This window comes from Gobio gobio (assembly GCF_949357685.1).
Source record: "Gobio gobio genome assembly, chromosome: 21".
NCBI lineage: Eukaryota > Metazoa > Chordata > Actinopteri > Cypriniformes > Gobionidae > Gobio > Gobio gobio.
Genome location: NC_137117.1, coordinates 44,256,217 through 44,380,899, shown reverse-complemented (window position 1 = coordinate 44,380,899; position 124,683 = coordinate 44,256,217). Strand labels below are relative to the sequence as shown.

The window sequence follows — 124,683 nt, the reverse complement described above, 5'->3', positions numbered from 1 at the left end:
AGACTGATCTCCTCAGGCCTCAGACTGATCTCCTCATGCCACAGACTGATCTCCTCATGCCACAGACTGATCTCCTCATGCCTCAGACTGATCTCCTCATGCCACTGACTGATCTCCTCAGGCCACAGACAGATCTCCTCAGGCCACAGACTGATCTCCTCATGCCACAGACTGATCTCCTCATGCCACAGACTGATCTCCTCATGCCACAGACTGATCTCCTCATGCCTCAGACTGATCTCCTCATGCCACAGACTGATCTCCTCAGGCCACAGACTGATCTCCTCATGCCTCAGACTGATCTCCTCATGCCACAGACTGATCTCCTCATGCCTCAGACTGATCTCCTCATGCCTCAGACTGATCTCCTCATGCCTCAGACTGATCTCCTCATGCCACTGACTGATCTCCTCAGGCCACAGACAGATCTCCTCAGGCCACAGACTGATCTCCTCAGGCCACAGACTGATCTCCTCATGCCACAGACTGATCTCCTCATGCCACAGACTGATCTCCTCATGCCACAGACTGATCTCCTCATGCCACAGACTGATCTCCTCATGCCTCAGACTGATCTCCTCATGCCACAGACTGATCTCCTCAGGCCACAGACTGATCTCCTCATGCCACAGACTAATCTCCTCAGGCCACAGACTGATCTCCTCATGCCTCAGACTGATCTCCTCAGGCCACAGACTGATCTCCTCAGGCCACAGACTGATCTCCTCAGGCCACAGACTGATCTCCTCAGGCCTCAGACTGATCTCCTCATGCCACAGACTGATCTCCTCATGCCACAGACTGATCTCCTCAGGCCACAGACTGATCTCCTCATGCCACAGACTGATCTCCTCATGCCTCAGACTGATCTCCTCAGGCCACAGACTGATCTCCTCAGGCCTCAGACTGATCTCCTCAGGCCACAGACTGATCTCCTCATGCCACAGACTGATCTCCTCATGCCTCAGACTGATCTCCTCATGCCACAGACTGATCTCCTCATGCCACAGACTGATCTCCTCATGCCTCAGACTGATCTCCTCATGCCTCAGACTGATCTCCTCAGGCCACAGACTGATCTCCTCAGGCCACAGACTGATCTCCTCATGCCTCAGACTGATCTCCTCATGCCACAGACTGATCTCCTCAGGCCAAAGACTGATCTCCTCATGCCTCAGACTGATCTCCTCATGCCACAGACTGATCTCCTCATGCCACAGACTGATCTCCTCAGGCCACAGTCTGATCTCCTCATGCCACAGACTGATCTCCTCATGCCTCAGACTGATCTCCTCAGGCCACAGACTGATCTCCTCATGCCACAGACTGATCTCCTCAGGCCACAGACTGATCTCCTCATGCCACAGACTGATCTCCTCAGGCCACAGTCTGATCTCCTCATGCCACAGACTGATCTCCTCATGCCACAGACTGATCTCCTCATGCCACAGACTGATCTCCTCATGCCTCAGACTGATCTCCTCATGCCACAGACTGATCTCCTCAGGCCACAGACTGATCTCCTCATGCCTCAGACTGATCTCCTCATGCCTCAGACTGATCTCCTCATGCCACAGACTGATCTCCTCAGGCCACAGTCTGATCTCCTCAGGCCACAGTCTGATCTCCTCATGCCACAGACTGATCTCCTCAGGCCACAGACTGATCTCCTCAGGCCACAGACTGATCTCCTCATGCCTCAGACTGATCTCCTCAGGCCACAGACTGATCTCCTCAGGCCACAGACTGATCTCCTCATGCCACAGACTGATCTCCTCATGCCACAGACTGATCTCCTCATGCCACAGACTGATCTCCTCAGGCCACAGACTGATCTCCTCATGCCACAGACTGATCTCCTCATGCCTCAGACTGATCTCCTCATGCCTCAGACTGATCTCCTCATGCCACAGACTGATCTCCTCAGGCCACAGACTGATCTCCTCAGGCCACAGACTGATCTCCTCATGCCTCAGACTGATCTCCTCAGGCCACAGACTGATCTCCTCAGGCCACAGACTGATCTCCTCATGCCTCAGACTGATCTCCTCATGCCACAGACTGATCTCCTCATGCCACAGACTGATCTCCTCAGGCCACAGTCTGATCTCCTCATGCCACAGACTGATCTCCTCAGGCCTCAGACTGATCTCCTCATGCCACAGACTGATCTCCTCATGCCACAGACTGATCTCCTCATGCCTCAGACTGATCTCCTCAGGCCACAGACTGATCTCCTCATGCCACAGACTGATCTCCTCAGGCCACAGACTGATCTCCTCATGCCACAGACTGATCTCCTCAGGCCACAGTCTGATCTCCTCATGCCACAGACTGATCTCCTCATGCCACAGACTGATCTCCTCATGCCACAGACTGATCTCCTCAGGCCACAGTCTGATCTCCTCATGCCACAGACTGATCTCCTCAGGCCACAGACTGATCTCCTCATGCCTCAGACTGATCTCCTCATGCCACAGACTGATCTCCTCAGGCCACAAACTGATCTCCTCATGCCTCAGACTGATCTCCTCATGCCACAGACTGATCTCCTCATGCCACAGACTGATCTCCTCAGGCCACAGTCTGATCTCCTCATGCCACAGACTGATCTCCTCATGCCTCAGACTGATCTCCTCAGGCCACAGACTGATCTCCTCATGCCACAGACTGATCTCCTCAGGCCACAGACTGATCTCCTCATGCCACAGACTGATCTCCTCAGGCCACAGTCTGATCTCCTCATGCCACAGACTGATCTCCTCATGCCACAGACTGATCTCCTCATGCCACAGACTGATCTCCTCATGCCTCAGACTGATCTCCTCATGCCACAGACTGATCTCCTCAGGCCACAGACTGATCTCCTCATGCCTCAGACTGATCTCCTCATGCCTCAGACTGATCTCCTCATGCCACAGACTGATCTCCTCAGGCCACAGACTGATCTCCTCAGGCCACAGTCTGATCTCCTCAGGCCACAGTCTGATCTCCTCATGCCACAGACTGATCTCCTCAGGCCACAGACTGATCTCCTCAGGCCACAGACTGATCTCCTCATGCCTCAGACTGATCTCCTCAGGCCACAGACTGATCTCCTCATGCCACAGACTGATCTCCTCATGCCACAGACTGATCTCCTCAGGCCACAGACTGATCTCCTCATGCCACAGACTGATCTCCTCATGCCTCAGACTGATCTCCTCATGCCTCAGACTGATCTCCTCATGCCACAGACTGATCTCCTCAGGCCACAGACTGATCTCCTCAGGCCACAGACTGATCTCCTCATGCCTCAGACTGATCTCCTCATGCCACAGACTGATCTCCTCAGGCCACAGACTGATCTCCTCATGCCTCAGACTGATCTCCTCATGCCACAGACTGATCTCCTCATGCCACAGACTGATCTCCTCAGGCCACAGTCTGATCTCCTCAGGCCACAGTCTGATCTCCTCATGCCACAGACTGATCTCCTCATGCCACAGACTGATCTCCTCATGCCACAGACTGATCTCCTCATGCCACAGACTGATCTCCTCATGCCACAGACTGATCTCCTCAGGCCACAGACTGATCTCCTCATGCCTCAGACTGATCTCCTCATGCCTCAGACTGATCTCCTCATGCCACAGACTGATCTCCTCATGCCACAGACTGATCTCCTCAGGCCACAGTCTGATCTCCTCAGGCCACAGTCTGATCTCCTCAGGCCACAGACTGATCTCCTCAGGCCACAGACTGATCTCCTCATGCCTCAGACTGATCTCCTCATGCCACAGACTGATCTCCTCAGGCCACAGACTGATCTCCTCATGCCTCAGACTGATCTCCTCATGCCTCAGACTGATCTCCTCATGCCACAGACTGATCTCCTCATGCCACAGACTGATCTCCTCAGGCCACAGTCTGATCTCCTCAGGCCACAGTCTGATCTCCTCAGGCCACAGACTGATCTCCTCAGGCCACAGACTGATCTCCTCATGCCTCAGACTGATCTCCTCAGGCCACAGACTGATCTCCTCAGGCCACAGACTGATCTCCTCATGCCTCAGACTGATCTCCTCATGCCACAGACTGATCTCCTCATGCCTCAGACTGATCTCCTCATGCCTCAGACTGATCTCCTCATGCCACTGACTGATCTCCTCAGGCCACAGACAGATCTCCTCAGGCCACAGACTGATCTCCTCATGCCACAGACTGATCTCCTCATGCCTCAGACTGATCTCCTCATGCCTCAGACTGATCTCCTCATGCCACTGACTGATCTCCTCAGGCCACAGACAGATCTCCTCAGGCCACAGACTGATCTCCTCATGCCACAGACTGATCTCCTCATGCCACAGACTGATCTCCTCATGCCACAGACTGATCTCCTCATGCCTCAGACTGATCTCCTCATGCCACAGACTGATCTCCTCAGGCCACAGACTGATCTCCTCATGCCACAGACTAATCTCCTCAGGCCACAGACTGATCTCCTCATGCCTCAGACTGATCTCCTCAGGCCACAGACAGATCTCCTCAGGCCACAGACTGATCTCCTCATGCCACAGACTGATCTCCTCATGCCACAGACTGATCTCCTCATGCCACAGACTGATCTCCTCATGCCTCAGACTGATCTCCTCATGCCACAGACTGATCTCCTCAGGCCACAGACTGATCTCCTCATGCCACAGACTAATCTCCTCAGGCCACAGACTGATCTCCTCATGCCTCAGACTGATCTCCTCAGGCCACAGACTGATCTCCTCAGGCCACAGACTGATCTCCTCAGGCCACAGACTGATCTCCTCAGGCCTCAGACTGATCTCCTCATGCCACAGACTGATCTCCTCATGCCACAGACTGATCTCCTCAGGCCACAGACTGATCTCCTCATGCCACAGACTGATCTCCTCATGCCTCAGACTGATCTCCTCAGGCCACAGACTGATCTCCTCATGCAACAGACTGATCTCCTCATGCCTCAGACTGATCTCCTCAGGCCACAGACTGATCTCCTCAGGCCACAGACTGATCTCCTCAGGCCACAGACTGATCTCCTCAGGCCACAGACTGATCTCCTCAGGCCACAGACTGATCTCCTCAGGCCACAGACTGATCTCCTCAGGCCACAGACTGATCTCCTCAGGCCTCAGACTGATCTCCTCAGGCCACAGACTGATCTCCTCATGCCACAGACTGATCTCCTCATGCCACAGACTGATCTCCTCATGCCTCAGACTGATCTCCTCAGGCCACAGACTAATGTCTTGCTGCTGACCTTTGATGATGAAAATTACTAGATTTTTTGTTTTTATTGGTAAAAAAATTTTCTCCTGCATCATATTCTCCCATTATCCAGAGCTGCGCCCTCTAGTGTTCATGCGGGAATCTGCATTTTTACTTCAGCCTGGGGCTTAATATTTCAATTTTGGTATGAAGAGGTCTTTACCGTTGCACAAAAATATAACTTTTTTGTTATAAAACAAAACAAAAAGAAGCACAGCCCAGGTGAGAAAAAGTAACGCAAAAGTAACGTAACTCATTACTTTTCTTAAAAAGTAACTTAGTAACTCAATTAGTTACTTTTTAAGGGAGTAACGCAATATTGTAATGCATTACTTTTCAAAGTAACTTTCCCCAACACTGCAGATCATGCTGGTTTTGTAGTGAATATTGATAGGCTGTTGTGTGTAACGTGGCTTGATGCGCCTCCTGTACCAGGGTTCACCAGTTTAAACACATCTGCTTCAAAGTGGACAAGGTTACACATACATGACATTACACATACAGACATCGGCTTGCTTGACTGGTCACTTTGTGCATTTATCATACACACACTGTATAGCTCACACAGACTCAGCTGTATAGCACATATATTGAATATGTATCGCTCACAAATGGAGCTTACACAAAATCCCCTGGAGAAGATCTGGGTGCCGTGGATGAGCAGCAGGCTGAGACAGAGAAGAGGCTGTAAGTCAGACTTCTAAAGAAACATCTCTCTCCGTCTCATCCTTCACTCGATTTCTGTGGTCCTACCATCAGGTTATAAAAGTATCAGTTAGGGAATATATTGTTTATTCATTACTTTGTTCGAAATGTATCTTCCAGACAGGAATTTGTAAACACCTTTTTTTGTAAAACATTCGTAACTTCCATTTATAGGACCTTTGACTAATTTTCATAAAACCATAAACTATTTTTCATAAAACCGTCAAAATATTTTGAGTTAGATAAATAAGAGAGCATACTGCATAGTGAAAATGCTTTTAAATAAAATAATAGAGAATATTCCCTAATACTTTTCCTAAAACTTTTATGTGAATAATTGAGATGAAAATCAGTTTTGTGGTGTTAGTTTTGTGTGTGTTTTAGTGGTGTTTTTCATGTTTGTCTGTGCATGATGGTTTGTGTCCTCTGGGCTGTTCACCTCACAGTTCATTGCCATATATGCGTACACACACACACACACACACACACACACACACACGCAATACTCTTTCTTTAGTAAAGTAAATAGTAAACTAATCAACAATGAATAATTTGGAATGTAAACATGGCTTCTGTCTCGATAGAGAAATGCAAAACCATATCAAATTATCCATCTGTTTGAAACAAAATGTTAGATTTATATACTGTGTTTGAAACTATCATGAGTTTTATTTATTTATTTAGACATAATGTGATCGCTTGTTTCAGCATCAGTTCCACAGTTCACCAACTCTCCCACTATGATTGTGATGGTGGGTCTGCCTGCCCGTGGAAAGACCTACATCTCTAAGAAACTCACACGCTACCTCAACTGGATTGGCGTTCCCACCAAGGGTGAGAATGATTATTCAAGGAAACAATATGTAAACAGATCAATTTATCAAAGTAGAATCACCAAATCTTCCACACATTATAACAAGCATTTTGTTTTACCAGCAGTTGATATTGCATGAATGTTGAAATAGTGCTTATAATGGCTAATATCCAAGCCAAGATCCACAAATCTTTGTATTATTTATTTTTGCAATTTGGGAAATGGCTGAAAAATGGCTATAAACAATTCAGAAGGTAAATGAGACACACAATTGCCAAAATTAATCGAACACTTTCATATTAATTGATTTTACCATATCAATCCGAGCACGAGTCCAATGATGAAACATTGAAGAACTTCTCATTCAACCCAAACCTCCATCGCAAGGAAAACTTGAGCAGGATGTTTCTCAGCAATACACTACTCATTTTGAAGTACATTATTAGATGTTGAAACTGTAATTCCTCACCATGGCATTAACAAGAATGCGTCCATCAACAAACTGATGTGTATATTTCTAATTTATTGCGGTGCACATGCGGGAACTGTATCAATAACAGTCCTTACGTTAGCCGAGCACTAACGTGAATGCAGTCATAACAATTAAGTTTGCAAAACAAATATCGCTCCATCCTTTATCTTTACTCAAAGTAGAAAGAATGACAGACAATCTGCATTAATAGATACAGTTTTACGTAATAGTGGCCCACAGCTGCTTTGCAGACGTATTTCAGTAAGACAGTAATAACGTGAGTTGTGAACTTCCTCAGAGCATTATAAACGGCTGTTTTCACTGCACTGAGAGTGTGGGCAGTAACTAAGCACATTTACTTGAGTACTGTACTTAAGTACACTTTTTGAGTATCTGTACTTTCCTTGAGTAGTATTTTTTCTGGAAACTTATGACTTTTACTTCACTACATTTGAAAGACAAATATCGTACTTTTTACTCCACTACATTTCTATCAAGGCCCTCGAAGTAGAAAGTCGTAGCCGCTTTGAAAGACAGTGGATGATTTTTCTTCTTTAAAACGTGATTGTTATTTTTTGAACACCAATCAACTGGTGGCAAAATAGAAGGCGGCAGTTCCCAGACGCAACCATAGTCATACTGAAAAGTTAAAATTCAGAAGAGCAGACGTGGATAAGTCTGAAAAAGTGCGACGACACGAAAGCGCACACAGAAAGCTGCCTCTCAGACGCCAGACCACAAACACTCAATACTAAAATCTTATAATAGTCAATTAAAACTAGACTAAAACTAAAACAATTTCGATGCCTAAAATGTTATAGTCAAAAGACTGACTAAAACTAAATCCAAATTTGCTGTAAAAATGAACACTGGTATGAAGTATGATTGGTCAAATGATTTTTATAGATTTACCCGCCAAGTTGCCATAGCCTTGTGGATAGAGCGCTAACACATCGCTAACGTTCCACAATGATGTTAGTTAGCCATGCAAAAGCGTAGTTGGGCTAATAATGTTAACTGAAGTCCTTTCAGAAATATGTTTTTACATAATCCTGTCAAATAAACACAATGTAGAAACCTTTCTTTTTTAGTATGATTTTGACTTTGATAAGAGCTTTGTAACTTTTAAGCAAGTATTTAAATGAGTTCAAGATATGCTAGCATGGAACAGCGTGCATTCATACAACAATTACTTTTACTTTTGATACTTAAGTATTTTTAAAAGCAAGTACTTCTATTATCCAATAGTCTTACTGAGTGGGTCATGCGGAACATGCGTAAGCCTGGCATCTTCCGCCCCAAGAGTTGAGGGGGGATTAGCATGAAATATATGCATGAAAGGAATATTCGGAAAAATCATAGTAGGTCAAGGTCACTTTTATTTATATAGCACCTTAAAGGGTTAGTTCACCCAAAAATGTAAATTCTGTCATTAATTACTCACCCTCATGTCGTTCGACACCCGTCAGACCTCCGTTCATCTTCAGACACAAATGAAGATATTTTAGTGTAAAGCTGATGCTGAGAAAGGCTTCAGATAGGCCTCCATTGGCATTCAGTACATTTACACTCCCAAGACCCATAAAAGGCACTAAAAACATCGTTACAAAGTCCATCTCACCACAGTGACTCTACAATAATTTTACGATGCGATGACAATAGTTTTTGTGCGCAAAAAAAATCAAAATAACGACTTTATCCAACTTGTTCTTGTCTTCCGTGTGTGTCTCCACGACGCATGCGTGAGAATATGACGCAGATCCGGGGTTCAGGAATCCATGAAATGCACACTTTAGCCCGATTTTGAGAACTACGCCGAGACCTAAAGCACGATCAATGTAGAATTCAACAGCTGAGATACGCGCGTCTTCCTCTGCTTGTAAACAAATCTCTTCTGGGTCATGTGTCCGAACGCCGGATCTGCATCATATTCTCGCGCATGCGTCGTGGAGACACACACGGAAGACAAGAACAAGCTGGATAAAGGTGTTATTTTGATTTTTTTTTTTGCGCACAAAAACTATTGCTGTCGCATCGTAAAATTATTGTAGAGTCACTGTGGTGAGATGGACTTTGTAACGACGTTTTAAGAGCCTTTTATGGGTCTTGTGAGTGTGAATGTACTGAATGCCAATGGAGGCCAATCTGAAGCCTTTCTCAGCATCAGCTTTACACTAAAATATCTTCATTTGTGTCTGAAGATGAACGGAGGTCTGACGGGTGTCCAACGACATGAGGGTGAGGAATTTGTAGCGACTATGAGTCAGATAAAATAATAACTCAACGGGGAACTGAATTAAAATGAAAGACTCGAATGACACTATGTATTATAAATAATTCAGAATTAATGTTTACACCTTAACTTATTCGTCCGCCGATATGTAAGGACTTAAAGGGGGCTCTGTTAAAGGGAAACATGTATATTTAGCTCAAATGAATGAATTTAATGAATTCATAGGGAATTTTGAGAGTCTATTTTACAGCCGAGCAAATGACTCTTCTAGCGTTCATTTGAACGGGCCGTAAATATCAACTCTGCAGCGGATATTAATATCCGAACAATAGTGAAACACTATTTAACAGCCAGGTAACTTAGATCGGCAGTTCAAGACATTAAATTGATAAGCACATAACACAAGAACAGTTATCTTTGAATACAAACGGAACTTTATTGATTAATCTAACACATCAAACTAATATCTAACATAAACACACACGCTCGCACATTCACACGTTGCAGAAAGGAAGAAGGTGAGGAAAGAATAAGTTCTAAGAGAGAGAAATTATGAAATCCTAAGCAATCTATGCATTTATGAAACATGACCTGAAGAAACCATTGATCAGTAATTTAACCTCCTATCGTTTCTTAGGCAGGGTTATTACATTTGATCTAATGCACCAGTTCAGCTTGGAATCAAAAAGGCGTTACTTGCGTTTGGGTTTCGCGTGTCGTCTGACAAAGGGGGATTCCCTTCTCCTGGCTGTACAGGGATTTTCCCGGATCTTTGATTCGCTGAAGGTCTGGTTGACGTCTGGGGAAGCCGAACACGTGGCGTGTTGGCGGCTGGATGAAAGTCTTGTGGGCGTTGTTTGAAGTTGGAGCGCGCTGTTAGAAACTCGTTGTTGAGAGACTTTTACGGCGAAACTTAACAGAACCCGAGACTTAACGGCAATAAAATAAACTTTAAGTAAAAGAAAGGAAAGTGAGAGAAAAGCAGATGGCCTGAATGAAATCATGGTTAACCCATTTTCTCTGAAGTTGGTCTGTCACGATAGTCAGACCGTCTCCTGGGAGCTCCGTTCAGAACTCACTCTGGTCAAACTGCTAGGACTTAGATCATCTCTGAACTGCGAACAGGCCGCGAACCAGCTCGAACCGAACTGGAACCGAACTTGAGCTGAACTCTGCACTGCTTCTGGTCTGAACTGTACAGAACTGTAGACAGAACTGCAGACAGAACCGTACACAGAACTGTACACAGAACTGGAGACAGAACTTTTCGTTCGTGTTCTGAGACTAAACTCAAACATTTGCCCATCCCCTGGATGGGTTCTGGCCAATTAGGCTTCAGGGGTGACTGTGTCTCCACCCCTCCCACAAAATTGGGTTATCTATAGAATTTAGTTTCCTGCTCTTAAGCAGAGAGTAAATTTAGACCTAATTTCTTACTATAAGGACATGATCAATTCTATAAAGATTTCATTCAGCTCATCTGTTGGATTATACCCATACGAACACACCGGTATCAAACACAATGCTTTTTCATCCACTCATTCAATAGTTACATAATTGCATGAATTGTGAGTAATATACATGCCTAATAGTCTAACTAACGTGTATTAGTTGTAAACACGCTAACAAGTTATGTCGAAGGCTATTTGAATGAAAGTCCAATAATCAGTTATTTGATGTACTCCATAAGCTAACAGTTTCTGTGAGCTTACTCTGAGTTTTAGCTGTGTCGTGGAGTTCATTTACCGGTCATTGCAAAGACAGAGGTCTGGTTGTTTCTTTATCTTGTGACAACCACGAGCCCTTTGTCCTCTTTTAACTGAGTTTGGTGGCGAGTCCATAGGAAGTCAGAACTAGTAGCTCTGGGCAGAATCAAGCCCCCATCTCCCTCGTGATGATGATCGATTTCCTGGAGCTGAATTGTGCTTTGTTGAAAAGGATGTTAATTTGATCGAATCATTGGAAGATTAACTCATCTATATGTCTGCGTCCATAATTGCTACAAATTAATGACAGAATTTTCATTTTTGGGTGAACTAACCCTTTAAAACAACATTACTGCTGACCAAGGTGCTTCACAAAACCACAAATAAAAAAATAACAGTCAAACAAAAACAAAAATACAGAGTATAAAATTTTAAATTCAAACAACTAAACCATCAAAACTAATTAATATCAAAACAAAGAATTCTGAGACTAACAAATCCAAAATTATGAATAGATCTGAGAAAAAAGATATGTTTTCAGAGATGACTTAGATAAAGAAGAAATCAACCTAACAGATTGAGATAGCAAATTACAAAGGTCAAATACGGAAAAGGATCTGTCACCTTTGGATTTCAAGCAAGATAACAGTACAGTTAATAGTTTGTCAGAGGATGATCTAAGAGATCTTTGCAGAGAATATGGACAAATAAGGTCTGAGATATAAACTGGAGACAGACCGTGCAAGGCTTTAAATACAAAAGTTAAAACCATGTAATCAATTCTGTATTTGACAGGTAGCCAATGTAAATGTTGCAAAATAGGAGTGATATGCTCACGATTTTTCTTCCCCATAATGAAACGAGCTGGGGCATTCTGAACGAGTTGCAAGCGTTATAGGGAAAACTGGTTAATACCAGCATATAGAGCATTGCAATAATCAAGCCTTGTTGAAATAAAGGCATGAATGACTGTCTCTAGGTCACTAAAAGATAGAAAAGATTTACATTTCCATAAACTCCCAAGTTGGAAAAAAACTGGCTCTGACATCAGAAGTTTATTTGCTTGTCAAATTTTAACTCTGAATCAACAACAACACCCAGGTTCTTTACATGAGTGCGGATGTTTGCTTGCAGAGGTCCTATACTAGAAGTCAGACCTTCTACCAAATTGGGCGAGCCAAATAAAATGACTCAGTCTTGTTATCATTTAACTGAAAAAAGGTAATTTATACAGGCCAACAAATCCGATGAGGACTTTAACCCAGGTTTTATTGACATGTACAACTGGGTATCATCCACGTGCATGTGATATTGAACGTTGTGAGATTCAAAAATGTAATGTAAATAAAACCGGGCCCAAAATGGAGCTCTGCAGCACCCCACCCATGACAGAAGCAGGTGATGAATGAAACTGACCCATCTCCACAGAGAAACTCCTCTCAGTGAAATAGGATTCAAACCACTCTAATGCTGATGTCAACCTCGGTTTTTAACCTCTTTAAAAGAATGCAGTCATCGACTGTATTAAATGCCGCACTTAAATCAAACAATACCAACACTGCACAATTTCCCGAATCCACAAATAATAACAAGTTGTTTACCATTCTTAAACAAGGCCGATTCAGTGCTATGCTTAGATTTAAAACCAGACTGAAAAGGATCCAATATATTATTCACAATTAAGTAAGGGGAAAACTGATTTAAAACAGCTTTCTACAATACTTTTGATAAGAATGGCAATTTCGAAACAGGTCTGTAATTGTTAAGATCAGATGGATCCAGACATGCTTTTTTTAAGTGCATGTTTACAACAAGATGGAACAGAACTTGTCTGTAAGGAGCTGTTGATAACAGAAATAATATTTGGTGCAACTGAGTCCAACACTTACTGTAGTAATGCAGTCTATCTAGAACACTATGTTAAGCTAGACACTATGTTCAACAAATCAGAATGCGAGATTGGATTGAAATGTGAAAATTTAGCTCGACTTGAAGGTAAACACCAAACCTTCTGAGATAAATTCATTTCAATCTGAGATTTAATGCAACTGTTTATGAAAAAGCTGCAAAACTTCTCACATAACTCTGAGCTATGAACACCAATCTCAGTGGAAGGATTTAATACAGAATTTATGGTCGAAAACAAAAACTTCGGAATTTTGAGAAATCAAATTAGAAAAATATGTTCTAGAAGGAGCATTATTTCTTGCACAGTCTTACTATTGTGAACCTATTTTAACAGTGTTTAACGTTGGACAGTACCGTAGGGATGCCGTTCACACCTATAAGAGTTATGAATTCTTCCGACCAGACAACGAAGAGGCCATGAAGATTCGCAAGTGAGAAACTCACACTTTACACAACAGTGATTCATTTAAGCAATATGACATGAGCAAGAGTGCTGTAAGCCCAAAAATCCATATTAACTTCCTGATTATATAGCTGTTGAAAAGCAAAATACCACACTGGCAATTATGCTATTGGTCTGAATATCAGCATTTCTGTAATTTGGTCATAGGCCAGAGGCTGCAGAGTTCAATAAAAATGAAGTTAACATTGAGTAACTTACATTTTAGATACAATATTGCGTGTCAATTTGTCTATGGTCCATTTGTCTTTATAGAGCCAAAGTGGCAATGTTTGTTTCTGAATTGATCAGTTGAATAGTATTGTCCACAGTCATGGCGTAGTCCAGCCCAGTTCAGTTCTCATCTAATAGTGTCAGTGCAGTCAAATTAATAATATTGTTAAATATTAAGTGTCCCTAACTAATCAAGCCAGAGGCGAGCGACAGTGGCAAGGAACCCAAACTCCATCAGGTGACAGAAATGGAGAAAAACCTTGGCCTCCTCGGGCCATCGATACTGTGACTGACTTGCTCATAAAGACAGTTACTTGCTGGAGTAATGTAATGTAACCTGCCCTTTGTAGTAAGTAGGGCATAGGTATGCTCATTTGCGATTGGAATTCACTCTATATTAGTACATTTAACACCATATGGCTAATCATATTTGAGCTCCAGAACTAACTGTTGAATAAATGATATTGTACACATTTTTTGGTGTGTTTTTTATTGTATTTTTGTTTTCTTTTTGTTGTAAATTGTGTGCTTTAGAGCGTGTGCTCTGGCGGCGTTGAAGGACGTCTGTTGTTACTTCACCCAGGATCATGGACAAGTGGCAGTAAGTGACAGCACACACACATTCTCATCTCAACATGGACAAGAGTTACTGACGTTTCTACAGAACTTGATTAATTTAGAAGAGCTGAGGTTAGAAACTTGACAGCTTCAATTTGCAGTAAAAGCTGGTGTGTTTATTTGATCAAAAAGATAAAAAATACTAATATTGTGAAATATTATTTAAAATAACAATTATATATATGTCTGTATGTGTTTGTGTGTGTGTGTGTGTGTGTGTGTGTATGTATATATATATATATATATATATATATATATATATATATATATATATATATATATATATATATATATATATATATATATATATATATATATATATATATACATACACACAAACAGTATTATTGTGAAATATTTTTACATTTTTTTAAAATAACTTTTTTCTATTTTAATATATTTTAAAATGCAATTTTAGAGTCACATGATCCTTCAGAAATCATTCAAAAAACATCATTTATTTGAAATATAAAGCTTTTGCAACATTATAAATGTCTATACTGTCACTTGATCAATTTAATGCATCCTTGCTGAATACATTTATTTTAAAGTTATTTCCCAAAAAAAAAGAAAGAAAAAAAAATGTTACCGAACCAAACCTTTTGAGCGGTTGTACAATGTTACAAAATCTTTCTATTTCAGATAAATACTGTTCTTTTGAACTTTCTATTCCTCAAATAATCATAAAAAAAAGTACACAACTGTTTTCAACATTAATAATCATAAATGTTTCTTGATCATCAAATTATCATATTATAATAATTATAATTTCTGAAGGAAGACTGGAGTAGTGATGCTGAAAATTCAGCTCTGATCACAGGAATAAATTACATATTAAAGAATATTCAAATAGAAAACAGTTATTTTACATTTTAATAATATTTCACAATATTACAGCTTTTTTGTATTTTTAATAATATAAATGCAGCCTCGGTGAGCAGAAGAGACTTCTTTCAAAAACAGTCAAAATAGTTCCAAAATTTCCAAACTTTTGGTAGTGTATACACACGATCCTTCATAAATCATTCTAATACGCTGATTTGCTGCTCAAGAAACATTTCTTATATAATTTATTTTGCTGCTTAATAAAAAAAAACTCTTTTAACATTGATAATGATAAGAACAATTATTGAGCACCAATAAAAAACAAACAAAAAAACAATTCAGCATATTTGAATGATTTCTGAAGGATCATGTGACACTGAAGACTGGAGCAATGATGCTGGAAATGTAGTTTTGCCATCACTGGGATAAATTCTATTTTAAAATATAAAAATATAATTCTATTTAAAATAGAAAACAATTATTTTAAACTGTAATAATTTTTCACAATATTACTTTTGTTACTGTATTTTTGATCGAATAAATGCAGCCTTGGTGAACCTTCTTTCACATTTGAAAGGATTGTGCGGTGGTTGTTGTTACGAATCAACAAATTTATGTTCACTTTCAAAGTGGAACTTCGACGCTGCATCATTGTGCTGACGCTATGGGAAAGCTTATGTCTGAAGCATGTGTGCATACACACCAATTTCTGATTGGCTATGGCAGTCAGATGACGTCACAGTCACGCTGACAGGCTATAAAAGGGCGCCTGAACAACAAGTCATCAGCTCTTTTGTTATCAGGATGGAAAATTAAACCTGCGTGTCTTTCATGTTTTTTTTTGTGTTAAAGCAAAGATGGTTTGTTACGGGCATTTAGGAGCAGAGCATGTTCACAGTGGAGAAGCTCTGCTCTTTCTCCACCATTGATGAAATTTTCCAGCTTTCTGAATTTTTTCCACTGTTATACAGTATTACGGGGGCGTTATTAAGCAAATCCTGAAAGAGTAAAGAATCTCCGGATCAAAACACAGGGGAAAAAAAGAGCAGAAACAACCGATCTTTGAAAAACAAGATTTTCTCAGCTTATTGTTCAAAATGTAGATTGATTTTTTTAATGAAACTTACCAGGGACGTCGTTAGGCCTATTTTAGGGGGGCTGAAGCTACCCCAAAATGTTCCTAAGCCCCCCTAAATGATAATAAGAACAACAATAACAATTTGATTTATCAATAACCGTATCCTCATTCATATTTAGATGCAACAAATTATATATCTAGCTACAAAAAAATAGCCGAAAAGTCGGAAGTTGGACAGAAGTACAAAGAGTGTTGTGCTATGAAGATGATGCACCGCGTCTCGTTGCATATTGGTGTGAACTGTGGCAGCCTTCAGAGCGTTGCAGACCGGAGCGCTACTGCAATTAACTGTAAAATAAAAAGGCATTACAAAAAAAAACGATAACTAACCAAATCTGTAATGTGTTTGGCAAAACTAACTAAAATAAAATGATAGATTAAATGTCCTTAGTTTTCGTCTTTATCAATGTCTTTCATAGAGCAAATAACGTTCACCTGCATTTCCTTTCGCTGCGTCTCTTACTCACGCGCGCCCCACACACACACACACACACACACACATAGCCCCTCCCCTCCGTGCACACCGCTATCTTCTTGAGAACGAGTGTTCGACGTTGAAAGCAAGTTCGCGAAAGGTTGGTATCTCGTGAACACCTTTACACAATCACACATTAAAAAGTGGTATAAAATATTTTTAATTCAGAATATAATTTTGTCAGTGTGTTAATGTCGACCCGAGAAGCGATTGCTACTTTAGAAAGTTAACTAGTCGCAAGTTTGAGGTAAAATGCACTTGGGTTGTCGATGTCAAAACACAATATAAGCTGTGATTCAAATATTAAATAATGTTATGTCATTAGGCTATTGTACAGAGTAAATTTAGTATAGGGTGTAAAAATTGTACAGCTGTGGTATTTGTATAGGTTTAGCTCAATTTAGGTTTAGCTGTAGGATTTGTATTTTAGCTCAAAAATGGGTTGAATACATGCGGTTCTGTGTAATTAAATAGCATTCTGTGGACATCTTATCTTATATAGAGAGGAATTAATTATAGTATGCTATTACTTTTTCATACATTTACATGAGCAGACAGATAGCATTTAAGTCATTGCTTATAGTAACGCATCAGGAGCAAAGTCTGGCCTAAGTAAATTCCCCCATGCAGCTTTGATGTGTCTAAAAGCTAACATTACAGTAACTTTTCTTTAAAAGAGTAGAAATGGAAGAAGAGGATATGTCTGTCACGTTTTACTTGTTAACATCTTGGTTTCTTGACTGGTTGTTGACGTAAGTGTAGCTCTAGATGGGAGTGCAAAGATTTTGCAAAGTTACAAATACCCTGGGGGCTAAGCCCCCCCAGTCTTCCAATCCTAGTGACGTCCCTGAAACTTACTGACATTCAGGAATCGCTAATTAAAAATAAAAAATTAAAAAAAAGAATGCATGCATGAAGCTAGATTAAAACGTTGTTGTTTTTTTTAAAGCAGGGGGTCTGTTCCAGGGCTCCGAACCGGTTCAAGGAACGAAAACGAAAACCGGAAACGAACGAAATTTTAAGAGGAACGAAAACGAAATCAAAATCAATTTGAATCGTTCTGAACAGAAACGTTAATTTGAAATGACCATTAACCGGTTAATAACGTTATTTTATCGTTCTCTTTAATATTTTTATCTGGCAGTGCCCAATCATGAATAGAGTAGTCCAGCATGTGATGTGACGGATCAAGCGAGAGTGAAATGTCATCTGTGAATCTACCGGTAACGCAAGTCAGTGTGAGCGCGCATTTACACGCCTTAAGTACATTTCTTTCCCCACTGAGGTCAATGAATGTGCAGGTATTGGAGGACATTCTTTTCTTTTCGTTTAAATAAGCAGTACGGACTTTAAGCTCAAATAGACTGATTTAGGCTAGTTTGTGGATTTCGTTTAAGCCTGTCCAAGTAGGTTAGTAGCATCTATCAAACATTTTTCCTATAGTCTTTCAGATTGCCAATACAGGACAGGTCAATGTTTTCTATATAGACGGTTGATGCTTCGTATTAAATGGTATGTTATATTGCATTAAATGATCAAGCTTTATTAGCTGACTGAATTTGATTATGTGACGCAGTGTTGCGCAGTGTTTGCTTTGAAATTACCAGTTGACGGTGCATTAAAAGAGCAATGGTTATCCAGTTTATTTATTCTTTATTCATGCAATTTTTAAAACAAGTCGTGTTGAAAAAAAGTTATGTACAAAGAATGTTATCACTCTTCTGAAAATAATTCGGCATAAGAGGGCACTTTCGATTGTCCAACGCTCCATTAAAACAGGTCCGCTGTTTATGCTTTGTAATTAATGCATGTATTTCTGTAGTGGTTTTAAAAATGTTATGAAATAAATATTCAAGTTTACCATGCGTTATATTATTATTGAGTGAAAATAAGTCTATTCATACATATTTGTTTAAAGTATAGGCTAAATTAAAATAACGTTATTAACCGGAATTTTTTTTAAATCAAACCATTTTCGGAACAGTAATGTTTATTGAGGAACGCAAAAAAACGGAAACGCTATAATATCGATTCTGCTCGGAGTGAACCGATTGATATTTTTTTCCGTTTTTAAGCCCTGGTCTGTTCTTTCTTTTGATATACTGCATGTTCAGATATTCATCCAACAAAATATTCTGGGGGCTGTGAATTTTGTTAATTTGAACTGATCCCGCCTTGTCCTCTAATCCCTGCCAAACTAAAGTGCAGCTTGTGGGCAAAGCATACATGGCAGCAAGCCAGGCTGGTAGTGCTATGTACACTGTGGCAATGTTGCAAGCATACCAAGCCAATCTTTTGAAACGCCTTGATCAAGACTAGGGGGCGTCTCCAGACGCAATCCTGAGCTCCGCCTTCCCACAGACCTCACCCTTCGTGCCACTAGGCGACTCATGTCCTCAGCCTCTCTCTTGCTGCCATGGTTGCCATGGAGAAGCATCTGTGATTGAACTTTTTGGGCATAAAAAAGAGGGTCAAATCTTTCCTCCTTGATGCCCCAGTCTCGCGTTACAGGATTTTTAGTAGACATTGGTTCAAAGGTTTAGGGAGGCAGCATTTGAGAAGGACATTTCCCGCCGTGGTCAGGGCCCTTCACCCCCTTCTCTGACCTGATAACCTGCCCCAGCTGGAGACAGGGACAGTTGGACGAGTGTGGGTGCCTGAGCCCCTTCCGAGTAAGTGGCCCCTCAATAAGCCGAACAAGGATCTTAGGCAGGTCATATCATCAGAGATGTATAGTAACGAAGTAGAACTACTTCACTACTGTACTTAAGTACTAAAAGGCAGTATCTGCCCAGCCAGCAGAGTCATGTGGGGCCCATATGGGCGTCACCTGGGCTGTCTAACTGGGGCCCAGCCAGTTTTGTCCTCAGTTTCCATGTAGGCCCCACATGGGCTAGCCCAGATGAACTGAACACTGCTCAGTGTGCACACTACAGGCTGTTAAATGGAACTGAATCAGTGTTGGAGTTAATGAGATAATTAAGTGATTAATAGAGTAATGACTGAATATTACTGAAGACTCCTGATGATAACAAGCAGAATCACTGAAGGACAGAGAAACACAACAGACTTCAGACACAACTTCACAAAAGCATTATCAGCTTCCCTTTTTACCTATTAGATTGACTTTCTGTCATCTTAGTTTTTATGGATAATTCCCACTGAGCAAAGGTGTACGTTGAAAAGACGTCCACTGAGGAGCCAGAATGAAAGTTTTATGACGTCTGTTTTTGACGTGTTCTGCACGTCCGATATAGACGCTCATGGAACCTCAAGGTTAAAAACTAGTTCAAATTGTGGACATATTTTCCATTTGTAATTGCAAAGCAACTCACAGACAGTGTGTGTTTGTCCAGAAATCATGAAAATAAAAGAAACTTAGCTCACACCTTTAGACACTTTAGACAACTTAGCATCTGTAATTCACACATCTTTGGATCGTGAGAGAATCGTGGGATTCAATCCAGGATCTTCTTGCTGTGAGGAGACAGTGTTTCCCACTGAGACACTGGAGCTGCCCTTAATCACAGACATAAGACACGCTTTGACTATTTCTGTCAGACGTCTACAGAAGCTCTTACTGAGAATTAACAGAGGTTTAGATGTTGATGTTTATGTTTCATTTGAAGTCACCATTGTGGTGGGAAGCGTTTGCTTTAGTTGGGCTCTTGGTCCCCATATTTGTGTTAGCTTTTCTTTGGCAGCTATAACTGTGTGTGTGAAACCAATAGTTATGGCTGAGAAAGCAAAAATAAAGTGACTTTAAGTGTTGTCAGCTCCTTGTTGATGACTAAATCATCAGGGGCCCGTTCTTCGTACGTTGCTTATTACATCTGAGATGATTTGACAGATCCCAGATCTTTTAATCGTGATAACTGATCTCTGGCTAATTTGGTTCTTCAAACGAATTTGTGGATTGGATTAAAATATCTGGATTAAATGATCTAAGATCACTGCGCGTTCTTGTGTTCCCTGAAGAGGGCAGATGCATCGATACTCGAAACCACGATCAGCAATGCAGCGATTGGCTGGCGTCGAGACAGCAACGTAATGTCATCATATAATTAAAAAAGCCACCTGGCAAAAAACTTGACAAATTATACAATAAAAACCCCACGAATTTCTGGACCTTTATAAGGAAACAGCCAAACCACCAAACCAACATAAAAGTTATTATAGATAAATGATAAATGTTTTTTGTTTTTTTAACATGATTACCAATTATTTATATTCACGATTTTATACAGTATTTGTACACCCTTTACATTTTTATTTCAATGTTGTAATTTAATTTTTAATTTAATTTGGAGCAGATTTGTAACGTGACAGTATTAAAGTTTCTTAAGGGTCAAGATCAAATTATCCTCTCTTGCGCTGCATCAAGCCACTCCCATAATATCCGTGATCACTTAATGCACGGCTCAGATTAACTGTACAACATGTGATGTGTGTAAACCAATAAAAATAAAATTATATAAAGTAATTATTCCATCACAAATAAATCGCTCAATCAAGTGGCTGTCTAGTATTATACACAACATTATACATTCTCATATACATATACAATATAACATTTTTATATTATTATTTAAAATGATTATTATTGCCCCTGGTTCAGTTATGCACTCTTGTAATAAAGTAGCAGTGGCTGGGACAGATTTTAAGTATCACCTCAAGATGCAAATCCTGTTTACATGAAATAAGCCGCTCGAGCAGGTTTAAGCTAACGGACCTGTTGCTATGACAGCAAGTCCAGGATGAGCTTCGAAGAACCAAACAATCCAAGATCATGCCAAATCGTCAACAATCAAATCCAGCTAACTGAGTTAGCGAGGTACGAAGAACGGGCCCCAGAAGTCTAGAATCTGATGTTGTGCTTTTGAGTTTTATGTTCTTGTTTGGCAAAAAATAATTTGTTTATATACTATAACCTTGTAAATCCACTGTATCTGGACTAATAGCAATAAATATTCACTTATCCTGAAAGATGATAAAAATGCATGTGCACATTGTTTTGAGAAAATATTTCACATAGTCACACGCAGACATCAAGATTTTGCATATGATTCACGACAACGGTGACAATCATAACAAAAAAAACTTCATGCTGCAATGCATGATGGGTAGCTTCAAAGTACAAAAATCATGCTTGATTGTCACCGTTGTTGTGAATCATATGCAAAATCTTGATGTCTGCGTCTGACTATGTGAAATATTTTCTCAAAACAATGTGCACCTGCTGTTTTTTCATCTTTCAGGATGAGTGATTTGTTTATTGCTATTGGTGTCAATACAGCAGATTCACAAGGTTATAGTATATAAACAAATTATTATTTGCCGAACAAGAACCTAAAACTCAAAAGCACAACATCAGATTCTAGACTGCTGATGATTTAGTCATCGACAAGGCGCTGGCAACACCTGAAGTCACTTTATCTTTGCTTTCTCAGCCATAAGTATTGTGTTTTACACACACACAGTTATAACATCCAAAGAAAAGCTAACTCAAGTACGGGGACCAAGAGCCCAACTAAAGCAAACGCTTCCCACCACAATGGTGACTTCAAATGAAACAAACATCAACATCTAAAGCTCTGTTAATTCTCAGTAAGAGCTTCTGTAGACGTCTGACAGAAATAGTCAAAGTGTGTCTTATGTCTGTGATTAAGGGCAGCTCCAGTGTCTCAGTGGGAAACACTGTCTCCTCACAGCAAGAAGATCCTGGATTGAATCCCACGATTCTCTCACCATCCAAAGATGTGTGAATTACAGATGATAAGTTGTCTAAAGTGTCTAAAGGTGTGAGCTAAGTTTCTTTTATTTCATGATTTCTGGACAAACACACACTGTCTGTGAGTTGCTTTGCAATTACAAATGGAAAATATGTCCACAATTTGAACTAGTTTTTAACCTTGAGGTTCCATGAGCGTCTATATCGGACGTGCAGAACACGTCAAAAACAGACGTCATAAAACTTTCATTCTGGCTCCTCAGTGGACGTCTTTTCAACGTACGCCTTTGCTCAGTGGGTACATGCGTTCTTCTTACTAGCCCAGTGATAACAAAATAAGTTTTCTTACCTAAGTCAACCAGTTAAATTTAGCAAGATGAGCAATGTAGAAGAAAACGAACATTCACTGTCTGTAGCCTAACGTTACTCTCTTGAAATGTCTGATAGGCCAGCTGACTTTAAAAAAAAAAAAGGCGCACTTTCACAGGAAGTGCTTTTCAATTTAAATTTGCCCGATTACATTAATTTGAATTCACTCAATATTCTCTCCATTTGGGATTAGGTAAATATAATGCTTAAGTTTTATTTAACTACAATGGGTAGATTTTATTCCAACCATTTTTATTTGAAATTTAATTAAATATTTGCCTCAAAATCATAAACACTATTATATTGAATACATTTTAACCAAAAACATTAATTCAAATCTACATGACCACAGAATCATTTCTTACAGTGTAGTTTTTAACCTTGAGGTTCCATGAGCGTCTATATCGGACGTGCAGAACACGTCAAAAACAGACGTCATAAAAACTTTCATTCTGGCTCCTCAGTGGACGTCTTTTCAACGTACACCTTTGCTCAGTGGGAATTATCAATAAAAACTAAGATGACAGAAAGTCAATCTAATAGGTAAAAAGGGAAGCTGATAATGCTTTTGTGAAGTTGTGTCTGATGTCTGTTGTGTTTCTCTGTCCTTCAGTGATTCTGCTTGTTATCATCAGGAGTCTTCAGTAATATTCAGTCATTACTCTATTAATCACTTAATTATCTCATTAACTCCAACACTGATTCAGTTCCATTTAACAGCCTGTAGTGTGCACACTGAGCAGTGTTCAGTTCATCTGGGCTAGCCCATGTGGGGCCTACATGGAAACTGAGGACAAAACTGGCTGGGCCCCAGTTAGACAGCCCAGGTGACGCCCATATGGGCCCCACATGACTGTGCTGGCTGGGTGTACTTTACTAGAGTATTATTTTTTTCTCCTACTTCCACTTTTACTTCAGTACATATTTTCGATGAGTTTAATACTTTTACTCCGATATTTTTTTATGTGCTGCGTCATTACTCGTTACAATTATAAAAATGTTACGAATCATTCCATTCCAAACCCACATTACCGCGCACGAGAGAGAGAGCGCGCGCGCGCGAGAGAGAGAGAGAGAGAGAGAGAGAGAGAGAGAGCCCCGCGTGCGCGCGCATTCACTGTCTTTAAAACAACACGAGCTCTTGCGTTCAAATTGCTCTCTATTTGTTTACATAGTTAATGTGCACTGTGAAGTAACATATACAAACAATGAACAGCTGTATTTTTATTAACTAAAATTAACAAAGATTAATAAATACAGTAACAAATGTATTGATCATGGTTAGTTCATGTTAGTTATTAGTCTAATACATTAACTAATGTAATGTTAACAAGTCAAACCATATTGTAAAGTGTTACAAACAAATCATTTACTCAGAACTCCTCTTGAAATGAGAATATAAGTGTGCTTACCCCATTTTTTTTTTAGTAAGAGTGGTTAGTAAGATTTAATCTTAATGAACAGTATTTTCAGGTTATTGATATGGCAATGCGTAGAAAAATTACCTACCAACATTGTGATTGTCCTTTAGCTTAATCATTTGAAATAATAAAAACAATATGATGTTCAAACTTTTGACTACTTTCTTTAATAACTAGGCTACATAACACAATACTTGTACTTTTACTTTCAGTACTTGAGTAGTACATTTTAAAATAAACTACTTGCAATACTTAAGTACAAAAAATGTTGAATACTTTAGTACTTCTACTTAAGTGTGGTGCTTAAAGAGCACTTCAACTTCTACTCAAGTCACTTTTTTGATAAGGAACTTGTACTTTTACTCAAGTCTGTCTCTAGTACTTTATACATCTCTGCATATCAGCTAGAAGACAGCAAAAACCAATAGTCCTGAGATCCTTTATGCAGGGCTCGACGTTAACGCTTATCCAGGAAGTGAAATAATTTTACCTGCCCGACCGGACAAGTAGCCTGATTAAAACGTCAATAACCAAAAATAACTAGGGAATCACCAAAATCCAAGAGTGATTCTGCATTAATTTAGTGTAAGTGGCGATCTATAGTAGGTAATAATATATAATGTATATAAAATATAACCTTGTTGGAAATTAACACCGGCCAAATGTGGGTAAAAATCAACTGTGATGGGAAACGCCGTCAAATCACTAGCCAATTTGGCGGCTTATTATGTTTACTCACGCTGCTGGGGAAGTTTGTGTGCGCAGATTTAGCGCAAATACTCAACTCGTGAGTCATCATGATACAGTATTCCTCATTCTTGAATGAATCAGCCGTTTCAACAAAAGGACTCAATGATTCGCGGTTTAGTTTCATGTTTAAAAATTCTTTCTCAACATTTCTTATTTGTATATTCAAAAAATATTTAAAACAATCTCAACAATCTTATTTAATGCCGTTGTAATTTTTCAGTGTAGATTATTTAATTTGATTGGTAACAGCCCTATAGTGTCTTATTCTAATTTAATTTATGGATCAAAATTAAGAATATAAAATGAAAGCTGAAGCATAGCCTATATTTAATAAGACTAGGGGGGAAATTCCCTTTATAAAAGGTAAAAATATCACAAATATGCAGATTTAAATATGTCAAATCTAATTGAACACTGGTGAGAATATTGCTTCAGAATAAATATTTACAACACACACACCCCCACACACACACACACAAAAAACATTTCCAGACAAGCAAATGTTTTACTCGGACAAGTGGATGACCTGCTTTATGGCTTGTTATACTCTCTCTCTAATGCTTCTTCTCATCCTTCTAGCATTAAAAAATGTGTTTAAATGGCTGGAATAGGGTTTGGAGCTCATTCGACCTATACAGAGCATGGTTCTTAAAGGTTCACTGTGTAAATTTTAGCTGCAAATTTTTGTGAATTGCAACCGCTCACCCCTCCCTTTCGAAGCACATAGAGAAGCTACGGTGGCCAACACAGGACAAAGATGTTGTCTTCTGAGGCAGCAGAGATTAGCTAGCGCTCAGTAGAGCAGTTTGTCATTTAGGGCCACTGGAGAAACATGGTGGCACAAAATGGTGACATTACTGTAAGGGGAAAACATAACGGTTCGTTATGTAAGGTCTTTATACACCAATGAAAACATAGTTATGTATATTACATTACATTTCTGCCAATAGATCCTCATAAATACCACAGTTAAGTTAAGAAAAAAAGAAAGAGAAATCTCACCACTCCTGCACTGTGTCTGTTCGCTTCTCTGGAGAACCAAGCTCAGTGTTACATCCAGCTATTACAGTGGTGTATGCTCAGGGTATGCTTTCTCCTCCTGTTGGAGAAGTTGTAATTCTTCCGTGATGCAGGGAAGCGCTATGTGTAATGTTCACATTTAACACTGTTCATAGAGATGATGCAGTAGAGCTTTTCGCTGTTTGCTCCCATGCTCTCTCTCATCTGTTGCCCCTCCCTCTGAGTGTAGGCATTATGATTGTGTTAATTCATCTTTTGCCTTCCCCAATTTCTGGTGTACAATGATAGAATTTGTGTGCTGTCCCTGTAATCACGTCTCATAATCACACTGTGGCAGGAGGGGCAAGGTTTAGCGAGGTCTGCAGCAGGAGAGAGAGCTGGGAGAAGACCAGGGAGAAAGTGGTTTAAGTACAAATGACAAACACCTATGTCTTGTTTCAGTAATTGGCGCAGAGAGCCCGGTTAAAGGCCACCAAGAAACGAGCAGTGGGAGAAAGATACAGGACTGAGAGCTTGTGTGACGTATTCACACAAAGAGCTGGAGAGCTACATCAGTATTGTGGATTGTGTTATTTTGGGACTGAGTAATTTGTATTTTGTTTTGAGTCAATAAAAGCACGAGTCTCAGTCAGCTGACCCTGTCTTCTTCCTTCCTTACAACAAACATTGTTACACACACACACACACACACACACACACACACACACACACACACACACACACACACACACACACACACACACACACACACACACACACACACACACACACACACACAAGAAAGTGGTCACATTTGCCTCAGTGCCCCACTTTTCTCATCTGAAGACTTCTCCATTATTTATGGAGATAGTGTAAGTGTGTTTCCCTTTTATCATAAGAGGAGAGTGCTTTTCCACAGATGAGGAAGTGGATTTTATCATTATGAACATCCCACTCCCTCATCTCCATTTTCCTTTCTGTTACCCCACCAATACATGGAGTATGAAAGCAGTATTTTGCACTTTACTTGTGCGTGGTAAGTGGCTGATTACAGAATAGTAAGCGAGGGCATGACCACCACAAGTAGAGTCCCACTTTACTATCTGTTACAATGAATACGGAGGTAGTATCAATGTGCTTCTCCTGTAATCACATATGAATGGGCTGTTACAGAAGAGGAGAATGGGCATTATCACCTCTCACGTCTCACTCCCTCATCTTTCGCCCCTCCAGCATGGACCTGAAGGTAGTGATAGTGTGAACATAATGGTAGGAATAATGTAAACATGTTTCCTGATGGTTGCGCTATGGCCTTCTCTCTCATACCCCTTTTCCACCAAGGCAGTTTGAGTGCTAGTTCGGAGCCAGAGCCTAGTTTCAAATCGGTTCTTTGTCTAACGACACCCAAAGTGTGAATCGCTCTTGCTGTACTTTGATATCATACTCCCGCTGCCTCGCTAGCATTGCTGAGAAAGATGAGATGTAATACAGTGATGTAAGACCTGGCTCTGTGGTGGCTCTCTAGCATGTGGAAAGGCAAACCGGTTCTTAAGTGAAGTGACGTGTGACCAAGTATGGTGACCTATATTTGGAATTTGTGCTCTGCATTTAACCCATCCAGAGGCAGAGCAGTGGGCAGCCATATTGCTGCGGCGCCCAGGGAGCAGTTGGGGGTTCGGTGCTCAAGGGTCTCGCCTCGTGGTATTGAGGGCGGAGGAGAGTGCTGTGGAGGAGAGCGCTGGTTATTCACACCGCCCACCGACAATCCCTGCCGGACCTGAGACTCGAACCCTCAACCTTCAGGTTACAAGTCCGACTCTCTAACCATTAGGCCACGACTGCCCTAGAAGGCTCGTCAGTCGAACTGGACCGGCACTAACTCTGAATTAGCACCCAGTTCATACTGGTGGAAAAGGGGTATCAGCTGCCAGAGTTCTTCCCTAGTGGTTCAGCACTGAAAGTCTTTCGGTAATTGGACACAGAGATAGACGTTATTGCAAACAGGCATCCCCTTTTCTCTGTCGCCTCCTCCAGATGTTTAGCTTGGAGGTAGCAAGTGTTGACTAGCTTTGCTGACACACTTTCAAAATGGTGTGCGATGGAGAGCATGAAATTGTTAGTGCTGCCATGGGCTCTCTCTGGGCTGTCTCACCAGGGGCCTCATTTATAAAACTTTGCGTAGGATTAGTTTTCCCTTAATAAATCACAATCAATTCTAAATGTAGCTTTCGCGGCTTCATGTCACGCCCATAGTTGCCCATAAATAGTCCATGAAACGCCCACAAGTTAATATTCATCGATTGCGAAATCATGGCAAATACAGAGAGGAAATAAAAAAAACGTAACTTCACTCAATGTGAAGTAGAAATTATCGTTGGCGAGGTGGAAAAGAGGAGAAAAATATTTTTTGGAGGGCACAGTGTGGGCATTACTAATGCCAAAAAGGCACTTGAGTGGCAAAAGGTTGCAGACGCCGTAAATGCTGTCGCTTCACAACCTCGCACCGTGGCCAAAAAAAAAAAAGAAATGGTCGGACATCAAAGTCGAGACAAAAAAGCTTCTAGCGCTCCATCAGAGTGTGTCTGCCACGGGTGGAGGAGACGGGACACCGGAGCTGAGCCCTCTTGATGAGAGACTGGCGGCAATTATTGGGGAATCACTATTAATCCCTATCCCTATTATCTACGTGGAAATGGGAAATAGTTCAGTGCAAATGTAATTTCTTGCAGCTTTCTGAATGGTTGAGACATACGTCATATGTTATTTTATCGAAAATAAAACAAACTAAAGGCATTTGCATGAATACCATGATTCCGTAGCTGATGAAGACATTTTTACTATGAAAACAACTTTCCCCAGTGGACAATTAATACATCTATCTATCTATTTATCTATTTATCTATATATCTCCCTAATTATCTATCTATCTGTCTATCTAATTGCATCTATATCTGCTCCGCCAGACAGACACATTGACGAGAATATCAGTTTTGTACTTTATTTCGTTCTGTTTACCATATTATTTAAGAGGATGAATTGCATAACATGCCAATATTGTTGCAGAACATATTTCTCTTTTTTTTTTTTTTTGCATTTCTGTTAATTTTCGTTTGATTTTGTTTGTTTTACACTGCAGATCGATCAAACGGGTGTTCGTGTAGGCTGTTAATTGTAAGACTTGCTTTGTGAAGTCTTCAAGTTATTTATGAGAGGCAGAATTGCCATTTCTTTTACACAACGGTCTACAGTTTCACACACTTTCACGTGTTTCTTCATCTGCCGACGGTGTCGCCATTTCTCATTTCACCCGTTTCTGTGCGTCCGCCTGGGTCAGAGCTTGCGTGAAGAACCGCACATTTTCCCGTCAAGTTTGCTTTTTATAAATACCAATTATTGCGTAGAGAGCGGCGTACGCCTTCTTTTGAGCGTACGCAACGTTTATAAATGAGGCCCCAGATCTCTCAAAAGTGCTTTCGCTATATCTCCTTAAGGAGAATTGAGGGTAGAGCAGACAGTTCAGAGAGTTCACTTTTCTCTACTGCTTAAATATGTGATCCACTCGGGTTTTATTGCCCGGTTGGATTTATCGGTTTTATTGAGGTCAGGGAATGGTTGGAGTAGCAGTACTTTGGTCTGCCTTCCAATAAAGCTGGGGTCTCCAGTTAGTTCTGCTCCCTGGCCAGTAATAGCCTGGCTCCACCCTCCTATGTACCTCCATCCAATTTTCATTTTCCTTCAGTACATCGTCTGGGTTTGAGGGATATTCGCTGGTTTTCTCCTGCCAAATTTTAACCGGTCCAATCAGCGAACAGAGGGAGTGGCTGAGAACGATGGCGTTGATGTTGTGCGCTAGTTTGAGTTGTAGTTCAGTAATGGCGGTGGAGAAAGATGCGAGCGAAGCCATTTGGTCCGTTGTGGCAACGCTGCCGAATATCCATAAGTTAAAGCCGGAGCAAGAGCAAAACTCAGCATGTGTGTCTCCTCCCCACATGGTTAGGGAAAAGTTTGATTTTCCAGTTCGCTCTGTTAGGGGTAAAGGAGTTACCATGACAAGACATATATGCATGACATACGCCATGACCAAACGTTGGCGATTGGTTATGGCAGATCCAGATTGGCTCTGGGCAGATCAAATCGTTTTAAACTTCAACAGAGTACCCGCCTTCAAGGAAGTTAAAGGGTAGTTCACCCAAAAATGAAAATTTGCCAGGCCTCCATTGGCACAATGGCACGGTTCACTATCAAGACCCTTAAAAGGCACTAAAGACGTCGTTACAAAGTCCATCTCACTACAGTGGTTCTACAATAACTTAATGAATCGGCGATAATAGTTTTTGTGCGCAAAAAAGACCCTAAATAACGACTTATATAGTGATGACGATTTCAAAACACGGCCTCATGAAGCTTCGAAGTGTTATGAATCAGTGAGTCGAATCATGATTCGGATCGCGTGTCAAACTGCTGAAATTTGGCGATTCAAACCGCTGAATCGACTCACTGATTCATAACGCTTCGAAGCTTCATGAGGCTGTGTTTTGAAATCGTCATCACTATGTAAGTCGTTATTTAGGGTTTTTTTTACGCACAAAAACTATTATCGCCGCTTCATAAAGTTATTGTAGAACCACTGTAGTGAGATGGACTTTGTAACGACGTCTTTAGTGTCTTTTAAGGGTCTTGAGAGTGAACCGTGCATTGAGCCAATGGAGGCCTTTCAGAGCATCAGATTTACACTAAAATATCTTCATTTGTGTCTGAAGATGAATGGAGGTCTGACGGGTGTCCAACCACATGAGGGAGAGGAATTAATGACAGAATTTTCATTTTTGGGTGAACTAACCCTTTAACGCTTGTCAATGGAGAGTGGCCAGACTCTCTGTACAAATGAAATGTACGAGAGTCTTGTAGGACCAGGCTAGGCCAGTAATACAGGTAAGTATCAACTCCAGGAGTCTCGTTCCATACGTAACCCGAGACGTTCAGGTGGGTAAGAAAAATGATCTCAATGAAGAAGTTTATTGCAGCGTAGCAGTGACAAAATACATGACGCACCTTGGGATCATCGGAGTTAGATTTGAACCCTGAACATCCTAATCTCATATAAACCTTTTACACAGTTACTACCCCTAATATAAATGAAGTTGCTCCTGTTGTAACAAGCTGTTGTCTGTATGTTAATGAAGTTCTCACCCACTCGTATTCTACAATCGATGACCATTCGATTAGGATGTGATTCACTCAAATGGTGCAATGACTTCTCTATTATGATTAAGCCAGTTTGGGAAATGAGCATGTTCAACCACTTATCTTGCAGGTGTTTGATGCGACCAACACAACAAGAGAACGAAGAGAGGTGATTCTCACCTTTGCTAAAGAGAACGGCTATAAAGTGAGTGAAGCCGGTGAATTGATGAGTTAATATTCATCAAAATCAATACGGATTAAAAATGATCTCTACAGTATATCATTTTTAAAGTAGGGTTGTTTTTCTTGTAGGTCTTTTTTATTGAGTCTCTTTGTGATGACCCAGACATCATTGCAGAAAACATCAAGGTAATAATATTATTTCATGATGTGTATATACAATATATTATATTTAAGGATTATTGATCTATGTGCATTATTGTATCTGTGTGTGAGTTGCTTTTAACTGAGCTGCATAGTTATTAAGATATTACCTGGTCATTGACAGTTCTTTTTAGGATTTTGTTAAATTGTCTGTGTTGGAATATATGTTTTTTAGAATCAATTCTTTACAAATATTCACACTCTACATCCTGTAAAGGACCTTTGTTTTCTGTCTGTATCTTGCAGCAAGTGAAGCTGAGCAGTCCTGATTACATTGACTGTGATAAAGAGGAGGCTGTGACTGACTTCCTCAAGAGAATAGACTGCTACAAACTCGCATATGTTCCTTTAGATGATGACAGAGACAGGTGAAATATTGTCACCTAGAATGAATTTGACAAACATCTGTTGTTTGACATGATTGTAGTCCTCATCATTACTATCCTGTTACTGTGTGTCCACAGGAACCTGTCATACATTAAGATCTTTAACGTGGGCAGCAGGTACCTGGTAAATCAGGTTCAGGATCATATACAGAGCAGGATCGTCTATTACCTGATGAACATCCATGTCACACCTCGCACTATCTACCTCTGCCGTCATGGAGAGAGTGAGCTCAACCTTTTGGGGCGTATCGGAGGTGATTCTGGTCTCTCCCCACAAGGAATGAAGGTTAGCGTAAAGCTGATCTAAAATTTCTAAAATAATGGAAATAGTGTTGAGCAGGACTTTTAATTAATCAAAAAAATTGGGTGATTTGTTACCTTAAAATAAAAACACTTCTTAACTTTTTGTTACTACATTTTGGATCATAAATACATAATTTTGTTTTGCTTGACATTTTTTAAAATCTTTACAATCTCTCCAACTGATCAATGACAACTTGCAAATACACAAATACAAGGCTTTAGTGGTATAAACTATTTTTTTTGAAGGATGTATGCAAGCTTTTGTGCCCATTTTACTGGGTGTAATTACCTTAGAATTTTAGTAAAATACTGCAGTTATTTACGTGTGCAAATTAATGGGCTGCATCTGAAAACTAATTATGTGTCCCTGTTCATCTACTTATACTAGTACACTGTAAAAATCGAATTAGTTAGACTTACTTGAAAAAAGCATGCAAACCGATTGCCTTAAAAAAACCAAGTAAAGTGAAATAGGAATAGTATGTTGTGCTAACAAATGCTGAATTTGTATAGTTCACTTAAACAAGAGTTCTAGTGGCTAAAAAAGAACTGTAGAGAGAACTTGATCTTTTAATTTAGGCTTACTCTTGACTTAGTTTAGCTACCATAGATGTTACCATTGTTGTGTTTTGATGCTGAATGTTGAAGTGTGTGTGTGTGACTCAAGCATGATCAGCTGCAAGATATTATTACAAATATAGAGGGATTATATCAACTCATTTAAAAGTTCCACAGGTGTTTATGACATGCAATACAATTGTAAATGATCATCATATGACAAAGGGAAATATTACATAGGTTAATTTTAAAAGATGATCTTAATTTCTGACTCATTAACTATAGTTAATTATTCAGTCAGAAGCTAGGTCAACTTTTAAAAGCAACCTATTTATTACTTCTCTTCCTTTGAAACCAAATAACTGTGATTTCTTGTTGCATCAGAAAGAGAGTTTTAATAATATAAATGTTCCAAGTGCTCAACCAAAGTGAACACTTATCACCATAATGGTATTTTTTTTTTTTTTTGCTTAACAAAATGGCACTCAAACCAATCAATTAATCTTAACTTGTTTTTTCTGAGGAATAGTATGTGAATAGTACAGATCACTAGATTTTTTCAATTGAGTTAAGACACTAAGTAAAGTTAACTAAAAAGTGTTAGTCAGAATCACTGTTGGATTTTACAGTGTATGCCTGTATAAGTAGCCTACATACTTGCATACCAGTGGTGTGTGGTGGTGTTTTAAAATGAGGATGCAAAGTCTCACATTTTATATATATTTATGTCCTTGTTAATAATTAATTTTGACGTTAGCTGTAGATCCTTTAAGTCCTTGCGAGGTGGGGCCTCCATGGATTGGACTTGTTTGTTCAGCTCATCCCACAGATGCTGGATTGGATTGAGATCTGGGAATTGGAGGCCAAGTCCCTCTTCAACACCTCAAACTTGTTGTTGTGCTCCTCAAACCATTCCTGAACCATTTTTGCTTTGTGGCGGCGCATTATTCTGCTGATAGAGTCCACAGCCACCATGGAATACCGTTTCTATGAAAGGGTGTACATGGTCTGCAACCAGTGTTGGGTGTAGTTACTAAGTAATTAGTTACTGTAATTGAATTACTTTTCCCTTGAAAAAGTAAAGTATGGGATTACTCTTATTTTTTGTGTAATTTAATTACAGTTACTTCACATATAATTGAACTAAATACTGTGTATAGACTGTAGAACAATTATATATAATACAGTAGTGGAATTAACATATAACATTTAAATTCCAACTTTAAAATGCATGTTTTTATGTATCCTTCTCATATTTGTAATACTGTAGTCAGTTAATAAGAATAATTGATGTAGTTTTATAATATGTATTTGAATGAATTAAAAGAGCCGTTTTTCATGTCTATCCTTGAATCACTTAACTAGTCGAGATTGATAGATTCAATTAACTAAATTAATAATTGATGATATTTACAATGGAACTGAATCAACACTGAACTGACTTCAGCTGAACAATAACACTATTTCCTTTTAGAGCTGATTTACAGCTTTACTGTTTGCATCATTGAATCATTTTCCTAATCATGTATCACTGTAACAGCAAAATCCTCAGTGTTAAATGAACACTGCTGGTGTTCATATGAGTCCACTATGAGTCCACACTCAGAGTGTTAAAAGGTAACACTGAATCAGTGTTGAAGTTAATGAGATAATTAAAGCTACACTGTAACTTTTTTAGTCTATTCTTAGCTAAAAACACTTAGTTCTTTCAAAAATATATGAGCTCATTAATGTATATTTACTTCTTTCAAGTAATAAAGTATTCTCGTAAGTTTATAATATGCCATTGAAAATACATAAGGTAATGGGATCTAACGGTGGTCGCCATGTTGCCCCTCCATCTTGAAAGTACATTAGCCAAAGAGGGACATGCCCGTAAATTCAAGCTTCGCCTTTCGCGTTTTAACCGGTTTTAATACTCGATGGCACTGTACAAAATTCTCTGCCTCGCGCATGTGCGCGTCAACTTGTTCAGACTTGTCTGGTGCATGCGCAGAGAGTTTTCATCTCAGCAGCTCCAGTAACAGAGTTATACGGAGTTTTCCTGGCTTGTTTATTCCTCAAAAGTCTGCTTTTCCTTGTGTGGTATTTCTGTGCGTTAATAACTCCGTAAGTAATAATAGTTATTGTCATTGTAGATGTGTTTCAGAGTGTGTCATCGCGTAATTCAGTTGATGTCACCTCAGAAGTATTTTTGTGTCAACATACAATAGCATAATGCTCACCTATTTGAATAATCATTCAGTTATTTTGTTATCAACAATGTTTATTCGTTTTTAGAAAATATTTGCTTGTAATGTATGTTGATGGAAATATGTATCAGGTCTGATCGGCATATTAACAATTGTTATACAGAGCGCACTGCATTGCTAACGTTAAAGCGGCGCACACACTTTTGTAACCGGACACCGCTTGTTAGCAGCGGCAGCTCCGCTCCTTTTAATGCAGCTGCATTTAGCGCCTATATATGGTACAATAAGCTATGGTTTACGGTTACATTATACAAATGTAACTTATAAGTATAGTTAAACAGTTCTTAACTGTGTATGTATATTTACCATCCTTATTTGTTCTCTCACAGAAACCACATTTATGTACATATCCACGCAAACCTGTTTATGCCTTGCAATTGGATGACTGAATAAACATTACTATCATCAAAGTTCAGTCTGGATTAGCTGAAGTTCTTTCTAGCCGAATAATTAGGCCAGTTGAGTTCCAACCATCCCACTGCGCACAGAAAATATCCCACAGGCACCATGTCGAATGTGGACGAGGTCGAACTGGAAGCCATGTTAATCTTGGACTAAATCGGCCACCGTAGGAGTTGAAACGAAATCGGAATTGAGAGGAACAGAAACTAAAATTCACTGGATGGTCATATACCTTTTCACCACTAGATGGGGGAAAATATCACACAGTGTAGCTTTAAGAGATTAATTAAGTGATGATTGACTATTAGTGATGGACACCTGATGATATCAGCAGCTGACAACATCTGATTGTGTTTTCTCTTGCTTTTCTTGCCATAGCAAACTCAGTTACAACAGCCAGAAAAACACTAACATTAAAGTCGTCAAACTGTCCAACTAATGAAAACACTGATAAGAGCTTCTGTAGATGACTAGATGTCTGACAGAAATAAAGTCAGTCTGGTTAGTAATGTGTGAAGCTGATAATGCTGTTTGTGGAGTTGTTTAATCCTCCTCTGCTGAGATCTTCAGATATATAATGCCTTCTTTTATCTTCAGTTGATTTCATCTAAGGCTGTGGCTGAAGTCAGTTGTAGTTCTTGTGTTTCTCTGTCCTTCAGTGATTTTTCTCATTATCATCAGGTGTTCATCACTAATGCTAAATCACCACTTAATTAATCACTTAATTATCTCATTAACTTCAACACTGATTCAGTGTTACCTTTTAACACTCTGAGTGTGGACTCACAGTGGACTCATATGAACACCAGCAGTGTTCATTTAACACTGAGGATTTTGCTGTGTGCTTTTAAACATTCTGTATTGTATAAAGCGCTATATAAATAATACTTTACTTGACTTTACACTAATTATAATCAGAAACATATTTGTGTCAGTTTGCTGCAGGTCTAGGGACATATATCAGGGGTCAGTACATCCTGGACCTGAAGATCTGGACCAGTCACATGAGGAGAACAATCCAGACCGCAGAGGCGATTGGAGTGCCTTATGAGCAATGGAAAGCACTCAATGAGATTGATGCCGTGAGTCTGGTCCTATTTCTAGTTGCACAAATGATATTGTCTGCAGTGCCCAGTGGGCAACAGCCACAGTTGCAATTTTTTTTGGTTCTTTTGCAAAGTGTGTTTGATTTTTAATGAGATATATTTGTAATGAAGTGCATGTGTTCATGTGCAGGGTGTGTGTGAGGAGATGACATACGAAGAGATTCAAGATCACTCTCCTGAGGAGTTTGCACTCAGAGACCAAGACAAATACCGCTACCGCTATCCAAAGGGAGAGGTGAGTATATTGTGGCAAGAATTAGTCCACCGCTAGAGTTTCCATTTATATGTTCACTTGTTAGTAATTTGTTGAGCTTTGATGATGCATCAATTTCAACAAAATAATGCAAATGACGCTGGGTTTAGTTTTTATCAATTATGATAATTATGCTCCCAGATACAGATCCTTCTGCACAGGTGCATTGGCTGGATATACCTGAATTTTTTTGTCACCCTCATTTTGTTCTAAACCTGTATGCATTTCTTTCTTCTGTGAAACACAAAAGAAGATATTTTGATCCATTCAATGAAAGTCAATTGGGTACCATAGTTTTACAAAATATCAGGTTTGGAACTTCATGAGGGTTAGTAAATGATGACAGAATTTAAATTTTTTGGGGTAAACAATCCCTCTAATGGCATGAGAGTTAAATTAATGTTAGACTAAGGCCAGGTAGACAACTGATCTGGGCTGCATTTATTAAAAGCATTGGGAGTTAATCATAGAGACCACTGGTGCCACTAAGACTTCCAATGCTTTTGGGAAACTCATCCCTGATAAGTGTTGTGCCGAGATACTGTATATCTAACAGTAGAACCGCAAAACCACACATCACAGCAGTCTGAGGACAACAGTGCCAGAGGTGGACAAAGTACACAACTCTATTACTTGAGTAAAAGTAAAAGTACTACTGGTCAAATATTACTCCGTTACAAGTGAAAGTTCTAAAAACAGATTTTTACTTAAGTAAAGGTACAGAAGTATTTGTTTTTAAAAGTACTTAAGTATCAAAAGTAAATTTCCTTTTTTTATGTCAATGCATTATTTTATTATTGTTGCATTGTTGTATAAATGCACAGTCTGCCATCAAGGTGGTTTAAGCCAGTCAGTGATGCTCCATCCGACATGCTAGCATACCACTACCTTAAACTAATTTCTTTACATTTGTATAGAGCGTTGTAACTTTTATACAAGTATTGAAATTTTAAATTTCTTGTATAAAAGTTACAAAGCTCTTTACAAAGCTGCTGTCACTTTAAAGGTCCCATGGCATGGCATTTTTCTATAATTTTATAGTGTTTCCTGAGGTGTACTTATATTGTTAGTATGATTTTTACATCATAAAATGTCATAATTTAGAAATAAAAGGCATTTTTTCTATACTGCTGTTTGTCCTGTGGCTGAATGCCCTGCTTCAAGAGTGTCTGCTGTGAGACTTCAGTAAAAACGCCCACTGTTGTGATTGGCTGACATCTTTGCATTTTAAATGAGCGGAGGGGGCGTGGTTTAACGAGGCACGAGCAGGCACGAGCAGGCACGAGCTACTGCCAGAGAGACGGATGGACCTGAGTTCACTTCTCATCAGTTCTCTCAGCATGTCTCAGTTTAGGGTGAACTGTTGTAGTTACTTGCATATACTTCAGGTTATTAGTTTATTTCTAGTCGGAGGGACTGTCACTCATGTCAGAAAGTTAGTAACTTTAGTAAATTTTGGATCAGCGCTGACTCGAGACGCGAACCGTTTAGAACGATTCAGTCCGATTTGGTGAACTGGTTCGGTTCACTAAAAAGAACCGATTCAAAAGAATGATTCGTTCGCGAACCGGACATCACGGAGACGGAGCGATTGCTAACAAAGTTATTTATAGTAACTACTGAGTTATGAGAGCGCTGTCAGTCAGCGCGAGTTTATTGTGTTTGTATCTGAGAGTTCTGAATAAACACGAGTCCCAGTCACGCCGAGTCCGTCTTCATCATTATTCTACCAACTTTGTAACACATGCAATGTACCATTACAGCGAGATGAACGAGTTAGTAAGTGTTGAGTATAGCATTATTTCTAGATATGTTCCAATCATATGAAAAGCGTCAGTGACGCGCATTGAGTAACGTTACACAGCGCAAACAAAGACACAACAGCAGTAATCGAATGTAATCCAGTTTATTGTGGGGAAAGCTGGCTAGCCTAGCCCAGATATGCTCACGCTTACCCCCCCTTCTGCTTAATCTCATGCCGCGTTTGGTGCCTCCGCTGTGGGCCAGATGCAGTACTGGGGGTCTGGGATGTTGAAGGCCGAGCTTCGGCGTGTGTGAGGTTTATCTCTAAAGATTTGACTCTGCTGGTGTTGAGCAGAAAAGACTGTATGCACATTTAAGAACAGATAGACGCGACGAGGACGTACAAAAACACTGACTCACAAGATAGAAAACACCGTTCTGTCGGGAGAGAGAGAAGCCGCAGCGTGTGCACGAATAATAAATAATTAGCTACACATAAGAAATCACTGATCACAGATCAGAAGGAACTGAAAAAAGACTTCTGTTTTCATTTGTACATCCAAACACTGAGAAACTGCCAGTGTTCACTCATTCACAAGCAATGATCTCTCGAGCGTTTGCATGGATGTGCCAGATTCTCTGGGCGGAGGAAAGGGAGGAAACCGTTCCTGCTTGGACGTCAAACCAGGAGACTTCAGGATTGGCTCGTCTGGGCTGTCATTTTCTCAAAGGCAGAGAAAGACAGCCAGAACTCGGGTTTACACCGATCAACATTTCTATCCACTTGGGGACAATATTTAGGCTAGGGGAACTCATATTACTGTTGAAATACCTCATAAAATGAAAATTTCATGCCATGGGACCTTTAAGGCTGAATGCATGGACCCTATACACTGATACACATCCGATATTCCCCCAACTGTTTACTGTTTCTCCAAGACATTTTGCTGTCTGCAAAAAAAACAAAAAAAATCCTTTTAAAGACGAAAAAATTCATCCACTGACTTTTAAAGCTGCTACAGAAACGACTTTCGACTTCGAGGACCTTGATAGAAATGTAGTGGAGTAAAAAAGTACGATATTTGTCTTTCAAATGTAGTGAAGTTAAAGTAAAAGTATCCCTAAAAAATAATACTCCAGTAAAGTACAGATACTCAAAAAGTGTACTTAAGTACAGTCCTCAAGCAAATGTACTTCGTTACTGTCCACCTCTGAACAGTGCCAGGCCTGATGTTAGTTGGTGTTGGTGTTGATGATCGCGTAACCTGCCCCAACCACTAACCCGTACCAAATGCAAATGCAACTATAATAATAATTTGTATCCTTGTTTTAGTACTACAGTGCGTGTGTGTGTGTGTGTGCGTGTGTGCATGTTTCAGTCCTATGAGGATCTGGTTCAGCGTTTAGAGCCTGTAATCATGGAGCTGGAGCGCCAGGAGAATGTTTTGGTCATATGTCATCAGGCTGTCATGCGCTGTCTACTGGCATACTTCCTGGACAAAAGTGCAGGTAAAGTGAAATCTTTGGAACATACTACTGGAACATTAATGTACTCCAATACTTGGGCTGTACAGAAAAAGTTTGCAAACCCTTCAAAATGACTGGGCTGCTATTTCCAAAAGCATTGTAAGCCTAATTAGATCGTAGAACCATAGCCTCCATGAACTTGGCTCACAATGCTTTTGGGAAATGCAGCCCTGGATTTCTGCATTGATTGCTCATAAAAAGTTACAGGGTGTTCGTTAATTCATGCAAAGACAAGTTGTCTACAAATGGAGAAAATGTAGGACTGTTACTACTCTCCCAACTCCGGGCATTTGAGTCCAATAGGCAACTCTGCAAACTGTAACATTCTTTGTTCATGGAAACGGTAAAAGTATTTATTTTAACTCATTTAGAATACGATTTAAAGGGGTCATATGATGCGATTTCTTGTTTTCAGGGACGTGCACAGGGGGGTTGCTCAGGTTGCCCAGGCAACTGCCCATATGCCCTTTTCGCCTCACGTTGCCCTTCCGAGGTGGACAAAAATAAATACAAAAATCGTACAATGGATGCAGAATTTCACGTAGGCATAAAAAAAAAAAAATCGCAAACTCTCATTCACTTCCATATTCGGGCACCCGTCCGAAAGTGAAAGTCAGTAGGGGGGAAGGGCACACTCTAGGTGTTTCTCAATGTCAAGGATACTTCCTCTGCAGGACTGGTCCTTCCAAGTCACTTCCTTCAGAGGCGAGGCTCCTCTTTAGCATTCGGAGAACAGGTAAATGGAACAGGCTAGCAAGTGCACGTCATTGCGTCATTACATCAGTGAATGGTCCGTTAGCCATCAATAACGTAATTTGTATAATATCAATACGGTAGTCATTTGTACTGGCATTTAAACGTTAAACTTTACTTATATTTACTATGGTTATAACAAATGTTTGGTGACGTAAATATTGCCCCGTTAACGCTCCGACTCCGCCAACGTCCGATATTTTGTATTTTTTGAACAAGATAGCAAAGCTGCCCGCATAGGATTGTGGGTGATTTGAGAGCGCGAAGTGCGCGAAGTCTACTCGTATGCATCCTTTCCTGTATATGGCATATTTTTCGAACGAAGGACTCAGACCTTGGTTGAAATTCCGAGGATCCTCGACATTGGAACAGCCCTTCGACGGCTGTCGATGACGTAGCATCCTCGGAATTCTGGCTTCCGAGGATCCTTCCTTGACATTGAGAAACGCCTTCTGTTTACGTGGCTGCAGCGCTGCACGCGACCGGCACCTGAGCCTGCATGAGCAGCACTAGAAGGAGCACAGTTGCCAGGGTCGCGGTTTTCCCGCACAATTGGGCTATTTTAAAAAACGGGAAAGGTCGCGGGAAAGGTTACGGAGCTGCAGGTTGCGTTTTTTTGAGCTACTTTTATAATGTACCGCGCCCGCAACAAAAATTGCAGGCAAAGAAATATGAAAATGGAACCGTTTATTAGTTTGTATTGATCCCCGGGAATGAATACTTGGCAACAACCGCCGCTGCTCGTGTGCATTTGACGTAACATCATCACATGAGTTATGGTTGTAGTAGAAGCAGCGGTTCGGTTGTCCGTGGAAGAACAAGCAGCATTATAAATTGTCAGGTAAATGGAGAAAAACCATCACTGCAAATGCTTTCTCTCTTTACTGCTGAAATCTATTCAGAAAGGTGGGGAAGAGAGCACAAATGTCTAAAAGAAAACAGCCCTAAGATTGTATATAGTTCTGTTATATATATATACACACACACACACATACACTATACCAGTCAAAAGTTTGGAAACTCTACTATTTTAATTGTTTTTAAAGAAGTCTCTTCTGCTCACCAAGGCTGCATTTATGTTATTAAAAATACAAAATAAGCTGTTATATTGTGAAATATTACTTAAATGTTAAATAACTGTTTTCTATTTGAGTATATTTTAAAATGTAATTTATTCCTGTGATCAATTTAAATTTAATAAAGATCAATTTATGATTAATTCAAAGAAATTAATACATTTATTCAGCAAGAATGCATTAAATTGATCAAGTATAGACATTTATAATGTTGCAAAAGCTTTATATTTCAGATAAATGCTGTTATTTTTTAACTTTCTTTTCATTAAATAATCCTGAAAAAAATGTGCACAACTGTTTTCAACATTGATAATAATCAGAACTGTTTCTTGAGACATATTATATAATTGCATATATTGCATATTAGAATGATTTCTGAAGGATCATGTGAATCACAGAAATAAATTGTATTTCAAAATATATTCAAATAGAAAAAAAAAAAAGTTAGCCTATTTTACATTGTAAAAATATTTCACAATAGTACTGTTTTTGCTGTATTTTGGTTCAAATAAACGCAGCCTTGGTGAGCAGAAGAGACTTCTTTCAAAAACAATCAAAATAGTACAGTCAGTTTCCAAACTTTTAATATATATATATATACGGTTGTCGGGTGAGACAACTTAACGTTGTCAGAAAGGTATAACAAACGGACGATCATCATCATCATGTTTAATGAAATTAATTGAAATCTTTATAAATCCAGGATGAGTTTGCCACGTTTAGCCTAAATTATCAGACAGATAGCTTGCAGACAAGCAGCCCAGGCTACTATTTTTTTGGTAGGCATTAGGCAAACTAAGCTACATGTCTGCTGATAGTTAGTTTCTCACATTTCGTTTTAGCAAGAAGAATGAATGATGGAAGTAATGCATCACATTAATTATTTTATTCAAAATGGTTAAATGCCTAAATCCTATCACTTTTTTGGGTATTGTTTGAAGTGCCCTTTTTTTTAGGTCAGAGCAACTGCCCCTCAAAATTCCTGTGCACGTCCCTGCTTGTTTTCTTTTCTCTTTAGTGTGTTATGTAGCTGTTTGTTTTGTGCATGTGTACGATCTGCAGAGTTACAAAGCTCAAAGTCTCTAAACCCAAAGAGATATTCTTTGTAAAAGTTAAGGCTCACACCTTCATAAAATGCTTCAGAGTTTCATAACACCGCCCAAACATATATGCAAAGAAAGAAGGCGTAACTTTTATTCTCGCTGTAGTATTGTTTAACCCCCGCATGTCGTGGAGATGCTGTTTTTCGCTGCAAAAGCCAAACTACTTTATTTGGTCTTCCAAGAGAGGACACAATTAGAAAACAGTGGTTAATCTTTAGTTACACCCATAGACTGTAAAAGAAAAAATATGGACGTAGTGTCCATGACGTCACCCATAGGATTCGGAAGAGCAGTTTTGAAGCGTAAAGTAGGGTCGAGCTGGCCGTCGCCATCTTGGCCATCATCTCGTCACTCCCGGATAACAGAAATGGGCAAAGAGGCGGGACATGGGCGGAGCTGAGGTGACGTAGTGGCTCACAGACAGCAGATAAATGGCAATCCACCTGTCACTCAAAGTGGCCACGCCCTTAAATATGCAGAACTTTAAGGATTTATATAATGTAAACGAATGAGTTATAAAAAAAAATCACCCCCCTCACAGTTGTCATGAAAGGCAAAATTAGCCGTACAGACCAAAACCACAATTTGTACCAGACTGTAAACATGTTTTTTTCTGCTGTATTGTTAACATGGGGCTCAATGAGATTCTGCTCCTTCTGGAAGCATGTCCCTAGCGGCCAGTCGGTGAATTGCAGTTTAAGTCACTTCCGTATTGGCTTCAAGAGAAACTGTGGGAGGTACAGTACAACAGTACAACCCAAATATTCGACTGTGTGCTACGCATTTTTTCACACAGACACAGCCTGTTTTCATTTTTTAAGAGTTTGCTACTGACTATTCAATAGGGGGGTTTGAGCAGTATAGAGTAGCGCTTGTTTTTAGTTTCTATGATAACAAATACAAACGTACCAATCTGATACTTTCTGGTCCAGTTGCGCTGGCAACGTTGATCGATCAGCTTGGTCATCTGCATCATCCGGGCTCGAATTAGGATTGAAATTATCACCTGTCAATATTGCTTCGGGAGCTGGATGTTCCAAATATGGTAAGGACTGTGTATTCGGGCCAATCACTTTGCACTTGATCGCTGGCCATTCAGAGGTCAGGATGATGAGCTTTGTAAAAATCGTAATATGCACTCATATTTAAACACATTTATTTTTCTTAAATCTAATCTTTGGATAGAAAATAGTTTACGCATGTTTAGTTGTCCATTTTATGTGTACACAATGTGGATATGAAGTTCCTGAACTTAACCCAATTGAGATGGATTGGTCATTGACCTGAAGAGAGCTGTACAATCAAGACAATTATTAAACTCTGTTACTAGTTTAACCCTCATTCGAGGGAACAGAGACATTGTGTCTAAATACTGACACTAGGGGTTGCCCTTGAGACATATTCAGATAAGGCCTTCGGGATTGCAGTGTGGAATTTGCTATGCTCCTGGAAATAGGTATATAAGGCAGCTGGCTTGCACACAAATGTCAGTTTTTTTCTGAGGAGCCGAAATGGTCTCTCAACCCCTTAGTGGAAGTTCAAGTTGTGGCAGGAGGGACCCAACATCTCTGTTTCCTTCATCAGGGAATGAGGGTTACACTGTTAACGGAGACGTTCCCTTTCTGTACTAAACTATACTAAACACAACTTAAACTGTGTTACGAAGCATGGCAAGCCTCTGCATGCCAACAGCAAGTGCATCTATGCTAACACGCATCCTTCCAATGCCCAGGGTATCAAGAGTACCTCCTCACCTCTAGGGAGAGGTCACTCAAGCCATAGGCCTCTTCTGATTTTCAAGAAAAGTTTTTAGTTTTTTACAGCCGAGTTAACCTACTTGTTAAAGGGTTAGTTCACCCAAAAATGAAAATTCTGTCATTAATTCCTCACCCTCATGTCGTTCGACACCCGTCAGACCTCCGTTCATCTTCAGACACAAATGAAGATATTTTAGTGTAAAGCTGATTCTGAGAAAGGCTTCAGATAGGCCTCCATTGGCATTCAGTACATTCACACTTCCAAGACCCATAAAAGGCACTTAAAACATCGTTACAAAGTCCATCTCACCACAGTGGCTCTACAATAATTTTACGATGCAACGACAATAGTTTTTGTGCGAAAAAAAAAATCAAAATAACACCTTTATCCAACTTGTTCTTGTCTTCCGTGTGTGCCTCCACGATGCATGCGCGAGAATATGACGCAGATCCGGGGTTCAGGAATCCATGAAATGCACACTTTAGCCCCATTTTGAGAACTACACCGAGACCTAAAGCACGATCAATGTAGAATTCAACAGCTTAGATACGCGCGTCTTCCTCTGCTTGTAAACAAATCTCTTCTGGGTCATGTGTCCGAACGCCGGATCTGCGTCATATTCTCACGCATGCGTCGTGGAGACACACACGGAAGACAAGAACAAGTTGGATAAAGTCGTTATTTTGATTTTTTTTTGCGCACAAAAACTATTGTCGTCGCATCGTAAAATTAGAGTCACTGTGGTGAGATGGACTTTGTAACGACGTTTTTAGTGCCTTTTATGGGTCTTGGAAGTGAGAATGTACTGAATGCCAATGGAGGCCTATCTGAAGCCTTTCTCAGCATCAGCTTTACACTAAAATATCTTCATTTGTGTTCCAATATGAACTGGTCTGACGGGTGTCAAACGACATGAGGGTGAGGAATTAATGACAGAATTTTCCATTTTCATGGGTGAACTAACCCTTTAATGTTGGGAAGCGTTCTCCTTCTCGGTGAGAAAGGAACACTACGGAGACCACATCCTACCCTAAGGAAGAGGTTAATATGTGAAGAATAAATCCTCTGGTGGAGTCCCTGTGGTGGGCCACCTGAAGAGGAGGAGATTACCGGCTTCACAGCGACTGGTGACGGAGCTCACTCCACCCAGGGGAAGACACTGAGTTCCCCGAGGAGGAAACTGAACAATGGAAGAATACATTGTATGGGGTCACCATCAGGGACCACAACTGGAGCACTTCCTTGCCTCTGTCGCCTTTTGGCTTGCTCAGTTGGGGACACTAAATATTACTGATCCATCCGCACTGTCACTGTATGATAATTGAAATGAGCTGATGACATCACCGTTTTCTCCAGAGCGGCTGTACAGCCGAATCAAATTCTGTTGCATTATTTTCCTGTTTAACACTGTGAAGCTGCTTTGAAATAATCAGCATATTAAAGCGCAACATAAATAAAGATGACTTGACTTGACTAGCCAGATTACAAGGGCTCAGCTGAAAAGGGGCATACCATGAGTAATGGGCCTTGTAGTAAGTTCCTCCGCCGAACTCATCTACCACAATAGTGATTGAGAAGGGTGGCCCAGGGTTCATCATTCAAGGGAACCTGTAACTTGACCTCGGGGAGGGGAAATGTTCTAATGCAAACATTACATCCAATTAAGGGTTTATAATTTTATGGTAGGTGTATTTTAACGGATAGAGACTGAATATCACCCCCCCCAAAAAACAGAAAACACATTATATAACTGTTATAATATCTAATATGACCTCTGACCTGTAAGGTCACCAGAATAATAATCATACACTGTTTGTTAATTGGCCAGAGGAGAACTGGCACCGCGACTGAGACTGGTTTCTCCCAAGGTTTATTTTTCTCCATTAGGCTCCTGATGGGGTTTTGGTTCCTTGCCACTGTCGCCTCTGGCTTGGCTTGCTCAGTTGGGGACATTCAATTTTCAACTAAATATCCAAATCAATTGAATTACTAAACTAAATTAAATACATCAACTAAATTACTTATAACCTGCCCACATTGTCACTGTATGATAATTGAAATGAACTGATAACATCAGCGTTTTCTCCAGAGCGGCTGTACCATTATTTTCCTGTTTAACACTGTGAAGCTGCTTTGAAATAATCCACATTGTAAAAAGCGCTATATAAATAAAGTTGACTTGACTTGATTTGACTTATAAATTGATTCGTATTTCGGTAAGTGGAATAAATATTTGATCCCCAAGCAAAACATGACTTAGTATTCTTTTGAGAAACCCTTGTTGGCAAGCGCAGAGGTAAGATGTTTCCTTTAGTTGGTCACCAGGTTTGCACACATCTCAGGAGGGATTTTGGTCGTACATATCCTCTCTAAATCCTCAAGGTTTCTTGGCTGTCGCTTGGCAACTCAAAGTTTCAGCTCCCTCCACAGATTTTCTATAGGATTAAGGTTTAGAGACTGACTAGGCCAAGGCCTCCTAGCCGGAGGTAGAAGGACCGGGAGAGGAATCATCTGAGGATGCTTAAAGAGGTACGAGAGTCTTGAGTGTAATGACCCAATGTGCATGCTCTCGCAGTGAGAGCATGAACCATCCACAAAAGGTTTTTCATTTTGGGTGTTTCCAAAAGTGATTGAGCCCGTCAGAGGGAGAGAGAAATCGGCCAAACGGCAGCAAAACATTTTTTGCAGAGGTGATTGGAAATGGTTTCTCTTTGAAATCAAGAGAGGCTGGCTTAGACCTTGAAGAACAAAGCTTAAGTGTGTGTTCAGGCCGCCTTATAATACCCATATGTCTGGGGGCATGCTCTGCAAATTCTACACACCAATTCCATTAGCCTTTTCTGAATACGTCAGAGGTGTTTGGGCTCTCAGGGGCGACCCCTAGTGCTGATATTTCGACACAACATTGAAAGTGACCAACAGAAAGGGAACCAAGAAACATTGATGAAGTGGAAGTTTTTGTTTTGATTTATAGGGGGGGGATGTTCATTTTATAAGCATCTAAAGTAAAGATTTAGTAGAACGTGTGCTGCTGCTAAAGATCTACAAGTTGTTAAATTCAGGGGTTAACTTACCTTTTCCATCCTGCATTTTGAAAAGTACAACTGCTTGTGTGCCATTAGTCAGATTGTGTTTGTGTATAATTGTGACTTGATGAAGATCAGACCATCAGTAATCAATGCAGAAATCCAGTTAAAAGAAAATCACTTTAAAATGAAAATTAGCCCATGATTTACTCACTCTCAAGCCATCCTATGTGTATATGACTTTCTTCTTTTTGATGAACACAATCAGAGTTATATTAATAAATATCCTGACGCTTCCGAGCTTTATAATGGCAGTGACGGGTCCATTGAGTTTGAGGCTCAAAAATGTGCATCCATCCTTCATAAACATACTCCACAAGGCTCCACAAATCGCTCCAGTTACGCTTTTTTCATAAGTTAAATATGGAAGGAGGTCTGGCAGAATTGTGATATTTTACTTCATAAAGCTTTAGATATGGATATTTTTCTGACGAAACCCCATCGCTTCGCTTCAGAAGGCCTTTCATTAAGGCCTTTATTAACCCCCGGAGCCATGTGGAGCATGTTAATGAAGGATGGATATTTATTAATATAACTCTAATTGTGTTCATCAGAAAAAGGAAAGTCATATACACCTAGGATGGCTTGAGGGGGAGTAAATCATAGGGTAATTTTCATTTTAAAGTGAACTAATCCTTTAAGATCACTGATATTTACAGTTTTACTCCTCCTTGTAATTGCTTTGAAATAAAAACATCAATCAAGAGTGTACATGTCTTTTTAATGACTGCTCTGTCCTGACATCACACTAGATGAGCTGCCTTATCTGAAGTGTCCTCTGCACACAGTGATGAAACTTACTCCTGTTGCCTATGGTCAGACTCTCTTACTCTCTTCTGAAATATAACTGTTTACATAAAGATCAATGATCATAAAATTATCTATTTTTCTTTTGTGTTTCCAGGCTGTGATGTTGAGTCCATTTTCCTGAATGTTGAAGCAGTGAACACACACAGAGGCAGACCTGTGGTGAGCAAAGTAAATATTGTAGTACTTCTGAAATAAAGAGCAGTGCAATTATCCAGTAACAGGGTTAGGGTTAGGTTTTAATCCTTTTGGTAAAACCCCATTTCCAGAAAAGTTGGGGCATTTTGAAAAATGCAATAAAATCAACAATCTGTGATGTTCCAAACGTAGGTTCAGGAGGAGCCTAAACAACCAGTCCAGTCAATCATCATTACGAGCATACGATATAAGCAGCAGACACTGCGTCATCCCATTGACAAATCTTCCAAATTAGTAATTTGACCCCGCCCCATTCTTTGATCCATGTCCCAATCCGATGAGCTCCAGCAGCTCTTGCCGAAATTGCCAAAAAAGTGATTTCAGCCACCTCTTTCATGCCAGCTTTCAGAATAAAACAGCCACTGCTCTCATACCAACTCTCAATTTAATTTGCTATCCGACTCAGTAATGATTTCTCACACCGATTGCAATAACCTCCATTCTTTTCATTGCCGCAGTAGTGATTGTTCCTTTAGTTTTCTCTCTTAGCCCCACACCCCACAAACCGCCCTATATTTCCCCAAAGTGGCTTCAGCAAAGTATTCTACTCATCCTTAGGGGGAGAGGACTTAATTTCTTATGTTTTTTCTACCTATATCACCAAACCATTCACGGTTTATTGCCCAGCTTACTGTCTTTGCAATACATTTTGGGTTTTTTAATTCTGAGCTCGAGCCGAGCCTCCAAGGACAGCAAGCCAAGTTAGTTTACTATTACCCTTTAAGGCTGAATGGACAGGTGAACATCTGAATCCTCTTGTACCTTTATTTAACTGACAAAAGTACAAAGAAACGATTTTTTATGTTTTCACTGACCAACTTAATTGTGTTTTGTAAATGTAAACAAATTTTGATTTTGATGGCTGTTCTTCCACAAAAAAGCCCCCAGCTCAGCATATTTTCAGTTAACTTCAGTTGAATCAGAAAAACCTCCCAAGGTTTTGTTTGTCTCAATTTCTGTCACTTATGGAGTTTGGGTTCCATGCCACTGGCCTTTGGCTTGCTTAGTTGGGGACACTTAATATTCCATCCATGCATCCATCCATCCATCCATCCATCCATCCATCCATCCATCCATCCATCCAATAGTATTATTGATTTGACTGCGCTTACACTATCGGATGAGAACCAAAGTGAGCTGGATGATGATCGCTGTTTCCTGCGGAGGTTGCTTTATTTTTTCTGAATACGTGAGTAACGTTGGTTTTGCTGTGTTTCACAGAACTAAGATATGGTGTCTTTTTCTTGAATATACTTGTGTGTCATCTTCGCTTGTTTGTTTATTATAAGCCTGGAATGCCTAAACCTCCTCCACCGCCCGTTTAAAGTATTGGCACTCTAATATGTTTTTTTTTTCTTCTTTTGGTTCCTCTTTTAGTGATTGCCATAACCCCCTTAATCTTGTCACATTCGTAATATATTAGTTTTCTTGGACTTTCGTATTATGTAGGTAGCTGTTCATGAAAACAATGGGGTTTTTTTGGAGGAAAATAATTACTTTGCAATTTAAGGAGTAGAGGAGAATAACAATAAGACATTCAACCTGAATTATCATATTAACACAAACTGCTATCAGTTATTGGATGACATCATACCCTCGGGCACAGCAGATTCCTCCAAGTCATTACCTGTGTTGCATAGTGCGAATGTGGGAGTGGAGGCATCAAGATAGGGGTGTGGTCCTTTTGGGTCCTTACTAGACTCTGGATGGGGACTGAAGACATCACTGGACTCTGGATAGGGACTGGAGTCCTCACTGGACTCTGTATGGGGACTGGAGACATCACTGGACTCTGGATGGGGACTGGAGCCATCACTGGACTCTGGGTGGGGACTGGAGACATCACTGGACTCTGGACGGGGACTGGAGCCATCACTGGACTCTGGGTGGGGACTGGAGCCATCACTGGACTCTGAATGGGGACTGGAGCCATCACTGGACTCTGGATGGGGACTGAATACATCACTGGACTCTGGATGGGAACTGGAGCCATCACTGGACTCTGGATAGGGACTGGAGTCCTCACTGGACTCTGGATGGGGACTGAAGACATCACTGGACTCTGGATGGGGACTGGAGCCATCACTGGACTCTGGATGGGGACTGGAGACATCACTGGACTCTGGATGGGGACTGGAGACATCACTGGACTCTGGATGGGGACTGGAGACATCACTGGACTCTGGATGGGGACTGGAGACATCACTGGACTCTGGATAGGGACTGGAGTCCTCACTGGACTCTGGATGGGGACTGGAGCCATCACTGGACTCTGGATGGGGACTGGAGCCATCACTGGACTCTGGATAGGGACTGGAGCCATCACTGGACTCTGGATGGGGACTGGAGCCATCACTGGACTCTGGATGGGGACTGGAGCCATCACTGGACTCTGGATGGGGACTGGAGCCATCACTGGACTCTGGGTGGGGACTGGAGCCATCACTGGACTCTGGGTGGGGACTGGAGCCATCACTGGACTCTGGGTGGGGACTGGAGCCATCACTGGACTCTGAATGGGGACTGGAGTCCTCACTGGACTCTGGATGGGGACTGGAGTCCTCACTGGACTCTGGATGGGGACTGAAGACATCACTGGACTCTGGATGGGGACTGGAGCCATCACTGGACTCTGAATGGGGACTGGAGCCATCACTGGACTCTGGATAGGGACTGGAGTCCTCACTGGACTCTGGATGGGGACTGGAGATATCACTGGACTCTGGATGGGGACTGGAGCCATCACTGGACTCTGAATGGGGACTGGAGCCATCACTGGACTCTGGATGGGGACTGGAGTCCTCACTGGACTCTGGATGGGGACTGGAGTCCTCACTGGACTCTGAATGGGGACTGGAGCCATCACTGGAATCTGGATGGGGACTGGAGTCCTCACTGGACTCTGGATGGGGACTGGAGTCCTCACTGGACTCTGGATGGGGACTGGAGTCCTCACTGGACTCTGGATGGGGACTGGAGTCCTCACTGGACTCTGGATGGGGACTGGAGTCCTCACTGGACTCTGCATGGGGACTGAAGACATCACTGGACTCTGGATGGGGACTGGAGACATCACTGGACTCTGCATGGGGACTGAAGACATCACTGGACTCTGGATGGGGACTGGAGACATCACTGGACTCTGGATGGGGACTGGAGACATCACTGGACTCTGGATGGGGACTGGAGTCCTCACTGGACTCTGGATGGGGACTGAAGACATCACTGGACTCTGGAATGTTTGTTTTAGTAATTTCAGATATCAACAGCGTTTACCAGAAATCACTAGCTGCACATTTAAACACACTTAAATACAAAAAAGTCCAGGAGGGTGGTGGATGAAGGACAAGATAGAGGGATGGAGGGCCAGACCCATAAAGTGGGCCTGGTGCATGACATGGTGGAAGACCTAGGCCTTAGAGTAAAGGCAGACATGGACAGTGGCAAAACCAATTGAACATTGTTTGACCCTGGTGTAGCCAGCGAAGATGGAGACCACCAGTGCAGAACCGGCGGAGAAGATAATCACCACAGCAGTTTATTTGTGGCCTCCGTGGCCTTGACAGAGGGAGGAGGTGTCTCATTGGGGTTTGTAACAGAGCACCATTTATCTCAAGTTTATCCCAAGTGCAGTTTATTTAGTTTACTCTGGGCTGAACTCCTGGGCTGTTGTGGACTCTGAAGCGGGCACATTGGCTGGAGCAGATTTATGGGCTGGAGCCCTCACTGGACACTGGTCGAGGGCTGGAGCCATCACTGGATGATGTTCAAGGGCTGGAGCCATCACTGGACGCTGGTCGAGGGCTGGAGCCATCACTGGACGCTGGTCGAGGGCTGGAGCCATCACTGGATGCTGGTCGGGGGCTGAAGCCATCACTGGATGCTGGTCGGGGGCTGAAGCCATCACTGGACTCTGGACAGGGACTAGTGATCACTGGACTCTGGACGGGGACTGGAGCCATCACTGGACTCTGGATGGGGACTGGAGCCATCACTGGACTCTGGATGGGGACTGGAGCCATCACTGGACACTGGATGGGGACTGGAGCCATCACTGGACTCTGGATGGGGACTGGAGCCATCACTGGACTCTGGATGGGGACTGGAGCCATCACTGGACTCTGGATGGGGACTGGAGTCCTCACTGGACTCTGGATGGGGACTGGAGTCCTCACTGGACTCTGGATGGGGACTGGAGCCATCACTGGACTCTGAATGGGGACTGGAGCCATCACTGGAATCTGGATGGGGACTGGAGTCCTCACTGGACTCTGGATGGGGACTGGAGTCCTCACTGGACTCTGGATGGGGACTGGAGTCCTCACTGGACTCTGGATGGGGACTGGAGTCCTCACTGGACTCTGGATGGGGACTGGAGTCCTCACTGGACTCTGCATGGGGACTGAAGACATCACTGGACTCTGGATGGGGACTGGAGACATCACTGGACTCTGCATGGGGACTGAAGACATCACTGGACTCTGGATGGGGACTGGAGACATCACTGGACTCTGGATGGGGACTGGAGACATCACTGGACTCTGGATGGGGACTGGAGTCCTCACTGGACTCTGGATGGGGACTGGAGCCATCACTGGACTCTGGACGGGGACTGGAGCCATCACTGGACTCTGGATGGGGACTGGAGCCATCACTGGACTCTGGATGGGGACTGGAGCCATCACTGGACTCTGGATGGGGACTGGAGCCATCACTGGACTCTGGATGGGGACTGGAGCCATCAATGGACTCTGGATGGGGACTGGAGCCATCAATGGACTCTGGATGGGGACTGGAGCCATCAATGGACTCTGGATGGGGACTGGAGCCATCACTGGACTCTGGATGGGGACTGGAGTCTTCACTGGACTCTGGATGGGGACTGGAGCCATCACTGGACTCTGGATGGGGACTGGAGCCATCACTGGACTCTGGATGGGGACTGGAGCCATCACTGGACTCTGGATGGGGACTGGAGCCATCAATGGACTCTGGATGGGGACTGGAGTCTTCAATGGACTCTGGATGGGGACTGGAGACATCACTGAACTCTGGATGGGGACTGGAGACATCACTGAACTCTGGATGGGGACTGGAGTCCTCACTGGTCTCTGGATGGGGACTGGAGACATCACTGAACTCTGGACGGGGACTGGAGTCTTCACTGGACTCTGGACGGGGACTGGAGACATCACTGGACTCTGGACGGGGACTGGAGACATCACTGGACTCTGGACGGGGACTGGAGACATCACTGAACTCTTGACCCATCCCCACTGGCAGGGTGTAAATGTAAATGTTCACTCACTCTCACACACAAATAAATCACTGCATTTAAATTGACTCATGACATAGCTCTCCATTCACTCTAGTCTAGTCTCTTGCCAAGTTCGCTTGTGCCAGCTCTCGCTAGTATGTTATCAATCTCGATTTACATAGGCCTTTACTACAAAACCCCAACAGTCTTTTTAAAGACTAAACCCACAAACATTCTTGTTAAAGATTAGATCAAATCTTAGCCCTAGCCAGTGATTTTTTTTAACTGCTAGGCAGTAGCTGCACTTAGCTAAAACTACCCACGCGACTAAGACACACACACACACTGATGAGGACTACAATCGTTAAGTATTAAAATAAAATCTGAATTGTGTGCAAAATAATTATTTTGTTCGTTTAATTAAAGATCATGCCTAAGTCCCGACTGATTAGCCCCTGATCCATCTCTTAACATAGCCACACACACAGTTACATATTGCCTAAACATTATTGAAAACACATAACAAAAATGGAGAAATTTCTTCTGAGGACCAACAAGCCAACCGACGCACCACCAGCTGCAAAAAAGCTTCGAAGGTACGATGAACATAGTTGCCAAGTCCGCGTATAACACGCGACTTTGGGCTTCTTTTTTTGGCAAGTCGCGTTAAAAAATCACGAGTCGCGGGTTGCGGTTTTTTGGGCTTATTTTAAAAAGAGTGGTTGCTTGTTAGGAAAATATAATAAGCAACTTCGTTTCTTTACATTTATGGTCGCTGTTTTGTCCAATTCATTGACTGACACTGTCTTCTCTCAGCTAATAGCCATTCAGTGCAAAGATACAAGTGCTGTAGTAATCCGTCCTCATATATCCCGCCTCCTTCTCCCCCTCACTGAAGAAAAATCGTGTTCCACGTGCAGGTATATGTGACGTTATAAATGCACGTAATGATAGTTAGTACACTTAAATTTATGTATACATTTTTACAAACAATGCCACCAGCAGAGATGTACAGAGATGGAGAGGGAACAGGGAAGAGAGGCACCTAATTTAATAATGTATTTAAAATTACAGGCTATTATAAAAAAAACAAGTATACTAATAATAACAGTAGGTATGGTTCAAATGTATTTTATTATAAATAGGCCTATGTGGCTATACTGCAGCGCTCCCTTAGTGCTTGCCTGTGTCCCAATGTGCATACTATCCATCCTAAATAGTATGTGACAGTCATTTTCAATACTATAGGGCAGATAGTATATGCACATTGAGATGTAGGGCTTATCTTTTTCAAGGTTTGCAGTGTGTGTGTTCACTACTCACTGCCCCTAATATGTGTCCACTAACTCCGACTATGGGTTCCCATAATTGGCCTTCATGTCACTTTTTCTTTTCTCCAAACCTCTTCTGTTCACAGCTGATCGGAGGATATTGCGTGTCCTTTATTGCAATTTGATGATTTTTGTAAAATCACATCTGTTTTTGCTTTTCAAACTCCGAGAGGTGTCAGTTTAATATGTTGCAGGCTCATTTATTGATAATTTTTTTTAAATTATAAATAATATTGATGATAATAAATAATATAATAATATTGGGCTTGTTTTGGGCTTGTTTTTGAAGCTTATTTGCTTATTTGTCTCGCGAGAGTTGGCAACACTGACGATGAAGCATACCTGGAGTTTGGGTTTACAGTCACGGCTGATCTGAGACTTCAGTGTGTCGTGTGTGCTGAGGTGCTGGAAAACAACAGTATGAAGCCCTGCAAATGAAAAAGGCACCTCGAAAAAAAGCATGCTGGCATAAAAAATAAACCAGCTGAATATTTTAAAAGAAAGCTTGATGGCCTCCATCAGCAACAGGCAACCATTTCAGTGCACAGCACTGTGTCTAAACAGTGTTTGGAGGCATCGTATGTATTGGCCAAAAGAATCGGTAAACTGGGTATACCGCATACAATCGCCGAGACTCTCATTTTGCTGGCAGCGCAAGACGTGCAGAATAATAATAGGCAATAGTGCAGCAGCCAAACTCGGTGCAGTACCACTGTCCAATGACACAGTCGCTAGGAGAATTGTAGACATGTCCAATGATATCAGAGAGCAACTGATAGAATTCGTAAAAAAGAGTCTTTACTACGCGCTGCAGCTGGACGAATCCACTGATATTGCTGGGCAGGCACAGCTCCTCACCTACACAGTAAAATCCCCAGTGTTAAATTAACACTGCTTGGAGCACATATGGTCCCACTCTACAGAGTGTAATGCTGCGTTCACACCAAACGCGAATTGAGCGTCAAAATCGCGTCTACCACGTCTAGTTTCACGCGCGAACATTTTGAATGCATTCGCGCGTCTGCAGAGAATTGGACGCGCGTAGAAATCGAGCGTTTGAAGCGAAATTGACGCGCGTTCAAGGCACTCCAGGAGAAATATGTCATAAAACACCACTCTGCCTCTTTTCATTTTCATTAAACATATATATTAAGCATTAATAGCCACACAAATGTGGTCCAGGCAACTCCTACATCATCTTCAGTACATGTATATTTAAATATCCTAAAAATATAAAGTTATTAAACTTCTCTTTGCCCTCAGTCAAAACGATTTGGCAGACAACAAATTATAGATTCATGAGAGCAAAGCTCGGCCGTTAGATCTACACAAAACGAACCACTACAGGACATCAGAGCCAGCGGCAGACGCCAGAAGGACTGGCCGAGGAAAGGCTGCCTTCGCTGGGGTTATGAGCAGTGATTGCCCGGTGATCGCCTGGATCTCACAACTCCAAAAACACAAGATTATTTTTTTAAAATAGGCGCTCTCTTTATAAATAAACCACAGATTTGAGCTTTAAACAACTGAATTCCCACCTGAAAACGTCTTAAAACTACATTTTGTGACACAATAGTACTGTTTTTAATTTATGCAGGGTTTCTCATACACGTCACTTTACCACGTGACAGCAGCAAGCAGGCTCCTGATTGGTTAACGCGGCGCGAATTGACGCCAAAGTTCAAATTTTTCAACTCGGGCGTCAGACGCGAATTCGCTTCAAACGCGTGAATGCACAAAAGCACCATTCGCGTGTAACGCGCGTATCGCGCAAGACGCTCAATTCGCGTCCAATTCGCGCCATTCGCGCGAACTGGACGCGCGAATGAAGCGGATTCGCGTCCTTCGCGCCGCGCGTAATGCGCCTTCCGCGCCGCGGGACCTCCAGACGCGCGTCAACGCGCCTTTCCATTGACTTAACATTGAAATCACTCGCGCCTGACGCTCAATTCGCGTTTGGTGTGAACGCAGCATTAAAGTAACACTGAATCAGTGTTAAAGTTAATGAGATAATTAAGAGATTAATTAAGGGATGATTGACCATTTGTGGTGAACACCTGATGATAATGAGCAGAATCACTGAAGAAAAGAGAAAAAAGAAAAACACAAGAACTACGACTGACTATAAAAAAGACATTCAATCTTTGAAGATCTCAGCAGAGGAGGATTAAACAACTCCACAAACAGCATTACCAGCTTCACACATTACTAACCAGCTTTTACTTTATGTCTGTTATACGTCTACAGAAGCTCTTATTGAGGTTTAGATGTTGATGTTTTATTGAAAATAATAGTTTTGTTTGATGCTTGTTGTTTCTGATACAGTTGTTATCATCATATAGTGCCTTATTTGCTGATCTCCTGAGAGTCAATGATTATAGTAGCCTTGTGACTCTACAGCAGGAGATCCAGCAATGTTTTCATCAGATAAACTAAACGATTATAAAAAAATTTGTACATTAATTTTGTACTCCAGTTTAATAACACATCACACAAGAAGCACTTCTAACTCCTGCGAGATTAACTCACACACAGACATCAAGAATCAGCCTATGAATCTCAACAATGGTGACATGCTTCATGCCGCAATGCATTCTGGGTGCATTAAGCAAAACTCATCTATGGCTCCCAGAATGCATTGTGGCATGAAGCATGTCACCATTGTTGAGATTCATAGGCTGATCCTTGATCTCTGTGTGTGAGTTAATCTAGCAGGAGTTAGAAGTAATTAGTGTACAATCGGTTGCAAAACTTATTCAGCTTTTCTAATTAAAACTATGCTGGACCTCTTTTAGAATCACAATGAAAAAAGTTAATAATATATTGTTCTTACTCAGTCATAAGATCAATTAATTAAATCACTACACAATGATCATATTCTTATCATCAAGCAGCCGACAGCATCTGATTTTGTTTACTCTTGCTTTTCTTTCCATAACAAACTCAGTTACAGCAGCCAGAGAAACACTAACATTAAAAAATCATCAAACTGCCCAACTAAAGAAAACACTGATCACCATGATGGTCACATTAAAAACTAACAATTTTCAAAACAAAATCAAACAAAAAATCTGTTAATTCTCAGTAAGAGCTTCTGTAGACATCTGACAGAAATAAAGTCAGTCCGGTTAGTAATGTGTGAAGCTGATAATGTTGTTTGTGGAGTTGTTTAATCCTCCTCTGCTGAGATCTTCAGAGATTTAATGTCTTTTTATAGTCAGTCGTAGTTCTTGTGTTTTTTCTTTTTTCTCTTTTCTTCAGTGATCCTGCTCATTATCATCAGGTGTTCACCACTAATGGTCAATCATCACTTAATTAATATATTATTTATCTCATTAACTTTAACACTGATTTAGTGTTACTTTAACACTCTGTAGAGTGGGACCATATGTGCTCCAAGCAGTGTTAATTTAACACTGGGGATTTTACTGTGTATGTCAAGTATCTGCGGGACAAAGCGATTGAGGAGGATGTCCTGTTTTGTCTGCCTCTTCAGTCGCACACTACAGGAGAAGCAATTTTCAATGTCCTTGATATTTTTATCCGTGAAAATGGTTTGGCTTGCGACCGATGCGTTGGCCTAGGCACGGATGGTGTGCAGGCAATGACGGGGTGTGCACGTGGCCTAGCTGCTCGCATTCAGCAAGTAGCTCCACTTGTGAAATGGACACATTGCATGGTCCATCGCGAAGCACTAGCTGCTAAAAAAATGCTGGTTCTCTTTGACTCCGTGCTGAACCAATCCCATAAATCTCATCAAATCACGGCCGCTAAACTCTCGCTTGTTTGGGGTCCTCTGCCAGGAGATGGGGTCAGGGCACGAACAGCTGCTTCTGCACACTGAAGTTTGCTGGCTTTCCAGGGGGCGGGTGTTACAGTGGTTGTATGAGCTGCGAGAGGAGGTGAAGTGTTTTTTGACAGAAATCAGATCAGATCTGGCGAAGCATCTGGATGACACTATGTGGCGCGTCTCTGTCCTATTTGGTCGATATATTTGACCGCTTCAATGGCCTCAACCTGTCTTTGCAAGGCTGCGAAACTCCTATTTTGCTCCTTGCAGACAAAGTGCACGCCTTCACACAAAAACTAGACCTCTGGCATGGCCACATCAGTCGAAGGAACTGTGACATGTTCCCCAGCCTTGCAGACTTTATCACTGATGCAGGCACGTCACACGATTTCTCCTCCCTATTTCAATCAGCGTCTGAGCACCTGTCAGCAATGAGAAAACTATTTGCGACGTTCTTTGAAGAGGATTATCGCTCTTTTGCGTGGGTTCGAGATCCGTTTGTGTGCACAGCAAACAAGCTATCAATTGATATGCAGGAACAGCTTATTGAGCTGAAGAGTGACAGTAGACTGAAGGAACCCCTCTTTCGTCATTCTGGGCAGCATTGATGCAGGAATCTCCTGAACTCTGTGACGTCGCCTTGAAGATTCTCCTTCCTTTCGCGCCAACAGATTTGTGTGAGGCAGGATTCTCAAAAATAACTGCAGTCAAAACGAAATACCGCAATCGTGCACAAATCGAGGATGCACTGTAAAATCCAACAATGATTCTGACTAACACTTTTTAAGACTAATCACTTTTTAGTCTTAACTCAATTGAAAAAATCTAGTGATCTGTACTATTCACATACTATTCCTTATTTACTCAGAAAAAACAAGTTAAGATTAATTGATTGGTTTGAGTGCCATTTTGTTAAGCCAAAAAAAAAAAACTTACCATTATGGTGATCAGTGTTCACTTTGGTTGAGCACTTGGAACATTTATATTATTAAAACTCTCTTTTTGATGCAGCGATGCAACAAGAAATCACAGTTATTTGGTTTCAAAGGAAGAGAAGTAATAAATAGGTTGCTTTTAAAAGTTGACCTAGCTTCTGACTGAATAATTAACTATAGTTAATGAGTCAGAAATTAAGATCATCTTTTAAAATTAACCTATGTAATATTTCCCTTTGTCATATAACGATCATTTACAATTGTATTGCTAACACTTATGTCATAAACACCTGTGGAACTTTTAAATGAGTTGATATAATCCCTACATATTTGTAACAATATCTTGCAGCTGATCATGCTTGAGTCACACACACACACTTCAACATTCAGCATGCAAAACACTGGTAACATCTATGGTAGCTAAACTAAGTCAAGAGTAAGCCTAAATTAAAAGATCAAGTACTCTCTACAGTTCTTTTTTAGCCACTAGAACTCTTGTGTAAGTGAACTATACAAATTCAGCATTTGTTAGCACAACATACTATTCCTATTTCACTTTACTTGGTTTTATTAAGGCAATCGGTTTGCATGCTTTTTTCAAGTAAGTCTAACTAATTCGATTTTACAGTGTGATTTGAGGCTATGTTTATCAAACATTGAGCCAAGAATTGAGAATCTTTGCAAGGCAAAGCTCAGGTCTTACATTAACATCACCTACCTGCAAGCTTCTGTAAAAAATGCAGATGATGCCTACTGTTAGGCCTATTTATAATAACAATAATAAAGAATAAATTAATATCAGAGGTCTGGTGCCAATTCCCAATTATAGCAATGCCCTAATGACAATAGACCTACTGATGATAATGAATAATAATAATAATAATAATAATAATAAAAACAAAAACAACAACAATAAAGCATGTAACCTCATATAATTATATAGCAATAGCCTAGTAATGATGATAGCTACTCATAATAATAATAATAATGCCTGCAAGCTCAAATTAGATATATAGAATATATAACCACAGTACTTGTGTAAATTTTTTGTTATTAGAGAAGTGCATGATTTCAAAAACATTAACCATGTTTATCTTCTATTGTTCAGCATCCTCCTGTCTTTGTTTGAGATGTGAATGTGTGTGATACTGATTATCTTCTTGTGATGTTTCAGAATGTGGATGTGGACAGAGATCCAGAGGATGCTTTACTGACCGTACCAGAACACAACTAGACAAGATCACAAGATGTCCTCTTAATGATTACATATATTTTTCTTACTTGTAGGGCCTTCTGGTCTTAGATGTAATTGGATGTAAACTCTTTTGGACTGTTATTTAGACTTATACAATGGTGCCGCATGGAAATAAAGGTTTATGTTTAATCTAAAAGGAGAGTCAAGTAAAAGATTAATTGAGGCAAACAAGACAACCAGGTCTGATTGTGCAGTTCTGGCAATGTTCCTGCTTCATGAGTCAAATGTCATCCGGTCCGGAGACATCACAGCTGACCAGAACATTTCATAATTTCATAGCAAACTGAAACTCACAGGGTTCATTATTATTAATATTGATAATAATAATAAACATTTATTTGTATAGCACTTTTCATACATGAAATGCAACTCAAAGTGCTTCACAAGCATAAAAACAAATAATAGGAATACAAATTCACACAAAGTCAATATAAAAAGATTAAACAACAGAAAGGTTCAAAATGTAAAATAAAGAAATTGCCAATACAATGTCACCTCAATATCAATGATAAAACTGACAAAACAATTCGTACAAAAAAAACACTTCACACCATATACTGATAAGCAACTTTAAAAAGATATATCTTAACACACCTTTTAAAAATATGAATGCTTGGAGCATCTTTCACTTCATTTTGTAGAGAATGAAAACATATTTGGAGCATCGTGACCAAAATAAGTACCACCAGATCGTTTATGAATTACTGTACAATGTGCCAGAAGATTGGCGCTAGAGGATCTCAAACTATAATTTGCAACGTATATTGACAGTCAGTCGGAAATGTATAAAGGTGCCAGATTATGCAGTGTTTTATAAACCAATAAAATAACCTTAAAATCAATCCTCTGATGAACTGGTAACCAATGTAATTCCATTAAAACTGGTGTAATATGCTCTCTCCTTTGCATTAGTACTCTGGCTGCTGCATTTGCAGTTGTAACTTTGTTAGGTAACCCTTAGGTAAGCCAGTGTATATAGCATTACAATAATCAAGATGAGAGAAGATAAAAGCATGAATGAGTTTTTTAACGTCATCCAGTGATAAAAAAAGGACGAATCTTGGCAATATTTCTCAGATGATAAAAGCAAGTTAAAACAACTTCTATTCAATATGATTATGATTTTAAAGAGTATTGTTTTATTTTGTACACTCTCCAAAGATACACACAATACTCAAATATAGCCAATATCTCAAACTGGCAGTCAAAGTGCAAAACAGCTACAAAATGTATGCAAATTAAATATCATTACATATTAAATACATACACAGTAGTCAAAAATGCAGGTTAAATTCACAGCACGTGCACTGAATTTGTTTGTTTTCAGGAAATCTAATATCTGGTTTTGTTGCAATTAAATAAATGATTTAGGGTTACCATTACAATTATTCAGTATAAATAGCATAATAAAATAAATAATTATTTCATTCAAGTCCTTTTCCATTCAATTAAGGTTTAAGCTATTGCTCTGCTGTGTATTGTAATTTAGTGTTTAAGGACTCTTGGGCAAAAATTATGTTCAGTAGGTCAAATATGGACTTCTGTACAGTGGAACTTTTTTTTTTTTTTTTTTAACATTTGTTTATTGATTTTTCAGTGACATAAAATCAAGAGGTAACAATTCGGGAGTCAAAACAGTGTCCAAAACCACTGACAAAAAGGAAAGATGATAATAATAAAATAATTGAAATCAGATAAAAAAATAATAGTAATAGTTTGAATAGTAAAAAAATAAATAAAAATAAAATGAGTACAAAAAAAACAAAAAAACAAACAAAAAAACAACAACACAAAAACACAGAATGGTCACCCACTGCTAAATAAAAGCCCAGTATGTTGAATCACACAAAGATAAAATAAAAATTAAATAAAAAACATCCATGCTACAAATTCACAGAAGAAAAAAACAAACAAAAACAAACTAACAATTAGTAGACAATCAGGGTGGCTAGTCTGGTATAGCCGTAAAACTCAATCCCTCAACATGTGCAAAAAATGGACCCCAAGTTTTATTAAACTTTGCAAGAGAACCATGTATCGAGCACCTAACTTTCTCTAGCTTCACAAACTAAAGGATGTCTCTGATCCAAGACGAGTGAGAAGGCAGCGCAGGAGACTTCCACCTCAGTAAAATCAAACGTCTAGCCAATAAGGAGACAAAGGCTACAAAGTCAGCTTTACATTTATGCTGCGTTCACACCAAACGCGAATTGAGCGTCAAAATCACGTCTACCGCGTGTAGTTTCACGCGCGAACACTTTGAATGCATTCGCGCGTCCGCAGAGAATTGGACGCGCGTAGAAATCGAGCGCTGGAAGCGAAATTGACGCGCGTTCAAGGCACTCCAGGAGAAATATGTCATAAAACACCACTCTGCCTCTTTTCATTTTCATTAAAAATATATATTGAACATTAATAGCCACACAAATGTGGTCCAGGCAACTCCTACATTATCTTCACTGCATGTATATTTAAATATCCTTAAAATATAAAGTTATGAAACTTCTCTTTGCCCTCAGTCAAAACGATTTGGCAGACAACAAATTATAGATTCATGAGAGCAAAGCTCGGCTGTTAGATCTACACAAAACGAACCACTACAGGACATCAGAGCCAGCGGCAGACGGCAGAAGGACTGGCCGAGGAAAGGCTGCCTTCGCTGAGGTTATGAGCAGTGATTGCCTGGATCTCACAACTCCAAAAACACAAGATTATTTTTTTTTAAATAGGTGCTCTCTTTATAAATAAACCACAGATTTGAGCTTTAAACAACTACATCCACTTGAAAAAGTATTAAAACTACATTTTGTGACACAATAGTACTATTTTTAATTTATGCAGGGTTTCTCATACACGTCACTTTACCACGTGACAGCAGCAAGCAGGCTCCTGATTGGTTGACGCGGCGCGAATTGACGCCAAAGTTCAAATTTTTCAACTCGGGCGTCAGACGCGAATTCGCTTCAAACGCGTGAATGCACAAAAGCACCATTCGCGTGTAACGCGCATATCGCGCAAGACGCTCAATTCGCGTCCAATTCGCGTCATTCGCGCGAACTGGACGCGCGAATGAGGCGGATTCGCGTCCTTCGCGCCGCGCGAAACGCGCCTTCCGCGCCGCGGGACCTCCAGACGCGCGTCAACGCGCCTTTCCATTGACTTAACATTGAAATCACTCGCGCCAGACGCTCAATCCGCGTTTGGTGTGAACGCAGCATTAGGAAGCTGCAAAGTAGGAGGTAACACCCCAAACAAAGCGGTACATGCTGTTGGATCAAATTGAACCCCTGAACAAACAGAAATAGAATTAAATATCTGTGTCCAAAAATTAAATAGCGAAGGGCAAGACCAAAACATATGGACATGGGTAGCTGGAGCCTGATGACATCTAATACACATGGGGTCGACATCATTATAGATTTTGGAAAGCCTAACTCGAGTGAGATGGGTACGATGTAGAATTTTGCACTGAGTCAGACCATGTCTAGCACAAATAGATGAGGAGTGAACCCGACGCAAAATGGCATCCCACAGCTCCTCCGAGATCCCCTCCCCTAGGTCCTCCTCCCATTGGGTTTTAATTTTATGCTGCGGGGTAAGCTGCAAAGAATAAATAAGATTGTAAAAACTTGAAATGGCACCCTTAATTGTCGGCAATGGGGTTAAAAAGGAGTCAATTAGAGAGGCCTCTGGGAGATTTGGAAAATTGGGGCTAAGATTGCGAACGAAACTACGAACTTGAAGGTATCTAAAAAAATGCTGTCTAGGCAAATGGAATTTATCTGACAGTTGCTGGAAGGATGCAAATGTACCAGCAATATGCTTTATCCCTAAATGCCTTGATGCCGTAGTCAGACCACAAAGAAAAAGCACCGTCAATTAAGGAAGGATGAAAAACAGGGTTAGCGGATAAGGGTGCTAAGAAAGAGAAGGTCTGTAGACCAAAATAACGTCTAAATTGCTTCCAAATTTTAAAAGTGGATTTAACTAAGATGTTATTGCAAAAAAGGGAGGGAGAGAAACTAAGAGGAGCATGGATAAGAGCAGTCAACGAAGCAGGTTTAGCAGAAGACATCTCCATACTCAACCACACAGTAAAATCCCCAGTGTTAAATTAACACTGCTTGGAGCACATATGGTCCCACTCTACAGAGTGTTAAAGTAACACTGATTCAGTGTTAAAGTTAATGAGATAATTAAGATATTAATTAAGTGATGATTGACCATTAGTGGTGAACACCTGATGATAATGAGCAGAATCACTGAAGAAAAGAGAAAAAAGAAAAACACAAGAACTACGACTGACTATAAAAAAGACATTCAATCTCTGAAGATCTCAGCAGAGGAGGATTAAACCACTCCACAAACAGCATTACCAGCTTCACACATTACTAACCATATTTACTTTATGTCTGTTATACGTCTACAGAAGCTCTTATTGAGGTTTAGATGTTGATGTTTTATTGAAAATAATAGTTTTGTTTTGTTTGTCACCATCATGTTGATCAGTGTTTACTTTAGTTGGGCTCTTGACCCTTGAGTTGTTAACATTGTTTATTTCTCTGGCTGCTGTAACTGTTTGATATGGTGAGAACAGCAAGAGAAACTTGATGCTGGTTGTTTCTGATACAGTTGTTATCATCATATAGTGCCTTATTTGCTGATCTCCTGAGAGTCAATGATTATAGTAGCCTTGTGTCTCTACAGCGGAAGATCCAGCAATATTTTCATCAGAAAAACTAAACGATTATCAAAAAAATTGTACATACATTTTGTACTCCAGTTTAATAACACATCACACAATAAGCACTTCTAACTCCTGCGAGTATTACTCACACACAGACATCAAGAATCAGCCTATGAATCTCAACAATGGTGACATGCTTCATGCCGCAATGCATTCTGGGTGCATTAAGCAAAACTCATCTATGGCTCCCAGAATGCATTGTGGCATGAAGCATGTCACCATTGTTGAGATTCATAGGCAGATTCTTGATGTCTGTGTGTGAGTCAATCTCGCAGGAGTTAGAAGTGATTAGTGTACAATCGGTTGCAAAACTTATTCCGCTTTTCTATTTAAAACTATGCTGGATCTCTTCTAGACTCACAAAAAAAAAAGTTAATAGTATATTGTTCTCAGTCATAAGATCAATTAATTAAATCATTACATAATGATCATATTCTTATCACAGCCAACAGCATCTGATTGTGTTTTCTCTTGCTTTTCTTGCCATAACAAACTCAGTTACAGCAGCCAGAGAAACACTAACATTAAAAAGTCATCAAACTGCCCAACTAAAGAAAACACTGATCACCATGATGGTCACATTAAAAACTAACAATTTTCAAAACAAAATCAAACAAAACATCTGTTAATTCTCAGTAAGAGCTTCTGTAGACATCTGACAGAAATAAAGTTAGTCTGGTTAGTAATGTGTGAAGCTGGTAATGCTGTTTGTGGAGTCGTTAAATCTTCCTCTGCTGAGATCTTCAGAGATTGAATGTCTTCTTTATAGTCAGTCGTAGTTCTTGTGTTTTTCTTTTTTCTCTTTTCTTCAGTGATTCTGCTCATTATCATCAGGTGTTCACCACTAATGGTCAATCATCACTTAATTAATCTCTTAATTATCTCATTAACTTTAACACTGATTCAGTGTTACTTTAACACTCTGTTGAGTGGGACCATATGTGCTCCAAGCAGTGTTAAATTAACACTGGGGATTTTACTGTGCATGTGGGAGGAACTGGTGCCCCCTCCAGAGAAATCCAAAGCTGAATTACTCTAATGCTGCGTTCACACCAAACGCGAATTGAGCGTCAGGCGCGAGTGATTTCAATGTTAAGTCAATGGAAAGGCACGTTGACGCGCGTCTGGAGGTCCCGCGGCGCGGAAGGCGCGTTACGCGCGGCGCGAAGGACGCGAATCCGCTTCATTCGCGCGTCCAGTTCGCGCGAATGGCGCGAATTGGACGCGAATTGAGCGTCTTGCGCGATACGCGCGTTACACGCGAATGGTGCTTTTGTGCATTCACGCGTTTGAAGCGAATTCGCGTCTGACGCCCGAGTTGAAAAATTTGAACTTTGGCGTCAATTCGCGCCGCGTTAACCAATCAGGAGCCTGCTCGCTGCTGTCACGTGGTAAAGTGACGTGTATGAGAAACCCTGCATAAATTAAAAACAGTACTATTGTGTCACAAAATGTAGTTTTAAGACGTTTTCAGGTGGGAATGTAGTTGTTTAAAGCTCAAATCTGTGGTTTATTTATAAAGAGAGCGCCTATTTTAAAAAAATAATCTTGTGTTTTTGGAGTTGTGAGATCCAGGCGATCACCGGGCAATCACTGCTCATAACCCCGGCGAAGGCAGCCTTTCCTCGGCCAGTCCTTCTGGCGTCTGCCGCTGGCTCTGATGTCCTGTAGTGGTTCGTTTTGTGTAGATCTAACGGCCGAGCTTTGCTCTCATGAATCTATAATTTGTTGTCTGCCAAATCGTTTTGACTGAGGGCAAAGAGAAGTTTAATAACTTTATATTTTAAGGATATTTAAATATACATGTACTGAAGATGATGTAGGAGTTGCCTGGACCACATTTGTGTGGCTATTAATGCTTAATATATATGTTTAATGAAAATGAAAAGAGGCAGAGTGGTGTTTTATGACATATTTCTCCTGGAGTGCCTTGAACGCGCGTCAATTTCGCTTCAAACGCTCGATTTCTACGCGCGTCCAATTCTCTGCTGACGCGCGAATGCATTCAAAATGTTCGCGCGTGAAACTAGACGCGGTAGACGCGATTTTGACGCTCAATTCGCGTTTGGTGTGAACGCAGCATAAGGATGGAAGCCCAGTAATAAAACCTCAAGTTAGGAAGGGCCAAGCCCCCAAGGGTCTTAGGTCTCTGCAACAGCTCCTTTCGCATACGAGGGACCTTTTTGTTCCATATAAACTCAGTGATTAATTTGTCTAGTTTATTAAAAAAGGACTGAGGGAGAAAGATAGGTAGGCATTGGAAGAGATAGGACAATTTGGGTAGGATATTCATCTTAACAGAATTGACCCTGGCTACAAGGGAAAAGGCAACAGTGACCATCGTTGAAAGTCCATCCGTATCTGATCTAACAAAGAGGAAAAATTATAATCAAACAAATCTTCAAATTGGTCTCTAATCTGGATACCAAGGTATTTAAAGCCAAATGGAACAATTTTGAATGGGAAACCCTGAGCAGCATTTTGAGCACCTTGATTTAAAGGAAACAGCTCACTCTTGTCCAAATTTAGTTTATAACCTGAGATCTGACCAAATGAACTAAGGATGTCAAGAGCAGCTGGAACTGAGACAGAGAGATTGGACACATATAGTAATAAGTCATCGGCATAGAGGGAGACCTTCTGTTCAAGACCATATCTTGTTATTCCAGTGATGTGTGGCTCTGAACGAAGCGCAATAGCCAGAGGTTCAATAGCAATAGCAAATAAGAGAGGACTCAGAGGACAGCCCTGACGAGTGGAGCGGTGCAAAGGGAAATAATTTGAATGGGTGTCATTAGATCTGACTGAAGCCACAGGGGATGAATATAGCAACTTGACCCAAGAAATGAACTCCTGGCCAAAACCAAATTTCTCCAAAGCGTAAAAAAGGTAGCTCCATTCCACTCTGTCAAAAGCCTTCTCCGCGTCTAATGAGATTACGGCTTCCGGCCCCTTTGACGTAGAAGGATTATAAACAACATTGAGAAGTCGTCCGAGATTAAAGAATCCATGTCTGTTCTGGACAAAACCTGTCTGATCAGGAGAAATTATCAAGGGCAAAACTGATTCCAGTCGCAGAGCTAATAATTTGGACAGAAGTTTTAGATCTACAGATAATAGACTAATTGGACGATAACTTGAGCAGGACAGAGGGTCCTTATTTTTTTTTAAGAGTAAAGATATGGAGGCCTGATTTAGAGTCTGAGGTATTTTAGAAAGAGTGAGAGATTCATTGAACATTTCTATCAAAACTGGTGCTAATTTGTCAAAAAAGGTCTTGTAAAACTCGGTCGGAAAACCGTCCGGGCCTGGACATTTTCCAGACTGCATAGAAAATGTTGCACGTTTAAGTTCATCTATGGTGATTGGGACCTCTAACTGCTCAGCAATATCAGCATCTACCTTAACCAACTCCAGAGAGTCAAAAAAACTATCCAGGGCAGACAGATCAGACCCAACCTCAGAAGTATATAAAGAGGAGTAAAGCCGTTTAAACTGATCATTAATTTTTTTAGGATCGGTTGTGACGCCGGAAGGAGTTTGAATTTGTGGAATCTGCTGAGAGGAGGAGGCCTGTCGAAGCTGATGAGCCAAAAGTTTGGACGCCTTATCCCCAGATTCATAATAACAATATTTAGCCTTAAATAAGAGCTCCTCAACCTCTTTAGTAGAAAGAACATCAAACTCAGCCTGAAGAGAGAGACGATCTTTATATAAGTTAGGGGATGGGGAGGAAGCGTAGATATTATCAAGCTGGGAAATTCGTAACCTTAATTCTTTTAATTTTTTTTTCCTTTGTTTGTTCTCATAGCTGCTATATGAGATAATTACACCTCTAATGTATGCTTTCAAAGTCTCCCACAACAGGGAGGCTGAGATCCCTGGAGTTCTGTTGGTAATAAGGAAAAAGTCAATTTGATTAGAAACAAACTTAACAAAATCCTCATTAGATAGTAAGCGCGTATTAAGATGCCAGGGGAGGCACGTACGTTCGCGCTCCTGTATGACTAACTCCAGTATGGTCGGAGCATGATCTGATATTAGAATAGTATCATAAGAGCAAGATTGGACAGAGTGGAGAAAACGGTTGTCTAAGAGAAAATAATCAATACGAGAAAAGGAGTGATGTACATGAGAGAAAAAAGAATACATTTTACCAGACGGATTAAGAAAGCGCCATGGATCAGAGACCGAGAACTCCTTCATAAAGGATAAAATGGTCTTGGAAGACTTTGAGGGTACACCTGGTCTAGTAGAAGAACGATCTAATACAGGATTAAGCCAACAGTTAAAGTCACCCCCCATAATAAGTAGATGTGTGGACATGTCAGGTAATTTAGCGAACAATTGATGGAAAAAATTGTCGTCATCCCAGTTTGGACCATACACATTAGCCAGAATCACAGAATTACTATATAGCTGTCCCGTTACAAATACAAACCTTCCATTGGGATCAGCTATTACATTAGAGCACACAAAAGGAACCGATTTGTGAATCAAAATTGCAACACCCCTAGATTTAACATTAAAACTAGAATGAAATACTTGACTGACCCACCTCCCCTTTAATCTAATATGGCTGGAACATTTTAAGTGAGTCTCTTGAAGGAAAACAATATGGGCACCTAATTGTTGAAGATGGTGAAGTACTTTGCTACGTTTAATAGGCTGATTTAAACCATTACAGTTCCAGCTAACAAATTTGAGTCCTGTCCCTGATTGTCATAGCATCTTAGACTGTTGCATGCTAGTCAAGTATTAGTGTACACTGCAGCATGGAATGTTTAACAGTCACAGAAATAAATTAAAACATGGGCGACCTGACTAAACAAAACACAAAACACATAGAAAGAAGAAAGAAAAAAAGGAGAACTCTTCACACCCCCACCCACCACCCCATGAGCTGAAGCGTCTTCCCAAACAAGACGCGAGCAAAACCCACAAACTACCAAAAACATCCTAACACGCTCCGTTAACAGCACAAACCAGTACTGCTCATGCGAGTTTGTACACAGTAAAATCCCCAGAGTTAAATTAACACTGCTCAGAGAACATTTGGTCCCACTCTACAGAGTGTTAAAGTAACACTGAATCAGTGTTAAAGTTAATGAGATAATTGAGAGATTAATTAAGTGATGATTGGCCATTAGTGATGAAAACCTGATGATAATGAGCAGAATCACTGAAGAAAAGAGAAAAAGAAAAACACAAGAACTACGACTGACTATTAAAAAGACATTAAATCTCTGAAGATCTCAGCAGAGGAGGATTAAACAACTCCACAAACAGCATTACCAGCTTCACACATTACTAACCAGACAGACTGTATTTCTATCAGACGACTACAGAAGCTCTTATTGAGGTTTAGATGTTGATGTTTTATTGAAAAATAAAGTTGTTTGAAGTTACCATTATTGTGATTAGTGTTTGCTTTAATTGGGCTCTTGACCCTTGAGTTGCTAACATAAGTTTTTCTCTGGCTGCTGTAACTGTTCGTTACGGTGAAAATGGCAAGAAAATCTTGACGCTTGTTGTTTATGATACAGTTGTTATCATCATATAGTGCCTTATTTGCTGATCCCCTGAAAGTCATTGATTATAGGAGCATTGTGATTCTAGGGCAGAAGATCCAGCAATGTTATCATCAGAGAAACTAAACAATTATCAAAAAAATTTTACGTAAGATTTGTACTGCGGTTTAATAACACATCACACAATAAGCACTTCTAACTCCTGCGAGTTTTACTCACACACAGAGATCAAGAATCTGCCTATGAATCTCAACAATGGTGACATGCTTCATGCCACAATGCATTCTGGGTGCATCACGCAAAACTCATCTATGGCTCCCAGAATGCATTGTGGCATGAAGCATGTCACCATTGTTGAGATTCATAGGCAGATTCTTGATGTCTGTGTGTGAGTTCATCTCGCAGGAGTTAGAAACGATTAGTGTACAATCGGTTGCAAAACTTATTCAGCTTTTCTGATTAAAACAGTGTTGGATCTTTTCTAAAATCACAATAAAAAAAGTGAATAGTATATTGCTCATACTCAGTCATAAAATCAATGAATTAAATCATTATACAATGATCATATTCTCATCATCGAGCAGCCAACAGCATCTGATTGTGTTTACTCTTGCTTTTCTTGCTATAGCAAACTCAGTTACAGCAGCCAGAGAAACACTAATGTTAAAAAGTCATCAAACTGCCCAACTAAAGAAAACACTGATCACCATGATGGTCACATTAAAAACTAACAATTTTCACAACAAAATCAAACAAAACATTTGTTAATTCTCAATAAGAGACGTCTGACAGAAATAAAGTCAGTCTGGTTAGTAATGTGTGAAGCTGGTAATGCTGTTTGTGGAGTTGTTTAATCCTCCTCTGCTGAGATCTTCAGAGATTTAATGTCTTTTTTATAGTCAGTCGTAGTTCTTGTGTTTTTCTTTTTCTCTTTCCTTCAGTGATTCTACTCATTATCATCAGGTTTTCATCACTAATGGCCAATCATCACTTAATTAATCTCTCAATTATCTCATTAACTTTAACACTGATTCAGTGTTACTTTAACACTCTGTAGAGTGGGACCAAATGTTCTCTGAGCAGTGTTAATTTAACTCTGGGGATTTTACTGTGTAATAAAGCATAGAATAAATATATAAACAAACACAGTAGCAAAACATGAAAAGTGTTTCAAGTGACACAAACTTAAAGCAGGACAGTTTAACAGAAAACGGGTTAAATTAACCCCCGGATTACCAAACAAACTGCCAGCCGCCTTCAAACTGTAGCTCCATAAGAGACACCAGACTTCAAGTTCACCTTGACAAAGTCCATTGCAGTGGCTGGGTCTTCAAAGGTGTGTGTAGCTCCACCGGGAAGAGTGATCTTTAAAGTCGCGGCAAACCTCAATCCAAACTTCACTCCTGGGCACGAATGTAGCAGACGCTTAACGTCCGTGAATGCAGCACGTTTCTTCGCGACTGACGAAGTGTAGTCAGGAAAGAGAAAAAGTCTTTTGCCTTGGTGGAGAAGAGGAGCCTCGCTGGCTCGGCGTAAAATGTCATTCCTCACGTGAAAAAAGTGCACGCGAATCACAAAGGGTCGGGGTGGTTTACCATCACTGGGCTTGGATCGGAGAGTGCGATGCGCACGATCGAGCAGAGGCAACTCTTCCAGACCGAGGGAGTCCCTCAGCAGCTGGGCAATAAATTCGGTTGGACGCACACCTTCGGCCCCCTCTGGCACACCTACCAGCCGTATATTATTCCTCCTCGCTCTTCCCTCCAGGTCCTCACATTTATCAGTCAGCAGTTTAACCTCGGCTTTCAGCGTGGAAACTGTTGAATCCAGTGAAGTTAGCAGATCACTGTGGTCAGTGCACGCGCGCTGCAACTCCGTGATAACTTGATCATGGGAGCTAAGTTTTTGTTGCATCGGTTCAATTGCGTGCCTAAGCTCCTCTCTTACCGAAGAAATGTCCGCTCGAAGCTCGCAAGATAGCGAGTCTATTTTGCCACAAATGTCACCTTTCAACTGGTCTAACATAGCCCGGAGGTTGTCCAAATTGGGCGCACACTCGGGGTCTGTGACCACCTTCGGCGGAGATGCGGGCTCAGTCGAGGGAGAGGCCTTAGCACGGCCTGTGCGAGCCGAGTTTCCACGTGCAGCTGCCATAGTCAGTTGAAATTCCCCCAAAACACACCGATACTGACCAAGTACTTGTCACAATTGTGCACCGGCCAAATTAGTGAAAAGAAACTGTGTTTTAAAAGTAAAAATAATCACAAACTCGCGGAGCAAAAGGGCGACACATCCTACATGCTCGGTGTCCAACAGCGCCCCCCCAGTGGAACTTTTTGGTGGAACTTTTGGCTAGTAATTGGTTTCAGAAGGGAAGTCAATGAGTATGTACAGAAAGTTAGTATTTAAGGACTCTTAGGCCAAAAATATGTTCCGTAGGTCAAATATGGACTTCTGTACAGCCATAACATGTAAAAATAAAAAATAAAAATAATAAAAAAAATGGTAAAAATCCTTTTTTGGAACTTTTGGCTAGTAATGGGAATCAGGTGGGAAGTCAATGAGTACGTATAATAAGTTAGTGTTTAAGGACTCTTGGGCAAAAAATATGTTCAGTAGGTCAAATGTGGACTTCTGTAAAGCCATAACATGTATTAAAAAAAAACAGAAAATAAAAACTTGTGTGGAACTTTTGGCTAGTAATGAGAAACAGAAGGGAGGTCAATGAGTATGTATAGTAAGTTAGTGTTAAGGGACGCTTAAGCCAAAAAAATGTTCAGTAGGTAAAATTTGGACTTGTGTACAGCCATAACATGTAAAAAAGATTTTTTTTTTTAACGTTTTGTGGAACATTTGGCTAGTAATGGAAATCCGAAGGGAAGTCTATGATAGTAAGTTAGTGTTTAAGGACTTTTGAGAACGAGAATCAGAAGGGAAATCAATTAGAATGTATTGAAAATAAGTGTTTAAGGACTCTTGGGCCAAAAATATGTTCAGTAGGTCAAATATGGACTTCTTTACAACCATAACATGTATAAAAAAATAAAACAAAATAAAAAATACCTTTTGAGGAACTTTTGGCTAGTAATGGGAATCTGAAGGGAAATCAATAAGTACACAGTAAAATCCCCAGTGTTAAATTAACACTGCTCAGAGCACATATGGTCCCACTCTACAGAGTGTTAAAGTAACACTGAATCAGTGTTAAAGTTAATGAGATAATTAAGAGATTAATTAAGTGATTATTGACCATTAGTGATAACACCTGATGACAATGAGCAAAATCAATGAAGAAAAGAGAAAAAACAAAAAACACAAGAACTACAACTGACTATTGAAAAGACATTAAATCTCTGAAGATCTCAGCAGAGGAGGATTAAACAACTCCACAAACAGCATTATCAGCTTCACACATTACTAACCGGACTGACTTTATTTCTGCCAGACGTCTACAGAAGCTCTTATTGAGGTTTAGATGTTGATGTTTTATTGAAAATAAAAGTTGTTTGAAGTTACCATTATGGTGATCAGGGTTTGCTTTAGTTGGGCTCTTGACCCTTGACTTGCAAACATACGTTTTTCTCTGGCTGCTGTAACTGTTCGTTACGGTGAGAACGGCAAGAGAAACTTTATGCTTGTTGTTGTGATACAGTTGTTATCATCATATAATGGCCTTATTTGCTGATGTCTGGTTTGGAGATTGATTATAGAAACCTTGTGATTCTAGGGCAGAAGATCCAGCATTGTTTTCATCAGATAAACTAAACGATTATCAAATAAATTTTACATTAAATTTTACACAACAAGCACTTCTAACTCCTGTGAGTTTTACTCACACATAGACATCAAGAATCAGCCTATGAATCTCAACAATGGTGTCATGCCGCAATGCATTCTGGGTGCATCACGCAAAACTCATCTATGGCTCCCAGAATGCATTGTGGCATTAAGCATGTCACCATTGTTGAGATTCATAGGCAGATTATTGATGTCTGTGTGTGAGTTCATCTAGCAGGAGTTAGAAGTGATTAGTGTACAATCTATTTCAAAACTTATCCAGCTTTTCTGATTAAAACCGCGTTGGATCTTTTCTAGAATCACAATAAAAAAAAGTGAATAGTATATTGCTCATACTCAGTCATAAAATCAATGAATTAAATCACTATACAATGATCTCATCATCGAGCAGCTGACAGCATCTGGTTGTGTTTACTCTTGCTTTTCTTGCCATAGCAAACACAGTTACAGCAGCCAGAAAAACACTAATGTTAAAAAGTCATCAAACTGCCCAACTAAAGAGAACAGTGATCACCATGATGGTCACATTAAAAACTAACAATTTCACAACAAAATCAAACAACAAATCTGTTCATTCTCAATAAGAGCTTCGGTAGACGTCTGACAGAAATAAAGTCAGTCCGGTTAGTAAAGTGTGAAGCTGATAATGCTGTTTGTGGAGTTGTTTAATCCTCCTCTGCTGAGATCTTCAGAGATTGAATGTCTTTTTTTATAGTCAGTCGTAGTTCTTGTGTTTTTCTTTTTCTCTTTCCTTCAGTGATTCTACTCATCATCAGGTGTTCACCACTAATGGACAATCATCACTTAATTAATCTCTCAATTATCTCATTAACTTTAACACTGATTCAGTGTTACTTTAACACTCTGTAGAGTGGGACCATATGTGCTCTGAGCAGTGTTAATTTAACACTGGGGATTTTACTGTGTATGTTCAGTAGGTCAAATATGGACTTTTGTACAGCCATCATGTAAAAAATAAATTAACTAATTAATTGAAAACTTCTTTACAGCCATAACATGTATATTTAAAAAAAAAACTTTAAAAAAACTTAAAAAAAACTTTTGTGGAAACTTTGGGCTAATAATGAGAGTCAGAAGGGAAAGCACTTAGTATGTATTGAAAGTAAGTGTTTAAGGACTCTAAGGCCAAAAATATGTTCGGTAGGTCAAATGTAGGCTTCTGTACAGCCATAACGTGTAAAAAAAAATAAAAAAATAAAAATAAAAACCTTTTGTGAAAACTTTTGGCTAGTAATAAGAATCAGAAGTGAAGTCAATGAGTATGTATAGTAAGTTAGTGTTTAAGGACTCTTGGGCCAGATATATGTTCATTAGGTGAAATATGGACTGATGTATAGCCATAACATGTCAAATAAATAAATAAATAAATAAATAAAGAATGTAAAACCTTTTGTAGAAATTTTGGCTTTTAATGAGAATCAGAAGGAAAGTCAATGAGTATGTATAGCAAGTTCTTGTTTAAGGACTCTTGGGCCAGAAATATGTTCAGTCGTTCAAATATGGACTTCTGTACAGCCATAACGTAAAAAAAATAAAAAAAAATAAAAAAAATAAAGAAAATAAAAATAAAAAACTTTTTGTGGAACTTTTGGCTAATAATGAGAATACGAAGGAAAGTCAATGAGTATGTACACTGTAACAAAATTAAGGTTGTACAACAACAAAAAATCTTTGTACAAATTTCCAATTTCCAATTTTTTTTTTTTTTTTTTTTTTTGCTTACTCAACTTTTGTAAATAATAGTTATACGAACTGAAAATAATTTGTCTCTGACAAAAAATGTTTAGTTTAGTCAAATTGACATTATTTGTTTTCTGGAGATATGCAACTATTCTGTAACAAATCTTTTATTGTTGAGCCAATTCAAGAAATGTTGTCCATTGGAAACAGAAGTTCTTAAGAATTTACAGGTTTAGATGTTGATTTTTTTTTAAATTGAAAATCATTTGGTCATCACCATTTTGGTGATGAGTGTTTCCTTTGGTTGGTCAGTTAGCCTCTTTGTCTGATTTTATGTCCTTAGTAACAGTGTTTGGCAAAACACATAATTAATTTTTTGCTAAGAAAAAAAAACCAAGATGATCAAGCTCTCAGCCTCATAAACTCTATTAAAGCAATAGTCTTATTTCTAATAAGTATTTTACCATCAAAACTTTTTCCATCAAAAATATTTTTTTTTGTTGTACGATATTTTTACAGTGTGGATTTTTGCTGAACCAACAAAACAAAATGAGTCTTTTCAACTTTTTTCAAGTTGTATTTTTTTACAGTTGCCTCTTGGGCCAGAAATGTGTTCAGTCGGTCAAATATGGACTTCGCTACAGCATTTACATGAAGAAAAAAAATAATAATAATTAAAAACTTTTTGTGGAACTTTTGGCTAGTAATTGGTTTCAGAAGGGAAGTCAATGAGTATGTACAGAAAGTTAGTATTTAAGGACTCTTAGGCCAAAAATATGTTCCGTAGGTCAAATATGGACTTCTGTACAGCCATAACATGTAAAAAAAAAAAAAAAAAAAAAAAAAAATTAAAACCTTTTTTAAAACTTTTGTCTTGTAATTGGAATTAGAAGTCAATGAGTGTGTGTAGTAAGTTAGAGTAAAAATATTGTCAGTAGGTCAAATATGGACTTCTGTACAGCCATAACATGTAAAAAAAAAAAAAAAAAAAAAATTTTATAAACCTTTTTGGAACTTTTGGCTAGTAATTGGAATCAGGCGGTAAGTAAATAAATAAATAAATAAATAAATAAATAAATAAATAAATAAATAAATAAATAAATAAATAAATAAATAAATAAATAAATAAATAAATAAATAAATAAATAAATAAAACATTTTAAAAACTTTTGTGGAACTTTTGGCTAGCAATTGGAATCAGACGGGAAGTCAATGAGTGTGTATAGTAAGTTAGTATTTAAGGATTCTTAGGCCAAAAATATGTTCAGTAGGTCAAATATGGACTTCTTGTACAGCCATAACATGTAAAAAAAAATATTTAAAAAAATAAAAAGGGAAAAACCTTTGTGGGACTTTTGGCTAGTAATGGGAATGAGAAGAGAAGTCAATGAGTGTGTATTGTAATTTAGAGTTTAAGGACTCTTGGGCCAAAAATATGTTCAGTAGGTCAAATATGGACTTCTGTAGGCTACAGCCATAATATGGAAAAAAAAAAAAAAAAAACATTTTTTTTTTTAACCTTTTGTAGAACTTTTGGCTTGTAATTGGAATCAGAAGGGAAGTCAATGAGTGTGTTTAAGGACTCTTGGGCCAAAAATATGTTCAGTAGGTCAAATATGGACTTCTGTACAGCCATAACATGTAAAAAAAAAAAAAAAAAAAAATGTACAAACCTTTGTGGAATTTTTGGCTAGTAATTGGAATCAGAAGGGAAGTCAATGAGTATATATAGTAAGTGAGTGTTTATTGACTCTTGGGCAAAAAAATATGTTCCGTAGGTCAAATGTGGTCTTCTGTAAAGCCATAACATGTAAAAAAAAAAAAAAAAAAAAAAAAAAAAAAAATGGTAAAAAAAACTTTTTTGGAACTTTTGGCTAGTAATGGGAAAGAGAAGAGAAGTCAATGAGTGTGTATGGTAATTAAGTGTTTAAGGACTCTTGTGCCAAAAATATGTTCAGTAGGTCAAATATGGACTTCTGTAGGCTACAGCCATAATATGTAAAAAAAAAAAAAAAAAAAAAAAAAAAAATTTTCAATTAAAAACCTCTGTGGAACTTTTGGCTAGTAATGGGAATCAGGTGGGAAGTCAATGAGTATGTATAATAAGTTAGTGTTTAAGGACTCTTGGGCAAAAAAAATATGTTCGGTAGGTCAAATGTGGACTTCTGTAAAGCCATAACATGTAAAAAAAATAAAAAAATAAAAATAAAAACCTTTTGTGAAAACTTTTGGCTAGTAATAAGAATCAGAAGTGAAGTCAATGAGTATGTATAGTAAGTTAGGGTTTAAGGACTCTTGGGCCAGATATATGTTCATTAGGTGAAATATGGACTGATGTATAGCCATAACATGTCAAATAAATAAATAAATAAAGAATGTAAAACCTTTTGTAGAAATTTTGGCTTTTAATGAGAATCAGAAGGAAAGTCAATGAGTATGTATAGCAAGTTCTTGTTTAAGGACTCTTGGGCCAGAAATATGTTCAGTCGTTCAAATATGGACTTCTGTACAGCCATAACGTAAAAAAACAAAAAAAAACTTAAAAAAAATAAAGAAAATAAAAAAAAAAAACTTTTTGTTCCCTTTCGAAAGGGAACTCTCGCTGCGTCTAGCTGACGCTATGGGGAACGCCCTCGGCGTGACTGGTGTCTGAAGCTACTATCGAATCACGGCAAAGTCTTTGACCGACGTCAGCCCATGACGTCATCAACGTGCGACCCGGAAGTATAAAAGGGCGCCGTGCCAACACATACACATCTTTCTCGTCTTCAGGGACTGTCTGTTTGAACTGCTATACGAGTTAAGGTAAAACAAATTCAATTATTAATACACACGAGTGTGTATTTACTGCCTGGGATCAAGAGCATGCACAGTCAAGTTCATTTGAAGTTGTTTGTGTGTGAGTGTGAGCGGTTTTCAATCTGAGATCGCTCCACTCTAGTCTGGCTTTTTTCCTGAGGGAAGAAAGTTTGGCATCTGGGACTGGATGATGCTGTCCCGTTCAAGCTGAGGCTGAGCGTTGGCATACATCATGGGTTCTCAGATGCAGCTCGCCGATCGTCGCGACGATCTGGCGGTTAACGAGACTAAACAGCAAGTGCTCTTAGGGATGGCTGGTGAGAGTGGTATGAATCCTCTCAGCCACCCTGACCGTGTATGCTGAGCTGATGAATGTTATGGAACGTACTGCAGGCAGGCTGCGGCTGCCATGTTGGCGCGTTAGAGGAGAGATCGCTCGTGGTAGATTGCACAATCGTTTTCTCCTTGGCCATAAACCATCAGCTCAGATGAGCCTTCCATTCCTTCTTGATCTTCTTACAGAGATCGAGAGGGCATGGAAGAATCCATATTCGACCCAATATTCATCAGCATCAGCGTTTAACTTCGCTGATGTCGAGGGGATAGGGGAATATGGATATGTGTTGAGGCTACCGACTGGCGAGGAAAGTTTGCAGACTTTTCTCGTATTTCGTGGGCATCAACACTGAGAGCTCAAACTGTGCTTTAATGGCAGGGGCATACACGGCAGCGGGTCAGGCTGGTGCTGCTTTTCACACCATGGCGGTGTTTCAGGCGTACCAGGCGGACCTGCTGGAGGATCTCGACCAGGGGGCCGGGCTGTCCCCTGAGGCGGTTGCTGAGCTGCGCCGCACCACAGATCTTGCTCTCCGGGCCACCAAGCAGACTGCTGCTGCCATCGGCCGCTCTATGGCGGCTATGGTGGTCACGGAGAGGCATCTGTGGCTGAGCCTGGCTGATATCGGGGAGAAAGAGAAAGGCTTTCTCCTCGATTCGCCGGTTTCGCCGACTGAACTTTTCGGCACCTCCGTTGAGGCGGGGGTTGGAAAGTTCAGGGAGGCGAAGGCGCGTTCAGCGGCATTTAAGACATGCATACCGCTGAGATCCGCGCCCCCACCCAGGCAGGCGGGACCTGGTCCTTCACGGTCTGAGGACCGTAGGCAGGACCAGAGAGCTAGCGTCTCCTCTCGTGCCCCCCCCTCCGTGGAGGAGCAGGGCACAGAGGAGATGGGATTCCCGGGGGGGAAAAAGGATCTGAGGGAGGTGATCCAGGACCAACGCTCTCGGCGTTGGTGATGGATCACTTCCCTTGAGGGCGGTTACATCCTAGCCCTCTCCTTTTTCCTTTTTAATGTCTTTTAATGATTTTTTACCCAGGCACTTCTTACATCAGGCCTGAGGCGGGCCCATGATGAGTAGAACTATGTTCTGATGGCCCACCCGGACCTGCTCAGTGAGAACGCCCCTTTTAGGCATTCAAGGGCGGTAGAACATGGTGGTGAGAACCGCACAATGAGTCTTCGCTCAGCATGCCGCAGGTGAGAGTGGTCATTTTTGTGTATTACACTAAAAATATGTATTTCTTACAGACCCCAGGTTTCCTGTATAGAGTTGGGTATTCATCAACGACTGAACGCTGAGGCGTCAGTTGGGATGTGGATGAAGGAGGCGCGTTGCTGAGGCACCGCCACCGTTGGTAATATGTACCACTTAGATCGGAGGCTCTAGTAAGGCAGGTGCCAATGCTGAGGCATCAAGGTACTGCTAGCCTAGCTGGCTATCAGGTTAAAGAGGGGCAAAAAACGCTCTCCTGAAGGTCGGCTGTCAATTGTAGGCCTCAGTAGGCCTCTTGAACAAGGCGCGTTTTCAGTTGGAAGGCCTCAACCAGGCCTCACTGGAGGTATGTACCGATGTGCGCATCGGGACAGCTAGCCTGGCGGCTATCAGGTTGTAGGCCTCATCAGGCCTCCCTGAAGGCCCGCTGTTAGTTGTAAGGCCTTATTAGGCCTCCCTGAGGGTGAGCTCTCAGGTTGTGATCACTACCAGAGGCAGGTTGTAGGCCTCATCAGGCCTCCCTGAAGGCCTGCTGTTAACTCTAAGACCTTACTAGGCCTTTCTGAGGGTGAGCTCCCAGATTGTGGTCACTCCCAGAGGCAGGTTGTAGGCCTCATCAGGCCTCCCTGAAGACCTGCTGTTAAATTCTAAGGTAGTAGGCCCCATCAGGCCTCCCTAAGGTGTTCCTGGGATCCAGTCATCTAAAACAGTTAAGCACGAATTGCAAACAGGTAGCAGGCCTCTCCAGGCCTCCCTAAAGGCTGATTATCTGGTAGTAGGCCTCAATAGGCCTCCCTTGAGAGCGAGTTCCTTAATCAGGATGCTCGGATAGCCTGCGTAGCTTGACTGTCGACTAGTAGGCCTCAATAGGCCTCCCTGAGGGTGAGCTCCCAGGTTGTGGTCACTCGAACGAGGTAGTAGGCCCCATCAGGCCTCCCTAAGGCGTTCCTGGGATCCAGTCATTTGATACAGTTAGCACGCATTGCAAACAGGTAGCAGGCCTCTCCAGGCCTCCCTGAAGGCTGGTTATCAGGTAGTAGGCCTTAATAGGCCTCCCTTGAGGGCGAGTTCCTTAATCAGGATGCTCGAAAAGCCTGCGTAGCTTGACTGTCGGGTAGTAGGCCTCAATAGGCCTCCCGGAGGGTGAGCTCCCAGATTGTGGTCACTCGAACAAGGTAGTAGGCCCCATCAGGCCTCCCTAATGTGTTCCTGGGACCCAGTCATTTGAAACAGTTAGCACGTATTGCAAACAGGTAGTAGGCCTCTCCAGGCCTCCCTGAAGGCTGCTTATCAGGTAGTAGGCCTTAATAGGCCTCCCTTGAGGGCGAGTTCCTTAATCAGGATGCTCGAAAAGCCTGCGTAGCTTGACTGTCGAGTCCCAGATGGTGGTCACTCGAACGAGGTAGTAGGCCCCATCAGGCCTCCCTGAGGTGTTCCTGGGACCCAGTCATTTAGCACGTATTGCAATCAGGTAGTAGGCCTCTCCAGGCCTCCCTAAAGGCTGGTTATCAGGTAGTAGGCCTAAAATAGGCCTCCCTTGAGGACGGGTTCCTTAAACAGGATGCCCGACTAGCCTGCGTAGCTTGACTGTCAAGTAGTAGGCCTCCATAGGCCTCCTTGAGAAAACAAGGGTAACCTCAGCAGGCGGTATTGCTGTCAGGTAGTAGGCCTCACTAAGGCCTCCCTGAGGACGGAGTCCCGAGCCTGGATGCTTGGGTTTCCAGCATGGCTTGCGGTTAGGTAGTAGGCCTCTATAGGCCTCCCTGGAATACCCGCTATCAAGTAGTAGGCCCACAGGGCCTCCTTGAAGTTGAAGTTCCTGAGCTAGGCACTTTGATTACCAGTTCTCTGTGAGAAATTGTGGTGGTTGGGCTTACAGCTGGAGGTTACTCGCCAGGCAGGCTCAGCTGCTCCCCTCTATGAGGGTCGTCTATGAGTGCTCAGCCGCCTGAGCCTGGTCAGACGGTCGTAGGCCTCTCATGAGGCCTCCCTGTTAGATCACTCATTAAGGCCCTTTCGGCCTCCCTACTGCTTTGAAACACAAGCACCTGGTAGATCCTTGATTTGAGCAGGCAGACTCCCCTCGATAGCAAGGGTTGAAAAGCACTACGCTGAGTGTTGCTCTCTTGGATAACCCGTCTCTGAGTTCCGGGCTAAGTAAGACTGCCTGTGTTTCAGTCCCTTAGCTTGGACGCCCCTTGGGCACCATCCAGAGGCTCTGTTTGAACAGACAGGGTTGGCTAAACCGAAGTGTCCATAACACTTAGGGCACCAGGTCAGGCCTCCCTGGTGGCACTCGGGAGAACATTTCCCGAGTAGTGACTGGCTGGGGTTCCTTCGGGTCCCCTAGCCACATTCCCTTGAAGGGACCCCTTCTTTGGAAGTAGTGGTCCCGGGCCTTCAAGCTGTCTAGATGGAACTCCACGCAGTGCGTTAGGGTTCCGTTTAGTTGTATAGCTTGGGCTATGACCGTAGGGAGTGCTGTCACTGTCAGCCCAGGACCTGAGGGGGAATCGCTCAGGTTTTTCTATGAATTACTTGAGTTGACAGTTGTCACTGCCAATGGGCAGACACTCCCCTCAGCATGGCGGCGTTGGTATATCGTTCCCCATAGCGTCAGCTAGACGCAGCGAGAGTTCCCTTTCGAAAGGGAACGTCTAAGGTTACGTATGTAACCTCTGTTCCCTGAGAACAGGGAACGAGCGCTGCGTCGCGTTGCCATGCTTCAGGGCCTATCTGCCATACAGTCCCTTCAGACGAGAAGATGTGTATGTGTTGGCACGGCGCCCTTTTATACTTCCGGGTCGCACGTTGATGACGTCATGGGCTGACGTCGGTCAAAGACTTTGCCGTGATTCGATAGTAGCTTCAGACACCAGTCACGCCGAGGGCGTTCCCCATAGCGTCAGCTAGACGCAGCGCTCGTTCCCTGTTCTCAGGGAACAGAGGTTACATACGTAACCTTAGACGTTTCCTTTGGTTGGTCAGTTAGCCTCTTTGTCTGATTTTATGTCCTTAGTAACAGTGTTTGGCAAAACACATAATTAATTTTTTGCTAAGAAAAAAAAACCAAGATGATCAAGCTCTCAGCCTCATAAACTCTATTAAAGCAATAGTCTTATTTCTAATAAGTATTTTACCATCAAAACTTTTTCCATCAAAAATATTTTTTTTTGTTGTACGATATTTTTACAGTGTGGATTTTTGCTGAACCAACAAAACAAAATGAGTCTTTTCAACTTTTTTCAAGTTGTGTTTTTTTACAGTTGCCTCTTGGGCCAGAAATGTGTTCAGTCGGTCAAATATGGACTTCGCTACAGCATTTACATGAAGAAAAAAAATAATAATAATTAAAAACTTTTTGTGGAACTTTTGGCTAGTAATTGGTTTCAGAAGGGAAGTCAATGAGTATGTACAGAAAGTTAGTATTTAAGGACTCTTAGGCCAAAAATATGTTCCGTAGGTCAAATATGGACTTCTGTACAGCCATAACATGTAAAAAAAAAAAAAAAAAAAAAAAAAATTAAAACCTTTTTTAAAACTTTTGTCTTGTAATTGGAATTAGAAGTCAATGAGTGTGTGTAGTAAGTTAGAGTAAAAATATTGTCAGTAGGTCAAATATGGACTTCTGTACAGCCATAACATGTAAAAAAAAAAAAAAAAAAAAAATTTTATAAACCTTTTTGGAACTTTTGGCTAGTAATTGGAATCAGGCGGTAAGTAAATAAATAAATAAATAAATAAATAAATAAATAAATAATAAATAAATAAATAAATAAATAAATAAATAAATAAATAAATAAATAAATAAATAAATAAATAAATAAATAAAACATTTTAAAAACTTTTGTGGAACTTTTGGCTAGCAATTGGAATCAGACGGGAAGTCAATGAGTGTGTATAGTAAGTTAGTATTTAAGGATTCTTAGGCCAAAAATATGTTCAGTAGGTCAAATATGGACTTCTTGTACAGCCATAACATGTAAAAAAAATATTTAAAAAAATAAAAAGGGAAAAACCTTTGTGGGACTTTTGGCTAGTAATGGGAATGAGAAGAGAAGTCAATGAGTGTGTATTGTAATTTAGAGTTTAAGGACTCTTGGGCCAAAAATATGTTCAGTAGGTCAAATATGGACTTCTGTAGGCTACAGCCATAATATGAAAAAAAAAAAAAAAAAAACATTTTTTTTTTTAACCTTTTGTAGAACTTTTGGCTTGTAATTGGAATCAGAAGGGAAGTCAATGAGTGTGTTTAAGGACTCTTGGGCCAAAAATATGTTCAGTAGGTCAAATATGGACTTCTGTACAGCCATAACATGTAAAAAAAAAAAAAAAAAAAAAAATGTACAAACCTTTGTGGAATTTTTGGCTAGTAATTGGAATCAGAAGGGAAGTCAATGAGTATATATAGTAAGTGAGTGTTTATTGACTCTTGGGCAAAAAAATATGTTCCGTAGGTCAAATGTGGTCTTCTGTAAAGCCATAACATGTAAAAAAAAAAAAATAAAAAAAAAAATAAAAAATGGTAAAAAAAACTTTTTTGGAACTTTTGGCTAGTAATGGGAAAGAGAAGAGAAGTCAATGAGTGTGTATGGTAATTAAGTGTTTAAGGACTCTTGTGCCAAAAATATGTTCAGTAGGTCAAATATGGACTTCTGTAGGCTACAGCCATAATATGTATAAAAAAAAAAAAAAAAAATTAAAAAAAAATTTTCAATTAAAAACCTCTGTGGAACTTTTGGCTAGTAATGGGAATCAGGTGGGAAGTCAATGAGTATGTATAATAAGTTAGTGTTTAAGGACTCTTGGGCAAAAAAAATATGTTCGGTAGGTCAAATGTGGACTTCTGTAAAGCCATAACATGTAAAAAAAATAAAAAAATAAAAATAAAAACCTTTTGTGAAAACTTTTGGCTAGTAATAAGAATCAGAAGTGAAGTCAATGAGTATGTATAGTAAGTTAGGGTTTAAGGACTCTTGGGCCAGATATATGTTCATTAGGTGAAATATGGACTGATGTATAGCCATAACATGTCAAATAAATAAATAAATAAAGAATGTAAAACCTTTTGTAGAAATTTTGGCTTTTAATGAGAATCAGAAGGAAAGTCAATGAGTATGTATAGCAAGTTCTTGTTTAAGGACTCTTGGGCCAGAAATATGTTCAGTCGTTCAAATATGGACTTCTGTACAGCCATAACGTAAAAAAACAAAAAAAAACTTTAAAAAAATAAAGAAAATAAAAATAAAAAACTTTTTGTGGAACTTTTGGCTAATAATGAGAATACGAAGGAAAGTCAATGAGTATGTACACTGAAACAAAATTAAGGTTGTACAACAACAAAAAATCTTTGTACAAATTTCAAATTTCCAATTTTTTTTTTTTTTTTTTTTTGCTTACTCAACTTTTGTAAATAATAGTTATACGAACTGAAAATAATTTGTCTCTGACAAAAAATGTTTAGTTTAGTCAAATTGACATTATTTTATTCTGGAGATATGCAACTATTCTGTAACAAATATTTTATTGTTGAGCCAATTCAAGAAATGTTGTCCATTGGAAACAGAAGTTCTTAAGAATTTACAGGTTTAGATGTTGATTTTTTTTAAAATTGAAAATCATTTGGTCATCACCATTTTGGTGATGAGTGTTTCCTTTGGTTGGTCAGTTAGCCTCTTTGTCTGATTTTATGTCCTTAGTAACAGTGTTTGGCAAAACACATAATTAATTTTTTGCTAAGAAAAAAAAAACCAAGATGATCAAGCTCTCAGCCTCATAAACTCTATTAAAGCAATAGTCTTATTTCTAATAAGTATTTTACCATCAAAACTTTTTCCATCAAAAATATTTTTTTTGTTGTACGATATTTTTACAGTGTGGATTTTTGCTGAACCAACAAAACAAAATGAGTCTTTTCAACTTTTTTCAAGATGTGTTCTTTTACAGTTGCCTCTTGGGCCAGAAATGTGTTCAGTCGGTCAAATATGGACTTCTCTACAGCATTTACATGAAAAAAAAAATAATAATAATTAAAACTTTTTGTGGAACTTTTGGCTAGTAATTGGTTTAAGAAGGGAAGTCAATGAGTATGTACAGAAAGTTAGTATTTAAGGACTCTTGGGCCAAAAATATGTTCCGTAGGTCAAATATGGACTTCTGTACAGCCATAACATGTAAAAAAATAAAAAATAAATAAAAAAAATTAAAACCTTTTTTAAAACTTTTGTCTTGTAGTTGGAATCAGAAGTCAATGAGTGTGTGTAGTAAGTTAGAGTAAAAATATTGTCAGTAGGTCAAATATGGACTTCTGTACAGCCATAACATGTAAAAAATTTTTTTAAAAAAAATGTAAAAACCTTTTTGGAACTTTTGGCTAGTAATTGGAATCAGGCGGGAAATAAATAAGTAAGTAAATAAATAAATAAATAAATAAATAAATAAATAAATAAATAAATAAATAAATAAATAAATAAATAAATAAATAAATAAATAAATAAATAAATAAATAAATAAATAAATAAATAAATAAATAAATAATAAAACATTTTAAAAACTTTTGTGGAACTTTTGGCTAGCAATTGGAATCAGACGGGAAGTCAATGAGTGTGTATAGTAAGTTAGTATTTAAGGACTCTTGGGCCAGATATATGTTCATTAGGTGAAATATGGACTGATGTATAGCCATAACATGTCAAATAAATAAATAAATAAATAAAGAATGTAAAACCTTTTGTAGAAATGTTGGCTTTTAATGAGAATCAGAAGGAAAGTCAATGAGTATGTATAGCAAGTTCTTGTTTAAGGACTCTTGGGCCAGAAATATGTTCAGTCGTTCAAATATGGACTTCTGTACAGCCATAACGTAAAAAAAACTAAAAAAAACAAAAAAAAATAAAGAAAATAAAAATAAAAAACTTTTTGTGGAACTTTTGGCTAATAATGAGAATACGAAGGAAAGTCAATGAGTATGTACACTGTAACAAAATTAAGGTTGTACAACAACAAAAAATCTTTGTACAAATTTCCAATTTCCAATTTTTTTTTTTTTTTTTTTGGCTTACTCAACTTTTGTAAATAATAGTTATACGAACTGAAAATAATTTGTCTCTGACAAAAAATGTTTAGTTTAGTCAAATTGACATTATTTGTTTTCTGGAGATATGCAACTATTCTGTAACAAATCTTTTATTGTTGAGCCAATTCAAGAAATGTTGTCCATTGGAAACAGAAGTTCTTAAGAATTTACAGGTTTAGATGTTGATTTTTTTTTTAATTGAAAATCATTTGGTCATCACCATTTTGGTGATGAGTGTTTCCTTTGGTTGGTCAGTTAGCCTCTTTGTCTGATTTTATGTCCTTAGTAACAGTGTTTGGCAAAACACATAATTAATTTTTTGCTAAGAAAAAAAAAACAAGATGATCAAGCTCTCAGCCTCATAAACTCTATTAAAGCAATAGTCTTATTTCTAATAAGTATTTTACCATCAAAACTTTTTCCATCAAAAATATTTTTTTTTTGTTGTACGATATTTTTACAGTGTGGATTTTTGCTGAACCAACAAAACAAAATGAGTCTTTTCAACTTTTTTCAAGTTGTGTTTTTTTACAGTTGCCTCTTGGGCCAGAAATGTGTTCAGTCGGTCAAATATGGACTTCGCTACAGCATTTACATGAAGAAAAAAAATAATAATAATTAAAAACTTTTTGTGGAACTTTTGGCTAGTAATTGGTTTCAGAAGGGAAGTCAATGAGTATGTACAGAAAGTTAGTATTTAAGGACTCTTAGGCCAAAAATATGTTCCGTAGGTCAAATATGGACTTCTGTACAGCCATAACATGTAAAAAAATAAAAAATAAATAAAAAAAATTAAAACCTTTTTTAAAACTTTTGTCTTGTAGTTGGAATCAGAAGTCAATGAGTGTGTGTAGTAAGTTAGAGTAAAAATATTGTCAGTAGGTCAAATATGGACTTCTGTACAGCCATAACATGTAAAAAAAAAAAAAAAAAAAAATGTTATAAACTTTTTGGAACTTTTGGCTAGTAATTGGAATCAGGCGGGAAATAAATAAGTAAGTAAATAAATAAATAAATAAATAAATAAATAAATAAATAAATAAATAAATAAATAAATAAATAAATAAATAAATAAATAAATAAATAAATAAATAAAAATAAATAAATAAATAAATAAATAAATAAACAAACAAACAAACAAACAAACAAATAAATAAATAAATAAATAAATAAATAAATAAATAAATAAATAAATAAATAAATAAATAAAACATTTTAAAAACTTTTGTGGAACTTTTGGCTAGCAATTGGAATCAGACGGGAAGTCAATGAGTGTGTATAGTAAGTTAGTGTTTAAGGACTTTTGGGCCAAAAATATGTTCAGTAGGTCAAATATGGACTTCTTGTACAGCCATAACATGTAAAAAAAAATATTTAAAAAAATAAAAAGGGAAAAACCTTTGTGGGACTTTTGGCTAGTAATGGGAATGAGAAGAGAAGTCAATGAGTGTGTATTGTAATTTAGAGTTTAAGGACTCTTGGGCCAAAAATATGTTCAGTAGGTCAAATATGGACTTCTGTAGGCTACAGCCATAATATGTAACAAAAAAAAACAAAAAATTTTTTTTTTAAACCTTTTGTAGAACTTTTGGCTTGTTATTGGAATCAGAAGGGAAGTCAATGAGTGTGTTTAAGGACTCTTGGGCCAAAAATATGTTCAGTAGGTCAAATATGGACTTCTGTACAGCCATAACATGTAAAAAAAAAAAAAAAAAAAATTAAAAACCTCTGTGGAACTTTTGGCTAGTAATGGGAATCAGGTGGGAAGTCAATGAGTATGTATAATAAGTTAGTGTTTAAGGACTCTTGGGCAAAAAAAATATGTTCCGTAGGTCAAATGTGGACTTCTGTAAAGCCATAACATGTAAAAAAAAAAAAAAAAAAAAAAAAAACCTTTAATAAAACCTTTTTTGGAAACTTTGGGCTAATATTGAGAATCAGAAGGGAGTATGTATTGTAAGTTAGTGTTAAAGGACTCTTGGGCCAGAAATATGTTCAGTAGGTCAAATATGGACTTCTGTACAGCCATAACATGTAAAAAAATAAAATAATAAAAAATCAACAACAAAAATTTAATGAAAACATAAAAAAATGTTTTAAATTATTTAAAAAAAAACTTTTGCTGAGCTTTTGGCTACTAATGGGAATAAGAATAAAAAGTCAATGAGTATTTATAGTAAGTTAGTGTTTAAGGACTCTTGGGCCAAAAGTGTGTTCAGTAGGTCAAATATGGACTTCTGTACAGCCATAACATGTAAAAAAAAAAAAAAAAAAAAAAAAAAAAAGTAATTAAAAAGAAAAATGTAAAAACCTTTGTGGAACTTTTGGCTAGTTATTGGAATCAGAAGGGAAGTCAATGAGTATATATAGTAAGTTAATGTTTAAGGACTCGTGGGCCAAAAATATGTTCAGTACACAGCAAAATCCCCAGTGTTAAATTAACACTCCTCAGTGTACATATGTGTCCACACTACAGGGTGTTAAAAGTAACACTTAAGAAGTGTTAAAGTTAATGAGATAATTAAGTGTTTAATTAAGTGATGATTGACCATTAGTGATGAGAAACACAAGAACTACAACTGACTTCAGCCACAGCTTTAGATTAAATCAATTGAAGTTAAAAGAAGACATTAAATCTCTGAAGATCTCAGCAGAGGAGGATTAAACAACTCCACAAACAGCATTACCTGCTTCACACATTACTAACCAGACTGACTTTATTAAAATATTATTTAAAAAAAATTTATATAGCCTGGATGCCAGCCGAACTTAGCCGCGCCCACAACATTTTTCTTTGGGCAGTTCATATTCTGACTAGAATTGAGTATGACGACGTCAGGCAAATTTTCATAACCACTTTCAGTCAAACTGCATTTTAATAGTTACCATACTGGTGATCAGTGTTTGCTTTAGTTGGGCTCTTGACCCTTTTCTTTTTAACTTTAATGATTATCTGGCTACTTTCACTGTGTGTATAAAAACACATTTGTTATGGCAAAAGAATCTGTGATTGGGTGATAATGACATATTAATGTATTGGCCTGAATCACTGATTCCATTTAGAGTTTAACGCTCTAGTTATAGTGTATAGTAGTCATAATAGTGACCATATGATTTGACAGTTTAAACTTAGCATTGTTATTACAATATGATTTTCAGAAAAATGTGAGCTCAAAGGGGATTTATCTTCAGCATCATTTAGACACACACAGATATCAATAATCAGTGAATGAAACTCAACACTGGTGACAATAAAAAAAATCAGATAACCAGATCCACTCTGAACATAAAACAAGCTACAAAAAGTCACAAAAAGTAAAATAAAATACAAAAGTAAAAGCAATTAGTAAGATTCAAAGAAAATTTGTCTCAATTCAGATGCATAATTTATTCATGCCGCAATGCATGCTGGGACCCATCGGGGTGTTTTGATTGGTGGTACCAGCATGCATTGCAGCATGAATCTTTTTATTGATTGTCACCAGTGTTGAGATTCATACACTGATTCTTGATGTCTGTGTGTGTCTAGTTTGTGCATAGATTAAAACCTTTTGAGAACTATTTAAGTCCAGCATATTATCAGATTGCCACAATAGTGCTGATTACATTCTGTAGAATCACATGGTCACTATTATGAATAATACAAAATTTAATAACAGATCACCACTATAATCATAATCAATGTGATGATCATCACCTAATCACATGTTTTTCTTGGTTATCTTGGTAATCACTGAAGGACAGAGAAACACAGCCACAGCTTAAGATGACATCAACTGAAAAGACATTAAATCTCTCTTATTATAAACCACATTCGATAATCGAAATGTTAATAAAAGTTGTTTTAATAGATTTTCACCATAAATGCTTTACTGCCACAGATCAGTCATATTTTGATATCTGGAAAGAAATGATTGCTGGTTAAATACTAATAACAATTTGACAATTTTATATTTTATGTGTCAATTATCCGTCTCGTCTATGATGTTGAAAGATATATCATATGATCAGCTTTGTTTATGGCTTCTTTCGCAAAAAATTTGGTGTTTGTGTTTGAGTAAACACTGTTACAAAGACCACAAACTGACATCAAAAGCCAAGAGTCAAACTGCACAACTAAATGAAACAATGATCACCATAATGGTGACCAAATATTTTCAATACAACATCAACCTCTAAACCTCTGTTCATTCTCAATAAGAGCTTCTGTAGATGTCAGAAATAAAGTCAATCTGGTTAGTAAAAAGAGAGATTTAATGTCTTCAGTTGATTTCATCTAAGGCTGTGGCTGAAGTCAGTTGTAGTTCTTGTGTTTCTCTTTTCTTCAGTGATTCTGCTCATTATCATCAGGTGTCTTCAATAATCAAACAATCATCACTCAATTAATCACTTAAGTATCTTATTAACTCTAACACTGCTTCAGTGTTACTTTAACACCCTGCGGGTGGTTCCCATATGAACACCGAGCGGTGTTAATTCAACACCGGGGAATTTACTGTGCAGGTAATAGCTTAAAAGATTTTATTATCAACACAATAAGAAAGGACAAACATGAATTAAATGCAATGTAATTGAACATTAAACACAATAAGTACAACAAGTACAAATTTACTGTATTTTCTGTGTAACTACATTGCAAAATAATTATATATATATATATATATATATATATATATATATATATATATATATATATATATATATATATATATATATATATATATATATATATATATATATATATATATATATATTGTTACGTATATTTGTGCTGATACCGTTTTGAGTCCATAGGTGGCGGGGGAATTCCCCAACTTGTGACAAAGACATGACGTCACCCGGGATACCGGATAAAAGGGCGTTGGCGGCGACATGGATGGTCTCTCTCTCTCATCTCGTGTCCTGTGGACATCACGGCTGCCGCTCTCCTCGCCTCTCCGTTCTCCTTTCTTTATTAGGTTCTTTGTGGTTTTGTTGAGTATAATTATTTGTTGAGACTTAGCATTATTTACTCACTTTTCCATAAGTTCAGTAACTGGTAGGAATTATTTCATTATGTCACTTTATGGTTATTTAGAAAGAGTATGGAGGTAAGCAGAGACCCGGAAGATTCACTTGTCTTTGTTTTGTCGGAAGCCAGGTAAGAACTGCTGAGTACAGGCGTAGGCAGGTGTTCTCTGTTTACTTTCTTAGTTGTCCTACCAGTTTACTGTTGTTTATTACTTGTTTGATTTATGTTTGTTAATAGGTTGACCTGATTTGGATTCTGATTTGTATTCTCTTTTGGGTTGTGTACATTTGTTTCTCTTGTTCATTTTTTATAGTAAATGAAGGCGTACATGGCGTCTTGAAGCGTTACTTTGTGTCTGTGATTGATTTATGTGTTCGGTCCGAATCAGCTGTTTAAGTTAATTTGATTAATGAGCCTTATTTGCTGGTTATGGCCGTAACAATATATATATATATATATATATATATATATATATATATATATATATATATATATATATATATATATATATATATATATATATATAAAAAAAAAAATATATATATATATATATATATATATATATAGGCTATTCTCCCCTTTTCGTTTTCTCAACAAAAAAAAAAAAAACCCCACTAAATTTGAACATTTATTGTCAAAATTTCAATTTAGTCTGGAGTTAGAATGAAAGAAGAAAGATTAGTAAGAAAGATTAGTCGTCGAGGGAGTTGAAGACACGAACACCACGTTATTTTAGTTTATAGACATATACTTTTACTGTCTGTGAGATATACTAGATTAGAAATATTAGATAGAATGGCAGCTCTCGCGTTCTGGTGGCCGCCATTTTGCCATTCTATGTAATGATTTTGGGTGGTGTTTTCGCTGAGATCACCGGGCGCGCGTCACATCACGATCTCAGAAGAACACTCATATATATATATATATATATATATATATATATATATATATATATATATATATATATATATATATATATATATATATATATATATATATATATATATATATATATATATATATATATATATATATATATATATTAAACCTTTTGTAGACCTTTTAGCTACTAATTGGAATCAGAAGGAAAGTCAATGAGTGACTTTTTGACCTTTGGGACAAAAATTTGTTCAGTAGGTCAAATATGGACTTCTTGTACAGCCATAATATGTAAAAAAAAAAAAAAATTAAAACCTTTTGTAGACCTTTTAGCTACTTATTGGAACCAGAAGGAAAGTCAATGAGTGACTTTTTGACCTTTGGGAAAAAAATTTGTTCAGTAGGTCAAATATGGACTTCTTGTACAGCCATAATATGTAAAAAAAAAAAAAAAAAAAAAAAAAAAAACACTTAAACCTTTTTTAGACCTGTAAGCTACTTATTGGAACCAGAAGGGAAGTCAATGAGTGACTTTTTGACCTTTGGAACAAAAAATTGTTCAGTAGGTCAAATATGGACTTTGTACAGCCATAATATGTAAAAAAAAAAAAAAAAAAAAAATTATAACCTTTTGTAGACCTTTTAGCTACTTATTGGAACCAGAAGGAAAGTCAATGAGTTACTTTTTGACCTTTGGGACAAAAATTTGTTCAGTAGGTCAAATATGGACTTCTTGTACAGCCATAACATGTAAAAAGAAAAAAAAAATTAAAACCTTTTGTAGACCTTTTAGCTACTTCTTGGAACCAGAAGGAAAGTCAATGAGTGACTTTTTGACGTTTGGGGCAAACATTTGCTCAGTAGGTCAAATATGGACTTCTTGTACAGCCATAATATGTAAAAAAAAAAAAAAAAAAAAAAAACACTTAAACCTTCTTTAGACCTGTAAGCTACTTACTGGAATCAGAAGGGAAATCAATGAGGGACTTTTTGACCTTTGGGACAAAAAAAAATTTCAGTAGGTCAAATATGGACTTCTGTACAGCCATAATATGTAAAAAAAAAAAAAAAAAAAAAAATTTTTTTTAAACCTTTTATAGACCTTTTAGCTACTTATTGGAACCAGAAGGGAAATCAATGAGTGACTTTTTGACCTTTGGAACAAAAGTATGTTCAGTAGGTCAAATATGGACATCTGTACAGCCATAATATGTAATATATATATATATATATTAAACCTTTTGTAGACCTTTTAGCTACTAATTGGAACCAGAAGGAAAGTCAATGAGTGACTTTTTGACCTTTGGGACAAAAAATTGTTCAGTAGGTCAAATATGGACTTCTTGTACAGCCATAATATGTATTTAAAAAAAATATATTTAAAAAATTTAAACTTTTTTAGACCTGTAAGCTAAAAATTGGAATCAGAAGGGAAGTCAATTAATTGGAACCAGAAGGGAAGTCAATGAGTGACTTTTTGACCTTTGGGACAAAAATTTGTTCAGTAGGTCAAATATGGACTTTGTACAGCCGTAAAATGTAAAAAAATAAAAATAAATAAATAAATAAATTTTAACCTTTTTTAGACCTTTAAGCTACTTATTGGAACCAGAAGGGAAGTCAATGAGTGACTTTTTGACCTTTGGGACAAAAATTTGTTCAGTAGGTCAAATATGGACTTCTTGTACAGCCATAATATGTAAAAAAAAAAAAATAACAATAAATACTTTATTTATTTTTTTAAACCTTTTGTAGACCTTTTAGCTACTTATTGGAACCAGAAGGAAAGTCAATGAGTGACTTTTTGACCTTTGGGACAAAAATGTGTTCAGTAGGTCAAATATGTATTTCTTGTACAGCCATAATATGTAAAAAAAAAAAAAAATTAAAATCTTTTGTAGACCTTTTAGCTACTTATTGGAACCAGAAGGAAAGTCAATGAGTGACTTTTTGACCTTTGGGACAAAAAATTGCTCAGTAGGTCAAATATGTATTTCTTGTACAGCCATAATATGTAAAAAAAAAAAAATTATTTAAAAAATTTAAACCTTTTTTAGACCTGTAAGCTAAAAATTGGAATCAGAAGGGAAGTCAATTAATTGGAACCAGAAGGGAAGTCAATGAGTGACTTTTTGACCTTTGGGACAAAAATTTGTTCAGTAGGTCAAATATGGACTTTGTACAGCCGTAAAATGTAAAAAAATAAAAATAAATAAATAAATAAATTTTAACCTTTTTTAGACCTTTAAGCTACTTATTGGAACCAGAAGGGAAGTCAATGAGTGACTTTTTGACCTTTGGGACAAAAATTTGTTCAGTAGGTCAAATATGGACTTCTTGTACAGCCATAATATGTAAAAACTAAACAAAAAAAAAACAAAAAAACCTTGTTTAGACCTGTAAGCTACTTACTGGAAACAGAAGGGAAGTCAATGAGTGACTTTTTGACCTTTGGGACAAAAATTTGTTCAGTAGGTAAAATATGGACTTCTTGTACAGCCATAATATGTAAAAAAAAAAAAAAATAACAATAAATACTTTATTTATTTTTTTAAACCTTTTGTAGACCTTTTAGCTACTTATTGGAACCAGAAGGAAAGTCAATGAGTGACTTTTTGACCTTTGGGACAAAAATGTGTTCAGTAGGTCAAATATGTATTTCTTGTACAGCCATAATATGTAAAAAAAAAAAAAAAAATTTAAACCTTTTGTAGACCTTTTAGCTACTTATTGGAACCAGAAGGAAAGTCAATGAGTGACTTTTTGACCTTTGGGACAAAAAATTGCTCAGTAGGTCAAATATGTATTTCTTGTACAGCCATAATATGTAAAAAAAAAAAAAAAAAAAAAAACTTAAACCCTTTTTAGACCTGTAAGCTACTTATTGGAATCAGAAGGAAAGTCAATGAGTGACTTTTTGACCTTTGGGATAAAAATCTGTTCAGTAGGTCAAATATGGACTTCTGTACAGCCATAATATGCAAAAAAAAAAAAAATTCCAAACCTTTTTTAGATCTGTCAGCTACTTATTGGAATCAGAAGGGAAGTCAATGAGTGACTTTTTGACCTTTGGGACAAAAATTTGTTCAGTAGGTCACATATGGACTTTGTACAGCCATAATATGTAAAAAAAAAAATAATAATAATTAAAAAAATTTTTTAACCTTTTGTAGACCTTTTAGCTACTTATTGGAACCAGAAGGGAAGTCAATGAGTGACCTTTTCACCTTTGGGACAAAAATTTGTTCAGTAGGTCAAATATGGACTTCTAAACAGCCATAATATGTAAAAAAATTAAAAAATAAATAAATTTAAACCTTTTGTAGACCTTTTAGCTACTTATTGGAGCCAGAAGGAAAGTCAATGAGTGACTTTTTGACCTTTGGGACAAAAATTTGTTCAGTAGGTCAAATATGGACTTTGTACAGCCATAATATTTAAAAAAAAAAAAAATTTTGAAACCTTTTGTAGACCTTTTAGCTACTTATTGGAACCAGAAGGAAAGTCAATAAGTGACTTTTTGACCTTTGGGACAAAAATTTGTTCAGTAGGTCAAATATGGACTTCTGTACAGCCATAATATGTAAAAAAAAAAAAAAAAAAATCCAAACCATTTTTAGACCTGTAAGCTACTTATTGGAATCAGAAGGGAAGTCAATGAGTGACTTTTTGACCTTTGGAAAAAAAAATTGTTCAGTAGGTCAAATATGGACTTCTTGTAAAGCCATAATATGTAAAAAAAAAAAAAATTCAAAACCTTTTTTAGATCTGTCAGCTACTTATTGGAATCAGAAGGAAAGTCAATGAGTGACTTTTTGACCTTTGGAAAAAAAAATTGTTCAGTAGGTCACATATGGACTTTGTACAGCCATAATATGTAAAAAAAAAAAAAAAAAAAAAAAAAAAATCCAAACCATTTTTAGACCTGTAAGCTACATATTGGAATCAGAAGGGAAGTCAATGAGTGACTTTTTGACCTTTGGGACAAAAATTTGTTCAGTACGTCAAATATGGACTTTGTACAGCCATAATGTGTAAAAAAAAAAAAAAAAAAAAAAAAAAAATGTTTTACCTTTTGTTGACCTTTTAGCTACTTATTGGAACCAGAAGGAAAGTCAATGAATGACTTTTTGACCTTTGGAAAAAAAAATTGTTCAGTATGTCAAATATGGACTTCTTGTACAGCCATAATATGTAAAAAAAAAAAAAAAAAAAAATCCAAACCATTTTTAGACCTGTAAGCTACTTATTGGAATCAGAAGGGAAGTCAATGAGTGACCTTTTGACCTTTGGGACAAAAATTTGTTCAGTAGGTCAAATATGGACTTCTTGTACAGCCATAATATAAAAAAAAAAAAAAAAAAAAAAAAAAATCCAAACCTTTTTTAGATCTGTCAGCTACTTATTGGAATCAGAAGGGAAGTCAATGAGTGACCTTTTGACCTTTGGGACAAAAATTTGTTCAGTAGGTCAAATATGGACTTCTAAACAGCCATAATATGTAAAAAAAAAAAAAAAAATTTAAACCTTTTGTAGACCTTTTAGCTACTTATTGGAACCAGAAGGAAAGTCAATAAGTGACTTTTTGACCTTCGGGACAAAAATTTTTTCAGTAGGTCAAATATGGACTTCTGTACAGCCATAATATGTAAAAAAAAATAAAAAATCCAAACCATTTTTAGACCTGTAAGCTACTTATTGGAATCAGAAGGGAAGTCAATGAGTGACCTTTTGACCTTTGGGACAAAAATTTGTTCAGTAGGTCAAATATGGACTTCTTGTACAGCCATAATATACAAAAAAAAAAAAAAAAAAAAAAATCCAAACCTTTTTTAGATCTGTCAGCTACTTATTGGAATCAGAAGGGAAGTCAATGAGTGACCTTTTGACTTTTGGGACAAAAATTTGTTCAGTAGGTCAAATATGGACTTCTAAACAGCCATAATATGTTAAAAAAAAAAAAAAAAAATTTAAACCTTTTGTAGACCTTTTAGCTACTTATTGGAGCCAGAAGGAAAGTCAATGAGTGACTTTTTGACCTTTGGAAAAAAAATTAGTTCAGTAGGTCAAATATGGACTTCTTGTACAACCATAATATGCAAAAAAAAAAAATCCAAACCTTTTTTAGATCTGTCAGCTACTTATTGGAATCAGAAGGGAAGTCAATGAGTGACTTTTTGACCTTTGGGACAAAAATTTGTTCAGTAGGTCACATATGGACTTTGTACAGCCATAATATGTAAAAAAAAAAAAAAAAATTAACCTTTTGTTGACCTTTTAGCTACTTATTGGAACCAGAAGGAAAGTCAATGAGTGACTTTTTGACCTTTGGAAAAAAAAATTGTTCAGTATGTCAAATATGGACTTCTTGTACAGCCATAATATGTAAAAAAAAAAAAAAAAAATTGAAACCTTTTGTAGACCTTTTAGCTACTTATTGGAACCAGAAGGAAAGTCAATGAGTGACTTTTTGACCTTTGGAAAAAAAAATTGTTCAGTATGTCAAATATGGACTTCTTGTACAGCCATAATATGTAAAAAAAAAAAAAAAAAATTGAAACCTTTTGTAGACCTTTTAGCTACTTATTGGAACCAGAAGGAAAGTCAATAAGTGACTTTTTGACCTTTTGGACAAAAATTTGTTCAGTAGGTCAAATATGGACTTCTGTACAGCCATAATATGTAAAAAAAAAAAAAAAAATCCAAACCATTTTTAGACCTGTAAGCTACTTATTGGAATCAGAAGGGAAGTCAATGAGTGACCTTTTGACCTTTGGGACAAAAATTTGTTCAGTAGGTCAAATATGGACTTCTTGTACAGCCATAATATAAAAAAAAAAAAAAAAAAAAAATCCAAACCTTTTTTAGATCTGTCAGCTACTTATTGGAATCAGAAGGGAAGTCAATGAGTGACCTTTTGACCTTTGGGACAAAAATTTGTTCAGTAGGTCAAATATGTATTTCTTGTACAGCCATAATATGTAAAAAAAAAAAAAAAAATTAAAACCTTTTGTAGACCTTTTAGCTACTTATTGGAACCAGAAGGAAAGTCAATGAGTGACTTTTTGACCTTTGGGACAAAAAATTGCTCAGTAGGTCAAATATGTATTTCTTGTACAGCCATAATATGTAAAAAAAAAAATTTATTTAAAAAATTTAAACCTTTTTTAGACCTGTAAGCTAAAAATTGGAATCAGAAGGGAAGTCAATTAATTGGAACCAGAAGGGAAGTCAATGAGTGACTTTTTGACCTTTGGGACAAAAATTTGTTCAGTAGGTCAAATATGGACTTCTTGTACAGCCATAATATGTAAAAACTAAACAAAAAAAAAAAAAAAAAACCTTGTTTAGACCTATAAGCTACTTACTGGAAACAGAAGGGAAGTCAATGAGTGACTTTTTGACCTTTGGGACAAAAATTTGTTCAGTAGGTAAAATATGGACTTCTTGTACAGCCATAATATGTAAAAAAAAAAAAAAAATAACAATAAATACTTTATTTATTTTTTTAAACCTTTTGTAGACCTTTTAGCTACTTATTGGAACCAGAAGGAAAGTCAATGAGTGACTTTTTGACCTTTGGGACAAAAATGTGTTCAGTAGGTCAAATATGTATTTCTTGTACAGCCATAATATGTAAAAAAAAAAAAAAAAATTAAAACCTTTTGTAGACCTTTTAGCTACTTATTGGAACCAGAAGGAAAGTCAATGAGTGACTTTTTGACCTTTGGGACAAAAAATTGCTCAGTAGGTCAAATATGTATTTCTTGTACAGCCATAATATGTAAAAAAAAAAAAAAAAAAAAGAAAACTTAAACCCTTTTTAGACCTGTAAGCTACTTATTGGAATCAGAAGGAAAGTCAATGAGTGACTTTTTGACCTTTGGGATAAAAATCTGTTCAGTAGGTCAAATATGGACTTCTGTACAGCCATAATATGCAAAAAAAAAAAAAATTCCAAACCTTTTTTAGATCTGTCAGCTACTTATTGGAATCAGAAGGGAAGTCAATGAGTGACTTTTTGACCTTTGGGACAAAAATTTGTTCAGTAGGTCACATATGGACTTTGTACAGCCATAATATGTAAAAAAAAAAATAATAATAATTAAAAAAATTTTTTAACCTTTTGTAGACCTTTTAGCTACTTATTGGAACCAGAAGGGAAGTCAATGAGTGACCTTTTCACCTTTGGGACAAAAATTTGTTCAGTAGGTCAAATATGGACTTCTAAACAGCCATAATATGTAAAAAAATTAAAAAATAAATAAATTTAAACCTTTTGTAGACCTTTTAGCTACTTATTGGAGCCAGAAGGAAAGTCAATGAGTGACTTTTTGACCTTTGGGACAAAAATTTGTTCAGTAGGTCAAATATGGACTTTGTACAGCCATAATATGTAAAAAAAAAAAAAAAAAAAAAAAAAAAAATCCAAACCATTTTTAGACCTGTAAGCTACATATTGGAATCAGAAGGGAAGTCAATGAGTGACTTTTTGACCTTTGGGACAAAAATTTGCTCAGTACGTCAAATATGGACTTTGTACAGCCATAATATTTAAAAAAAAAAAAAATTTTGAAACCTTTTGTAGACCTTTTAGCTACTTATTGGAACCAGAAGGAAAGTCAATAAGTGACTTTTTGACCTTTGGGACAAAAATTTGTTCAGTAGGTCAAATATGGACTTCTGTACAGCCATAATATGTAAAAAAAAAAAAAAAAATCCAAACCATTTTTAGACCTGTAAGCTACTTATTGGAATCAGAAGGGAAGTCAATGAGTGACTTTTTGACCTTTGGAAAAAAAAATTGTTCAGTAGGTCAAATATGGACTTCTTGTAAAGCCATAATATGTAAAAAAAAAAAAATTCCAAACCTTTTTTAGATCTGTCAGCTACTTATTGGAATCAGAAGGGAAGTCAATGAGTGACTTTTTGACCTTTGGGACAAAAATGTGTTCAATAGGTCAAATATGGACTTCTAAACAGCCATAATATGTAAAAAATAAAAATAAAATAAAAATGTAAACCTTTTGTAGACCTTTTAGCTACTTATTGGAACCAGAAGGAAAGTCAATGAGTGACTTTTTGACCTTTGGAAAAAAAATTAGTTCGGTAGGTCACATATGGACTTCTTGTACAGCCATAATATGCAAAAAAAAAAATCCAAACCTTTTTTAGATCTGTCAGCTACTTATTGGAATCAGAAGGGAAGTCAATGAGTGACCTTTTGACCTTTGGGACAAAAATTTGTTCAGTAGGTCAAATATGGACTTCTAAACAGCCATAATATGTAAAAAAAAAAAAAAAAATTTAAACCTTTTGTAGACCTTTTAGCTACTTATTGGAACCAGAAGGAAAGTCAATAAGTGACTTTTTGACCTTCGGGACAAAAATTTTTTCAGTAGGTCAAATATGGACTTCTGTACAGCCATAATATGTAAAAAAAAATAAAAAATCCAAACCATTTTTAGACCTGTAAGCTACTTATTGGAATCAGAAGGGAAGTCAATGAGTGACCTTTTGACCTTTGGGACAAAAATTTGTTCAGTAGGTCAAATATGGACTTCTTGTACAGCCATAATATACAAAAAAAAAAAAAAAAAAAAAAATCCAAACCTTTTTTAGATCTGTCAGCTACTTATTGGAATCAGAAGGGAAGTCAATGAGTGACCTTTTGACTTTTGGGACAAAAATTTGTTCAGTAGGTCAAATATGGACTTCTAAACAGCCATAATATGTTAAAAAAAAAAAAAAAAAAATTTAAACCTTTTGTAGACCTTTTAGCTACTTATTGGAGCCAGAAGGAAAGTCAATGAGTGACTTTTTGACCTTTGGAAAAAAAATTAGTTCAGTAGGTCAAATATGGACTTCTTGTACAACCATAATATGCAAAAAAAAAAAATCCAAACCTTTTTTAGATCTGTCAGCTACTTATTGGAATCAGAAGGGAAGTCAATGAGTGACTTTTTGACCTTTGGGACAAAAATTTGTTCAGTAGGTCACATATGGACTTTGTACAGCCATAATATGTAAAAAAAAAAAAAAAAATTAACCTTTTGTTGACCTTTTAGCTACTTATTGGAACCAGAAGGAAAGTCAATGAGTGACTTTTTGACCTTTGGAAAAAAAAATTGTTCAGTATGTCAAATATGGACTTCTTGTACAGCCATAATATGTAAAAAAAAAAAAAAAAAATTGAAACCTTTTGTAGACCTTTTAGCTACTTATTGGAACCAGAAGGAAAGTCAATGAGTGACTTTTTGACCTTTGGAAAAAAAAATTGTTCAGTATGTCAAATATGGACTTCTTGTACAGCCATAATATGTAAAAAAAAAAAAAAAAAAATTGAAACCTTTTGTAGACCTTTTAGCTACTTATTGGAACCAGAAGGAAAGTCAATAAGTGACTTTTTGACCTTTTGGACAAAAATTTGTTCAGTAGGTCAAATATGGACTTCTGTACAGCCATAATATGTAAAAAAAAAAAAAAAAATCCAAACCATTTTTAGACCTGTAAGCTACTTATTGGAATCAGAAGGGAAGTCAATGAGTGACCTTTTGACCTTTGGGACAAAAATTTGTTCAGTAGGTCAAATATGGACTTCTTGTACAGCCATAATATAAAAAAAAAAAAAAAAAAAAAATCCAAACCTTTTTTAGATCTGTCAGCTACTTATTGGAATCAGAAGGGAAGTCAATGAGTGACCTTTTGACCTTTGGGACAAAAATTTGTTCAGTAGGTCAAATATGTATTTCTTGTACAGCCATAATATGTAAAAAAAAAAAAAAAAATTAAAACCTTTTGTAGACCTTTTAGCTACTTATTGGAACCAGAAGGAAAGTCAATGAGTGACTTTTTGACCTTTGGGACAAAAAATTGCTCAGTAGGTCAAATATGTATTTCTTGTACAGCCATAATATGTAAAAAAAAAAATTTATTTAAAAAATTTAAACCTTTTTTAGACCTGTAAGCTAAAAATTGGAATCAGAAGGGAAGTCAATTAATTGGAACCAGAAGGGAAGTCAATGAGTGACTTTTTGACCTTTGGGACAAAAATTTGTTCAGTAGGTCAAATATGGACTTCTTGTACAGCCATAATATGTAAAAACTAAACAAAAAAAAAAAAAAAAAACCTTGTTTAGACCTGTAAGCTACTTACTGGAAACAGAAGGGAAGTCAATGAGTGACTTTTTGACCTTTGGGACAAAAATTTGTTCAGTAGGTAAAATATGGACTTCTTGTACAGCCATAATATGTAAAAAAAAAAAAAAAATAACAATAAATACTTTATTTATTTTTTTAAACCTTTTGTAGACCTTTTAGCTACTTATTGGAACCAGAAGGAAAGTCAATGAGTGACTTTTTGACCTTTGGGACAAAAATGTGTTCAGTAGGTCAAATATGTATTTCTTGTACAGCCATAATATGTAAAAAAAAAAAAAAAAATTAAAACCTTTTGTAGACCTTTTAGCTACTTATTGGAACCAGAAGGAAAGTCAATGAGTGACTTTTTGACCTTTGGGACAAAAAATTGCTCAGTAGGTCAAATATGTATTTCTTGTACAGCCATAATATGTAAAAAAAAAAAAAAAAAAAAGAAAACTTAAACCCTTTTTAGACCTGTAAGCTACTTATTGGAATCAGAAGGAAAGTCAATGAGTGACTTTTTGACCTTTGGGATAAAAATCTGTTCAGTAGGTCAAATATGGACTTCTGTACAGCCATAATATGCAAAAAAAAAAAAAATTCCAAACCTTTTTTAGATCTGTCAGCTACTTATTGGAATCAGAAGGGAAGTCAATGAGTGACTTTTTGACCTTTGGGACAAAAATTTGTTCAGTAGGTCACATATGGACTTTGTACAGCCATAATATGTAAAAAAAAAAATAATAATAATTAAAAAAATTTTTTAACCTTTTGTAGACCTTTTAGCTACTTATTGGAACCAGAAGGGAAGTCAATGAGTGACCTTTTCACCTTTGGGACAAAAATTTGTTCAGTAGGTCAAATATGGACTTCTAAACAGCCATAATATGTAAAAAAATTAAAAAATAAATAAATTTAAACCTTTTGTAGACCTTTTAGCTACTTATTGGAGCCAGAAGGAAAGTCAATGAGTGACTTTTTGACCTTTGGGACAAAAATTTGTTCAGTAGGTCAAATATGGACTTTGTACAGCCATAATATGTAAAAAAAAAAAAAAAAAAAAAAAAAAAAATCCAAACCATTTTTAGACCTGTAAGCTACATATTGGAATCAGAAGGGAAGTCAATGAGTGACTTTTTGACCTTTGGGACAAAAATTTGCTCAGTACGTCAAATATGGACTTTGTACAGCCATAATATTTAAAAAAAAAAAAAATTTTGAAACCTTTTGTAGACCTTTTAGCTACTTATTGGAACCAGAAGGAAAGTCAATAAGTGACTTTTTGACCTTTGGGACAAAAATTTGTTCAGTAGGTCAAATATGGACTTCTGTACAGCCATAATATGTAAAAAAAAAAAAAAAAATCCAAACCATTTTTAGACCTGTAAGCTACTTATTGGAATCAGAAGGGAAGTCAATGAGTGACTTTTTGACCTTTGGAAAAAAAAATTGTTCAGTAGGTCAAATATGGACTTCTTGTAAAGCCATAATATGTAAAAAAAAAAAAATTCCAAACCTTTTTTAGATCTGTCAGCTACTTATTGGAATCAGAAGGGAAGTCAATGAGTGACTTTTTGACCTTTGGGACAAAAATGTGTTCAATAGGTCAAATATGGACTTCTAAACAGCCATAATATGTAAAAAATAAAAATAAAATAAAAATGTAAACCTTTTGTAGACCTTTTAGCTACTTATTGGAACCAGAAGGAAAGTCAATGAGTGACTTTTTGACCTTTGGAAAAAAAATTAGTTCGGTAGGTCACATATGGACTTCTTGTACAGCCATAATATGCAAAAAAAAAAATCCAAACCTTTTTTAGATCTGTCAGCTACTTATTGGAATCAGAAGGGAAGTCAATGAGTGACTTTTTGACCTTTGGGACAAAAATGTGTTCAGTAGGTCAAATATGGACATCTGTACAGCCATAAAATGTAAAAAAAAAAAAAAAAAAAAAAAAAAATCCAAACCATTTTTAGACCTGTAAGCTACATATTGGAATCAGAAGGGAAGTCAATGAGTGACTTTTTGACCTTTGGGACAAAAATTTGTTCAGTACGTCAAATATGGACTTTGAACAGCCATAATGTGTAAAAAAAAAAAAAAAAAAAAAAAAAAATTTTTACCTTTTGTTGACCTTTTAGCTACTTATTGGAACCAGAAGGAAAGTCAATGAATGACTTTTTGACCTTTGGAAAAAAAAATTGTTCAGTATGTCAAATATGGACTTCTTGTACAGCCATAATATGTAAAAAAAAAAAAAAAAAAAAAATCCAAACCATTTTTAGACCTGTAAGCTACTTATTGGAATCAGAAGGGAAGTCAATGAGTGACCTTTTGACCTTTGGGACAAAAATTTGTTCAGTAGGTCAAATATGGACTTCTTGTACAGCCATAATATAAAAAAAAAAAAAAAAAAAAAAAAAAATCCAAACCTTTTTTAGATCTGTCAGCTACTTATTGGAATCAGAAGGGAAGTCAATGAGTGACCTTTTGACCTTTGGGACAAAAATTTGTTCAGTAGGTCAAATATGGACTTCTAAACAGCCATAATATGTAAAAAAAAAAAAAAAAATTTAAACCTTTTGTAGACCTTTTAGCTACTTATTGGAGCCAGAAGGAAAGTCAATGAGTGACTTTTTGACCTTTGGAAAAAAAATTAGTTCAGTAGGTCACATATGGACTTTGTACAGCCATAATATGTAAAAAAAAAAAAAAAAAAAAAAAAAAAAAATCCAAACCATTTTTAGACCTGTAAGCTACATATTGGAATCAGAAGGGAAGTCAATGAGTGACTTTTTGACCTTTGGGACAAAAATTTGTTCAGTACGTCAAATATGGACTTTGTACAGCCATAATATTTAAAAAAAAAAAAATTTGAAACCTTTTGTAGACCTTTTAGCTACTTATTGGAACCAGAAGGAAAGTCAATAAGTGACTTTTTGACCTTCGGGACAAAAACTTGTTCAGTAGGTCAAATATGGACTTCTGTACAGCCATAATATGTAAAAAAAAATAAAAAATCCAAACCATTTTTAGACCTGTAAGCTACTTATTGGAATCAGAAGGGAAGTCAATGAGTGACCTTTTGACCTTTGGGACAAAAATTTGTTCAGTAGGTCAAATATGGACTTCTTGTACAGCCATAATATGCAAAAAAAAAAAATCCAAACCTTTTTTAGATCTGTCAGCTACTTATTGGAATCAGAAGGGAAGTCAATGAGTGACTTTTTGACCTTTGGGACAAAAATTTGTTCAGTAGGTCACATATGGACTTTGTACAGCCATAATATGTAAAAAAAAAAAAAAAAAAAATTAACCTTTTGTTGACCTTTTAGCTACTTATTGGAACCAGAAGGAAAGTCAATGAATGACTTTTTGACCTTTGGAAAAAAAAATTGTTCAGTATGTCAAATATGGACTTCTTGTACAGCCATAATATGTAAAAAAAAAAAAAAAAAAAAAATCCAAACCATTTTTAGACCTGTAAGCTACTTATTGGAATCAGAAGGGAAGTCAATGAGTGACCTTTTGACCTTTGGGACAAAAATTTGTTCAGTAGGTCAAATATGGACTTCTTGTACAGCCATAATATAAAAAAAAAAAAAAAAAAAAAAAAAAATCCAAACCTTTTTTAGATCTGTCAGCTACTTATTGGAATCAGAAGGGAAGTCAATGAGTGACCTTTTGACCTTTGGGACAAAAATTTGTTCAGTAGGTCAAATATGGACTTCTAAACAGCCATAATATGTAAAAAAAAAAAAAAAATTTAAACCTTTTGTAGACCTTTTAGCTACTTATTGGAGCCAGAAGGAAAGTCAATGAGTGACTTTTTGACCTTTGGAAAAAAAATTAGTTCAGTAGGTCACATATGGACTTTGTACAGCCATAATATGTAAAAAAAAAAAAAAAAAAAAAAAAAAAATCCAAACCATTTTTAGACCTGTAAGCTACATATTGGAATCAGAAGGGAAGTCAATGAGTGACTTTTTGACCTTTGGGACAAAAATTTGTTCAGTACGTCAAATATGGACTTTGTACAGCCATAATATTTAAAAAAAAAAAAATTTGAAACCTTTTGTAGACCTTTTAGCTACTTATTGGAACCAGAAGGAAAGTCAATAAGTGACTTTTTGACCTTCGGGACAAAAATTTGTTCAGTAGGTCAAATATGGACTTCTGTACAGCCATAATATGTAAAAAAAAATAAAAAATCCAAACCATTTTTAGACCTGTAAGCTACTTATTGGAATCAGAAGGGAAGTCAATGAGTGACCTTTTGACCTTTGGGACAAAAATTTGTTCAGTAGGTCAAATATGGACTTCTTGTACAGCCATAATATGCAAAAAAAAAAAATCCAAACCTTTTTTAGATCTGTCAGCTACTTATTGGAATCAGAAGGGAAGTCAATGAGTGACTTTTTGACCTTTGGGACAAAAATTTGTTCAGTAGGTCACATATGGACTTTGTACAGCCATAATATGTAAAAAAAAAAAAAAAAAAAATTAACCTTTTGTTGACCTTTTAGCTACTTATTGGAACCAGAAGGAAAGTCAATGAGTGACTTTTTGACCTTTGGAAAAAAAAATTGTTCAGTATGTCAAATATGGACTTCTTGTACAGCCATAATATGTAAAAAAAAAAAAAAAAAAAAAAAATCCAAACCATTTTTAGACCTGTAAGCTACTTATTGGAATCAGAAGGGAAGTCAATGAGTGACCTTTTGACCTTTGGGACAAAAATTTGTTCAGTAGGTCAAATATGGACTTCTTGTACAGCCATAATATAAAAAAAAAAAAAAAAAAAAAAAAAAATCCAAACCTTTTTTAGATCTGTCAGCTACTTATTGGAATCAGAAGGGAAGTCAATGAGTGACCTTTTGACCTTTGGGACAAAAATTTGTTCAGTAGGTCAAATATGGACTTCTAAACAGCCATAATATGTAAAAAAAAAAAAAAAAATTTAAACCTTTTGTAGACCTTTTAGCTACTTATTGGAGCCAGAAGGAAAGTCAATGAGTGACTTTTTGACCTTTGGAAAAAAAATTAGTTCAGTAGGTCACATATGGACTTTGTACAGCCATAATATGTAAAAAAAAAAAAAAAAAAAAAAAAAAAATCCAAACCATTTTTAGACCTGTAAGCTACATATTGGAATCAGAATGGAAGTCAATGAGTGACTTTTTGACCTTTGGGACAAAAATTTGTTCAGTACGTCAAATATGGACTTTGTACAGCCATAATATTTAAAAAAAAAAAAATTTGAAACCTTTTGTAGACCTTTTAGCTACTTATTGGAACCAGAAGGAAAGTCAATAAGTGACTTTTTGACCTTCGGGACAAAAATTTGTTCAGTAGGTCAAATATGGACTTCTGTACAGCCATAATATGTAAAAAAAAATAAAAAATCCAAACCATTTTTAGACCTGTAAGCTACTTATTGGAATCAGAAGGGAAGTCAATGAGTGACCTTTTGACCTTTGGGACAAAAATTTGTTCAGTAGGTCAAATATGGACTTCTTGTACAGCCATAATATACAAAAAAAAAAAAAAAAAAAAATTTAAACCTTTTGTAGACCTTTTAGCTACTTATTGGAGCCAGAAGGAAAGTCAATGAGTGACTTTTTGACCTTTGGAAAAAAAATTAGTTCAGTAGGTCAAATATGGACTTCTTGTACAACCATAATATGCAAAAAAAAAAAATCCAAACCTTTTTTAGATCTGTCAGCTACTTATTGGAATCAGAAGGGAAGTCAATGAGTGACTTTTTGACCTTTGGGACAAAAATTTGTTCAGTAGGTCACATATGGACTTTGTACAGCCATAATATGTAAAAAAAAAAAAAAAAAAAAAAAATTAACCTTTTGTTGACCTTTTAGCTACTTATTGGAACCAGAAGGAAAGTCAATGAGTGACTTTTTGACCTTTGGAAAAAAAAATTGTTCAGTATGTCAAATATGGACTTCTTGTACAGCCATAATATGTAAAAAAAAAAAAAAAAAATTGAAACCTTTTGTAGACCTTTTAGCTACTTATTGGAATCAGAAGGGAAGTCAATGAGTGACTTTTTGACCTTTGGAAAAAAAAATTTGTTCAGTAGGTCAAATATGGACTTCTGTACAGCCATAATATGTAAAAAAAAAAAAAAAAAATCCAAACCATTTTTAGACCTGTAAGCTACTTATTGGAATCAGAAGGGAAGTCAATGAGTGACCTTTTGACCTTTGGGACAAAAATTTGTTCAGTAGGTCAAATATGGACTTCTTGTACAGCCATAATATACAAAAAAAAAAAAAAAATCCAAACCTTTTTTAGATCTGTCAGCTACTTATTGGAATCAGAAGGGAAGTCAATGAGTGACCTTTTGACTTTTGGGACAAAAATTTGTTCAGTAGGTCAAATATGGACTTCTAAACAGCCATAATATGTAAAAAAAAAAAAAAAAAAAATTTAAACCTTTTGTAGACCTTTTAGCTACTTATTGGAGCCAGAAGGAAAGTCAATGAGTGACTTTTTGACCTTTGGAAAAAAAATTAGTTCAGTAGGTCAAATATGGACTTCTTGTACAACCATAATATGCAAAAAAAAAAAATCCAAACCTTTTTTAGATCTGTCAGCTACTTATTGGAATCAGAAGGGAAGTCAATGAGTGACTTTTTGACCTTTGGGAAAAAAAATTGTTCAGTAGGTCAAATATGGACTTCTGTACAGCCATAATATGTAAAAAAAAAAAAATTCCAAACCTTTTTTAGATCTGTCAGCTACTTATTGGAATCAGAAGGGAAGTCAATGAGTGACTTTTTGACCTTTGGGACAAAAATTTGTTCAGTAGGTCACATATGGACTTTGTACAGCCATAATATGTAAAAAAAAAAAAAAAAAAAAAAATTAACATTTTGTTGACCTTTTAGCTACTTATTGGAACCAGAAGGAAAGTCAATGAGTGACTTTTTGACCTTTTGGACAAAAATTTGTTCAGTAGGTCAAATATGGACTTCTGTACAGCCATAATATGTAAAAAAAAAAAAAAAAATTCCAAACCTTTTTTAGATCTGTCAGCTACTTATTGGAATCAGAAGGGAAGTCAATGAGTGACTTTTTGACCTTTGGAAAATAAAATTGTTCAGTAGGTCAAATATGGACTTCTTGTAAAGCCATAATATGTAAAAAAAAAAAATTCCAAACCTTTTTTAGATCTGTCAGCTACTTATTGGAATCAGAAGGGAAGTCAATGAGTATATATAGTAAGTTAATGTTTAAGGACTCGTGGGCCAAAAATATGTTCAGTACACAGCAAAATCCCCAGTGTTAAATTAACACTCCTCAGTGTACATATGTGTCCACACTACAGGGTGTTAAAAGTAACACTTAAGAAGTGTTAAAGTTAATGAGATAATTAAGTGTTTAATTAAGTGATGATTGACCATTAGTGATGAGAAACACAAGAACTACAACTGACTTCAGCCACAGCTTTAGATTAAATCAATTGAAGTTAAAAGAAGACATTAATTCTCTGAAGATCTCAGCAGAGGAGGATTAAACAACTCCACAAACAGCATTACCTGCTTCACACATTACTAACCAGACTGACTTTTATTAAAATATTATTTAAAAAAAATTTATATAGCCTGGATGCCAGCCGAACTTAGCCGCGCCCACAACATTTTTCTTTGGGCAGTTCATATTCTGACTAGAATTGAGTATGACGACGTCAGGCAAATTTTCATAACCACTTTCAGTCAAACTGCATTTTAATAGTTACCATACTGGTGATCAGTGTTTGCTTTAGTTGGGCTCTTGACCCTTTTCTTTTTAACTTTAATGATTCTCTGGCTACTTTCACTGTGTGTATAAAAACACATTTGTTATGGCAAAAGAATCTGTGATTGGGTGATAATGACATATTAATGTATTGGCCTGAATCACTGATTCCATTTAGAGTTTAACGCTCTAGTTATAGTGTATAGCAGTCATAATAGTGACCATATGATTTGACAGTTTAAACTTAGCATTGTTATTACAATATGATTTTCAGAAAAATGTGAGCTCAAAGGGGATTTATCTTCAGCATCATTTAGACACACACAGATATCGATAATCAGTGAATGAAACTCAACACTGGTGACAATAAAAAAAATCAGATAACCAGATCCACTCTGAACATAAAACAAGCTACAAAAAGTCACAAAAAGTAAAATAAAATACAAAAGTAAAAGCAATTAGTAAGATTCAAAGAAAATTTGTCTCAATTCAGATGCATAATTTATTCATGCCGCAATGCATGCTGGGACCCATCGGGGTGTTTTGATTGGTGGACCAGCATGCATTGCAGCATGAATCTTTTTATTGATTGTCACCAGTGTTGAGATTCATACACTGATTCTTGATGTCTGTGTGTGTCTAGTTTGTGCATAGATTAAAACCTTTTGAGAACTATTTAAGTCCAGCATATTATCAGATTGCCACAATAGTGCTGATTACATTCTGTAGAATCACATGGTCACTATTATGAATAATACAAAATTTAATAACAGATCACCACTATAATCATAATCAATGTGATGATCATCACCTAATCACATGTTTTTCTTGGTTATCTTGGTAATCACTGAAGGACAGAGAAACACAGCCACAGCTTAAGATGACATCAACTGAAAAGACATTAAATCTCTCTTATTATAAACCACATTCGATAATCGAAATGTTAATAAAAGTTGTTTTAATAGATTTTCACCATAAATGCTTTACTGCCACAGATCAGTCATATTTTGATATCTGGAAAGAAATGATTGCTGGTTAAATACTAATAACAATTTGACAATTTTATATTTTATGTGTCAATTATCCGTCTCGTCTATGATGTTGAAAGATATATCATATGATCAGCTTTGTTTATGGCTTCTTTCGCAAAAAAATTGGTGTTTGTGTTTGAGTAAACACTGTTACAAAGACCACAAACTGACATCAAAAGCCAAGAGTCAAACTGCACAACTAAATGAAACAATGATCACCATAATGGTGACCAAATATTTTCAATACAACATCAACCTCTAAACCTCTGTTCATTCTCAATAAGAGCTTCTGTAGATGTCAGAAATAAAGTCAATCTGGTTAGTAAAAAGAGAGATTTAATGTCTTCAGTTGATTTCATCTAAGGCTGTGGCTGAAGTCAGTTGTAGTTCTTGTGTTTCTCTTTTCTTCAGTGATTCTGCTCATTATCATCAGGTGTCTTCAATAATCAAACAATCATCACTCAATTAATCACTTAAGTATCTTATTAACTCTAACACTGCTTCAGTGTTACTTTAACACCCTGCGGGTGGTTCCCATATGAACACCGAGCGGTGTTAATTCAACACCGGGGAATTTACTGTGCAGGTAATAGCTTAAAAGATTTTATTATCAACACAATAAGAAAGGACAAACATGAATTAAATGTAATGTAATTGAACATTAAACACAATAAGTACAACAAGTACAAATTTACTGTATTTTCTGTGTAACTACATTGCAAAATAATTATATATATATATATATATTGTTACGTATATTTGTGCTGATACCGTTTTGAGTCCATAGGTGGCGGGGGAATTCCCCAACTTGTGACAAAGACATGACGTCACCCGGGATACCGGATAAAAGGGCGTTGGCGGCGACATGGATGGTCTCTCTCTCTCATCTCGTGTCCTGTGGACATCACGGCTGCCGCTCTCCTCGCCTCTCCGTTCTCCTTTCTTTATTAGGTTCTTTGTGGTTTTGTTGAGTATAATTATTTGTTGAGACTTAGCATTATTTACTCACTTTTCCATAAGTTCAGTAACTGGTAGGAATTATTTCATTATGTCACTTTATGGTTATTTAGAAAGAGTATGGAGGTAAGCAGAGACCCGGAAGATTCACTTGTCTTTGTTTTGTCGGAAGCCAGGTAAGAACTGCTGAGTACAGGCGTAGGCAGGTGTTCTCTGTTTACTTTCTTAGTTGTCCTACCAGTTTACTGTTGTTTATTACTTGTTTGATTTATGTTTGTTAATAGGTTGACCTGATTTGGATTCTGATTTGTATTCTCTTTTGGGTTGTGTACATTTGTTTCTCTTGTTCATTTTTTATAGTAAATGAAGGCGTACATGGCGTCTTGAAGCGTTACTTTGTGTCTGTGATTGATTTATGTGTTCGGTCCGAATCAGCTGTTTAAGTTAATTTGATTAATGAGCCTTATTTGCTGGTTATGGCCGTAACAATATATATATATATATATATATATATATATATATATATATATATATATATATATATATATATATATATATATATATATATATATATATATATATATATATATATATATATATATATATATATATATATATATATATATATATATATATATATATATATATATATATATATATATATATATATAAAAAAATATATATATATATATATATAGGCTATTCTCCCCTTTTCGTTTTCTCAACAAAAAAAAAAAAAACCCCACTAAATTTGAACATTTATTGTCTAAATTTCAATTTAGTCTGGAGTTAGAATGAAAGAAGAAAGATTAGTAAGAAAGATTAGTCGTCGAGGGAGTTGAAGACACGAACACCACGTTATTTTAGTTTATAGACATATACTTTTACTGTCTGTGAGATATACTAGATTAGAAATATTAGATAGAATGGCAGCTCTCGCGTTCTGGTGGCCGCCATTTTGCCATTCTATGTAATGATTTTGGGTGGTGTTTTCGCTGAGATCACCGGGCGCGCGTCACATCACGATCTCAGAAGAACACTCATATATATATATATATATATATATATATATATATATATATATATATATATATATATATATATATATATATATATATATATATATATATATATATATATATATATATATATATATATATATATATATATATATATATATATATATATATATATATATATATATATATATATATATATATATATATATATATATATATATATATATATATATATATATATATATATATATATATATATATATATATTAAACCTTTTGTAGACCTTTTAGCTACTAATTGGAATCAGAAGGAAAGTCAATGAGTGACTTTTTGACCTTTGGGACAAAAATTTGTTCAGTAGGTCAAATATGGACTTCTTGTACAGCCATAATATGTAAAAAAAAAAAAATTAAAACCTTTTGTAGACCTTTTAGCTACTTATTGGAACCAGAAGGAAAGTCAATGAGTGACTTTTTGACCTTTGGGAAAAAAATTTGTTCAGTAGGTCAAATATGGACTTCTTGTACAGCCATAATATGTAAAAAAAAAAAAAAAAAAAAAAAAAAAACACTTAAACCTTTTTTAGACCTGTAAGCTACTTATTGGAACCAGAAGGGAAGTCAATGAGTGACTTTTTGACCTTTGGAACAAAAAATTGTTCAGTAGGTCAAATATGGACTTTGTACAGCCATAATATGTAAAAAAAAAAAAAAAAAAAAAATTATAACCTTTTGTAGACCTTTTAGCTACTTATTGGAACCAGAAGGAAAGTCAATGAGTTACTTTTTGACCTTTGGGACAAAAATTTGTTCAGTAGGTCAAATATGGACTTCTTGTACAGCCATAACATGTAAAAAGAAAAAGAAAAATTATAACCTTTTGTAGACCTTTTAGCTACTTATTGGAACCAGAAGGAAAGTCAATGAGTGACTTTTTGACGTTTGGGGCAAACATTTGCTCAGTAGGTCAAATATGGACTTCTTGTACAGCCATAATATGTAAAAAACAAAAAAAAAACAAAACACTTAAACCTTCTTTAGACCTGTAAGCTACTTACTGGAATCAGAAGGGAAATCAATGAGGGACTTTTTGACCTTTGGGACAAAAAAAATTTCAGTAGGTCAAATATGGACTTCTGTACAGCCATAATATGTAAAAAAAAAAAAAAAAAAAAAATTTTTTTAAACCTTTTAGCTACTTATTGGAATCAGAAGGGAAATCAATGAGTGACTTTTTGACCTTTGGAACAAAAGTATGTTCAGTAGGTCAAATATGGACATCTGTACAGCCATAATATGTAATATATATATATATATATTAAACCTTTTGTAGACCTTTTAGCTACTAATTGGAACCAGAAGGAAAGTCAATGAGTGACTTTTTGACCTTTGGGACAAAAAATTGTTCAGTAGGTCAAATATGGACTTCTTGTACAGCCATAATATGTATTTTAAAAAAAAATATTTAAAAAATTTAAACTTTTTTAGACCTGTAAGCTAAAAATTGGAATCAGAAGGGAAGTCAATTAATTGGAACCAGAAGGGAAGTCAATGAGTGACTTTTTGACCTTTGGGACAAAAATTTGTTCAGTAGGTCAAATATGGACTTTGTACAGCCGTAAAATGTAAAAAAATAAAAATAAATAAATAAATAAATTTTAACCTTTTTTAGACCTTTAAGCTACTTATTGGAACCAGAAGGGAAGTCAATGAGTGACTTTTTGACCTTTGGGACAAAAATTTGTTCAGTAGGTCAAATATGGACTTCTTGTACAGCCATAATATGTAAAAAAAAAAAATAACAATAAATGCTTTATTTATTTTTTTTAAACCTTTTGTAGACCTTTTAGCTACTTATTGGAACCAGAAGGAAAGTCAATGAGTGACTTTTTGACCTTTGGGACAAAAATGTGTTCAGTAGGTCAAATATGTATTTCTTGTACAGCCATAATATGTAAAAAAAAAAAAATTAAAACCTTTTGTAGACCTTTTAGCTACTTATTGGAACCAGAAGGAAAGTCAATGAGTGACTTTTTGACCTTTGGGACAAAAAATTGCTCAGTAGGTCAAATATGTATTTCTTGTACAGCCATAATATGTAAAAAAAAAAAATTATTTAAAAAATTTAAACCTTTTTTAGACCTGTAAGCTAAAAATTGGAATCAGAAGGGAAGTCAATTAATTGGAACCAGAAGGGAAGTCAATGAGTGACTTTTTGACCTTTGGGACAAAAATTTGTTCAGTAGGTCAAATATGGACTTTGTACAGCCGTAAAATGTAAAAAAATAAAAATAAATAAATAAATAAATTTTAACCTTTTTTAGACCTTTAAGCTACTTATTGGAACCAGAAGGGAAGTCAATGAGTGACTTTTTGACCTTTGGGACAAAAATTTGTTCAGTAGGTCAAATATGGACTTCTTGTACAGCCATAATATGTAAAAACTAAACAAAAAAAAAACAAAAAAACCTTGTTTAGACCTGTAAGCTACTTACTGGAAACAGAAGGGAAGTCAATGAGTGACTTTTTGACCTTTGGGACAAAAATTTGTTCAGTAGGTAAAATATGGACTTCTTGTACAGCCATAATATGTAAAAAAAAAAAAAATAACAATAAATACTTTATTTATTTTTTTAAACCTTTTGTAGACCTTTTAGCTACTTATTGGAACCAGAAGGAAAGTCAATGAGTGACTTTTTGACCTTTGGGACAAAAATGTGTTCAGTAGGTCAAATATGTATTTCTTGTACAGCCATAATATGTAAAAAAAAAAAAAAAAATTAAAACCTTTTGTAGACCTTTTAGCTACTTATTGGAACCAGAAGGAAAGTCAATGAGTGACTTTTTGACCTTTGGGACAAAAAATTGCTCAGTAGGTCAAATATGTATTTCTTGTACAGCCATAATATGTAAAAAAAAAAAAAAAAAAAAAAAACTTAAACCCTTTTTAGACCTGTAAGCTACTTATTGGAATCAGAAGGAAAGTCAATGAGTGACTTTTTGACCTTTGGGATAAAAATCTGTTCAGTAGGTCAAATATGGACTTCTGTACAGCCATAATATGCAAAAAAAAAAAAAATTCCAAACCTTTTTTAGATCTGTCAGCTACTTATTGGAATCAGAAGGGAAGTCAATGAGTGACTTTTTGACCTTTGGGACAAAAATTTGTTCAGTAGGTCACATATGGACTTTGTACAGCCATAATATGTAAAAAAAAAAATATTAATAATTAAAAAAATTTTTTAACCTTTTGTAGACCTTTTAGCTACTTATTGGAACCAGAAGGGAAGTCAATGAGTGACCTTTTCACCTTTGGGACAAAAATTTGTTCAGTAGGTCAAATATGGACTTCTAAACAGCCATAATATGTAAAAAAATTAAAAAATAAATAAATTTAAACCTTTTGTAGACCTTTTAGCTACTTATTGGAGCCAGAAGGAAAGTCAATGAGTGACTTTTTGACCTTTGGGACAAAAATTTGTTCAGTAGGTCAAATATGGACTTTGTACAGCCATAATATGTAAAAAAAAAAAAAAAAAAAAAAAAAAAAAAAATCCAAACCATTTTTAGACCTGTAAGCTACATATTGGAATCAGAAGGGAAGTCAATGAGTGACTTTTTGACCTTTGGGACAAAAATTTGCTCAGTACGTCAAATATGGACTTTGTACAGCCATAATATTTAAAAAAAAAAATAAATTTTGAAACCTTTTGTAGACCTTTTAGCTACTTATTGGAACCAGAAGGAAAGTCAATAAGTGACTTTTTGACCTTTGGGACAAAAATTTGTTCAGTAGGTCAAATATGGACTTCTGTACAGCCATAATATGTAAAAAAAAAAAAAAAAAAATCCAAACCATTTTTAGACCTGTAAGCTACTTATTGGAATCAGAAGGGAAGTCAATGAGTGACTTTTTGACCTTTGGAAAAAAAAATTGTTCAGTAGGTCAAATATGGACTTCTTGTAAAGCCATAATATGTAAAAAAAAAAAAAATTCCAAACCTTTTTTAGATCTGTCAGCTACTTATTGGAATCAGAAGGGAAGTCAATTAATGGCTTTTTGACCTTTGGGACAAAAATGTGTTCAATAGGTCAAATATGGACTTCTAAACAGCCATAATATGTAAAAAATAAAAATAAAATAAAAATGTAAACCTTTTGTAGACCTTTTAGCTACTTATTGGAACCAGAAGGAAAGTCAATGAGTGACTTTTTGACCTTTGGAAAAAAAATTAGTTCAGTAGGTCACATATGGACTTCTTGTACAGCCATAATATGCAAAAAAAAAAAAATCCAAACCTTTTTTAGATCTGTCAGCTACTTATTGGAATCAGAAGGGAAGTCAATGAGTGACTTTTTGACCTTTGGGACAAAAATGTGTTCAGTAGGTCAAATATGGACTTCTAAACAGCCATAATATGTAAAAAAAAAAAAAAAAAAAAAAAATTAAACCTTTTGTAGACCTTTTAGCTACTTATTGGAACCAGAAGGAAAGTCAATGAGTGACTTTTTGACCTTTGGAAAAAAAAATTGTTCAGTAGGTCACATATGGACTTTGTACAGCCATAATATGTAAAAAAAAAAAAAAAAAAAAAAAAAAAAATCCAAACCATTTTTAGACCTGTAAGCTACATATTGGAATCAGAAGGGAAGTCAATGAGTGACTTTTTGACCTTTGGAACAAAAATTTGTTCAGTACGTCAAATATGGACTTTGTACAGCCATAATGTGTAAAAAAAAAAAAAAAAAAAAAAAAAAAAAAATGTTTTACCTTTTGTTGACCTTTTAGCTACTTATTGGAACCAGAAGGAAAGTCAATGAATGACTTTTTGACCTTTGGAAAAAAAAATTGTTCAGTATGTCAAATATGGACTTCTTGTACAGCCATAATATGTAAAAAAAAAAAAAAAAAAATCCAAACCATTTTTAGACCTGTAAGCTACTTATTGGAATCAGAAGGGAAGTCAATGAGTGACCTTTTGACCTTTGGGACAAAAATTTGTTCAGTAGGTCAAATATGGACTTCTTGTACAGCCATAATATAAAAAAAAAAAAAAAAAAAAAAAAAAATCCAAACCTTTTTTAGATCTGTCAGCTACTTATTGGAATCAGAAGGGAAGTCAATGAGTGACCTTTTGACCTTTGGGACAAAAATTTGTTCAGTAGGTCAAATATGGACTTCTAAACAGCCATAATATGTAAAAAAAAAAAAAAAATTTAAACCTTTTGTAGACCTTTTAGCTACTTATTGGAACCAGAAGGAAAGTCAATAAGTGACTTTTTGACCTTCGGGACAAAAATTTGTTCAGTAGGTCAAATATGGACTTCTGTACAGCCATAATATGTAAAAAAAAATAAAAAATCCAAACCATTTTTAGACCTGTAAGCTACTTATTGGAATCAGAAGGGAAGTCAATGAGTGACCTTTTGACCTTTGGGACAAAAATTTGTTCAGTAGGTCAAATATGGACTTCTTGTACAGCCATAATATACAAAAAAAAAAAAAAAAAAAAAATCCAAACCTTTTTTAGATCTGTCAGCTACTTATTGGAATCAGAAGGGAAGTCAATGAGTGACCTTTTGACTTTTGGGACAAAAATTTGTTCAGTAGGTCAAATATGGACTTCTAAACAGCCATAATATGTAAAAAAAAAAAAAAAAAAAATTTAAACCTTTTGTAGACCTTTTAGCTACTTATTGGAGCCAGAAGGAAAGTCAATGAGTGACTTTTTGACCTTTGGAAAAAAAATTAGTTCAGTAGGTCAAATATGGACTTCTTGTACAACCATAATATGCAAAAAAAAAAAATCCAAACCTTTTTTAGATCTGTCAGCTACTTATTGGAATCAGAAGGGAAGTCAATGAGTGACTTTTTGACCTTTGGGACAAAAATTTGTTCAGTAGGTCACATATGGACTTTGTACAGCCATAATATGTAAAAAAAAAAAAAAAAAAAAAAAAAAAAAAATTAACCTTTTGTTGACCTTTTAGCTACTTATTGGAACCAGAAGGAAAGTCAATGAGTGACTTTTTGACCTTTGGAAAAAAAAATTGTTCAGTATGTCAAATATGGACTTCTTGTACAGCCATAATATGTAAAAAAAAAAAAAAAAATTGAAACCTTTTGTAGACCTTTTAGCTACTTATTGGAACCAGAAGGAAAGTCAATGAGTGACTTTTTGACCTTTGGAAAAAAAAATTGTTCAGTATGTCAAATATGGACTTCTTGTACAGCCATAATATGTAAAAAAAAAAAAAAAAAATTGAAACCTTTTGTAGACCTTTTAGCTACTTATTGGAACCAGAAGGAAAGTCAATAAGTGACTTTTTGACCTTTTGGACAAAAATTTGTTCAGTAGGTCAAATATGGACTTCTGTACAGCCATAATATGTAAAAAAAAAAAAAAAATCCAAACCATTTTTAGACCTGTAAGCTACTTATTGGAATCAGAAGGGAAGTCAATGAGTGACCTTTTGACCTTTGGGACAAAAATTTGTTCAGTAGGTCAAATATGGACTTCTTGTACAGCCATAATATACAAAAAAAAAAAAAAAAAAAAAATCCAAACCTTTTTTAGATCTGTCAGCTACTTACTGGAAACAGAAGGGAAGTCAATGAGTGACTTTTTGACCTTTGGGACAAAAATTTGCTCAGTAGGTCAAATATGTATTTCTTGTACAGCCATAATATGTAAAAAAAAAAAAAATAACAATAAATACTTTATTTATTTTTTTTAAACCTTTTGTAGACCTTTTAGCTACTTATTGGAACCAGAAGGAAAGTCAATGAGTGACTTTTTGACCTTTGGGACAAAAATGTGTTCAGTAGGTCAAATATGTATTTCTTGTACAGCCATAATATGTAAAAAAAAAAAAAAAAATTTAAACCTTTTGTAGACCTTTTAGCTACTTATTGGAACCAGAAGGAAAGTCAATGAGTGACTTTTTGACCTTTGGGACAAAAAATTGCTCAGTAGGTCAAATATGTATTTCTTGTACAGCCATAATATGTAAAAAAAAAAAATTATTTAAAAAATTTAAACCTTTTTTAGACCTGTAAGCTAAAAATTGGAATCAGAAGGGAAGTCAATTAATTGGAACCAGAAGGGAAGTCAATGAGTGACTTTTTGACGTTTGGGACAAAAATTTGTTCAGTAGGTCAAATATGGACTTCTTGTACAGCCATAATATGTAAAAACTAAACAAAAAAAAAACAAAAAAACCTTGTTTAGACCTGTAAGCTACTAACTGGAAACAGAAGGGAAGTCAATGAGTGACTTTTTGACCTTTGGGACAAAAATTTGTTCAGTAGGTAAAATATGGACTTCTTGTACAGCCATAATATGTAAAAAAAAAAAAAATAACAATAAATACTTTATTTATTTTTTTAAACCTTTTGTAGACCTTTTAGCTACTTATTGGAGCCAGAAGGAAAGTCAATGAGTGACTTTTTGACCTTTGGGACAAAAATTTGTTCAGTAGGTCAAATATGGACTTTGTACAGCCATAATATGTAAAAAAAAAAAAAAAAAAAAAAAAAAAAAATCCAAACCATTTTTAGACCTGTAAGCTACATATTGGAATCAGAAGGGAAGTCAATGAGTGACTTTTTGACCTTTGGGACAAAAATTTGCTCAGTACGTCAAATATGGACTTTGTACAGCCATAATATTTAAAAAAAAAAAAAATTTTGAAACCTTTTGTAGACCTTTTAGCTACTTATTGGAACCAGAAGGAAAGTCAATAAGTGACTTTTTGACCTTTGGGACAAAAATTTGTTCAGTAGGTCAAATATGGACTTCTGTACAGCCATAATATGTAAAAAAAAAAAAAAAAAAATCCAAACCATTTTTAGACCTGTAAGCTACTTATTGGAATCAGAAGGGAAGTCAATGAGTGACTTTTTGACCTTTGGAAAAAAAAATTGTTCAGTAGGTCAAATATGGACTTCTTGTAAAGCCATAATATGTAAAAAAAAAAAAAATTCCAAACCTTTTTTAGATCTGTCAGCTACTTATTGGAATCAGAAGGGAAGTCAATGAGTGACTTTTTGACCTTTGGGACAAAAATGTGTTCAATAGGTCAAATATGGACTTCTAAACAGCCATAATATGTAAAAAATAAAAATAAAATAAAAATGTAAACCTTTTGTAGACCTTTTAGCTACTTATTGGAACCAGAAGGAAAGTCAATGAGTGACTTTTTGACCTTTGGAAAAAAAATTCGTTCAGTAGGTCACATATGGACTTCTTGTACAGCCATAATATGTAAAAAAAAAAAATCCAAACCTTTTTTAGATCTGTCAGCTACTTATTGGAATCAGAAGGGAAGTCAATGAGTGACTTTTTGACCTTTGGGACAAAAATGTGTTCAGTAGGTCAAATATGGACTTCTAAACAGCCATAATATGTAAAAAATAAAAATAAAAAAATTTTTTAAACCTTTTGTAGACCTTTTAGCTACTTATTGGAACCAGAAGGAAAGTCAATGAGTGACTTTTTGACCTTTGGAAAAAAAAATTGTTCAGTAGGTCACATATGGACTTTGTACAGCCATAATATGTAAAAAAAAAAAAAAAAAAAAAAAAAAATCCAAACCATTTTTAGACCTGTAAGCTACATATTGGAATCAGAAGGGAAGTCAATGAGTGACTTTTTGACCTTTGGGACAAAAATTTGTTCAGTACGTCAAATATGGACTTTGAACAGCCATAATGTGTAAAAAAAAAAAAAAAAAAAAAAAAATTTTTTACCTTTTGTTGACCTTTTAGCTACTTATTGGAACCAGAAGGAAAGTCAATGAATGACTTTTTGACCTTTGGAAAAAAAAATTGTTCAGTATGTCAAATATGGACTTCTTGTACAGCCATAATATGTAAAAAAAAAAAAAAAAAAAAAAAATCCAAACCATTTTTAGACCTGTAAGCTACTTATTGGAATCAGAAGGGAAGTCAATGAGTGACCTTTTGACCTTTGGGACAAAAATTTGTTCAGTAGGTCAAATATGGACTTCTTGTACAGCCATAATATAAAAAAAAAAAAAAAAAAAAAAAAAAATCCAAACCTTTTTTAGATCTGTCAGCTACTTATTGGAATCAGAAGGGAATTCAATGAGTG

The 124,683-nt window shown here is 37.3% G+C and overlaps 1 protein-coding gene across 2 annotated transcripts; it reads left to right on the top strand.

Annotated features, from left to right (window-relative positions):
* The first annotated feature begins 5,729 nt into the window (after positions 1–5,729).
* On the top strand, positions 5,730–62,461 carry LOC307117894 (6-phosphofructo-2-kinase/fructose-2,6-bisphosphatase). 2 transcript variants are annotated; one of them, XM_079803121.1, is made up of 14 exons: positions 5,730–5,967; positions 6,694–6,819; positions 13,453–13,549; positions 14,326–14,392; positions 31,432–31,506; positions 31,614–31,670; positions 31,932–32,053; positions 32,150–32,357; positions 36,522–36,668; positions 36,823–36,927; positions 40,068–40,197; positions 48,744–48,806; positions 48,896–48,969; positions 61,484–62,398. In XM_079803121.1, exons 1-14 carry the CDS (start codon positions 5,877–5,879, stop codon positions 61,541–61,543), a joined length of 1,422 nt encoding a protein of 473 aa, XP_079659247.1. In that variant the 5' UTR covers positions 5,730–5,876; the 3' UTR covers positions 61,544–62,398. The 2 variants fall into 2 exon arrangements, with proteins under 2 accessions (XP_079659247.1, XP_079659248.1); XM_079803122.1 differs by having other exon boundaries at positions 5,739–5,967; positions 48,896–48,960; positions 61,484–62,461.
* Positions 62,462–124,683: the final 62,222 nt, after the last annotated feature.

Excerpts from the sequence above, each read along its gene's own strand:
- LOC307117894 (XM_079803121.1), top strand. The coding sequence starts at position 5,877 with ATGTATCGCTCACAAATGGAGCTTACACAAAATCCCCTGGAGAAGATC. Across the intron at positions 6,820-13,452 it reads GATTGGCGTTCCCACCAAGG|TGTTTAACGTTGGACAGTAC; the intron begins GTGAGAATGATT and ends CTATTTTAACAG. Across the intron at positions 36,669-36,822 it reads CACTCAATGAGATTGATGCC|GGTGTGTGTGAGGAGATGAC; the intron begins GTGAGTCTGGTC and ends GTTCATGTGCAG.